At 39.5% G+C, this 144,179-nt stretch overlaps 1 protein-coding gene and 1 long non-coding RNA gene across 2 annotated transcripts; both read right to left on the reverse strand.

Annotated features, from left to right (window-relative positions):
* Positions 1-16,355: 16,355 nt before the first annotated feature.
* LOC308638648 lies at positions 16,356-90,590 on the reverse strand. The gene is made up of 3 exons (XR_014019895.1): positions 90,491-90,590; positions 33,468-33,528; positions 16,356-16,734 (listed from the first exon to the last, which is right to left on the reverse strand). It is a non-coding gene; the product is annotated as an uncharacterized lncRNA (long non-coding RNA).
* Positions 84,287-89,402, reverse strand: LOC308638604 (uncharacterized protein; the record flags this gene model as incomplete). Its single annotated transcript, XM_081276228.1, has 2 exons — positions 88,267-89,402; positions 84,287-84,291 (listed from the first exon to the last, which is right to left on the reverse strand). Exons 1-2 carry the CDS (start codon positions 89,390-89,392, stop codon positions 84,287-84,289), a joined length of 1,131 nt encoding a protein of 376 aa, XP_081132354.1. The 5' UTR covers positions 89,393-89,402.
* Positions 90,591-144,179: the final 53,589 nt, after the last annotated feature.

The following is a 144,179-nucleotide window of genomic DNA, read 5'->3' on the forward strand; positions in this document are numbered from 1 at the left end:
TTTTGTGGTCTTTGTGCTTAAATATGGAGCCAACTGAAGGCAGGGGCACCACTCTGACCATCTCATTCTTTCGAGAGCAGTGTCTGCAATAAGGCTTAACTGGAATGAGACTGTGTGGTCTGAGAGTTATTTGGGGGTCCCGGTATTACAATGTGAACTTCTGAGCCCCTCCCCTTACATGCTGGGTATAAAATTCTGAAACCACCTGAACTCAGGGTTCAGGGGATGGATGGATTGATTACAGCAAAAGCATTGCCCTCTGAGTCTGGCTGCAGCCAGATAAAACTGTTCCAGCTATCTTCAGTGCCTTGCCTCCTTTGTCCCTACATCATTATTACCCTGTGTGCTTACCTAACTACAGGACTGGTGTGACTCTACATCATGGACTATCAGAAAAAGGAGCACTTATACTCTATTAATGTAGCCCAGAATTAAATATCCCTGGGATCTATAAACAACCCCCTTATTCCCTTTAAAGCAGTTATTCTGACCAAACACAAGGAAGTGTTAAGTGATCATTCTTTCCCCTCAGGATAATATTAACAAATAGAAAACAAGTGCTTTCAAAAGTGTTCTTCTTGCCAGGGACATTGGCACAAGCCTGTAATCCCAGATACAGGGGAGGCTGAAGCAGGAGGATCACAAATTAGAGGCCAGCCCAGATTCCAACACAAGGAGAAGGGAGGAAGGGAGGAAGGGAGGGGAAAGGGAGGGGGGAAGGAAGATTGATTGATTCTTTCCAATATTTCACTAAGCGATAATGACAATTAGCAGACGGTGTCTATTTGAAACGAGTGGGAAGAAGGAATGTCTGGCTGAGCTGCGAGGTGGAGGGAAGGTGGCCTTTTAAAAGGCAGGAGGCGCCTGCAATTTGGAGGACCTCCACTGGGTGGAGCTCCACTAGGAGACGGAAGGTGCATTTGTGGCCCTGCTTCCTACACGTTGGGAAAAGTGAGTGCGGGCCACAGGTAGGGAGCAAAGGGGACACCTGGGACCTGAGCCACCCTTCCAAACCCAGGGAACCAGGGGACAGGGCCCAGGGCCACCCGACAGCGTCGACTCCACGCGCCACTCAGCAGCTCACCCGCCCGCCGGGCCCCAAGGCAGGTGCTGACCGCGTACCTTCAGCGAACTCACCATTTTTGGCTTCTCTGGTGACCTGGCGTCCTCTGGAGGAACCGCGGGCACCCGAGATCCCCGGGAACACGGGCAGCGCAGTCACCCGGGTCCCTGGAGCAGAGAACACGGGGCCTGGAGCAGTAGTAGCCCAGTCAGTGAGGAAGAAAAGAGCGAGAGTGCGGAAGCCCGCCCTTCCCCTCCCTGTGCGCACTGATTGGACTGATCCCCCCAGCCACCCGGATGGATGGCCTCCAGGCCCGCCTCTGGATCGTGACTGACAGCTAACGTCATCCAATCACTGGCTGAAATTGGGTAGAGTGACAGATTCTTGGCCCCAGCCCCTTTCAGGAGGAGCTTTCCGGCTGTGCTGGGTACGAATCCAGGCGGGAAGCCTTGGCTTAGCCTCTGGGACAGAGGTGACACCTGCCGCTTAGCTAGGCTTTAGCCATAGAGGGCTTTCCGAGCATGTCGGGGCCCTGGGTTTAACCTCAACACAAAAACAAAGCACAGCTTCTCCAGGAGGCTGAGGCTGGAGGAGCCCAAGGTCAGGTCAGCACCTGCAAACAGTGAGACCCTGTCTTCAAATAAAATGAAAAGGGTGGGGATGGAGCTCAGAGGACGGGGTCAAGCCCCATTGGGTTTATTCCCCAGTACCTTAAAAAAGAAAGAACGATATTTTATTATATATTTTATATATAATCTATATTTTATATATTTTTTGTATATAAAATATATATCATATTTTTTATAAAATATATATATTATATTACATATTTATATACAAAATATGTATTTTATATAATATATTTTATATATAAAATGGATATTTTATATAATATACTTTATATATATAAAATATATTTTATATGTGAAATATATATTTATATATATAAAATATAATATATATATATATTTCTCACACCAAGTACATCTAATCAGAATATTATCTATAATATATTATATAATATATATAATATATAGTGTATATATATATATATATATATATATATATATATATAAAATATATATATTTTTCCCCCAGCTGATGCGACCTCAAGTGACTTAGAAAGACACGGTCTCCAAATTTTTGAAACACTTTTTAAAGATATCATATATATGACCCATATATAATATCTAAAAATGAAAATAATTTGAAAACTATTTAGTAACTCTCCTCACCTCCTGGCCTCTGTTGCTTTGAAAAGGCTCCTGATCTATGAAAGGAAGCAACTTGGTTTGGCTCTGATGCCCAAGGCTCCCTCCCGAGCAGAAAGGGTGGGGGAGGAAGGAGGGCCATCCTCTAGGGCAGCAATGTGGGGTGGAAATAAAATGGGTGCTTTGTGCTTAGTGTCAATTTTCTACTTCGACTGTTAGGAAGTCTTCTGCAAAGATGTGACTCTGGTGACCCCACAGGTCTGGTCAGGTGTTCATCCAAAACCAAACAGAAAAGGTTATGATGCAAAGCAGGAAAGAAACTCTGACCAGTGCAGCTACACCAGGAAGACAAGGAAACCCTGTCCTTACCCTGTCTTCAGATGCTGACAAGGACTTTGAAGTTTTGTAGAATGGGTAATCATAGGCATGTATGGATAGGGGAAATTGTACCTAGGATTTAGTATTATCTGCAGGATTTAAGCTTCAGGCATCTGTGGTCTTATACCTTGTCTCTGAGCTCACACTCACTTGCCCCCTGGACGCATGTCACTCCATTGCACAGACTGACCTCACTTTGTCAGGAGGAAGTCCCCCTCCAGTGTATTCTTTCCATGACAAGGTTTTCAAGAAAAGCCACAAGCCCTAGGAAGCAACATACCCCCAGGAGCTGACCCTCAGCATCCTGGGTTTCAACTGATAGTCAAACCAGAAAGAAACCAAATCCCTGCTCAGCTGGGCCCATTAACCCTGCATATAAACCATAAAAAATTGCCACTTGAGGCCAATACTGCCTGTCATGTCTATCCCCCTCTTGGAAATTAAGTACAACTTTATTCTCTACTCTTAAGTTGGGCTTTGTGAAGTCTTTCACATCCTGCTCACTGGCCCAAGTTCATTCTACCTAACAATATTGCCCATGGCCAAGGGGGGCTATTGTGTAAAGAGTCCTATTCCCACAGGTGTGGAAACGTGGACACATAGCTGCCCAGGGCTGAGAATTGAATTCCAGGTGCCTTTATTGTCCCCCATGGTAGAGATTGAATGGAGGGCAGGGCACTTTGCCACTGAGCATCCCTTTTATTGTGGTTCAAAGAAGGTGGGTGTGAGCATAACTGTAATGGGCCTGAGAGAATAACTCCAGATGGTGACTCCAAGCTACTATCAATCCAATGAAGAAGTTGACAAATAAGAGGGTAAAACCCAGCATGGTTGTTCATGCCTGTAATCCCAGAGGCTCAGGAGCCCGAGACAGGAGGATTGCTAGTTCGAATCTAGCCATCAGCAAAAATGAGGTGCTAAGCAACTCAATGAGAGCCTGACTCTAAATAAAATACCAAACATGGATGGTTTATGTGAATATACTATTTTGCCTTAAATGTAGAATTGAGACATAAGAAAGGCAGCCTGAGAGCAAGGAGAGCAAAATGGAGAGTCACGTGTACAGCCTCAGACTGTGGATGTGGCAGATCCCGAGTCCATGCACCTGAACCACCCTGGACACACAGGAGGTAGGGGAGGGGTCACCCTGACCAAGAGAGAAAGAAACAGTGTTGATTTAGGTAAAGTGAAAAGTGTCTAGGTCCAAGATGCACTCAACCCAAGAAGACTTTCCCAGCACAAAAGGACAAAGGGAATTGGGGACAACTAAGGGTGTATTGCTTTATATACATATATGTGGGGATTTTGATACCAGGGATTTGACTGAGCGCTGCCTAGCCACTGAGCCAAACTTCCAGCTCTGTTTTACTTGGACACAGGGTCTGGCTAAGTGGCTTAGGGCCTCCCTAAGCTTCAGAGGCTGGCTTCCAACTTGCAGTTTTCCTGCATTAACCTCCCAAACCACTGGGATTTCAGGCATGTGCCACTCTGCCCTGCAGCATGCTTCTTTAAACAGCCCAGTGGGACACAGGGAAACCCAGGTGAAGATCTGGAAGTTGGTGCACCCCATAGCACTTTGCCAAAGAGGAACTGGGGTGGGAAGCGGGGACCCTTGTGAACCAGAGGATAGAATGCTGACTGCAACTTGCCTGCTCACCCAGATGTTCCATCCTGAAATACTCTCAGCGAAAGCTGTGCTTTTTCTGTACCTGTGTCTCCTAGTCTTTTAGGGGACACACACAAGAATGGTGGGAACAAACGGTTAAGAGAATAATCCTGGAAAATGGGCCCGCCGTGCTGACCTGCACATGCATTCTTTTCCAAAAAGCAATTTACCTGCAATCTGCCTGGCCTAAGTGGACAGGAGGTGTCACATTCCTCAGCAAACTACCTGTGATCTGCATGAGAAATCCAGGCAGGAAACCCCCTAAGAGGAACCCAAGTGACTATGCGGGGACAGACTTTGTGACTCTTTCCACAGACCAGATTTTGGAAGAAAGGATACTTTTTTGGATAAGAATCCATTTAGAATGGCTCAGCGTGGGCCAATGTGGCACAGCGTTGCCATGACTGTTGAGTCTTGAAAGTATGATGTCACCCTGCTGTCAAAAGTCAAAAAGTGCACCTGGGAAGGAGTCTCTGGAAATTTCCCAGGGACTCCAATAAAACTAGAGTGCAGAAGAGGCACACGGTCTCTCTGCTTTCTGAGAGGACCCACTCTCGCCCTTGAGAATGTCTCCTTCCCCTTCAAGAAGTTCATGCCTGTTACAGGGTAACCTGCCTGAAAACCTTCTGATGTGATTGCAAAAATCAAGGGTTCAAGGAGGTCTTTTCACTGCCTCCGTTTCTCAGGAGGTCCCAGCTCTATAATGAGTTCATTCTCTCTAAAGAAAAATCAGAAACCTTCATTAACAAACAGCAAAACAAAACAAACAAAAATAGATCAGTAACCTGCTAGAGCAGCCTCAGCAATTTAGCTTCACTCTGTCTCAAAATAAAACTTGCAATAGAGATGTAGTTCAGGGCATGTAGTTCAGAGGGCCGAGCATGGTGGCGCACACTTCAAGCCACAGCAGCTTGTGAGGCTGAGGCAGGAGGACCATGAGTTCAAAGCCAGCCTCAGCCATGGTGAGGTCCTAAGCAATTTGGCCTGACGCTTTCTCTAAATAAAATACAAAATAGGGCTGGGAATGGGGCTCAGTGGTTGAGTGCCCCTGCGTTCAATCCCCAGTCCCCACCCTCCCTCCAAAAAGACATAAGAAAATAGAATGTAAAATGGCAAGATATAAATCTAACGACATCAACAGTGACATTATACGGGAATTGACTGTGGGATCCTATCCAAAGGTAGAGGTCATCAGAAAAAGTAAAAACAATGTCCAATTCTACGCACCTGAGACCCAGATCAGGAAATGTAATGAGCAACCTAGTCCCATCTTTGCCCCAGATCTCCCTATTGGCTGCGTGATACCTTTTTCGTTGGGTTCTATGATGTCTCCTCTGACCTTAAGGGTTCACAGAAAGAGAGAACGAGAAAGAGAGAGAGAGAGAGAGAGAGAGAGAGAGAGAGAGAGAGAGAGAGAGTGTGTTTCAGGGGTTGATGTTGTGATCGGTCAGAGCCTCTTGCTTCAGGACTGGAAGGTGGCGGGTCATTCAGAGTGGCTCCCCACATATCTCCTCTTCCTTAATATTTGAAGGCGATTGGGAAATTGTATCTTTCAGTCACTGGATTCTTGGTCCGAGGTCATCATGATCTACTATTGAAACACAAAAGGCATTAGTAGAAAACATACTATCTCTAGGACATAACCAACTTGGAAGATCCAGGTTGTTGTTGTTGTTGTTGTTGTTGTTGTTGTTGTTGTTGTTATTATTATTATTCTGCCAAACACCCATCAGAAGATTCTTCATCTTTTCTTGATTTTATTGGGAAGCCTTGCACTTTGCAATGGTAACACAGACATTTTCATTTGGCATGGCGCTTCAGCCTCTCCACAAACCACGGAGAAGAGGGCTCAGTCACAATATTTATCACAGTGGCCTTTTAGAGCATTTTAACTCCGTTGTAATTTTTCCATCAGCATTTGTCTGACTATGAAAGCTCTTGGAAGGAATTTAAGTCCAACGTTAAGAGAATCCCTATAATGTAAGTTTGAAACAGAGCCATAAAGACTGTATCATAGAAGCAAGGAATAATATTTAAAGTAGTCAATTCAAAGATCCTGAGACCAGGAGCTGGCCTAGATCTGGTTAACTGGCATGCACCTGTTTCAGACCTGAACCTTAACTTCAGCAGAGTGTAGCTCTGAAATATCAGCTGGCAATAACTAAGATGAGTTGTATTCATACAGGCGACAGGATAGTCATCATCCTTTCTCTTAATTCTCACATTTAAGGAGTCTGTTAGGTCTGTCAGTGATGTAGATATTCTGAAGGCAGAAGACAAACATCCTAACATCCTTTTGGGTGCCATCTCACTGAGGGTTAGGGTATTACCAGTAAAACCTCCAGGTGACAGGCATCTTCCTGTAATTGTTCTTGTCCATTCTAGGAGACCAGCCTAAATGCATCCACTATTTCTAGACCTCTTGTGTGGTCCTGACTAGACATTTGCATAATACTCAGGAATAATACTTAGGAAATGTGCCAGTTTCTATTGTAGAATGATCAGGGCAACCCTACATTGGTGGATACCTTATGTAAATAACTGGCCTGTAGAGAAAAACTCTATTTCAACAATCTCTCTCTTTGGACAATGGTCCAGATAAGGAGTCTTAATTTCCTAGGGCCAGCATGATTGTCTGGTTTAGGTTTCTCGTATGGTGACTATTCCTCAAATAGAATCCCAGACAACCTGTTTGCCATAGGATCAACATATAACTGGCCACGACAGTCAGTAGGATTAATCTAGTTTCATGGGTGGAATTTCCAGTCCACACTACAATGCACATTAAAAATGGATCTGAGGGCTGGGGTGGTGGCTCGGTGGTGGAGCGCTCGCCTAGCACATGTGAGGCCCTGGGTTTGATCCTCAGCACCACATGAGAACATAAGCAGACTAAAGGGATTGTTTCTATCTACAAGTAAAAAGCAAATTTAAAAAAATAGATCTGAGGAATGGGTCCATAGAAGTCTCTTCATGATTTTTACTTACCTCACAAGTTCATGAAGCTCCATGGTTGGAAACTCTGCAGTTGGAAGATTTACCTTCCTGTGTCAGGTGTACAATTAAGAAAAAAAATAAATATTTTGTAAGATCTAGTGTGTGCCTCTGGGGTCCTGTGTTCCCCCTTTTCTTTATTTAATAAAATTCAGTAAAGTCTTGGCATAAGCCATAGTATCATCAGTTTAAGTTATGGATAGTAGTACAAGTATTTAAATAATCAGATTTACCTTGTATTGATTATTGTAATTTCCCAATATATATGCTAGTTGATCCATCCTAACAATTTAAAAGGAATCCTCAACATACAACTTTAATTTAGAGAACCTCAGTCCTAATAAAATTCCCAGATCTCAAAATGATTCAACAAACAAAATATGCAAGAATGGACAGTCTTTGAATCAATCAAATTTAGTCTCCAAGGAGAATTGTAAAAATTAGAATAGAAGTCAGCAGTTTAATGTATTTAGTGTTTAATCAAGAATGTGAATGTATTCACTGAAATTAATCCTTGCCTTAAACAATAAGAATCATTAGGCAAAAAGACCTTGCTTAAAGGAATTAAACTTAATATTTTAATAGGTCTTTATCATGTCAAAATATGAACAGAAATATTAGCTCAGTATCAGCATAGAGAATAAAACCAGGGAAATAGCCTGAAATATCCTTGAATTAATCAGTTAAAACTTTTAGTCAGTCTAGTACATATAAATCTTTTTTTTTTACATTTCTATATTATCTGTCTAATTAATAATATAAAATATTTCTATTTAGGAAAATATTTTTATCATAAAAATCTAGAATATAAAGATCTTGGTTTACCCAAAGATGATTTCCTTCTTCTTAGGACCTCCAATATCTGCTTATCCTCTGTTGAAATTCCTTTTAGAATTTTTCCTGGTTACACTTTGAAATAATTTCTGAAAATAATTTCTGAAAAATAATTATCTTTGTACCTTGATAAAAAGAAATATCAATGAGGGCTGGGGTTGGGGCTCAGTGGTAGCCCGCTTGCCTGGCATGCATGAGGCACTGGGTTCAATTCTTGGCATTGCATACAAATAAATTTAAAAAGTAAAGGCTCATCAACAACTTAAAAAATATATTTAAAAAAAAAAGAAAAGAGATATCAATGAAAATATAGTAAAAGTCCTTGGATATTTCTGTAGATAAGGGCATAACCTATAATTAACACAGTAGAATTGATTAACTTTATGTAACCACGTGGTTCTTAAGATATTTTGGATCCATTTCAGTTTGTTTTTAACTAGAAGTGCACGCCTGCATGTGACGTAACGCGATGTAGCTGATGATCCTTGTGTATACATTTATTTATTTCTTGTAATTATAAAGTCAGGAAAAAGAAGAAGGATTTGGGGGGTCATCCCAGGAACATGGATGGCTTTGTTTCTGCAATGAGCAAATGCATCCACGAGTTACAGCCATCTGATCCAGTAGGAGGTTCAGAAAATACACACACACCACACACACACACACACACACACACACACACACACACAGGCTGAACCCTTTTATTGAGGAGAAGCCATTCAAATGAGGCCAGGGATCAGGTTTCAGGGGGCTGAGTCTAGCTCCCTGATGTCTTGTCCACAAGAGGCTTGGTTTCAGCTTTGGAGTTGTTCTGTATCCTCACTTGCAGGGAAAGCATGAATGAGAGTCACACCCCATCATTCCTCCTCCAATTAAAAAAAATCCTTCAGGAGAAGGGTGAAGTGTGTGGGAAGGGTGCCCCCTGCCAGGCTCTTGCAGGAACACACGGCTGCAGAGTTCTTAGGGTCCCTGTTAGCCTCAGATTGTGTCACCTGAGCAGCAAGTGGAGACCTACTCTAAGATCCCCCAGATTTCAGAGATGGGGATATTTGAACAGGGCATATCAATAACCTTTGGAAAACATTCATTAGTAAAATCATGTTATATTGATGTATGCATAGATTTTGGAATGCTTCAATCTAGAGACTGTTTTCACATTCTTTATGGTGTTTGAAGAGAAAATTCTTCTCAATTTGATGAGGTACTCTTTATCAAGTTTTCTGTTCTTGCTGGTGTAGTGGTTCATGCCTGTCATCCCAGCAGCTCAGGAGGCTGGTGCAGGAGGACGGCGAGTTTCAAACCAGCCTTGGCAACTTAGTGAGGCCTGAAGCAACTCAGTGAGATCTTGTCTCTAAATAAAATATAAAGAAGAGCTGGGCATGTGGATCAGTGGTTAAGTGCCCATAGGTTCAATCCTCCATACCAAGAAAATAAAATAAAAAATAAAATTTTTTAAAAATGGTTTCTGAGTGTACCTTCAGTATGATTCTAAGACATCTTTCCTCTCTCAAGATCCCCAAAATTCCCTCTTGTTTTTTGCCCTGATAATTCGAGTAATTTCAGTATTTGCATTTCTGTGTGTTCCATGACACTAGAGTATATTTGGACACATTATACATACATGGAGTGTAACTTATTCTGATTAGGATCCCAGTCTTTTAGTTGTACATGATGTGGAGTTACCCTGGTCTGTAGTTATATATGAACATAAAAATGTGTCCCATTCAGTTTACTCTCTTTCCTATAACATTCCCCCCGCCTTCCCATAATTTCACTTCATCTAATCCAATAGACTTTTATTTTTTTTCCCACCTCAATCTCCGTGTGTGTGTATGTGTGTGTGTTCGGGGGGGGCAACTAGGCAGATTGCATAGTTGAGCTATTGTGAATTGAGTTGCTAGAAACATTTTTGTGGCTGAGTCACTGTAGTGTGCTGATCTTTAAGTCCTTTGGATATAAATCGAGAAGTGGCATAGCTGGGTCAAATGGTGGTTCCATTTCAAGTTTTCTAAGGAATCTCCATACTGCTTTCCAGAGTGGTTGCACCAATCTGCAGTCCCACCAAAAATGGGTGAGTGCCGGGTTTCTGTTCTCGCGACTAAAAGGCTCAGGGGTCACTCTAGTTAAACTGGGCTAACTGGGCTGCATGAAATAACCACACAAGAGACACAAATACCTTTTTCTTTGGGGTTGCTGTGACAGCTCCTCTGACCTTAAGGATCCGCAGAAAGAGGGAGAGAGAGAGCACGCGCTGACCCCTTTTATTGAGGAGAAGCTATTCAAATGAGGCAAGGGGTCAGGTTTCAGGGGGCTGAGTCTATCTTCATGATGTCCACTGTCAGCAGGTTGACTGACACCTGGGTAGGCCACACCCAAGGGCACAGTAAGAGGAGGGGACACACACAAGGCACTTCCATGGAAGATTCTATCCTAAACAGGGCAAGGGGTTATATTACAAAGGAACAGGTGAGCATAGCTTCACCCATGGGGCTGTAGCAAGACACACCCATTTCTGTGACTGAGCACCTCAGAAACCAGCTGGGGAGTGTAACTCAGTCACCTGTAAGGTTGGCCTCCCACATATTCCCCCTTTCTTAATATAAAAAAAGGAATGCAACTGGGAAATTTTCTTTCAGTCACTTGGCTCTTGGTCCAAGGTCATCACAATCTGCTATTGAAACACAAAAAGAATTAGTAGAAAACATATTATCTTCTTAACAGTCAACACAATAATCTGGATTATTATTACCTTGCCAAACACTCATCAGAAGATTTTTAATCTTTTCCAATTTTATTGGGATGCATTGTTTTTGGACATAGTAACAGACATTTTCATTGCCATGGCATTTAGGCCTCTCCATAAACCATAGGACAAAGGGCTCACTCACATTATTCATTACATTGTCTTCTAGAACATCATTACTTAGTTCTCAGCCTTCCATTAGCACTTATCTGACCATGAAGGAAGTTGGATGCAATTTAAGTCAAACATTAAGAAAATCCATACATTGTAAGATTTAAGACATAGCCACAAAGGCCGAAATTGAGTAAGCAAGGAATAATATTTAAAGTAGTTACTTTAGGGATTATGAGACCAGCAGTTTGGCTAGGTCTGGTTAATAAACATACACCTGTTTCAAAGCCTGAATATTAACTTCAGCTTATTATAGTTCTGAAATATTAGCTGGCAATAATTAATGAGGCAATAAGTTGTATTCTTATAGGCTACAGGATATTTATCATTTTTTCTCTTCGCTCTCATATTTAAGGAGTTAATTAGGTCTGTCAGTAATACAAATACCCTTGGAAAAATTTATTTTAATAATCTTTCCAACAATTGTCCATAAAGGTAAATGTAGTCTTGGTCACTAAAGTCCAGCTTGAGTTTTTTATCTGCTGTCTAGCATAAGTTTCTGTCACTGGTGTGGTCAATTTGTTGCTCTGCTATTTGGCTACCTCAGTCCCGAGAGCTGGTAATAACTGGCTGGTGACAAACCTCAAGTCAATGTCCAGTAGCTCAGTTTCTTTTTGGAAAGTACACAACTATTATAGGGTTTGAGTGGGGTGTGCGGGTCAATCTACATAAGCAAGATAATATCCATAAGCCAATCATCTTCTGCCTAGTGTAACCATACTGTGAGGAAACTCTATATGCTTGTAGCTTTAGTTGCAACTGAAGGCTATTCTAACATTTTCTCCTCTTCTATTAAATTGATTGTCAAAGGAGAACCCTGATGAGAAAAGAAAGGAAAAGGAAAGGCATAGAAAAAAAATGAGTACCAAGAAAGAGAAAAGCATCCAGACATGGCCCATTACTGTACTGCATTTGTCTCCTGCTGTGGTGAGCAGGCAGTCACTGTTGACTAGGTCTCTGTCACTAGGGTTCTGATCTGAGCTGGATGTGGGGAGCAAAGCAACCATGGGGCAGGAGACCTCTCTCAGAAGGGGAGAAGAATTAGGCCTTTGCACCAGTGGGGGGGTGAGGTTCTTTGCCTCACCTCTGTTGGCCCCCAAATTTTCTCCTGATGGCCCCTCTGTGACTGTGCCTGTCTTAGGTTGTCCCTCCCTTGAGGAATCTTACCCGTCACTGGCTAACCAGCCATTCTCTGGGGCCAAACAGGGTGATGTGGAGTGTGCATGGCATCGTCCCCAAGAGGGCTCTCTGTCTCCTTGATAGATAATGCCCCCGTGGCCTCCACGCCAGCATTTACCCTGGGATCAGCAAACTCATGTTTCTTTTCCATGGAGGGCCCAGCTCACAGCACCGGGCTGGTGGGGATGCATTCAGGAAGGAAGGAGACAGGCCATAGAAAGACAAACTGTAATATAGTGACAAAGCTGAGAGAGACAGATGAAGAGAGATCCCTCATACAGAACTGGCCCTTAATTGGTGTTATTCACATCGGGTCCATAGCTGTTATCCATACCGATGCAGAACAATCCATTATTTCAACACTCTCTTTTTCTCAAAAGATAATTCCAGACAGTCTTGTTTACCATAGAATCAATATAGAGGTATAACTGACCATTACAGTCAGGACAATTAATTTAGTTTCATGGGTGGACTTTCCAGTCCACACTGCAAGACACATTAAAGGTGGACCAGGAAAATGGGTCTATACAAGTCTTTTCATCATTTTTATTTACCTGACAAGCTCGTGAAGCTGCATGGCTATAAACTCTGTAGCTGGAAATTGACATTCCTGGGCCAGGTTTCTCACTCATTATAATGATGACTGGTTTAAACTCTCCTTTGATATCTGATTAAATTTACTGAATCATGTTCAGTAACACTAAGATTCTCAATATTACAATTTAAGAAAAAACTTTTAAAGTATTTTGTAAATTCTAGTGTCACTCTGGGATCCTGTATCCCCCCTTTTATTTATTTAATAAAATCAAGTAAAGGCTTGGCATCAGTCATAGTATAATTAGTTTAAGTTATAGATAATAGTACAAGTATTTAAATCACTAAAAATAGATTTACCTTTTATTGATTATTAAAATTTTTTAATATACACTAGTCGATCCATCCTAACAATTTAGAAAGAATCCTCAATCTTTTTGAGAGAAGGTTGCAAAATCTCTATATTTTAGAATATTATCCTTTAAATAGGTATCTCTTAATTGCCTTAAAAAAATATGATGAAGGTTATTTTCTGTGTAGGGAGCAGTATATAAATCTTACTGTATTTTTTATGGACAAAAGATCTAGTTAGAGAACTTACATAATATCAATGAATTTTTTTAAGTTTGTAACCTTTATTGTTTAAAATTAATATATAACTTTAATTTGGAGAACATTAGTATTAATAATTTTTTTAATTTTATAATTATCTAACAAACAAACTATGCAAAAATTAGTATCTCAGTGTCTTAGAATCAATCAATTTTAGTCTCTAAGGAAAATTGTTATAATCGGGATTTAACTTAGTAGTTCAATGTACTTAATGTTTAATCAACAATGTGAATTTATTTACCAAAACTAATCTTTGTCTTAAACAGTAATAATTATTAGGCAATAAGGATCTTACTTTACAGAAATAAACTTACATTTTAATAGATTGTTTATCATGTCAAAATATGGACAAAATCTGAGCTCATATTAGTATAGTTAAATTAGGAAAATAACCTGAAATACCCTTAAATTAATTATAGTCAGTTTAGTATATATAGATCTCTGTTTTAATTGTTCTAACTTTTTACATCATCTGTTTAGATAACAATATAAAAAGCTTTTTTACTTAGTAAAATGAATATACAGACCTTGTTTTGCCCAAAGATGATTTCTTTCTTCTTTTTAGGATCCATGTGTGCTTTATCTTTGTTGAAGCATCTTTTTCTTTTAGAAACTTTTTTTTTGGTTATACTTTGGAACAATTTCTGAAAACCTTAGAATCTATAAACAAATTATTATACTTTGATAAGAAATATCAATGAAAATATAGTTAAAATCCTTAGATATTTTGTAGACATAATTATAATTATTTATCATCTTATGAGTTTGAACAGTAACTTTGAGAATTAGAAACTACTTGAAGATTGTATTTTCACTTAAAAGCAAATTTATAGTAAACACATTTATCTCAAATATTTGTAACTGAAAAGGCAGAGTGTCTGATAAATGTAAATATAAAACATAAATTATGGGTTTTCTGTGGAAGAAAAACAATTAGGCAAATATATATTAATTAATCAATTAGGCATGTGCTAATTATTTTATAGATTAACAAATATAGGTTATCTAAATATCTAAAAACTATATATATTATGAATAAGAACATAACCTATGATTATATTAACTTTATGTAACCACGTGGTCTAAAAATATTTGGATCCATTTTAATTTATTTTTAACTAGGACTGCACTCTTCTATGTGACGTCACTTGATGTAACTGTAATAAAATCCTTGAGTATACATATTTATTTTTTATAATTAGGAATGAGAATAAGGATTTTTTGGTCATCACAGGAACATTGCTGGCTTTGTTCCTGTGGCGAGCAAATGCATCCTCATAACCTCCAAAATTAAAACTAAAATATAAAGAAGCATGTTTCATATCTCTCATCAATAGAACATTATTTAGTAACACAACTATAGAGAAAAGTCAGGTTATTTAACTCAGAACTAACTTAAATTTAGGGCTGCAACATAGAAACCTGTGGAATTAAATTTTGTCTGAAAAAGATATCTTTCGTTAGCATTTACAGGTAGGCATTCTTAAAAATAGACTCTGAACAGCTCGGTAGAAATCTGAAACACAGTAACACACGTTAGTGGTTGGAAGGCGGGACTAGAAGTCCTGTCTGAGTGACTGTGGAAGAACCAATCAGAAGCCCTCGAAAGTATGGGAGGTGGGACCAGGAAGCCCGCTCTTCCGGCCAGGCACCCCCTGGTTACCATGCTGATGCAAACAACATGGAGTCCGCTGCCCACTGTCGGAGCAATAGTTCCCCAAGTTTTCGTAGCCAATTGCATTTTGTTTGATTTTGTCTGCATTTTCCCCCATCTGGCCAAGATCTTACTTGTTCTGTCTCTGTGACCTGCGGTTGCAGCTCCTGTGCATCCTGCACTTTTTTCTGTGGCATGTGGGTGCTCCAAAGGTTTTTTATGCTAGCATTACCATCAGATCTTAAGTTAGTCTGTGTTTGGCATTTAGGTCAAGTAATTCAAGGGTTAAAAGCACTGCTGGCCGCGGGGGCTAGGACCCCATAGCGAGCAAGGAGCAGCAGCAGCTAAAGTCTCTTGTCCCCAGCAGCTGAGTTACAGCCATTCTGATTCATAGGACAATCAAGTAGTAAAAAGGTCCATACATACTTTCTGAGTATTGACAAAAACAATAGAAAATTGAAACTTATTTGTCTCCAGGTAAACATCACATTTTCTCTCCCTTTTTCTCACTCTCTTAGTGCAAACTTCTAGAACATAAAGGCCAAAAAAATCTCTTTTTTTTTTTAGGCTTTTTTTTTTTTTATGTGATGCTGAGGATGGAACTCAGGTTCTGCCCATGCAAGGCAAGCACTCTACCGCGGAGAAACAATCCTAGCCCCCCCAAAATCTTTTATAAATATTTATAAAAACAATTTTAAATATGTCAAGAGTTTTGTAATGTTTTGAACATCCAATTAAAAAAATTCAAAAAAAAATTTAAAAATCCACAAAAGCACGCTTTCCATGGAGAAGACTCAACAACATAGCCCATTAATCATCTTAATAACTATTTTTATTTAGAGTCTCTACAATTATACCCCAATATTAAACATTTTAACGTCACAGATTTTCCTTTTGTCTAATTCACTTACTTTCTACAATTCTGCCCACAATACTCTGCAATCCTAAGCATGCTTAACTTCTGGAGAGAACTTTCAACTTCACTTTCTTTAATATTTAAATTGGAGTCCCCTTAGGAGCCAGCATTAGTCCCTTTTGTCCCAGCGGCTTAAAGACACAGACCTTTCGCCCCACGTTGGGCGCCAATTGCCAGTTTTCTGTTCTCGCAACTAAAAGGCTCAGGGGTCACTCTAGTTAAACTGGGCTAACTGGGCTGCATGAAATAACCACACAAGAGACACAAATACCTTTCTCTTTGGGGTTGCTGTGACAGCTCCTCTGACCTTAAGGATCCACAGAAAGAGGGAGAGAGAGAGCACGCACTGACCCATTTATTGAGGAGAAGCTATTCAAATGATGTAAGGGGTCAGGTTTCAGGGGGCTGAGTCTATCTTCATGATGTCCACTGTCAGCAGGTTGACTGACACCTGGGTAGGCCACACCCAAGGGCACAGTAAGAGGAGGGGACACACACAAGGCACTTCCGTGGAAGATTCTATCCTAAACAGGGCAAGGGGTTATATTACAAAGGAACAGGTGAGCATAGCTTCACCCATGGGGCTGTAGCAAGACACACCCAATTCTGTGACTGAGCACCTCAGCACCCAGCTGGGGAGTGTAATTCAGTCACCTGTAAGGTTGGCCTCCCACAAGGGCTGACATCTCTGGATCAATCTTCAGTCATTTGAACCTCGGTTCTGGGTCCTCCATGTCTGATAGCACATTCAGGTACCCCAATAGAATGAGAGGCACTTTCTGGGAAAACATAAGCATGACTTTTACCCCACATTATCACTGAATCTTATCCTTTCTGTTGTTATGTTTGTAAATCCTCCCACCAAACATGGCTCAAGGGACCTGCTGCAGTGGAAAAAATGTGTTTTTCAGCTGCAGTGTGACTTTCAGAGTCACAATAAAAAAAAATTAAAACAAAACATGATTAAAGTTATTTTGTGGGGCCTTATCCCCCATGTTTTTTATAATTGTAGCTTAATAAATAAATGAGCTCATTCTACAATGGCTTGACATTGATGCTTCTATGGAATATCTGTTTTATGATGAATACAAAATTGACAGCAAAACTGCTGAAAAGAAAAATTGGTATAAGCTAGTGTATTATCAATTTCAATCTGTAAAAGACATTCTAATACTACAAAAGTAGCTAGATAGTGAGAAATAACATGCTGAGTATTTTCTTTTACACAGGCAGTGGCAAAAATAAATCTAGAGTAAGTATCAACAATAACATGAACTTAACACTGTTTGCCAAATTGAGGGATGTGAGTTACATTCATTTGCCATAACTGATTTGGTAATAAACCATGGGATTAACCCCAGTTGGTAAAGATAAAATATGTTTAAAACATTGTGAGATTTGATGAACAATTTGACAAGTTTTTCCCCAGGAATATTAAATTTTTATGTAAAGAAGAAGCATTGTGATGATGTAAAGAATGTGAGGCTTGTACAAAATCATATAAAGATATTTATTCACAAACAGCAACAAGTTTATCAATCTTATCATTACCTGATGCTAAAGGACTTGGAAGATTAGAATGTGCCCTACGTATATGGCTAATGAAACATGGATAGTGACACATTTGAATTGTCTTGTGTAAGGTCTGAAACAAATTAAATAACTCTTGCAATGGTGTGTTCCCAGTAGTTGATGTTTCAATATTTTTTGTAACACGTACTGCATGTAAAATATCTGAATAAACATTGATTGATTGGCTCCTTTGCAAAATGAATTAAAGCACAAATGAGAGCTTGAAGTTCTGCTCATTGTGCAGAAGTATAAGATGTCTGTATTATCTCTGTATGACCATGGCTATAGAAACCTACTTTTCCTGGACTTGATCCATCAGAGAATATTGTTAGTGCTCCAACTATTGGTTAAGCACATAGAATTTTGGGGAAAATAAATGTAGTCACAAGAGCAAACTAAATAATTTTATCATGAAGGTAATGGCTTTCCATTTGACCAGGGAAATTAGCAAAAGCTATCTGCCAATTATTAGAAGACTGCCAAAGCCAATCATTCTCTTGAGTAGAAAAAGTGCCAACAATGATATTAGGCTATGACCCAACTACCTGCAAAACTCATGTCATTCCTTTAATAACTGAGTAAGAAAGCCATGGAAATGAGTTGATGACTTTTGAGGAGAATGAGGTAGGCAAGGCCACTCAATAATTCCCAATTATTGCCATATTGCTCCTGTAGGAGTATGAACATTGGGAAATGTTAGTCAATATACAGGCTCTTGTGGATTAATTCTAGTAAGCTGTGCAGTCTCCATGGCAGATTCAACCTTTCTTATGGCAATCCTTTTTTCTGCCATAAGTTGATGAGAAAGTACAGAAGGATCTCCCTGGGCAATCTGAAACAGAGGACTGAAATCTGCAGTGGCTGGGCTGGGGATGTGGCTCAAGCAGTAGCGCGCTCGTCTGGCATGCGTGCGGCCGGGGTTCCATCCTCAGCACCACATACAAACAAAGATGTTGTGTCCGCCGAAAACTAAGAAATAAATATTGAAAAAATTCGCTCTCTCTCTCTCTCTCTCTCATATAAAAAAATTTTAAAAAAAGAAATCTGTAGTGGCTAATTTTAAACTTGGCCACACCCAATGAATATCACCTAGTAACTTTTAGATGCCATGTGCCTTGGGCAATCTATTGTGCTTGGGGGTGCTGCCGATATTTCCCAAGGTAAAACCTAAATCTCCATGGCCCCATAATGAGAGAAGACCCCCAAGGAATTCACGGGTGACTCCCTGCAACTTAGTCGGGCCCTACCTCAAAATAAAATATAAAAATGGCTGGGGACAGGTCTCAGTTGTAAAGTGCTCCTGGGTAAAACTACCAGTACAAGAAAAAAACAAGCAAACAAATAAAAACAAAAAAGAAAACAGCTGGAGGGCTCTGCACATGTGAGACAAAATCATTTGTAACAGAAATTGTTAGAGGCAAGAACATGATATATACTTGCAATTACATAGATTAAATTATATATTAAATATATTAAATATATGCATATTTGTGATAAAAATTAGGATATATAAAATATATCAATAAAGTGGGCAATCTCACAAACTAAGTTATAAAGGTATACATGTCTAAAAACAGTGTTCCAAAATATGTGAAGTGAAAACTATCAGGATTAAAGGGAAAAACATCTACAAAAAGTGGTGGATAATTTGTGATATCCTACTTTCAAGAAAGAATGAAATGACTAGCAAAAATCCATGTAAAACAAACTGACTTGAACAACAACATAACTACACTAGGTCTACAGGACTATACAGAATATTCTGCCCCAAAGAGTAGACACATTTACCTTGTATAAGTCAAACCTGGACATCCATTTTTCTTAATCTATAGACTTAAATAAAATTGAAATTTCTCAAGAGTAAAGATTATTCCTCTAGAGCCAAATGATCCATAGCATTGTGTGGAATCATATTAGCTGAAGGGCTGTAAAAGAAATAATATTAACTAATTACCTTCAGACCCCAAATAACATCTGTATACTTGTCGCTTCTTCATGTAGTCATGAATGTATTGTTGAGTGAACAAAAAGAGAAATCTTATAATTTTGTGGGCATATTTTTTAACAAATTATGAATTATCATGAAAATGGTTCTCATTTTCACCGAACTCACAGAAGTGTCAAAAGAGTCAAGATTAAGCCTATTACATTGAGAAATGTCTTTGTTCCTTTATTAATTATTTGTTGGTACTGGAAATTGAACTCTGGGGTGCTTTACCCCTGAGCTACATTTTTAAAGTTTATTTTTTATTTTTGAATTTCAGTTACACAAAACATTAATGTTTATTTTGACATGAAATCATACCACTTTTAAACGGGGATTATTCTATCTGAGTGGCGTGATTAAAATAAATACAAATATTATACAGTCATAACCACATCCAAAGTAATGAAAATTTCCTCAACTGTTTTTATGACTTTTATGCTTCTAGCTATTACACAAAGAACTTTGATCCTTTTTTAATTTTACTTTTGTACATGATGTGAGGGACGTATCCAAATACATTTTTCCTTCTTGTGGATATCTAGTCATCTCAGGGGCATTTTTGGTTCAGCTTTTACTCTTGAAAAATATAAGCAGTGTGTGTGTGTGTGTGTGTGTGTGTGTGTGTGTGTGTAATCCCTCTGAACACCAGTTACAAATTGCTGCCCATGCAGGTCAGGCAAATTGCTGCCCACGCAGTTACAAATTGCCAGCCCCAACCTGCAAAGTCAGCTGACCTTAAGGGCACTCATGTGAATTTCCAGGGACACCAAATAAAACATAGACACACTTTACCTTTACACAAGCTTCAGGACTTCTTCTCTGCTCTTGGCCTCAGGCCCCCCAAAAGGGAGGGCAAGAGAAAGTCACGAGAGGCTGGTGAGAAAGTGACCACATTCAGAAGAGAGTTTTTATTGAAGGACTCTTGTTCTTAGAAAGTTCTATTCAAAAAAGGCCAGAGGAGCAGGGTTACAAGGACCATGAGGATAAGTCAACCCGCATGGGTAATGCCTACATTTGAAGACCCCCCCCTCTCTATCTGAGCTGGGACAATGCCCAAGTCACCACAAATGTAGTGACTGCTCAGAGCATCCTGCTTCAGGACTGGAAGGCATGGGTCACTCAGAAGAGCTTCCCACATATCCGTTCTTCTTTCTTTGAAATAGCAGGTGATGGGTAATTATTTTGAGTCCCTGAATTCTTCTCCTAGGGGCACAACATCCTACAATTACAACACAAGAGAGAATAAGTAGCAACGGGAACAATACAAGGATATACCATGCAGAGTGTTTAAGAATGTTTCCAGGGTTAAAGCAGTTTAAGTATTTGATCAGCTAAAGAAGTAAGATCTGAAAAGTGAATCTTACATTTTTGTATCTTGAATCTGATGATGCAGCTCCAAAAGATCCAAGCATTCTTCTGCCAAATATCCAACAAATGGTTTTGAAGCTTCTTCCACTACCATTAAGAAGCATTGCATTTGGCAGCAGTAACACACACATACTTATAGCTAGCATGACATTTAGGTCTTTCCTTGAATTTCAAAGTGCAAAGTTCATTATCTATATTCATGACAGAAGTCTCTAATCCATTTAGCTTGGTCTCATTCCTTTCATCAACATTTATTTGATTGTGAAGAGCCTTGGAAGTATTCTGAGCTAAATAATTAAGAAAATTTGCATGTTGAATATTTGAGATATGGCCACCAAAGCTGTCACCATGGAAGCAATAAAAGAAACCAAGGGAACAACTCTCACTATTATGAGTCCAAGAGCACACTTAGGTCTCACTAGCTGGGAGTGTATTTGTTGTAAGACTTGAAAAGCAGCATCAGCCTACCATGGCTCTGAAATATTTCCTGGTAATAAGACAAAGGAGGGCTGATGGAGCATCGTCGTTCCTTTTTCTCTATTATTTCTGGTGATACAACTAGTTAAATTACATTTACTATATGTTACAAGATATCTATCATCTTCCCTTTTAACTTTTACATTTCCTGTAATTAAAACATAAGGAGATTGAACACAGGCCCATAAGCTGTAGCAAGAACCTTCCTGTTACAGTTCTTGCCTACAAAGTCTGGTAAAGCTTTGTCAGTAAAATGTAAGAATTCTGAGGCAGCAATTAAGCGCCAAACATCTTTCTGAATGCCACCTTCCCTGAAGGTAAGGATGCTACTAACAAATCCTCCAGGATTCATGGCATTACCCTTGCATAACTGCCTTTTGTCAATTTTAGGAGACCAGTCCAAAATATACCCACCATTTCTACACACCTTATGCTGTACTTGAAAAGTACAAATAAAATTTAAAGTTTCTAGTATTAACGATAAAAATGAAAAAGTGATGGAGGGTGCCAGATCTCTAGACTCTGGAGTATAAGCAATTAAAAACAGACTTATGTGCAATTTTGCCTTGAGCATAGTGGTAGGATTATGATGTCTACCCCCCCCCCATTGGTATGGGGTACTATGAGAATATGAGCAGAAAACACAGATTTTATTTATATTATAATACAGCGATCAACAAACTCAACATTAAATTTAAAAGAAAAAAATAAGTCTCTATTGTTTAGGTCAAGCCCTAGCTACCAGAGATCCAGGGATCCTGAAGGATGAGTGGCTTAGGTGAAAGAAGAGGAGACAGGACTATAGTTGCAAGTTATGAGCAGCCTTTAGAAGTACCCACTGCCCCTAGAGGGGCCTTTATTTTTAAACATTTTTTACAAGTGTTTTTTCATGTAGTTAATGGATAGCTTCAAAGCTCAAAATTTCTTTGATTTACATAATTTTTAAGAGTTACAATATTTTTAGGTACATATTAATTACCTAAAATATCAAGTACATTGTTTAAAATATTTTCCTGTAACCTTTGCCAATCACGATTAAGCTTTTACATTTTCACCTCAATCGATAAGTGCTAGACTACACAACTCGACTACATGTACCTTGACCTATTATTAGCTTTTAATTTTAGAGAGAGAGAATTTTTTTTAATATTTATTTTTCAGTTCTCGGCGGACACAACATCTTTGTTGGTATGTGGTGCTGAGGATCAAATCCGGATCGCACGCATGCCAGGCTAGCGCACTACCACTTGAGCCACATCCCCAGCCCAAGCTTTTAATTTTAAAGCATACGTATAATTATATCATTAACCTTTAACTTTAAAGCATACCTATGATTATTGGTAAGATTTCTTACTTCTAAAGTCCCAATAAAACACTTAAAGTAGTTAAAGCCTATTACTTAAAAGCACTTTTCTGAAGTGCTTCCAAAATGTATGTATATTAATTTTATATTATTCTATTTTTAATTTCAAAGGTAATTTTCTATTTCATATGACCTGTTTAACTGCTTTCTTTAAGAGTTTCTTTGATACTTTTTCAAAATACAACTATTCGTATGTTTTTGTAATCTTTAACAAAAGAGCAGGCTCTTCAACACAACCCATTTACCATTAATATTAACAATGTGTTTCCCATTTTGACCATGAATTCCTGTGTAAGGCAAAGGAGGGCCTGTTGGTGGTTGAAATGTATGTTGCACAGATTGTAGATTTAGAATGTGGGACTTAGTGCAAATTCTTAAGTTTTTCTCAAGAACCTTGAGATTTGTAAGATTTTCTTCATAAATTTTTGAGGAATAACACTATTGTTTGAATCCTGAGAGATTTTAAAACACATCTCCAGGCATGTCTTAATTGTATCATTAGTCTCATTTTGGGAATGTTCCTGCCATTTCCGTCAACATGTACTTTTATTGTTGATTGATGTATACCCTATTTTCCATATTATGAGTATCATAAACAATACATTTAACCCTCCACATGGTTTCAGTTTCCAAATGGTGTAGCTCTGCCACGACATCTCCCATGCTGTGACCTATCAGACAGAGGGTGCAGGAACAACTTAACCACATTATCTATAAGACACCAGCTATTTTCCATATGACTTCTGTGGAACTTGTGATTGAATCTTGAGTTCCAGCCTATAGTGGGTCAATTAATTGTCACTGGATAACAAGTCATTCTAGAACTTATTGGCTCACTCGACCCTTGAGCCAAATCCCCAGCAGTATTTTGTATTTTATTTAAAGAAAGAGGTTTAACTGATTTGCTTAGCACTTCTCCCTTGCTGAAGTTGGCATTGAACTCATGATCCTTCTGCTTCAGCCTTCCAGGACTCTGGGATTACAGAAGTGCACCACTGCACTCAGCTCTGTTCACAATTTTAATGCCAGCATTCCCTCTTTGCCTTATCAACTATTTTTATGCTATATTTCAAATGGATGCAGCATTTCTAATTTTTCCTCCCAGAACTGGATGACAGTTTATAGATTTTGCTTTCTCTTTGTGAGCATTTCACATGTGGAAAAAAAGCAGACACAATGATGTGATGAGAAGGAAGAAAAAGGTGACACTTTAAAGAGAGAGAATGTGTCCTCTCTGTAAAGAGAAGAGCATGGCTCTCTTTCTCTCCAATTTCATTAGAGATCTAAAAAAAGATTCTAAAGAATCCTGCCCAGGTACACTTCTTGACTTTGGACTGACAGCAGGATAATATCAAACTCTCAAGTATCTAGTGCCATGAAAACTTGAGGTTAATTAGCCTCATGTTCATGATTTATAATTGAGTTCTTAATCATAAACTCTTTCAGATTTTATGGTTACTGGGAATTATCTTTATTTCCCTGAGTTCCAAAATCTGGTCTTTAACAAGATCACCAAAGTATCCCCTTTAGTGTAACTTGTGTTCCTCTTACAAACATTATTTTGAAACTGCATTTCTCCTACAGATAATAGTTTGTTAAAAAATGTAACACATCCTGTCCAGTTAATCCAGAAAGGGTGCAAGTAAATTGCTTCTTGGAAAATAAAGCATAGGGTCAATGTGTTGAGCCTATTTATTTATTTATTATGCTGTGTGTTGAAATCAGAGCTAGTCGACCACTGAGCTACATCACCAGCTCCTTTTTTATATTTTATTTACAAACAAGATCTCATTGATTTGCTTAGTGCCTGGCTGGTACGTTGCTGAGACTGGCTCTAAATTCATGATTCTCCAATCTCACCCTCCCAAGCTGCTGGGAATACAGGTACGTGGCACCATGAACAACCTACCATTTACCTTAAAGGTACTTCAGTTCTTTTACCAGGTTCTGTGAAAAATACTACAATGAAAATATAGTCTTTTCTATGATCTAATGACTCCAATTTTTTTAGATACATACCCAGAATTACTACTACTGAATCATATGACATTTTTATTTTAACTGATTGAAGAACCTTAATACCATTTTCAAAAATAGCTTTACTCAATTTATATTCTCACCAGCATTTCTACAAGTGAGTCTTTATATCCATGCTCATATGCTCTGGATTACCTACTAACTTTCAGATTTTTGTTTTTTTACTTCTAAATATTTTACTTATTTATTTACTAGTCATATAGACAAATAACTTTTATTTTATTTATTTGTTTTTATGTGATTCTGATGCTTGAACACAGTGCCTCCCATGTGCTAGGGAAGCACTCTATAACTGAGCCAGAACCCCAGCCCCTACCTTTCAGATTTTTATCAAAGGCATTCTGACAAGACTGCTTAGGGTGAAGGAAAGTTTCATTTGACTGATGCATTAAATTTCTGAGGCAAGTGTGTTATATTCCAGGCTGTCAAGTAGCTAGAAGAAGAGTGTACTGTATTTTCTGTGGTGAAACAGGAATCTGTGATTTCTAACACAATTTTAACACTACTGCTGCAAATTTTAGTTTTGGGAAGTACTTACAAACAATGCAAATCCAACTATTTGTAATGTATGAATATTTGCACATGCTCAGTCTCTGTTGCTTATAGAAATTGGATGTTTAGGATATATTCCCTGGAACAGAAGTCACTAATTTTAGATGCTCAGTACATGGAGAAACTACTTCAGAAAACAACTGGAAGGCCTGGAATTATTACTGGGATGAACAAGGGTAGGTCAGGGCTCAGAAAGTGCTCAAATATTCTTGAGTCTATCGGTAGTTTGTTTAATTTTCCCTTTTGGTACCTGTAATTGAGTTGAGAGAGAAGCAATTCTTCCAGCAACATAAGTTAGCAAAACCACTGGAACTTAGGCCTAGTGCAGATGACTAGAAACTTTCTCTAGAAACTTCCAGATGACTGGGAGCAAAAAGTAACAATTAGCATTTTGAAGATCATTCTCAGAAAACACCATAAAGAGTAGCAGAAATATCTGAGGGAATTCATTTTTTAATTTGTCGATCATTTTATTATGGAGTCACTAGAGTTCCTTTTATACTCTGAATACTATGAAATAATTAAATATGTAATGTAAAATATTTTCTCCTGCTCAGCAACTTGTTGTTTTAAAAAATATTTTCACATGTATGACCTCCTCAGCAGCCACATCAATGTTTATAGCAGCTCAATTTGCAATAGCTAGACTATGGACCAACCTAGGTGGTTCTCGAAAGATGAATGGATAAAGAAAATGTGGTATATATAATCAATGGAATATTAGTCAGGTTGAAAGTAGGCTAAAATTATGGCATTTTCTAGTAAATGGTTGGAGATAGAGAATATAATGCTAAGTGAAATAAGCCAGTCTCGCAAAATCAAAGACAAATGTTTTCTCTATTATGCTGATGCTAATTCAGGAGGGAGGGGGCATTGGGGCAGAATCTCTTTATCTTACATTAGGTTGAGGGAAGTGATGGGAGGGAGGGAAGAGGGATGTGGGAATAGGAAAGATAGTAGTAGATTGAAACAGACATCATTACTGGATGTATATATATTTGACTACATGACTAATATGATTCTGCAACATGTACACTCAGAAAAATGAGAATTGATGTCCAATCCAAGTATGATATACCAAACTGTGTTTGTGTGTGTGTATGTATGTATATACATACATACACACATACATACATGCATTCTACTGTCATGGGGATGAAAGAGGGTCTGGGGATGTGGCTTAGTGGTTAAGAACCCCTTGTACTAAAAGGAGTGAGAGAGAAAATAGGAATCCAAATCAGAAGGCAGGATGGATCCACACAATTCCAACAAGTTTCCCATAACTCCTGCCCTCATTACCAAGTACTTAGGGTCTGTTGATATTGGTACATCTGTGAAAATTTGAAAAAAATATTTTTTCTTATGATCTGGAGACATAAAAATGGACTTGCAAATTTCTACCAGGCCTGGTAGAATGGATTGGAAACAGTAGTCACATCCCATAGAATTCCAAAGTTATTACTTTAATTGAACCACTTCAGCTGAGTTCTCAGCAAATGGGACTGCCATTGGGGTAAAGGTTCAGAGACCACATTGCTCCATTTTTAGATGAGTGTGAGGTCAGCCTGGGCAACAGAGTCCAGCACTGTCTCAAGAAAGAGAAAAGAGGCGGAGCCTTGGTGAGGGTGTAGCTCAGTGGTAAAGCAGCCTTGAGTTCAATCCCCTGTGGAGACCAGTGACAGTGATTGGGAGACAAGTGTCTGAGATGGAGGTCTCTAATGACGTCATGGCAGTGGCATGCTTGGTGACTGGAAAAGTTTCTATGCAAAAGTATAGGATGCCTGGTTGCTATGGCAATGCTCTCCATGGGGGAGACTCTGTTGTGGGAGACTTTTCACCTTTGACCTTATTCTCAGGCACAAAGTTCCTTGCTAAGTCAACCACATGGTTCACCAGTTCCACTGTTTTAAAGGAAGCTTTAATATAACTTTAAAGGATGGACTTTCTTGAGAGCTGCAGGGTGCTCTTAACATTGCACATTCCAACTATAGAATGTAACTGAGAAAATAGCTGCATACTGTTGCTAACTGTGTAACTTTCATAAATACAAAGAATAATGCTTACATAGTCTTTAATATGATCAATGAAAGATACATAATAAAGATTGCTGGTGTAATTCTTTTTTTCTTTTTTTTAGAGAGATAATTGTTAATATTTGTTCATTTATATTTTTAACTTTTGGTGGACACAACATCTTGTATTTCATTTATATGTAGTGCTGAGGATCAAACCTAGTGCCCCACACACGCCAAGTGAGCACACTACCACTTGAGCCACATCCCCAGCCCTCCTGGTATAATTCTTTAGACCTGCTGCTCCATCATAGAGCAGTGCTCCGCCCGATCCCAGATGTTGTATCTTCTGCGTGTGTGACTCGTTATTTCTTCCAATGTCCCATCAAACCCTGCCAGAACCTGCTAGTTGGGCCACACTTGTCACAGCAATAACCAGTAGCAAAAATAAATAAATAAAAACCATCAATCTCTAATTAAATCATTTCATATGTTTTCTTAATATGTTAAAATAAGGCATATGGAAACTAAAAATTCCTATAAAATCTGATGTACTTCTCAGAATATTTAATAGTCTAACATTTTCTAATTCATTAAATATGAAAAAAATCAGAGTTCTATCTGGGCATCCTGAAATGTTTAAACATAGTCACTGATAATCACAGAGGAAAAAATAAAATACCACCTACAGAAATACAGATATTCTCTGTCTCAACATTTGCCTTGGGTAGATTACTGCTACTTTGATAATCTGGTCCCGGCTGTAAGTATCCATACCCAATTCCAAATATAATGAAAGTTACTAATCCTATCTCATCAACAACTGGTATATATTTTGGACTCGGAATTGGCTAATATTTTGTTTTCTCTATTTCAATAGCATTCTAATGCAAATTGTCCTTATCACTAACAGGACCAAATAAATTTTCAGACTACTCATCAGCTTTTCAAAAATGACCTGAGCAGAGACTCACAGCATCACGATTTTTGCAGGAGCACATCGTAAATTGCTGACATCCTCCGCCAAGGTTGCTTGACATTCCTTAAAGACAGGAAAATGTGACACCTTTTAGACTGCACTGGACCAGGTGGTAACGTGTTCTTCACTTATCAGTTGCATTTGAGCTCCCCCATGACATCATCTATAAATCAGAGACCTCCATATGGAATTCCTCCACCAAAAAAGGCTATGAAAAGGCAGGCACATTTACAAGTTCAGAGACTCCTGCAAAATAGAAGCTTTCACAAACTCTTTATGATAAGGACATTATGGCCACTTGTGATGACTACCAATTACAGAGGGTTCCCAGAGCAGGAAGCTGCTCCTCATGGACCTTCCATTATCATTACTTTTTAAAACCATACCTTGATTTTTATTGAATTGGTGAATTTTACAGGGTTCCTGAATTAATAAACCATGCCTGAGAATCCAAAGAAGAAAACAATATAATGGACAAGCCCATCCACCCATCATAAGGTTTATTAAAACTTGGTTCCTAATGCATTTTTCTTAGGGATATTGGGAATTGAACTCAGTGGCACTCAACCACTCAGCCAACTCCCAGTCTTCTTTTTTATTTATTATTTGAGTTACTTCTTACAGACAGGGTCTCACTGAGCTCTTTACTCCTTGTTATCCAGGGAGGCCACCTTTCAAATCACAACCCATGGGCTAAGGTTGTGGCTCAGTGGTTGACAATGTGCCTAGCATGTGGGAGGCGCTGGGTTTGATTCTTAGGGAAAAAAAAATTTAATATATATATATATATACTTTTTTTAAAAAATGAAAAGATGGGCTGGGGATGTGGTTCAAATGGTAGCGTGCTCACCTGGCATGCGTGGGGTGCTGGATTCAATCCTCAGCACCACATAAAAATAAAATAAAGATGGTGTGTCCACTGAAAACTAAAAAATAAATATTAAAAAATTCTTTCTCTTTAAAAAAAGTGAAAAAAAAGTCACAATCCTCCTGCCTCAGAATCTTGAGCCACTGGTATTTCAGGTGTATGCCATAGCACCTGGGGATTCTCACTAATTTTGAGAATTTCAGAGTCTTTCATAAAATTTCAACAATAGTGGAATCTAAGCCTGCTGCAAGCCTTTAAAACTTCTAGTACACTGTACCATTAAATAAACCTCTCCATGTTTATCTCAGTTTGTTCCACATAAGCATCACACTACAAAAGTTTGTGAGAAAATGCATACATGAAGGAAAATATGTGGTTCAAGGTCCAAGAGGTTACTTGTTATTATGTTTGGCCCCCAAATTATGTCTTTGGTATGACAAAGAATATTTTAATTCTCATTTAATCATTGTACATTCTCACTATTTGCTCGGCTACAAACCCAAATACATCAGAAGGTAGCCATCCACCTGCCAGCGCACATGACAACACTACTGTCCAAAAGGGACAGGCAGGTGCTGTCAGGAGATTCTGTAGCCCTCCTAGGAGTCTGATTCCTACACTGAAGTACTCACCAAGACTGAACTCCTACAAACAATGCCCACACCCCAGGACAGCTGCATTTACTCCAGTCCCTCACACTGCCCAGGAACAAGCCTGCAACTACTGCCTTTGGCAAATGGATTTCTTACAAAGAAGTCCAGACTGTGTCAAGTGCACACACACCTCGATTCAATATTTCTTCTAAATCAAAGATGTAAAACTAGGAAATTGCCACACTGACTCATTGGCTGCAAAGAAAGTTTTTGGAAATCCTGGGAAGAGTTCAAAACTATCTTTTAAAGATGAAGTTTTACTGGATGGCTTATGCTGTGTTTATCAAAAACAGAAGGGCCACAGCACACTCTTTTGGCATTCCTCTCCAAATGAACACCAAGACACAGCAAAAGGCTGCAACAGAGATAGCAGTGACAATCAACCCATCTTTGGCATGTTGGCAAACTTCAATATTTGGACACAAGTATGTAAGGAACTCTTACCAATGATCACACAAGATCCATGACACCTGAATAGCTTGTGGGTGAGGTTTTGCTCAGGAGGGTTTGAATACTTAGGACAAGTAACTGAATCCTTCAGCCTGAGCAGAAACAGCCCTCTCCACAGCAAGTACTGCACAATATCATCTGGTTGGAGGCTGTAGCTTTATTACTGATGTAGGGCACATGAGGCAGTGTGAGCCTCTCTTTGAGGATGACATGAAATATTGATTTACCATATTTCACATTCAAAGGATTTTTCTCCAGTAAACTTCCTACATGTATATGAGTGAAACAGTAATAACAGAAGAGTTTACCAATTGTTTTCATGCTTACGATTTCTATGCAGTATGTGTTCTTTCACATGTGTGAAGCAGACAAGATGTGACAAAGGCTTCTCCACATTGTTGACATTCATTGGGCTTTTCTCCAGTATACATTCGTCCGTGTCTGTGAAGGTCACTGCTTACATTCTTAGGGCTTCTCTCCAGTATGAGTTTGTTCATGTGAGTGAAGGTGAGAGGACTGACTGAAGGCTTTCCCACACTGCTTACATTCATAGGGCCTCTCTCCAGTATGAGTTCGTTTATGTATCTGAAGGTTATAGGCAGCAGTAAAGGCTTTTCCACATTGTTCACATTCATAGGGCTTTTCTCCTGTATGCGTTCTTCCATGTATGCGAAGATCACGGGATGAAGCAAATGTTTTTCCACATTGTTGACATCCAAAGGGTTTCTTTCTAGTATGTGTTCTTCTATGAGTCTGAAGGTGACTAGATCTAGCAAAGGCTTTTCCACACTGCTTACATTCATAGGGCTTCTCTCCAGTGTGTGTTCTTCCATGAATCCAAAGGTAACTAGTACTAGCAAAGGCTTTTCCACACTGCTTACATTCATAGGGCTTCTCTCCAGTGTGTGTTCTTCCATGAATCCGAAGGTAACTAGTTCTAGCAAAGGCTTTTCCACACTGCTTACATTCATAGGGCTTCTCTCCAGTGTGTGTTCTTCCATGAATCTGAAGGTGACTAGATCTAGCAAAGGCTTTTCCACACTGCTTACATTCATAGGGCTTCTCTCCAGTATGTGTTCCTCCATGTTTATGAAGCTGACGGGATGTAGCAAAGGCTTTGCCACACAGCTTACATACATAGGGCTTCTCTCCACTATGAGTTATTTCATGTATGTGAAGGTCACAAGATTTAGCAAAGGCTTTGCCACACTGCTTACATTCATAGGGCTTCTCTCCAGTATGCACTCTTCCATGTATTTGAAGTTGACTGGATCTAGCAAAGGCTTTTCCACACTGCTTACATTCATAGGGCTTCTCTCCAGTGTGTGTTCTTCCATGAATCTGAAGGTGACTAGATCTAGCAAAGGCTTTTCCACACTGCTTACATTCATAGGGCTTCTCTCCAGTATGTGTTCCTCCATGTTTATGAAGCTGACGGGATGTAGCAAAGGCTTTGCCACACAGCTTACATACATAGGGCTTCTCTCCACTATGAGTTATTTCATGTATGTGAAGGTCACAAGATTTAGCAAAGGCTTTGCCACACTGCTTACATTCATAGGGCTTCTCTCCAGTATGCACTCTTCCATGTATTTGAAGTTGACTGGATCTAGCAAAGGCTTTGCCACACTGCTTACATTCATAGGGCTTCTCTCCAGTATGAGTTTGTTCATGTGAGTGAAGGTGAGAGGACTGAATGAAGGCTTTCCCACACTGCTTACATTCATAGGGCCTCTCTCCAGTATGAGTTCGTTTATGTATCTGAAGGTTATAGGCAACAGTAAAGGCTTTTCCACATTGTTCACATTCATAGGGCTTTTCTCCTGTATGCATTCTTCCATGTATGCGAAGATGACAGGATGAAGCAAATGTTTTTCCACATTGTTGACATCCAAAGGGTTTCTTTCTAGTATGTGTTCTTCCATGAATCTGAAGGCAATTAGATGTAGGAAAGGCTTTTCCACACTGCTTACATTCATAGGGCTTCTCTCCAGTATGAGTTCTTTCATGTATGTGAAGGTCACCAGATCTACCAAAGGCTTTGCCACACTGCTTACATTCATAGGCCTTCTCTCCAGTATGTGTTTTCTGATGTATTCTAAGTAATCTGGGATAAGCAAAGTCTTTCCCACATACCTTACATTTGAAATGTGCATTCCCTGTGTGTGTGATCCTGTGCTTTGGAAGACTTGTCTGTGAAATAAAGGTTCGACCATCTTGTTTACATTCATAGAGTTTCTCTCCAGAATGAGTTCTTTCATGTCTTCTAAATAAAGAGGAGAAATGAAAGGCTTTCCCACATACCTCACATTGAAAAGGTTTACCTCCACTGTGTGTTATCATGTGTCTTTGAACACCTGGGAGAGAAGAAGAGGCTTCACCACATTGTTGACATTCATAGGGTTGCCACCCAGGATGAGTTTCTTCATGTCTTTGAATGTCATTGGAACAACTGATGACTTTCCCACATACTGTACTTTCACATGGTCTATCTCCAGTTTGTAACAACATTTGTGTGTGAACACTTTTGAAAGAAACCAGAGATTTCCTATATTGTTTAAATGCACATGGCTTCTCTTCACATTCTTCATGCTTATGGTATTTGTGTCCAGAGTGAGATGTGATGTGCCTATGAAGGAAAGAAGGACATATGAAATCTTTTGCACACATAATGAAGTCACATGGATTTAATCTATTAAAATTTTTCTTTGTTTGATTAAGAATTGGAATCGATTTGAAGGTTAACCCACACTATTCTGTGGGGAAAGTTTCAAGTTTACCATAGGACTTCTTTGAAGAAGAAGTGACCAGCACATAATTGATACCTAACTCATTCACAGTTTTCTATTTATTTATAGGTCTTTACATTTCTACCAACATCACGTAAAGATTTTCTGACTTGTTAAAGTTCCCTGAAAATAAAGAGATTGAAAGGAAACAATCCTTTGCAACACAGCTTCTCTATGGCTATTATTCACATAGTCATATTCACATATGCAATTTCATAGTACTTTTTGCATGTCAAATACTTTGAAAAGACTGAATACCTGTTACAGATAAGTATGTATTCCTGGTAAAAAATATTATAAGAATAAATACATTTCCAATTATGCATACTTCTTCGGTTGGTTGCTTTAAAAATTATATGACAGTTCTCAGATTCCCTCACGAATTCCTCTTGTGAGTACAGTTACCTTAGGTTGCTTCCACAGTTTTCAATCTGATCTTCAGTGGTCTTGTCTTCCCACTTGTTTCCTAAAATGAGACAACATAACAATCTTTATGAATATTTAGGAGCTAGAAATGCTTTGCCAAATTGTAGGTGCCATTTATGCTTCAATAATTCATCAACTGATTTCCTTTGCACCTTCTACATAAATGACCAAAATAAACATGAGTTCTCAATTTGATTAATTTTAAAACCATCATTGTTACCTATAGAAGCCAGGTTTCTGAGGACTTCCCGCATCACATCTCTGTAAAGGTTCTTCTGAGAGGCATCCAGAAAAGCCCACTCCTCCTTGGTGAAGTTCACAGCCACATCCTCAAAGGTCACTGAGATCTGAAATATACCACAAATGTATATACAACTCCAAGACACATAATCATGAAGATATCCAACATACAGAACAAGGAGAGAATATTAAAAGCTACGAGAGAAAGAAGGCAGATTACATTCAGGGGTAAACCAATTAGGTTAACGGCTGATTTTTCATCACAGACGTTGAAAGCAAGAAGATCCTGGAACAACGTATTTCAAACGCTGAAAAATAATCAATTCCAACCAACAATACTGTATCCAGCAAAATTAAGCTTCAGATTTGACAATGAAATTAAAATATTTCACGATAAACAAAAGTTAAAAGAATTTGCAGGCAGAAAACCAGCACTGCAAGTCATTCTGAGCAAAACACTACAAGAAGAGGAATTGAAAAACAGCACCCAAAACTAACATTGGGAGGTAACCCAGTAAAGGGAAGAACAAAAAATATAACCAAAAAGGAAATACGAGCCATATTATAATAAACACATAAATAAGCATGTCTGGAAGTACAAACAATATATCAATAGTAACCTTAAAAGTTAATGGCTTAAATTCACCAATCAAGAGACAAACGCTAGTAACCTGGATTAAAAAAACGAATCCAACAATATGCTGCCTCCAGGAGACTCATATGATAGGAAAAGACATACACAGGTTGAAAGTGAAAGGCTGGGAAAAATCATACCACTCACATGGTCCTCGGAAGCAAGCAGGAGTGGCCATACTCATATCAAATAAAATCAACTTCAAACCTAAGTTAATCAAAAGGGATAAAGAAGGCCACTATGTACTGTTAAAAGGAACCATCCACCAACAAGACATAACAATTATCAATAAGTATGCACCAAACAATGGTGCTGCAACGTTCATAAAACAAACTCTCCTCAAGTTCAAGAGTCAAATGGACCACAACACAATAGTTATCAGTGACTTCAACACACCGCTCTCTCCTTTGGACACATCCACCAGACAACAGCTGAATAAAGAAACTGTAGAACTCAATAACACCATTAATACCCTAGACTTAACTGACATATATGGAATATATCAAACATCATCAAGTGGATACACATTCTTCTAAGCAGCACATGGATCCTTCTCAAAGATAGACCATATAGTATGCCATAGGGCAACTCTTTCAAATATAAAGGGGTGGAGATAATATAATGCACCTTATCTGATCATAATGGAATGAAACTGGAAATCAATGATAAAAGAAGGAAGGAAAAATCCTGCATCACCTGGAAAATGAACAATGTTACTAAATGATCAATGGGTTACAGAAGACATAAAGGAGGAAATCAAAAAATTCTTAGAAACAAATGAAAATACAGACACAACATATCGGAATCTATGGGACACAATGAAAGCAGTTTTAAGAGGGAAATTTATTTCCTGGAGGTCATTCCTCAAAAAAAGAAAAAAACAACAAATAAATGAACTCACACTTCATCTCAAAACCCTAGAAAAGGAACAGCAAAACAACAGCAAATGTAGCAGAAGGCAAGAAAGAATTAAAATCAGAATGGAAATCAATGAAATTGAAACAAAAAAAAACATTGAAAAAATTGATAAAACTAAAAGTTGGTTCTTTGAAAAAATAAATAAGATTGACAGACCCTTAGCCATGCTAACGAAGAGAAGAAGAGAGAGAACTCAAATTACCAACATATGGGATGAAAAAGGCAATATCACAACAGATACTACAGAAATACAAAAGATAATTAGAAATTATTTTGAAACCCTATATTCCAATAAAATAGAAGATACTGAAGATATCGATAAATTTCTTAAGTCATATGACTTGCCCAGATTGAGTCAGGAAGATACACACAATTTAAACAGACCAATGACAAAAGAGGAAATAGAAGAAGCCATCAAAAGACTACCAACCAAGAAAAGCCCTGGACCGGATGGGTATACAGCGGAGTTTTACAAAACTTTCAAAGAAGAATTAATACCAATACTTTTCAAATTATTTCAAGAAACAGAAAAAGAAGGAGATCTTCCAAATTCATTGTATGAGACCAACATCACCCTGATACCGAAACCAGACAAACATACTTCAAAGAAAGAAAACTACAGACCAATATCTCTAATGAACATAGATGCAAAAATCCTCAACAAAATCCTGGCGAATCGAATACAAGAGCATATCAAAAAAATTGTGCACCATGATCAAGTAGGATTCATCCCTGGGATGTAAGGCTGGGTCAATATACGGAAATCAAGAAATGTTATTCACCACATCAATAGACTTAAAGAACCACATGATCATCTCGATAGATGCAGAAAAAGCATTCGACAAACTACAACATCCCTTTATGTTCAAAATACTAGAAAAACTAGGGATAACAGGATCTTACCTCAACATCGTAAAAGCTATATATGCTAAACCTCAGGCTAGCATCACTCTGAATGGAGAAAAACTGAAGGCATTCCCTCTAAAATCTGGAACAAGACAGGGATGCCCTCTATCACCACTTCTATTCAATATAGTTCTCAATACACTGGCCAGAGCAATTAGACAGACGAAAGAAATTAAAGCCATAAAAATAGGAAAAGAAGAACTTAAATTATCACTATTTGTGTATGATATGATAATATATCTAACAGACCCAAAAGGATCTACAAAGAAATTACTAGAGTTAATAAATGAATTCAGCAAATATAAAATCAACATGCATAAATCCAAGCCATTCCTGTATATCAGCGCCAAACCTTCTGAAATGGAAATGAGGACAACCACCCCATTCACAATATCCTCAAAAAAAATAAAATACTTGGGAATCAACCTAAGAAAAGAGGGGAAAGATTTATACAATGAAAACTACAGAACCCTAAAGAGAGAAGTAGAAGAAGACCTTAGAAGATGGAAAAATGTACCTGGTTCATGGATATGAAGAACTAACATCATCAAAATGGAAATATTACCCAAAGTTCTCTATAGGTTCAATGCAATGCCAATCAAAATCCCAACGGCATTTCTTGTAGAAATAGATAAAGCAATTATGAAATTCATATGGAAAAACAAAAGACCCAGAATAGCAAAAGCAATTCTAAGCAGGCAGTGTGAGTCAGGTGGTATAGCAATACCAGATTTCGAACTATACTACAGAGCAATAGTAACAAACACAGCATGGTACTGGTACCAAAACAGGCGAGTGGACGAATGGTACACAATAGAGAACACAGAGACCAATCCACAAAATTACAACTATCTTATATTTGATAAAGGGGCTAAAAGCATGCAATGGAGGAAGGATACCATCTTCAACAAATGGTGCTGGGAAACTCAAAAAAATTAACAATAAGAAAACAAACAAGGGCTGGGGATGTGGCTCAAGTGGTAGCGCACTCGCCTGGCGAGCATGCGGTCTGGGTTCAATCCTCTGCACCACATACAAAAAAAAAATGTTGTGTCTGCTGAGAACTAAAATAAGCAAATATTAAAAATCTTCTCTCAGGCTGGGGATGTGGCTCAAGCGGTAGCGCACTCCTCTGGCATGCGTGCGGCCCGGGTTCGATCCTCAGCACCACATACAAAGAAAGATGTTGTGTCCGCCGAAAACTAAAAAAAATAAAATATTAAAATAAAATTCTCTCTCTCTCTCTCTCTCTCTCTCTCTCTCTCTCTCTCTTCTCTCTCAAAACTCTTCTCTTTCTCTCTATCAAAAAAAAAAATAATAACCCAATCAACAAATGGGCCAAAGACTTGAACAGACACTTCTCAGAAGAGGACATACAATCAATCAACAAGTACATGAAAAAATGCTCACCATCTCTAGCAGTCAGAGAAATGCAAATCAAAACCACCCCAAGATACCATCTCACTCCAGTAAGATTGGCAGCCATTAGGAAGTCAAAAAACAACAAGTGCTGGCGAGGATGTGGGGAAACGGGTACTCTTATACATTGCTGGTGGGACTGCAAATTGGTGTGGCCAATTTGGAAAGCTATATGGAGATTCCTGGGAAAGCTGGGAATGGAACCACCATTTGACCCAGCTATTCCCCTTCTCGGTCTATTCCCTAAAGACCTAATAAGAGCATGCTACAGGGACACTGCTACATCAATGTTCATAGCAGCACACTTCACAATAGCTAGACTTTGGAACCAACCCAGATGCCCTTCAATAGATGAATGGATAAAAAAAATGTGGCATTTATACACAATGGAGTATTACACAGCACTAAAAAATGACAAAATCATGGAATTTGCAGGGAAATGGATGGCATTACAGCAGATTATGCTAAGTGAAGTTAGCCAATCCCTAAAAAACAAATGCCAAATGTCTTCGTTGATATAAAGAGATATAAAGAGAGCAACTAAGAACAGAGCAGGGAGGAAAGCAGGAGGAAAAGACTAACATTAAACAGAGACATGAGGTGGGAGGGAAAGGGAGAGAAAAGGGAAATTGCATGGAAATGGAAGGAGACCCTCATTGTTATACAAAATTACATATAAGAGGTTGTGACAGGAATGGGAAAAACAAACAAGGAGAGAAATGAATTGTAGTAGATGGGGTAGAGAGAGAAGACGGGAGGGGATGGGAGGGGGGACAGTAGAGGATAGGAAAGGTAGCAGAATACAGCAGTCACTAATATGGCATCATGTAAAAACATGGATGTGTAACCGATGTGATTCTGCAATCTATAATTGGGATAAAAATGGGAGTTCATAACCCACTTAAATCTAATGTATAAAATACGATATGTCAAGAGCTTTGTAATGTTTTGAACAACCAATTTAAAAAATGAGAAAAAAAAAGAAAGAAAGAACTCAATGACCTAAAAATGTCACCATGGGCTGGAGATGTGGCTCAAGCGGTAGCACGCTCGCCTGGCATGCGTGCAGCCCGGGTTCGATCCTCAGCACCACATACAAACAAAGATGTTGTGTCTGCCGAGATCTAAAAAAAAAAAATATTAAAAAAATTCTCTTCTCTCTAATTAAAAAAAAAAAAAAGTCACCTTGTCCAAACAACAGCCTTATAAAGTTTTATAACTCTCAAAACAATCTTCTTAATAAACAGCACGCACTACTTTTCTAAGTCTCACAGCAACAATGAATGTCCAATGATTGTCAAACTCTTCTTAACAGCAGCCAGTTCACTACCATAAGACACATGAGACACATACCAATGTTGCGCTCAAGGACATTTTGATCAAGGGTGGGCCACATTTGCAATGATTGTCTGTGGTGAAAGAGATTCATTGTGCCTGTAGCAATGGTGGTGCAAACAATCCGAAGGCAGAAGTTCTTCCAGAGTGTGGTAAAGCAACAAGTTTGTAGCCCAGAATTCTGAACTATCCCACACAGTCTGCGTGTGAAAGAGGCCACCATTCACATCTGTAAGCATGATATGATGTCTGCACAGTGAAGGAACAGACAAAAAGAAAATGTCCCTGCCACTTACACAGAAGCATACTCAAGGACTGAATCCATACAGAACCACCCCAAACAATGAAGAACCCACAATTACCCTCAGAGACATCAGCCCAACTCTGTCAGGGCAATGCTGCAGACAGGAGGGCTTCATGGACCTTCAACCAAACGGGAAGCACACTGAGGTCTCAGGGTCACAGCAACACTCCACAGGACATAAACCACACCCCTACAAGTGCACCACCAGTGAAATCCCATGTATGCTCAAAGAACATGAGAGCTAAAGCAGAAATCAGATCAGAAGAAGCTGAAAGGCCTCCAGTGAAGGGGACATGAAACACAGGGATCTGAACAGACACAGGACAAAGAGGTGACTCAAGAGAAAAGGTGACCATTTGGAAAGAAAAAAATATAAAAGTCCATCATAGGAAATTCATAGAGAACACGAGAGTTGGCGCTGTATTGGTATCTAAGTCATCCCACACACATTCCAGAAAAGAACAGCTAAAAGCAACCAATGAAACTGCCGCTTCAGAAAACCAGAGAAAGAAGAGCAAGGTAAACCTAAATTAACCACAGGTAGGTTGCCGCAGTCTAGCTGGGCACAATTTAGGAGCCACTTGACAAAGGAAATAAACCTCATTTTTAGAACCACACATGCCAAACAAAAAAGCTCCTCAATAAAAACCTTCAGAGCCCAACAGCCACCACCGGCTTCCCACAAGCCTCTCAACCTCCCCCACTCCTCCTGCTCTTGAGGCTGATTGGCGGGGTCACGTGGGCAGAGCCAAAAAAGTCCTCCAATGAGCAGCTCCGTAGTCTGAAAGGGCATGGAAACAGCCCAATGAGCATCACCGCAGAGGAGCCAATCACCTAGAAGTTGCTCGGGCTGCTGTGATCCAATCATCAGCTGGCAGTCTGAAAGTTTGCTGGGGCCCCTTCAGCTGTGGCTCTCAACATCTCCCCCTCTCTGTTTAAACAACAAGCATGTGCCTTAGGGACCATGCCTGCCTTAGGTTGTCCAATAGTACATATGGTCCTTACCCGTTATCTTAGGGTGGTACCATTGCAATTGGATCTTACCTGTCACTGACTACCGGTCCAATATACAGCCACACCTGTGGATAGGTCTTTGTTCCAGCGGGGGGGGGGTGAGGTACTTTGCCTCACCTCTGTTGGCCCCCAAATTTTAGCTGAACGATCATGACAATCAGAAGGGAGGAAGATACACCAAGCCAACTGACGGCTCCTTTTGGAAAAATTGTACCACCGAAGACATCATCAGCAAAAATATCCCAACGCTATCCCAAGTCGCTGCACCAACAGATAGTTCACAATGCATACAGGTGAGTTCACAATGCATACAAATGATACATAGTCCAGGCAACTTCTGCAACCAGCTCAGTGATGGCTATTGCAGCAGCTGTAGATTGGTTTTATCTTTGTCTTCACCGGCACTGGGATGAAGATAGGAATTCTGGCAATAATGGCTAAAGAAAAAATTGTGTAACATTCCAGAAGGCACTAAAAGAAAACAATTTTCTTAACAATTTACATTATCTTGAAGAGAATTATTAAATATAATGAAAAGGAAAGGTGAAAGTAAACAAACAAATCTGTTAAGCTCCTTTTTTGTTCACATATTAAAACAATCCTCAACAGTTGTTTACCCAATTTAAAATAAACCATTTAAATCACGTGAAAAAAAAATATTTGGATCCATTTTTTCATGAGCGCTCATCATATATGATATATGGACATATGTACATACAAACATACAACATAAAACACAAGTGTGCACACAACACATAACATAATAGTAAAGGCCTTATAACTTTTTACAGGTGAAATCTCCATTGCAATATTTAAAAACTCTATAGTCAAAAAATAGAACTGATCAGCAAAACATTAACCTAGGTCTGTATGAGCTCAAAAAACAAAATAGAACTTCATGATGTGGGAGGGCAATAATAAAATAGATATTGAAAAAAGCTTCCTGGTTCTGTCGAAGATGTAAGGGTAGCCAAACTGGAGTTCTGGATATCAGCTGTTATGGATTTGAGCCAAATCATCTTCTTTTTGGTCTGTAGAAATCGCTTTAGTTAGGGCTGGGGATGTGGCTCAAGCGGTAGCGCGCTCGCCTGACACGCGTGCGGCCCGGGTTCGATCCTCAGCACCACATACAAAAACAAAAGATGTTATGTGTGCCAAGAACTAAAAAATAAATATTAAAAAATTATCTCCCTCTCTCGAAAAAAAAAAAAAGAAATCGCTTTAGTTAATCCCTCTGGAATCCAAATCGGCTGCTGTTCTCCCTGTGGAAACACATAAACAGACCCCCCCGACTCCAGACAATTACTGGGTCAGGACCTTTCCATTGTCCTGTTAGAATATCCTTCCAAAGTACCTTGGGCTTATGTACATTTTTTGGACACATATGCCTTTCTGCAGCACTAAGCCCTGATGAATCCAAATTTTAAAAGTTTAGAGTAAAAAGGGTTATTTTAAATTTAACTTTGGGGAATATATACCCCTTCCCAATTCCTTGTTTTTGCTTTAATAAGTACATTTTAATAGTTTGATGAGCTCTTTCAACTATGCCTTGTCCCTGTGGATTGTATGGGATTCTTGTTATATGAGTAATGCCAAATGTTGAGCAAAATTGTTTAAAAGAGGTAGAAGTATAACCAGGGGCATAATCTGTTTTGGAATGCCCACAGTGGCAAAATTTTGTAAGCAATGAGCTATAATATCTTTAGTTTTTTCTCCGGCATGAAGGGAGCCCATCAAAAATCCAGAAGAAGTATCAACTGTAACATGCAAATATTTTAATTTTTCAAATTCTGGCAAGTGTGTGACATCCATCTGCCAAATATGGTTAGGTATCAGTCCTCTAGGATTGACTCCAAGATTAACTTGTGGTAAAAAGGTCACACAATTTTGACATTGTTTTATTATTTGTCTAGCTTGTTCCTTAGTTATTTTAAGATGCTTTTGTAAAGTATTAGCATTGACATGGAACCTTTTATGAAAATTTATAGCTTCTTCTAGTGTAGAGAAAATATGTATGTCATGTGTAGTTTTATCTGCTAAATCATTACCCAAACTAAGGGCTCCAGGCAATCCTGTATGTGCCCTGATATGTCCTATAAAGAATGGATCTTTTCTGTCCCAGATTAGACTTTGTATAGTGGAAAGCAAAGAGAAAACAGTAGAGGAAGGGGAAATCCTACCAGCATTTTCAAGGGATACTATAGCATTAACTACATACTGACTATCAGAAAATAAATTAAATACAGAATCTTTACACATCACAAAAGCTTAATACTGCATTAAGCTCTACCTTTTGAGCTGATTGTTTGGGTACTAAAAATGTAAACGTTTGATCAGGGGTAACTATTGCTGCTGTACCATTATTTGACCCATCAGTGAATATATTTGGAGCATTCATGATAGGTGTTTTTCTTGTCATTTTTGGAAAAATTACAGGATGCAATGACCAAAAAGACAATAAAGATTAGATGGTAAGTGGTTATCAAATGAAACATTAGATTTGCACATGATTATTGCCCAGGTATTTAACTCATTAGCTAACTCGTCAATTTGATCCATAGTATATGGAGTAATAATTTTATTGGGAGAAATTCCAAACACTCCCTTTGCTGCTTTTATTCCTTTGAGTATTAATTGTCCTACAGCCTCAGGATACCTAGTAAGAATAGTGTCAGGAGAATAAGATAAATGTATCCATAATAATGGACCTTCTTGCCAAAATACTCCTGTAGGAATATACTTTGTTGGTAGTACAATAAATAATAAAGGCAAACTTATATCAATTCTATCCAAATGCATATTTTCCATATATGTTTCAATGATTTTTAATGCCTTTCTTGCTTCAGGCATTAACATTCGGGGTGAATTTGGATCTGATGAAACTTTTAGGATATCAAATAAATGTCCCAACTCTCCTGTTGGTATACCTAGATAAGGCCTTATCCAATTTATGTCTCCTAATAACTTTTGAAAGCCATTAAGTGATTTGAGTTGATCTACTCGTATTTGAATTTTTGGTGGACGGACCACGGTTGAGGATAATAGAACTCCTAAATAATTAATTGGAAAATTTAATTGTACTTTATCTATTGCTACCTCTAGATTATAATTTTTTAATAAGTTTGTGAGTGTGGCATAACATTCTAGCAATGTGTTTTTATCTCTGTGTGCCAATAATACATCATCCATATAGTGAAATATTTGTAGTTCAGGATTTTGATTTCTAAGTGGCTGGATTACTTTGTTAACATAAATTTGAAACATACTTGGGCTGTTAGCCATCCCTTGAGGGAGTACTTTCCACTCATATCTCTGATCTGGACCTTCATGATTCAGTGCAGGGATAGTAAATGCAAAACGTGGACTATCCTCAGGATGAATTGGAATTGAAAAAAAAAACAATCTTTAATATCTATAACTAAAACATACCAAGTTTTTGGCAAAGCAGACAATTCAGGAATCCCCGATTGAGCAGGTTCCATAATAACCATCTCATTATTAATGGCTCTTAAATCTTGCAATAATCTCCATTTACCAGATTTCTTTCTGATGACAAAAATGGGAGTATTATGGGGAGATACAGAAGGTTGTATATGTCCTTCTGCTAATTGTTGTTTGACCAGGTCATGGGCTGCTTGTATCTTTTCTTTAGTCAGGGGCCACTGAGGAACCCATACTGGTCTTTCTGATTTCCAAGTAATTTTTATTGTCTTAGTGGCCCTTTCTGAAAATCCAACTCATGTCTGTCCATTCCTTGATCTATTTGTATTGGTGCTGCTATACCTTGTTCTTGTTTTTCTAATCTTTTTCCTTTCCTAAAACCTTGTCTAGTCATAATAGTGGGTGCATTTTGGTTGATGTTATTTGTTAATGTCAAACCTAATTGATCTAGGACATCTCGTCCCCATAAATTTACGGGAAGATGATCCAATACATATGGCTGTATAGTTCCTTCACATCCTTCAGGATCCTTCCAATCTAATACCATTGCACTTCTATGGGGATTAGTCGCCACTCCTAGGCCTCAAAGCATTTGAGTGGCTTGTTGTAATGGCCAATGTTTTGGCCATTCTTGACGAGACATGATGCTAAGTTCTGCACCTGTATCCAGTAGCCCATTAAATTCATGTCCTTGAATATTTAGTTTTAGCATGGGGCGAGAATCTAAATTTAAAAAAAGCATAGCCCAATCTACACCTGTGCAGCCTAATCCCTTGGAACCTCTTTCTACAGTACGACTGGAAAATTTATCATGTAGGCTGGGTATTATTAGTAACTGTGCTATTCTATCTCCTGGTGAAATTACTGATATACCCTTTGGAGAACTGGCTATAATTTTTATTGCACCTTCATAACTGGGATCAATTACCCCAGGACTTATCATAAGTCCTTTTAGAGTAGAAGAGCTGTGTACCAATAATAAGCCTATTGTTCCTTTGGGAAGAGGTCCTTTTACCCCTGTGGGAATGATCTGAACTCCCATCTCTGAAGTTAGTACTGATCTGGAGGAGGCGCAGATGTCCAACCCTGCGCTCCCTCTGGTTTGTCTGATGAGGGATCTGATGGACAATGTGTCCTGGGCACTACCCTGATGGAGTTGCTGGGTTCCTCCAGTGCTCCGTATATTTGTGGTTTGGGGCCCCGGAGCATTGGGAACCCCTGTCCATTTTTTGGCAATGGAGCCCGATGCCTTTCTCCATGATATCGTGGATAAACACCTGGTCCTTGTTCATTTTTTGATAATGGAGTACCCTCTATGATGGTTTGAGAACGGCATTTATTAGCCCAATGTTTCCCTCTACAGCATCATGGGCAAATACCCGGTATTCTACTCCTTTGAGACCTAGTTTTTTTAAACCCTCCTCCTATGGGGCAATTCCTTTTAAAATGTCCTGTTTGTTCACAACTGTAGCATGTTCTTGGCCTGGCATCTAAAGCCTGTTTTACTGCAGCTGCCATGACCTGCCCTTGTTCATTAATGTCTCTACATAATTTAATATATGTGTTTAAATCTTCATGCTTCCATGGTCTAATGACTTCTCTGCACCAATGATTCGCTTGCTCATAAGCCAGTTGTTTTATTAATGGCATTGCTTGTTCTGTATTCCCAAAAACTCTGGTAGCTGTTTGAATAAGCCTATCTACAAATTCAGCATAAGATTCATTAGCTCCTTGTATTACCTTAGATAATTGACCTTGTAAACCTCCACACCCTTGTAATGTCTTCCATGCCCTAACCGCATCTGCAGCAATTTGTGCATATACACCAGGATCATATGCAATTTGTTGCTGCTGATCCGCATAAGGTCCCTTTCCTAACAACATATCTAGATTTCCCTGAGGATAACCAGCTGCTGCATTTTCCCTAGCCGTCTCCTTGCAAAATTCCTCATTGGCAACCTTCCATAACAGGTATTGTCCTCCATTTAGCACAGCTTTACACATATTAGCCCAATCTGCTGGCGTCATGTTCAAGTTGGTAATGGATTCAACCATGCTTACAGTGAAGGGTGCTTGAGGACCATAGGTTGTTAAAGCCCCTTTTAGCTGCTTCACTTTTTTGAAATTTAAAGCATGGTGAATTCGCTGCCCTCCTGCCTCAAATACAGAGCATGTTAATATTTGAGATCCTGTCTCAGGATCCCAACTATCTACTGTGGGGGTTGGGGGCCTCCCAGCATATGGAGGTGGCCTTGTTGGTTGGTCAATTACGTCCTCTGGTGATAGAAAGGTGTTAGTAGCAGTCTCCTGTAGAGGTGGTGCTGTTGGCTGGACACTTACGCCCTCTGGTGATAGAAAGGTGTTAGTAGCAGTCTCCTGTTGTAACTTTCCCCCTGATGGCTTTTTCTGCTTTACACTTTCTTTCTCTGACTAGCTTAAGATGCCCTTGGACTAAGCAAACAAGATACCAACGTCCACAATGGCAATGTGCCAACTGGCAGAGTCCCTGTGCTTTTCTTTTCTATTCTTTTAAATCTTCACCATGATGGTTCCATTGTGATATATTTAACAACCCCTCGTTAAAAAGCCATGGGCTTCATTTTTGTATTGTATCAACGTATGCCTTGACTTCTCTTGATTTTACTGGGATGCCTCCTTCCTCTAACAATTTACTTAACACTCCTTTGGTTTGTTTTTTACTAATTTCTGATCCCATATTTCTACTATAATACAACCCAACAAGATGACACCAAACAAAACCGAGATAGAATGAAATAAAAATGGAACAACAAAAAATAATTATACCCTTTCTATTCTCCTGACATGTGCATCCGTCCTTTCTCCCTATCTATTCCTCAGATGTAAATAGTTTTTCCTCAGATGTGAGCAGTTTTTCTTCTGTCTCACTCATCTCCAGGGACAGGCAACTTAAAACAAAAGTGAAGCAAAATAAAAGAAGAATCTTAAAATGGCTACCCATCCTCTCACCCTGCCCTCAGGGGCAAGCAGTTTACCTTATCACTTACCCTCAGTCGTTCCCCGTGCAGCCCACCAAGTGCCGCAGTCTGGCTGGGCACAATTCAGGAGCCACTTGTCAAAAGAAACAAACTTTATTTTTAGAACCACACACGCCAAACAAAACAGCTCCTCAGGAAAAACCTTCACAGCCCAACTGCCACCACCGGGTTCCCACAAGCCTCTCAACCTCCCCCACTCCTCTGGCTCTTGAGGCCGATTGGCTGGATCACATGGGCAGAGCCAAAAAAGTCCCCCAATGAGCAGCTCCGTATTCTGAAAGGGCAGGGAAACAGCCCAGTGAGCATCACCACAGAGGAGCCAATCAGGTAGAAGTTGCTGGGGCCGCTGTGAGCCAATCATCAGCTGACATTCTGAAAGTTTCCTGGGGCCCCTTCGGCTGTGGCTCTCAACAGTAGGTAACAGAGAAAGTGTTGATGAAACCACAATCAGGAAATCCGCAGTCTGCAAAACCAAGTTCTTCATGAACATCAGCATCATTGATTAACTTACAAAAGGCTAAGAATACAGAGGACAGGGACTGGGGTTGTGGCTCAGTGGAAGAGTGTTTGCCTAGTGCTTGGGAGAAACTGGGTTCAATCCTCACTGCCACATAAAAAGAAAGAAATTAAAATTGTAAAATATGCAATAATATTAATAAAGAAAAAAACAATGAGGACTGAAAACCTAGTAACACATTTAAAAGTGTCATCGTCAACAATGCATTGGGACTTCAGATTATCATAAATGTGCTTGACACAAATTAGACAACTTACAGAAATTGGACGATTTCTTTGAGAGAGACAATCTCCTACAACTTACACACAAGGGGAAATACACAAAACAGATGACCCCATGGCTGCTGAGAAAAACAGACTCAATAACTAATTACTTCCCAAAAAGGAAAGGCAAGGCTCTGGCATCTCAAACAGGCTTCCATGAGACACATAAGAACTGCCACCAGTTTTCTACTTTTTTTCCAGAACATAAAAGCTGAGTTAACACCTCCTAAGTCTTCCTGAGGCATAAGTTACCATATTATCCAAATTAAATAGATAAAGAAAAGTATTAAATAGAAAAGAACACTATGAATGATGCTCATAATCATAAATGCAAAATTTAATCATAAATGCAAAAAACTGTACAATTGAGTCATCACACTCCAGGTGTCTATGCAAATGATGTGAAAATTATGGGCACAGGAACCCTCACTGCAGTGACTACAGCAGCCATATCCAGAACTGCCCAAAGCTAGATGCAAGGAAGATGCACCTTTCAATACTGAGTGGACAGCTGCAGTTTAACCACACCAAAGAGCATCACCCAGAAAATGAGCTCTGCAGCCTGGAAAGATACAGCACCCTTAAAGGCACACTGGTAAGTGAGAGAAGCCAGTTTGAAATGGCCAAGTGCAGCAAGATTCCAAGTCAAGGACATTCTGAAAAAGACAATATTACAGATGCACTAGCAGAACTGATGGGTGCCAGGGACTTAGGGAGCAGAGAGGGAGGAAGGAATGAGGAGGAGTGATGAACAGGTGGAACATTGGATTCCCAGAGCAGTGAAACTCTTCTGTATGACATTATCTTGTATACCACGTGACACACACAATCACATCACAAGGAAGAGGAACCCTAAGGTAAAGGATGAACTTTGGCTTATCCTAAATGTTGCTTCATCCATTCTCTTTATCAAATGTTCAACACTGGTTTAGTAACTAACAAACACCCTACACCAATTCAATATGTTGAAAACAGTGGAGACTATCAGCTGGAGAGAAGGGGTATTTGATACTATGTGTAATGGTACATTTAATTGTCACCTTGATTGGATTAAAAGATGCCAATGATTAATGAGCTTCTGGATGTGTCCATGAGGGTATATCTACAAATGACGGGCATATGGGATAGTGAGCCAAACTAGAGAACCTCCTTAAGCTAGGACGCACCATCCAATAGGAGGGTGTCTTGGGTGGAACAAAATCTTCACTCTCCCAAAGTGGACTCTGTCAGTGATTCTCTAGTGAGTTTCCAGAATCTTTGGTCTGGACTAAGGCAGCACCATTGATCCCCCTTGTTCTGAGGCTTCAGCCTCTGGGACTCTGCAGCTACTACTTCTCAAGCTCTCCAGCCTGCAGATGGCCACTGTGGACATCCACCTTCGGGTCAATTAGGCCAATCTAATGAATCCCCTTTGATAATCACACTTCCTCTTGATACTGTTCCTCTAGAGAACACTGACTAATAAACTATGCAAGCCTAAAATTGCTCATAAAAACAAAGTTTATCTAATAAAGAAGTAAATAAACTACCAAGCCATGAAGTTTTAAAAATGTATACTTAAGAAACAATATTAATATGCTAAATATATTTTTTATAATAATGCAAAAATAAAGCAAAGAGGAAGAGTCATAGTTACAAATTTCAAAAGTATGAACAAAAGCAAGAAAACTGATTTTCAATACTATTTTCATCTGGGAAGAAATTGGATGATAACTCTTCAAAACTCATTCCAACTGCTGGTGTAGTTGTGTGCACCTGTAATTTCAGCCACTAGGGAGGTCAAGGCAGGGAAATGGAAAAAGTTTGAGGCCTGTCTCAGCAACATAGCAAGACACTCAGAAATTTAGTGAGACTGGTCTTCATCAAAAATAAAAAGGGGGTCTGGGACTGTAGCTGAGTGGCAGACCACTTGCTAACACGTGTGAGGCACTGGGTATGATCCTCAGCACCACAGAAAAATAAATAAAATAAAGATATTCTGTCCATCTACAACTATACAAAATACTTTTTAAAAAAGAAAAAGAAAACATAAATAAATAAGAAGGGCTGAGGATGTGCTCAGTGGTCGAGTGACTGTACATTTATTCCCCAGTAAAACACCTGCCCTCCTCCAGAACGTTGCTTACAAATTGAAATTTATTTCTGGAAGATAACTAAGCATGAGCAAGTCCATGGCATCAATTCCCAGCACTCAGTAAGTAAGCAAATAAATAAACAACAGTCTACAATACTAATTCTCTTGGGCTGGAGAGCAGCTTGGTAAAATACATGTAATGAGAGATAAAAATGATTATCATACATAAGGAACACAATCAGAGGCATAAAAACACAACAAAATTAGTGGAAAGACACCACACTTTCTCACAAAGAAGATTGAATGTTCCCATGTTCTAAACTCTCTGAAAAAACACTGAGCTTTTCAGCAAATTCTGTGAAATTTAGGGCATGGTTTACTGTATTTTGGAGGTAAACTTTGAAAAACTATATCTAAAAATGGAAATAGTAGCGTTGGGATTCTGGCTCAGCAGTAGAGTGCTTGCCTAGCACGTGAGAGACCCTAGGTTTGATCCTCAGCACCACATAAAAATAAATAAATAGGTATTGTGTCCAACTACAGCCACAACAAAAAATACTCTTCAAAAAATTGGAAACAGTAAACTGTACCTAAGACCAGGCAAAATGTTGTACAGGACAGAGAGAATAGAGAGAGCATTTATGTTACTCCCAAGTTTCATAAGCTAAAAGGCTAGCTCCCAAAGGGGTGGCCCTATGAGGAGGCAGTTGGGAGGGAACAGGAATTAGGTGACATGGTGAGGGGATCAGCACCCTTATTTAGACACATGGATCTCTCCTTTGCAGAAAACAGGTGTCATTTGCTCTTTCACTGATATTCAGTGATTAAATGATTAGAGCTGGGTATTCAAGGCATTGCCAAAATTGTCCTTAAAAATTACAATGAAGACGGGTGTGATGGTGCACACCTGTAACCCCGGCGGCCCTAGATGATGTAGCAAGACTCTGTCTCAAAACAAAGAATCTAAAAGGGGCTGGTGGTTAAGCACCTCTGGGTTCCATTCCTGATAACAAAAAACCACACAGTTAACATGAACCTGCCAAGTTCAGACAACAACAGTGAAAAACTGTCGTCCTTTGTCAAATTCATCACCTTGAGAAGAACAGATACTAGTTTTCATGAAATCACATTCATAAATTTGTCCACCACTATTTTTGTAGAATTGGACTCAAATTCTGCAGCAGTAATGCAAGACAGACTTTCTCTGTATCTTACGTGGTATTTAGGAATCGAAGGTTGGATTTCAATTTGAAACCACTAAAAAGACAAATATGAATCTTACAAACTTTCTATACATACTCAGGGGTAGCAAAAGGTAAATTAGGTAATTAGATGTTTTCATTTTCTTTCTTTTTTTTTTTTTTGTTTGATGCCCCCGAGATTAAACCCAGAGATATTTTACTACTGAGCCACATCCGCAGTCATTTTTATATTTTATTTTGAGACGCAGTCTCACCAGGTTGCATAAGGCCTCGCTAAGTTGCTAAGGCTGTCCTCAAATTTGCAACTCTCCTGTCTCAGCCTCTGGAGCAGGAAGGATCACAGGTGTGCACCACTGTATCTGGCTGTAAGCTGGGATTTTTAACAACAACAACAAAAAAAGGTGGATATTAATCCACCTCTCTCTTACCTCTTTAATAATAGTCCATCCCATTTGGCTCTGAATAAATAAACCTGGGCCTCAGATAAGTGAGCACATCATTTCAAAGTGATACACAGAAAGCTTTGGTGCTGAGGGAGCACAGATGTGTCAGGCTCAAGGGGCAGGGAACGTCCCTGACAGCTGGGACATGCTTCCTCCTGGTCTTGCTCATGGAAAGCATCCAGGATCACCCTCCCAGGAACCTGGACCATGACTCCAGTCTATGAGGCTTTTTAGCTTTGCACAGCTCTGCACTGGGGTGGGTGGTCCTTATGCTCTGGGAGAGGTTTTGCTCCTTCACACTGTGAGAGACTAAAAGGGCAGGAGTCACTGCTGACCTAGCCCCTCGGCACCAGCATCCACAGGCTGACTGTCCACCTGTCTCCAAAAATTGGGAACAGAGCTTGGGGAAAACAAGGTCCCAAGGAAGTAGCTGTTTCAATGAGGCCTTTTCCAGGAGATTCCTCAGCCCAGGGCCCCCAGCAGCTTCCCTGAGAGGCTGAACCCCACACCTCAGGCTGCCCTCTAGGAGGAGCTGACCCAGGGCCTGAAATTCTGTTCACCCTGCAAGGCACAGGGCAGCTGTGGGCACTCTGTGGCAGCTCCAGGAGAGGATAGTGGCTGAGGACATGGGACTCTGGGAGGTGTCCAAAGGAAACCTCTGCCCAAGAAATCTGACATAGTGCCTACACCTAAGGAAGACAAAAGAAAAAGCACAAGATTTTTCCAGCTGTGAACTCAAGTTCTCTATACAGTTGCATCTACAAAGAACCTTCAGAGTACTTGACAATGGCTAACTAGACCACCATGAGCGTGGAAAGGCAGGGTTCTGTATGGAGAGCAAACATTATCTTGGGCTATCTTAAGCCCTTTAATAGCCAATCATCTTAATTTCTGTATCAGACCACAATCTCAAAACTTCTCAGAATATATCACTAGCCTTACCAGACGTCTCCAAAATCTACCAAAGCTCACAATGCAATAACAGACATACAGAAGAAATTTTCTTTATTTTTTTTTTCTGTACCCCACCAATGTGATGTTCCTACCAATGCAATTGGTTAATGCAGTGATACACAGTTTCTTTTATAAAAGTTCATGGAGGCCAGGCACAGTGGCACACAACTGTAATCCCAGCAGCTTGAGAGGCAAAGATAAGAGGATTGCTAAATTCAAAGCCAGACTCAGCAATTTAGTGAGACCATCAGGAACTTAGTGACATCCTGTCTGAAAATACAATATAAAAAGGACTGGGAATGTGGCTCAGTGTTTAAGTGCCCCTGGGTTCAATCCCTGGTATGAGGAAGGAAGGAAGGAAGAAAGGGAGGGAGGAAGGGAGGAAGGGGAAGGAAGGAAGGAAGGAAGGAAGGAAGGAAGGAAGGAAGGAAGGAAGGAAAATAAATAAGTAAAAGAAAGAAAAAAAGAAGTGATGTAATCTCTTCCAGGGAGGGACACACACATCATTTAGCGTAACTTGAATCCATGTTCCTTAGTATGATAATTAATATTTGGGTTAAAATGAACTATTTTCTGTAGCTGGGGGTGTCGATGCCTTTAAACCCAACAGATTGGGAAGCTGAGGCAGAAGGATCACAATTTTCAGGCCAGGCTGGGCACCATAGCCAGATCCTTTCTGAAAATCATACTGAAAAGAGCTGGGGATGAAGGACAGTCAAGGAATCAGACATTATTATAGTGGCATCCCCTCTTTTCACAGAAAATTTTAACTGGGTTTCTCCAGAAATCTTCACCATGGCTAATTTTAGGGCTGTCAACAAAAGAGTGTCCACAAAAAAGTTCAGTGTAGATAAACTTCCTATTTTTGTGTTGCCCTATTTTACTGGGCTGCTAGTCTGGAAGAAATCAGCACTCCAGGTGCTGGACTCCCCCTTACTAGTTTTTTTACACACTTGTATCCAGTATACTAGTTTGTAGAAATGTGCAAACAAGGCCTCTGGCCTTGAGCTGGGTTTCACAGAGAAGTCACCAACTGGGCTCCATGGGAACAGCTGGTGGGGGAGGAAAGAAAGGGGAGAAGAAGCTCTCCCCTCCTTAGGTGCTGTCCTTGAAGGGTTAACTTGGCCAGAATAGAGAAAGAAAAACCTGCTTTTATGTGTGTGATGCGACAACTTGACTATGGTGACTCCACTTTGTGAACTCAGCCATGACACTCAAAAAGCTCATGACTGGGGCAGTTTGGATTCTTTTGTTCATGAAAATTCCCCAAGAACACAGAGTGATCTATTGGGCCAACTGGAGACTAACTGACCACAACTTTCAGGCTTGCTTAAGTTGCCTGGACCCCCAAACTTCCCTTTTGTGGTTTTTGTGCTTAAATATGGAGCCAACTGAAGGCAGGGGCACCACTCTCACCATCTCATTCTTTCGAGAGCAGAGTGTCTGCAATAAGGCTTAACTGGAATGAAACTGTGTGGTCTGAGAGTTATTTGGGGGTCCCGGTATTACAATGTGAACTTCTGAGCCCCTCCCCTTACATGCTGGGTATAAAATTCTGAAACCACCTGAACTCGGGGTTCAGGGGATGGATGGATTGATTACAGCAAAAGCATTGCCCTCTGAGTCTGGCTGCAGCCAGATAAAACTGTTCCAGCTATCTTCAGTGCCTTGCCTCCTTTGTCCCTACATCATTATCACCCTGTATGCTTACCTAACTACAGGACTGGTGTGACTCTACATCATGGACTATCAGAAAAAGGAGCACTTACACTCTATTGATGTAGCCCAGGATTCCATATCCCTGGGATCTATAAACAACCCCCTTATTCCCTTTAAAGCAGTTATTCTGACCAAACACAAGGAAGTGTTAAGTAATCATTCTTTCCCCTCAAGGATACTATTCACAAATAGAAAACAAATGCTTTCAAAAGTGTTCTTCTTGCCAGGGACATTGGCACAGGCCTGTAACCCCAGTTAAGCGGGAGGCTGAAGCAGGAGGATCACAAATTGGAGGCCAGCCCAGATTCCAACACAAGGGGAAGGGGGGAAGGGAGGGGGAAGGGAGGGGGAAGGAAGATTGATTGATTCTTTCCAATATTTCACTAAGCGATAATGACAATTAGCAGACGGTGTCTATTTGAAACGAGTGGGAAGAAGGAATGTCTGGCTGAGCTGCGAGGTGGAGGGAAGGTGGCCTTTTAGAAGGCAGGAGGCGCCTGCAATTTGGAGGACCTCCACTGGGTGGAGCTCCACTAGGAGACGGAAGGTGCATTTGTGGCCCTGCTTCCTACACGTTGGGAAAAGTGAGTGGGGGCCACCGGTAGGGAGCAAAGGGGACACCTGGGACCTGAGCCTCCCTTCCAAACCCAGGGAACCAGGAGACAGGGCCCAGGGCCACCCCGACAACGGCGACTCCGCGCGACACTCAGCAGCTCACCCGCCCGCCGGGCCCCAAGGCAGGTGCTGACCGTGTACCTTCAGCGAACTCACCATTTCAGGCTTCTCTGGTGACCTGACGTCCTCTGGAGGAACCTCCGGGCACCCGAGATCCCCGGGAACACGGGCAGCGCAGTCACCCGGGTCCCTGGAGCAGAGAACGCGGGGCCTGGAGCAGGAGTAGCCCAGTCGGTGAGGAAGAAAAGACCGCCAGAGTGCGGAAGCCCGCCCTTCCCCTCCCTCTGCGCACTGATTGGACAGTTCCCCCCAGCGACCCGGATGGATGGCCTTCAGGCCCGCCTCTGGATCGTGACTGACAGCTAACTTCATCCAATCACTGGCTGAAATTGGGTAGAGTGACAGATTCTTGGCCCCAGCCCTTTTCAGGAGGAGCTTCCCGGCTGTGCTGGGAAGGAATCCAGGTGGGAAGCCTTGGCTTAGCCTCTGCGACAGAGGTGACACCTGCCGCTGAGCTAGGCTTTAGCCATAGAGGGCTTTCCGAGCATGTCGGGGCCCTGGGTTTAACCTCAACACAGAAACAAAGCACAGCTTCTCCTGGAGTCTGAGGCTGGAGGAGCCCAAGGTCAGGTCAGCACCTGCAAACAGTGAGACCCTGTCTTCAAATAAAATGAAAAGGTGGGGATGGAGCTCAGAGGACGGGGTCAAGCCCCATTGGGTTTATTCCCCAGTACCTTAAAAAAGAAAGAACGATATTTTATTATATATTATATATATAATCTATATTTTATATATTTTTTGTATATAAAATATATATCATATTTTTTATAAAATATATATAATATATTATATATTTATATATAAAATATGGATTTTATATAATATACTTTATATATATAAAATATATTTTTATATGTAAAATATATATTTATATATATAAAATATATAATATATATATATATTTCTCACACCAAGTACATCTAATCAGAATATTATCTATAATATATTATATAATATATATATATATATATTTCCCCCAGCTGATGCTACCTCAAGTGACTTAGAAAGACACGGTCTCCAAATTTTTGAAACACTTTTTAAAGATATCATATATATGACCCATATATAATATCTAAAAATCAGAACAATTTGAAAACTATTTAGTAATTCTCCCCACCTCCTGGCCTCTGTTGCTTTGAGGAGGCTCCTGATCTATGAAAGGAAGCAACTGGGGTTGGCTCTGATGCCCAAGGCTCCCTCCCCAGCAGAAAGGGTGGGGGAGGAAGGAGGGCGATCCTCTAGGGCAGCAATGTGCCGTGGAAATATAATGGGTGCTTTGTGCTTAGTGTCGATGTTCTACTTCGACTGTTAGGAAGTCTTCTGCAGAGATGTGACTCTGGTGACCCCACAGGTCTGGTCAGGTGTTCACCCAAAGCCAAACAGAAAAGGTTATGATGCAAAGCAGGAAAGAAACTTTGACCAGTGCAGCTACACCAGGAAGACAAGGAAACCCTGTCCTTACCCTGTCTTCAGATGCTGACAAGGACTTTGAGGTTTTATAGAAAGGTTAATCATAGGCATGTATGGATAGGGGAAATCGTATCTAGGATTTAGTATTATCTGTAGGATTTAAGCTTCAGGCATCTGTGGTCTTATAACTTGTGTCTGAGCTCACACTCACTTGCCCCCTGGACGCATGTCACTCCATTGCACAGACTGACCTCACTTTGTCAGGAGGAAGTCCCCCTCCAGTGTATTCTTTCCATGTCAAGGTTTTCAAGAAAAGCCACAAGCCCTAGGAAGCAACATACCCCCAGTAGCTGACCCTCAGCATCCTGGGTTTCAACTGATAGTCAAACCAGAAAGAAACCAAATCCCTGCTCAGCTGGGCCCATTAACCCTGCATATAAACCATAAAAAATTGCCACTTGAGGCCAATACTGCCTGTCATGTCTATCCCCCTCTTGGAAATTAAGTACAACTTTATTCTCTACTCTTAAGTTGGGCTTTGTGAAGTCTTTCACATCCTGCTCACTGGCCCAAGTTCATTCTACCTAACAATATTGCCCATGGCCAAGGGGGGCTATTGTGTAAAAAGTCCTATTCCCACGGGTGTGGAAAAGTGGACACATAGTTGCCCAGGGCTGAGAATTGAATTCCAGGTGCCTTTATTGTCCCCCATGGTAGAGATTGAATTGAGGGCAGGCGCACTTTGCCACTGAGCATCCCTTTTATTGTGGTTCAAAGAAGGTGGGTGTGAGCATAACTGTAATGGGCCTGAGAGAATAACTCCAGATGGTGACTCCAAGCTACTATCAATCCAATGAAGAAGTTGACAAATCAGAGGGTGAGACCCAGCATGGTTGTTCATGCCTGTAATCCCAGAGGCTCAGGAGGCCGAGACAGGAGGATTGCTAATTCGATCTAGCCATCAGCAAAAATGAGGTGCTAAGCAACTCAATGAGAGCCTGACTCTAAATAAAATACCAAACATGGATGGGTATGAGAATATAGTATTTTGCCTTAAATGTAGAATTGAGACATAAGAAAGTCAGCCTGAGAGCAAGGAGAGCAAAATGGAGAGTCACGTGTACAGCCTCAGACTGTGGATGTGGCAGATCCCGAGTCCATGCACCTGAACCAGCCTGGACCCACAGGAGGTAGGGGAGGGGTCACCCTGACCAAGAGCGAAAGAAACAGTGTTGATTTAGGTAAAGTGAAGAGTGTCTAGGTCCAAGATGCACTCAACCCAAGAAGACTTTCCCGGCACAAAAGGACAAAGGGAGTTGGGGACAACTAAGGGTGTATTGCTTTATATACAAATATGGGGGGGTTTTGATACCAGGGATTTGACTGAGCGCTGCCTAGCCACTGAGCCAAACTTCCAGCTCTTTTTTACTTTTACACAGGGTCTGGCTAAGTGGCTTAGGGCCTCCTTAAGCTGCAGAGGCTGCTTCCAACTTCTAGTTTTCCTTCATTAACCTCCCAAACCACTGGGATTTCAGGCATGTGCCACTCTGCCCTGCAGCATGCTTCTTTAAACAGCCCAGTGGGACACAGGGAAACCCAGGTGAAGATCTGGAAGTTGGTGCACCCCATAGTACTTTGCCAAAGAGGAACTGGGGTGGGAAGCGGGGACCCTTGTGAACCAGAGGAAAGAATGCTGACTGCAACTTGCCTGCTCACCCAGATGTTCCATCGTGAAATACTCTCAGCGAAAGCTGTGCTTTTTCTGTACCTGTGTCTCTTAGTCTTTTAGGGGACACACACAAGAATGGTGGGAACAGACGGTTAAGAGAATAATCCTGGAAAATAGGCCCGCCGTGCTGACCTGCACATGCATTCTTTTCCAAAGAGCAATTTACCTGCAACTCTGCCTGGCCTAAGTGGACAGGAGGTGTCACACACCTCAGCAAACTACCTGTGATCTGCATGAGATATCCAGGCAGGAAACCCCCTAAGAGGAAGCCAAGTGACTATGCGGGGACAGACTTTGTGACTCTTTCCACAGACCAGATTTTGGAAGAAAGGATAATTTTTTGGATAAGAATCCAATTAGAATGGCTCAGCGTGGGCCACGGTGACATAGAGTTGCCACGACTGTCGAGACTTGAAAGTATGATGTCACCCTGGTGTCAAAAGTCAAAATGTGCACCTGGGCAGGAGTCTCTGGAAACTTCCCAGGGACTTCAATAAAAGTAGAGTGCAGAAGAGGCACACGGTCTCTCTGCTTTCTGAGAGGACCCACTCTCGCCCTTGAGAATGTCTCCTTCCCCTTCAAGAAGTTCATGCCTGTTACAGGGTAACCTGCCTGAAAACTTTCTGATGTGATTGCAAAAATCAAGGGTTCAAGGAGGTCTTTTCACAGACTCAGTTTCTCAGGAGGTCCCAGCTCTATAATGAGTTCATTCTCTCTAAAAATAAAAATCAGAAACCTTCATTAACAAACAGCAAAACAAAACAAACAACAACAAAAACAGATCAGTAACCTGCTAGAGCAGCCTTCGCAATTTAGCTTCACTCTGTCTCAGAATAAAACTTGCAATAGAGATGTAGTTCAGAGGGCCGGGCTTGGTGGTGCACACTCCAAGTCACAGCAGCTTGTGAGGCTGAGGCAGGAGGACCGTGAGTTCAAAGCCAGCCTCAGCCATGGTGATGTCATAAGCAATTTGGAGAGACCCTTTCTCTAAATAAAATACAATATAGGGCTGGGGATGGGGCTCAGTGGTTGAGTGCCCCTGCATTCAATCCCCAGTCCCCACCCCCCTCCAAAAAGACATAAGAAAATAGAATGCAAAAGGGCAGATATAAATCTAACGACATCAACAGTGACATTTTATGGGAATTGACTGAGCGCTCCTATCCAAAGGTAGAGGTCATCAGAAAAAATAAAATAAAAACAATGTCCAATTCTACGCACCTGAGACCCAGATCAGGAAATGTAATGAGCAAACTAGTCCCAACTTTGCCCCAGATCTCCCTCCTGGCTGCCTGAGTGAATGCAGGTTGGGGATCTGGCTTCCAACAAGATTCTGATCAGGAAGGGGAGACCCACAGAGGTATGGCGAAGCCCTGTGAGAGACCAGGTTCCCCTTGGTCAGGATAGTCACAAAGGGCTTTCGGTTTGAGGTGGGCTCTTCCTCCGGCAGAAGGGCCAGGCCAACAGCCTACTGAGTGCTCCATGGGAGGGGGATTTAAAATTTGAAACTTTCCTGCCCACCTCTGGCCAGAAAAGTAACAAGAAGTGTCCTGCCAGTCCCCTGTTTGGGATGGTTTCGAAGTTAATGGGGGCTGCCTTGGTGTGGGTGAAGCTCACACTACACACAGGCTTGAAGAGTCAGAAAGATGGACAGGGAACATGGCTGGATCACTGGCTTCTGGTTCCTCTCACTAAAGCACTCAGGGTCACTCCAGGGGAACTGGGCTGCAGGAAATAACCACAAAAGAGACACAGATACCTTTTTCTTTGGGTTCTGTGATGGCTCCTCTGACCTTAAGGGTTCACAGAAAGAGAGAGAGAGAGACAGTTTCAGGGGTTGATGTAGTGATTAGTCAGAGCCTCTTGCTTCAGGACTGGAAGGCGGGGGGTCATTCAGAGTGGCTCCCCACATATTTCCTCTTCCTTAATATTTGAAGGTGATTGGGAAATTGTATCTTTCAGTCACTGGATTCTTGATCTGAGGTCATCATGATCTACTATTGAAACACAGAAGGCATTAGTAGAAAACATACTATCTCTAGGACATAACCAACTTGGAAGATCCAGGTTAGTAATAATAATAATAATAATAATAATAATAATAATAATAATAATAATAATAATAATATTCTGCCAAACACTCATCAGAAGATTCTTCATCTTTTCTCGATTTTATTGGGAAGCCTTGCACTTGGCAATGGTAACATAGACATTTTCATTTGCCATGGCGCTTCAGCCTCTCCACAAACCACGGAGCAGAGGGCTCAGTCACAATATTTATCACAGTGGCTTTTTAGAGCATTTTAACTCAGTTCTAATTTTTCCATCAGCATTTATCTGACTAGGAAAGCTCTTGGAAGGAATTTAAGTCCAACATTAAGAAAATCCCTATATTGTAAGTTTGAAACAGAGCCATAAAGACTGTATCATGGAAGCAAGGAATAATATTTAAAGTGGTCAATTCATGAGACCAGGAGCTGGCCTAGATCTGGTTAACTGGCATGCACCTGTTTCAGACCTGAACCTTAATTTCAGCAGAGTGTATCTCTGAAATATCAGCTGGCAATAACTAAGATGAGTTGTATTCATACAGGCGACAGGATAGTCATCATCCTTTCTCTTAATTCTCACATTTAAGGAGTCTGTTAGGTCTGTCCGTGATGTAGATATTCTGATAGCAGAAGACAAACATCCTAACATTTTTTTGGGTGCCATCTCACTGAGGGTTAGGGTATTACCAGTAAAACCTCCAGGTGACAGGCATCCTCCTGTAATTATTCTTGTCCATTCTAGGAGACCAGCCTAAAAGCATCCACTATTTCTAGAACTCTTGAGTGGTCCTGACTAGACATTTGCATAATACTCAGGAATACTCAGGAATAATACTTCGGAAAGTTGCCAGTTTCTATTGTAGAATGATCAGGGCAACCCTACATTGGTGGATACCTTATGTAAATAACTGGCCTGTAGAGAAAAATTCTATTTCAACAATCTTTCTCTTTGGACAATGGTCCAGATAAATAGTCTTAATTTCTAAGGGCAGCATGATTGTCTGGTTTAAGTTTCTCGTATGGTGACTATTCCTCAAATAGAATCCCAGACAACCTGTTTGCCATAGGATCAACAGATAACTGGCCACTACAGTCAGTAGGATTAATCTAGTTTCATGGGTGGAATTTCTAGTCCACACTACAATGCACATTAAAAATGGATCTGAGGGCTAGGGTGGTGGCTCGATGGTGGAGCGCTTGCCTAGCACGTGCAAGGCCCTGGGTTTGATCCTCAGCACCACATGAGAAAATAAACACAATAAAGGTATTGTTTCCATCTACAAGTAAAAAACAAATTTAAAAAAATAGATCTGAGGATCCAACATGGCCACCGGCGAGGAAGCAGCGATTCCAATGTCTCCACATTAACGGGATCGGAAAGACCCATTGGAACAGCGGCAGTCTACCTACTGAGGAACTTCTAGCCAAATTCCATTAAGAGGGGACTTGCCAGGAATTGGTAGGTTTATTAGAAGTGTCAGTTTGTCCCAGACAAGTGGATCTTGGCCGGCCATGCGGGCGCGGAGGTCCAGTCCCGCAGCCACCAGCCGCTTCTGCAAGCGGCCAGCGGCCCAGAGCGGCGCGGCCCGCCCGAACCCGCAGATGGCACCCGCCATCCCGCCGCCCTGGGGAGGCCCTGCTCTCGCTTTACAAACGGCCACCACGCCTGCCAGGCTCGTAGCCACGCGGCCGCAGCTGCCCAGCTCTACAGGCAGCCCCCCAGCGGGTGCAGAGGTACAATCCTGTGGTCACCAGCTGCTTCAGAAAGCGGCGGGCGGCCCCAAGCAGTGCGGTGTGGCCCACCCGAACCCGCAGACGGCACCCTCCATCTCTCCGTCCCGGGAGGCCCCGCTCTTGCTCAGCGAACGGCCACCCCGCCCACCTGGATCTTAGCCACACGGCCACAGCTGCCCACCTCTACAGGCAGCCCCCGGCGACCCGGCGCAGCGAGAAGTGTCCCCGCCTGGCCCAGCAGACAGCCCATGCCTTCCCAGCTCTCCTAACAGCCCCACCCACCTGGCGAACGGCTACCCCCCCCCCAGACAGCGTGAAGGGAATCTAACCAACCCTTTACGAAATAGCGAACTGGGAACTAGAACCAGAGATTGTGTCAGACCAGAGACAAGCCAGATCCACCCCTCCCTTCAGACACTCCGGCAAGGAGCCAGGGGCCCACCATAGCAGAGAGGGTAAGTCACCAAAGTTCGGCCAAAGAGATTCCTTCCCAGCGGAATCTACTTTAGCAGGTGTGTGACTCCCACCCACACCAGATACAAACAACCGGGAAACTTCAAAATCTCTCCGTGGGCGTGACCGTAAGGGCCAAAGGACTCTCGACCCCCAACTCCCCCTACTGCCAGTGACGAGGGCGTGACTGTAGGGGCAGAGGGAAGCAGAGAAGACTCCTCACCCCTAATTCCCCCAACCACGAACTGAGAGGGTGTGACGGTAGGGGCGGAGGGAAACAGAGGACACTTCAGACCCCCAACTCCTCCTACCGCCAGGAGTGTCGTTGTGACTGTAGGGGCTGAGGGAAGTACAGGGGATCCTCGACCCCCAACTCCTATTACCACCAGCAGCGACACCAATGGTCTTAGCTGCCAGATTCCAAAGGTGTGCCCACCAAAGGGGTCCAGAAAAATTAAACAATTGACTCCCAGACCACAGCTCCACAGCACTGGGGCTTAGATGAATGACAGTGAGAGTGCTCAGTAGTTAGGGAAATAGAGCACTCGGTGGGGCTGAAAGTGTAACCAAATCCTTGGGGAAATGCCTCCGGTGAGCAGGACCTGGCTGGCTGGCAGGAGGAAGGGGAGGAGGGGCCGTAGAAGTGAAACGGCTCTGGACCAACAGGATTGAGAGACTCCCAGGAACCGCCTTACAGGGATTGCTGTTGACACACTGAGGGCAAAACTCAGCCCAGAGGGCACAGTTTTGCCTATGGGAAGAGAAGAAAATGGATCTCTAAAACCTAATTTTATTTCCTATTTCATTTTAATTTTTTCTCTCCCTTTTCCCTCTCTCTCTCCCCTTCCAAGTTTTACTGCTCTTTCCATTCTCCTCTATGCTATCTATCTCCCTCTCCTTCTTTCTTTTCAAGAGCACCTACCTTCCCCTTCCCCCCAACTTTCATCCCAAGCATTACGTCCTCCATTTCGCGTAACTGTCTAAATACAAATAGGTGTGTGCCCTCCCCCCGCGCCTGCAACGTAGCCAGACCTGCAACCCACCAGCAGGTCAGGTCCAGCAACCTGGGAGTGGCAGAACCGCCTCACGTGCCTGCAAGGTAGGCGCACCTGCTACCTACCAGCAGAACAGGCCCAGTGGCCTGCCGATGCGGTAGGCATAGTGCCCCAATTGGAGGAGGAGCAGAGCCCCTGCCCGAGCCTGCACGGGACACTTTGCAACTATACAAGAGTAATACAAATATATAGGGGGAAAATTCAACAACACAACAGTCTCAGTAAGCAGAAAGAAACGCGAACAGTATGAAGAGACAAGGAAAGAAAGGACCACAAGCAATGCAGGTCAACTCAACGTTAGAAGAGGTAATATCTGCAGCAGATGGAATGTCAGATAAAGAATTCAGGAGATACATGCTTCAGATGATCTGGAGTCTCAAGGAAGACATTAGACAGCAAAATCAGACAATGAAAGATCTCTTCAACAATGAAATACATAAACAAATCCAGGAAGCAAAAGATCAACTATACAGGGAGATAAAGGTTATAAAAAACAAACAAACAGTAATCCTAGAAAGGCAGGAAGCAATAAACCAACTTAAAAACTCAATTGAGAAGACTACCAGCAGAGTAGAACACTTAGAAGATAGAACATCAGACAGTGAAGACAAAGTATTTCAACTTGAAAAGAACATACACAGCTCAGCAAGACTGTTAAGAAACCATGAGCAGAACATCCAAGAAATATGGGATAACATTAAAAGACCAAACTTAAGAGTCATTGGGATACAGGAAGGCACAAAGCTCCAAACCAAAGGAATGAGCATTCTATTCAATGAAATAATTCGAGAAAACTTCCCAGACTTGAAGAACGAGACAGAATCCCAAATCCTAGAAGCCTACAGGATGCCGAATGTGCATAATCATAAGAGATCCACACCTAGACACATTATAATGAAGATGCCCAACATACAGAATAAGGAGAGAATTTTAAAAGCTACAAGAGAAAGGAAGCAGATTACATTTAGGGGTAAACCAATCAGGATAACAGCTGATCTCTCAACACAGACTTTGAAAGCTAGAAGATCCTGGAATAACATATTTCAAACAGTGAAAGAAAATGGGTTCCAACCAAGAATTGTGTATCCAGCAAAATTAAGCTTCAAGATGGAAGATGAAATTAAAACCTTCCACAATAAACAAAAGCTAAAAGAATTTGCAGCTAGAAAACCATCTCTCCAAAAAATCCTCAGCAAAACATTACAGGAAGAGGAAATGGAAAATAACAATGAAAACCATCAGTGGGAGGTAGGACAGTAAAGGGGGGAAAATAATCAAAGAGGAAAACAAACCATATTCAGTAACATAAATAAACAAATATGGCTGGAAGGATAACCCATATCTCAATAATAACCCTAAATGTTAATGGCTTAAACTCACCAATTAAGAGACACAGGCTAGTAGAATGGATCACAAAACATGACCCAACAATATGCTGCCTACAGGAGACACATTTGATAGGAAAAGACATACATAGACTGAAGGTGAAAGGTTGGGAAAAATCATATCACTCATATGGACTTCTGAAACAAGCAGGAGTGTCCATACTCATATCAAATAAAATAGATTTCAAGCCAAAATTAATCAAAAGGGATAAAGAGGGACACTACATACTGCTCAAGGGAACCATACACCAACAAGACATAACAATCATAAATATATATGCCCCAAACAATGGTGCAGCTATGTTCATCAAACAAACTCTTCTCAATTTTAAGAGTCTAATAGACCACCATACAATAATCATGGGAGACTTCAACACACCTCTCTCACCACTGGACAGATCTTCCAAACAAAAGTTGAATAAGGAAACTATAGAACTCAATAACACAATTAACAAACTAGACTTAATTGACATATATAGAATATACCACCCAACATCAAGCAGTTACACTTTTTTCTCAGCAGCACATGGATCCCTCTCAAAAATAGATCATATATTATGTCACAGGGCAACTCTTAGACAATATAAAGGAGTAGAGATAATACCATGCACTTATCTGACCATAAAGGAATGAAACTGAAAATCAACGATAAAAGAAGGAAGGAAAAATCATGCATCACTTGGAGAATGAACAATAGGTTACTGAATGATCAATGGGTTATAGAAGACATTAAGGAGGAAATTAAAAAATTCTTAGAGATAAATGAAAACACAGACACAACATATCGGAATCTATGGGACACATTGAAAGCACTTCTAAGAGGGAAATTCATTGCATGGAGTTCATTCCTTAAAAAAAGAAAAAACCAACAAATAAATGATCTCATACTACATCTCAAAATCCTAGAAAAAGAAGAGCAAAACAACAGCAAAAGAAGTAGGAGGCAAGAAATAATTAAAATCAGAGCTGAAATTAATGAAATTGAAACAAAAGAAACAATTGAAAAAATTGACAAAACTAAAAGTTGGTTCTTTGAAAAAATAAATAAAATCGACAGACCCTTAGCCATGCTAATGAAGAGAAGAAGAGAGAGAACTCAAATTACTAGCATATGGGATGAAAAAGGCAACATCACAACAGACACTTCAGAAATACAGAAGATAATCAGAAATTATTTTGAATCCTTATACTCCAATAAAATAGAAGATAGTGAAGGCATCGATAAATTTCTTAAGTCATATGATCTGCCCAGATTGAGACAGGAGGATATAGACAACCTAAACAGACCAATATCAATTGAGGAAATAGAAGAAACCATCAAAAGATTACCAACTAAGAAAAGCCCAGGACCAGATGGGTATACAGCACAGTTTTACAAAACCTTTAAAGAAGAACTAATACCAATACTTTTCAAGCTATTTCAGGAAATAGAAAAAGAGGGAGAACTTCCAAATTCATTCTACGAGGCCAACATCACACTGATTCCTAAACCAGACAAAGATACTTCAAAGAAAGAAAACTACAGACCTATATCTCTAATGAACCTAGACGCAAAAATCCTCAATAAAATTCTGGCGAATCGGATACAAAATCATATCAAAAAAATTGTACACCATGATCAAGTAGGATTCATCCCTGGGATGCAAGGCTGGTTCAATATACGGAAATCAATAAATGTTATCCACCACATCAATAGACTTAAAAATAAGAACCATATGATCATCTCGATAGATGCGGAAAAAGCATTCGACAAAGTACAGCATCCCTTTTTGTTCAAAACTCTCGAAAAAATAGGGATAACAGGAACATACCTCAACATTGTAAAAGCAATCTACGCTGAGCCCCAGGCTAGCATCATTCTGAATGGAGAAAAATTGAAGGCATTCCCTCTAAAATCTGGAACAAGACAGGGATGCCCTCTCTCACCACTTCTGTTCAACATAGTTCTCGAAACACTGGCCAGAGGAATTAGACAGACAAAAGAAATTAAAGGCATAAAAATAGGAAAAGAAGAACTTAAATTATCACTATTTGCAGATGACATGATTCTATACCTAGCAGACCCAAAAGGGTCTACAAAGAAACTATTAGAGCTAATAAATGAATTCAGCAAAGTGGCAGGATATAAAATCAACACGCATAAATCAAAGGCATTCCTGTATATCAGTGACAAACCCTCTGAAATGGAAATGAGGACAACCACTCCATTCAAAATATCCTCAAAAACAATAAAATACTTGGGAATCAACCTAACAAAAGAGGTAAAAGACTTATACAATGAAAACTACAGAACCCTAAAGAGAGAAATTGAAGAAGATCTTAGAAGATGGAAAAATAAACCCTGTTCATGGATAGGCAAAACTAACATCATCAAAATGGCGATATTACCAAAAGTTCTCTATAGGTTTAATGCAATGCCAATCAAAATCCCAATGGCATTTCTTGTAGAAATAGAGAAAGCAATCATGAAATTCATATGGAAAAATAAAAGACCCAGAATAGCAAAAACAATGCTAAGCAGGAAGTGTGAATCAGGTGGTATAGCGATACCAGACTTCAAACTATACTACAGAGCAATAGTAACAAAAACAGCATGGTGTTGGTACCAAAACAGGCAGGTGGACCAATGGTACAGAATAGAGGACACAGAAACCAACCCACAAAACTACAACTTTCTTATATTTGATAAAGGGGCTAAAAGCATGCAATGGAGGAAGGATAGCATCTTCAACAAATGGTGCTGGGAAAACAGGAAATCCATATGCAACAAAATGAAACTGAATCCCTTTCTCTCGCCATGCACAAAAGTTAACTCAAAATGGATCAAGGAGCTTGCTATCAAACCAGAGACAAGGCATCTGATAGAAGAAAAAGTTGGCTACGACCTACACACTGTGGGGTCGGGCTCCAAATTCCTCAATAGGACACCCATAGCACAAGAATTAATATCTAGAATCAACAAATGGGACTTGCTCAAACTAAAAATTTTTTCTCAGCAAAAGAAACAATAAGAGAGGTAAATAGGGAGCCTACAACATGGGAACAAATTTTTACTCCTCACACTTCAGATAGAGCACTAATATCCAGAGTATACAAAGAACTTAAAAAATTAGACAATAAGATAATGAATAACCCAATCAACAAATGGGCCAAGGACCTAAACAGACACTTCTCAGAGGAGGACATACAATCAATCAACAAGTACATGAAAAAATGCTCACCATCGCTAGCAGTCAGAAAAATGCAAATCAAAACCACCCTAAGATATCATCTCACTCCAGTAAGATTGGCAGCCATTAAGAAGTCAAACAACAACAAGTGCTGGCGAAGATGTGGGGAAAAGGGTACACTTGTACATTGTTGGTGGGACTGCAAATTGGTGCAACCAATTTGGAAAGCAGTATAGAGATTTCTTGGAAAGCTGGGAATGGAACCACCATTTGATCCAGCTATTCCCCTTCTGGGTCTATTCCCTAAAGACCTAAAATAGCATGCTACAGGGACACTGCTACATCGATGTTCATAGCAGTACAATTCACAATAGCAAGACTGTGGAAGCAACCTAGATGCCCTTCAATAGACGAATGGATAAAAAAATGTGGCATTTATACACAATGGAGTATTACTCTGCATTAAAAATGACAAAATTATAGAATTTGGAGGGAAATGGATGGCATTAGAGCAGATTATGCTAAGTGAAGCTAGCCAATCCCTAAAAAACAAATGCCAAATGTCCTCTTTGATAAAAGGAGAGTAACTAAGAACAGAGTAGGGAAGAAGAGCATGAGAAGAGGACTAACATTAAACAGGTATGAGAGGTGGGAAGGACAGGGAGAGAGAAGGGAAATTGCTTGGAAATAGAAGGAGACCCTCAGGGTTATACAAAATTATATACAAGAGGAAGTGAGGGGAAAGGGAAAAATAATACAAGGGGGAGAAATGAATTACAGTAGAGGGTGTAAAGAGAGAAGAGGGGAGGGGAGGGAAGGGGAGGGGAGGGGGGATAGTAGAGGATGCAAAAGGCAGCAGAATACAACAGACACTAGTATGGCAATATGTAAATCAGTGGAAGTGTAAATGATGTGACTCTGCAATCTGTATACAGGGTAAAAATGGGAGTTCATAACCCACTTGAATCAAAGTGTGAAATATGATATATCAAGAACTATGTAATGTTTTGAACAACCAATAAAAAAATTTAAAAAAAAAAGAAACACAAATACCTTTTAATTTGGGGTTGCTGTGACAGCTCCTCTGACCTTAAGGGTCCGCAGAAAGAGGGAGAGAGAGAGCACGCGCTGACCCCTTTTATTGAGGAGAAGCTATTCAAATGAGGCAAGGGGTCAGGTTTCAGGGGGCTGAGTCTATCTTCATGATGTCCACTGTCAGCAGGTTGACTGACACCTGGGTAGGCCACACCCAAGGGCACAGTAAGAGGAGGGCACACACACAAGGCACTTCCATTGAAGATTCTATCCTAAACAGGGCAAGGGGTTATATTTCAAAGGAACAGGTGAGCATAGCTTCACCCATGGGGCTGTAGCAAGACACACCCATTTCTGTGACTGAGCACCTCAGCACCCAGCTGGGGAGTGTAACTCAGTTACCTGTAAGGTTGGCCTCCCACAAGGGCTGACATCTCTGGATCAATCTTCAGTCATTTGAACCTCGATTCTGGGTCCTGCATGTCTGATAGCACATTCAGGTACCCCAATAGAATGAGAGGCACTTTCTGGGAAAACAAAAGCATGACTTTTACCCCACATTATCACTGAATCTTATCCTTTCTGTTGTTATGTTTGTAAATCCTTCCACCAAACATGGCTCAAGGGACCTGCTGCAGTGGAAAAAAATGTGTTTTTCAGCTGCAGTGTGACTTTCAGAGTCACAATAAAAAAAATTAAAACAAAACATGATTAAAGTTATTTTGTGGGGCCTTATCCCCCACTTTTTTTATAATTGTAGCTTAATAGATAAATGAGCTCATTCTAAAATGGCTTGACATTGATGCTTCTATGGAATATCTGTTTTATGATGAATACAAAATTAATGGCAAAACTGCTGAAAAGAAAAATTGGTATAAGCTTCTGTATTATCAATTTCTAATTCTAATGCTTCAAAAGTAGCTAGACAGTGAGAAATAACGTGCTGAGTATTTTCTTTTACACAGGCAGTGGCAAAAATAAATCTAGAGTAAGTATCAACAATAACATGAACTTAACACTGTTTGCCAAATTGAGGGATGTGAGTTACATTCATTTGCCATAACTGATTTGGTAATAAACCATGGGATTAACCCCAGTTGGTAAAGATAAAATATGTTTAAAACATTGTGAGATTTGATGAACAATTTGACAAGTTTTTCCCCAGGAATATTAAATTTTTATGTAAAGAAGAAGTATTCTGATGATGTAAAGAATGTGAGGCTTGTGCAAAATCATATAAAGATATTTATTCACAAACAGCAACAAGTTTATCAATCTTATCATTACCTGATGCTAAAGGACTTGGAAGATTAGAATGTGCCCTACTTATATGGCTAATGAAACATGGATAGTGACACATTTGAATTGTCTTTTGTAAGGTCTGAAACAAATTAAATAACTCTTGCGATGGTGTGTTCCCAGTAGATGATGTTTCAATATTTTTTGTAGCAAGAACTGCATGTAAAATATCTGAATAAACATTGATTGATTCGCTCCTTTGCAAAACGAATTAAAGCACAAATGAGAGCTTGAAGTTCTGTTCATTGTGCAGAAGTATAAGATGTCTGTATTATCTCTGTATGACCATGGCTATAGAAACCTTTTCCTGGACTTGATCCATCAGAAAATATTGTTAGTGCTCCAACTATTGGTTAAGCACATAGAATTTGGGGGAAAATAAATGTAGTCACAAGAGCAAACTAAATAATTTTATCATGAAGGTAATGGCTTTCCATTTGACCAGGGAAATTAGCAAAAGCTATCTGCCAATTATTAGAAGACTGCCAAAGCCAATCATTCTCTTGAGTAGAAAAAGTGCCAACAATGATATTAGGCTATGACCCAACTACCTGCAAAACTCATGTCATTCCTTTAATAACTGAGTAAGAAAGCCATGGAAATGAGTTGATGACTTTTGAGGAGAATGAGGTAGGCAAGGCCACTCAATAATTCCCAATTATTGCCATATTGCTCCTGTAGGAGTATGAACATTGGGAAATGTTAGTCAATATACAGGCTCTTGTGGATTAATTCTAGTAAGCTGTGCAGTCTCCATGGCAGATTCAACCTTTCTTATGGCAATCCTTTTTTCTGCCATAAGTTGATGAGAAAGTACAGAAGGATCTCCCTGGGCAATCTGAAACAGAGGACTGAAATCTGCAGTGGCTAATTTTAAACTTGGTCACACCCAATGAATATCACCTAGTAACGTTTAGATGCCATGTGCCCTGGGCAATCCATTGTGCTTGGGGGTGCTGCCGATATTTCCCAAGGTAAAACCTAAATCTCCATGGCCCCATAATGAGAGAAGACCCCCAAGGAATTCATGGGTGACTCCCTGCAACTTAGTCGGGCCCTACCTCAAAATAAAATATAAAAATGGCTGGGGACAGGTCTCAGTTGTAAAGTGCTCCTGGGTAAAACTACCAGTACAAGAAAAAAACAAGCAAACAAATAAAAACAAAAAAGAAAACAGCTGGAGGGCTCTGCACATGTGAGACAAAATCATCTGTAACAGAAATTGTTACATCTCAAGAACATGATATATACTTGTAATTACATAGATTAAATTATATATTAAATATATGCATATTTGTGATAAAAATTAAGATATATAATATATATCAATAAAGTTGACAATCTCACAAACTAAGTTATAAATGTATACATGTCTAAAAACAGTGTTCCAAAATATGTGAAGTGAAAACTATCAGGATTAAAGGGAAAAAAATTTACAAAAAGTTGTGGATAATTTGTGATATCCCACTTTCAAGAAAAAATGAAATGGGGGCTGGGGATGTGGCTCAACTGGCAGTGCGCTCGCCTGGAGTGCGTGCAGCCCGGGTTCGATCCTCAGCACCACATACCAACAAAGATGTTGTGTCCGCCAAGAACTAAAAAATAAATATTAAAAATAAAAAAATTCTCTTCTCTCTCTCTCTCTCTCTCTCTCTCTCTCTATCTATCTATCTTTAAAAAAAAGAAAAGAAAAAATGAAATCACTAGCAAAAATTCATGTAAAACAAACTGACTTGAACAAAAATATAACTACACTAGGTCTACAGGACTATACAGAATATTCTGCCACAAAGAGTAGAATACATATTTTTCTCCACTATGTAGGAAACATGGTACAGGACTTGCCATTTTAAAGCCATAAAAATATCAATAAATTTAAAAGCGCTGAAATAAGGACAATGATCTTTTGTAACTACAATGAAATTAAGTAAAAAAAAACAAAATTTAAAAATTTGCAAACATGTAGCAATTAGACAGTGTACTCTTTAGGAAGAAAAAAAATAAAAAACAGTTTAGGTGGATAAAAATGAAAGCAAACATGCCTGAATTTATGAGGTGCAGCTAAAGTAGCCCTCAGGAGAAAATTCATAACCACAACAGCCTACGTTATAAAAGAAAAACTGCCCATACCAAAACCTAACTTTATGCAGTAACTAGACAAAGAAAAGTAAACTGTAATCAAATTGCACTGGGGATGAATTCTGATAAAGAATAGAGCAAGAATAAAAGAAATATACAAAAGAAAGAATTAAGAAAACATCTGGATTGTTCAAAGGATTTACAAAATTGATTGTTCAATTAACCAAGAAAGAGAGAGAGAGAGAGTACTCAAGTTAATAAATATCAAAAATAAAAGTGAGACCATCAAAACAGACTCCACAAAAAATTTAGAGAATTTTAAGGGCATATTATGAACAACTAAATGTGAACAAATTCCTATAAAACTTCCATCAAAACTGACTTAGACATAGAAAGTCTAAAAAGACTTAATAAGAGATTGAATCAGTAAAAAACACAATAAAAACATCCGTATCAGAGCTGAGCATTGTTGGCGCATGCCTGTATCCCAGTGACTTGGGAGGCTGAGGCAGGAGGATCAAGAGTTCAAAGCCAGCCTCAGCAAAAACAAAGCACTGAGCAACTCAGGGAGATCCTGTCTCTAAATAAAACACAAAATAGGGCTGGGGATGTTGCTCTGTGGTCAAGGGCCCCTGAGTTCAATATGGTACCAAACAACAACAACAAAAATCCTATTAGAAATGTGAAGTGAAACTATCAAACTATATCTAACTCTAAAAGCAGATATATGGCTTTATGTGAATTAAATTCTAATGTCTCTATCAAAGAACTATTTAAATAAAAAAATTCAGTTTTTATGCAGGATATAGCACCAATCAATCATTATAATTTTTGAAGCTGAACAATTAATATTCAAAGCAAAATTATTTAAATTTCCATTTATGGTAGTATCAAACATTAAATTCATAGCAAAAAATTACAAATATGTCTTGTAAGCAGAAAATACTATAGAAAATGTTGAAAAGACTAAGTAGGCATCCATTATTTATTGATAAGATTTAATGTTACTGAAATGGTAAAATGCAAGTTGATTTACATACCAATGTAAACCTTACCAAAATTCCCACATGCCATTTTTGAAAAAGATGGAATGGTAAGCCTAAAGTGAACATAGAAGTTCAGTCAACCTCAAATATGAAATACAGGTTTTCTTCAAGAAAAATATAAAGAACAAAATTGGAAGACTCACCCCAATTTTAAAGCTCAGTATAAAGTTTCAGTTCTAAAGAAAGAGGATCCTGATTCCTCACCCTGTTCAAAATCAATTCAAAAGGGGTAAAAGACCTGACTGTAAAACTACAAAATAAACAAGAGAAAGCAATTTAAGCTCTGGTAAGGACATCAAATGTTTTGGAAATAGTTTCAAAATCAAAAAATGAATAAATAAAATAAAAATGGCATTAAACGAAAACCTGATTTACAGCAAAGAAAAAAAGTGGAATCTCTATAAAATGGGAGAAACTCTTTGCCCAGTATGCATTTGATACAAGCTTCATATTTAGAATACATAAAGAACACAAAAATAATAAAACAAAACAAACAATCAAAAACTAAGTAATGCCATTCAAAAGTAGGCAAATAAAGTAGACAGTTTTCAAAAGAAGAAACAAAAAGTTCCAGTAAACATATAGAAAAATGTTCAATATAATTAGCCTTCAGGAAAATGCAAATCAAAAATACACTGTGGAAGACTGGGGAAATAGCTCAGTTTGTAGAGTGCTTACCTTGCATGCACAAGGCCCTGAACTCAGTCCCACCACCATAAGAAAAAAAATACATGTGGTATCATCTCATCCCAGTCAAAATGGATAACTTAGAAATGTGACAACCACTGAAGTGGATGTGGAGAAAAATCAACACTTATGCATGGGTGTGTGCAAGTAAATTGTGTAGCTCATATAAAAAACTATGCATATTACTCAAAAAACTAACAATAGCTGTGATCATGGCACACAACTAATCCCATATATTTAAGAAGTTAAAGGAGAGGATTACAAGTTTAAGGCCAACTTGTGCAAATTCAAGGTCAAAGAGGGCAAAACCCTGTCTCCAATAAAAAAGAAATATGCTGGAAGCCAGAAATGGTGATAAATGCCTGTAAAGTAGGCAACATAGGAGACTACAGTAGGAGGATCATGAATCTGCTGTGAGGTTAAAGAAACTTAATGTAATGCTCTCTCAAAATAAATTAATAATAATAATAATAATAATAAATAAGGCACTATGATGTAGTCTAATGGTCAAATGTTTGCCAAGCACATGAGGCTTTGGTTAAGTCTTCAGTATCTCAACTAAATAATACTAAAATAGAATTACCTTATGATTCAGGTATCCCACTTGGGGGTATGTAATGAAAACAATAAAACACTCATCTGATAACTGGATGCCCATCTTTAAGGAGGCACTTCCCAGTTGAAATGATATGGAATCGCCTAGGAATTCTGGGAGAGATGGATAAAGAAAATATGGCATACATGTAGGCATACATCCATAAAAATCAAATCCTGCCACCTGCAACCAATTGGGTGAAATTGGAGGGTAGTGTGGTAAAATGAAATAAAACCAGACACAGAAATACAAACACTGCATGCTGTCCCGCATGTGGGGGAGGCTAAACCTGAACTTAGGTTGGTGATTTTTAAAGGTTAAAGAGTGGAAATGGGAAATGAGAAAGGGATTTCATCAGTGGATGTGGCATATGTGTTAAAATACCAAGCAGAGACCCTTTATTATGTATATATAGTACATCTTCACAAAGCTATTTTTAAAATATTACTGTAATCAGTACTGAGTCACACTTTACAAAATGATTAAATGGAATAATATTGCCAGGCATGCTTTTGGATGCTTATACTACCAGCAACTCAGGGGACTGAGGAAGGAGAATTGACAATTTGAGGTCACCCTTGGGAACATAGCAAGATATTGTCTCAAAACCAAAAAAAAAAAAAAAAATGAACTGGGCATATATCTCAGTGGTAGAGTGTTCCTAGATTCAAATTCATTACTGCAAAAAGAAATAAGTAAATGGAATAGAATTTAGAAATATATCCTTATATTTATGGTCGATTATTTTTCAAGGAGAATGCCAAGACATTACAGGAAAAATGTTTTCAAATCATCTGGAACAACTATCCATATAAAACTTGGAACACAATCTCAAACACTATTTCACACTTTTCACAATTAATTTTAAATGGAAGAAAAGTGCAAATATGAGAATTTAAACTACAAGATTCTTAGCAGAAAACATGTAAAAATCTCACGATCCTGCATTGAACAATAGATTCTTAGAAAAGACAATTTTTCTTGGTTTCTTTTTGGTATCAGGGATTGAACCCAGGGGAGCTTAACTACTGAGCAACATTCCCAGCCCTTTTAAAAATTTTACTTAGAGACCAATTGCTAAGTCTGGCTTTGAACATGTGATCCTCCTGCCTCAGCCTCCCAAACTGCTGGGATTATAGGCAGGTGCCAAAAGATACTGCTTATAATGCCACATATTTAGAAAGTATCTACAAGATTTTAGATATGATGTGGCATAATACATTTTGTGAAGGGTAAAGAAATATATATTTATAATTTAGCCAATATGTTTTTTAAACTATAGACTTCATCTAGGCTTCCATATGTACTATTTGAAATTTCACTGTCCCCAATGGGGACTTCTATCTGAAAAACTCCAACCACATTTACCTTGTATAAGTCAAACCTGGACATCCATTTTTCTTAATCTATAGACTTAAATAAAATTGAAATTTCTCAAGAGTAAAGATTATTCCTCTGGAGCCAAATGATCCATAGCATTGTGTGGAATCATATTACCTGAAGGGCTGTAAAAGAAATAATATTAACTAATTAACTTCTGACTCCAAATAACACCTGTACACTTGTTGCTTCTTCATGTACTCATGAATGTATAGTTGAGTCAAAAAAAGAGAAATCTTATAATTTTGTGGGCATATGTTTTTAACAAATTATGAATTATCATGAAAATGGTTCTCATTTTCACGGAACTCACAGAAGTGTCAACAGAGTCAAGATGAAGCCTATTACATTGAGAAATGTCTTTGTTCCTTTAATAATTATTTGTTGGTACTGAAAATTGAACTCTGGGGTGCTTTACCCCTGAGCTACATTTTTAAATTTTATTTTAAAAATTTGCATGTTGAATATTTGAGATATGGCCACCAAAGCTGTCACCATGGAAGCAATTAAAGAAACCAAGGGAACAACTCTCACTATTATGAGTCCAAGGGCACACGTAGATCTCACTAGCTGGGCGTGTATTTGTTGAAAGACTTGAAAAGCAGCATCAGCCTACCATGGCTCTGAAATATTTCCTGGCAATAAGACAAAGAAGGATGGGTGGCTTAGGTGAAAGAAGAGGAGACAGGACTGTAGTTGCAAGTTATGAGCAGCCTTCAGAAGTACCCACTGCCCCTAGAGGGGCCTTTATTTTTAAACATTTTTTACAAGTGTTTTTTCATGTAGTTAATGGATAGCTTCAAAGCTCAAAATTTCTTTGATTTACATAATTTTTAAGAGTTACAATATTTTTAGGTATATATTAATTACCTAAAATATCAAGTACATTGTTTAAAATATTTTCCTGTAACCTTTGCCAATCACGATTAAGCTTTTACATTATCACCTCAATCGATAAGTGCTAGACTACACAACTCGACTACATGTACCTTGACTTATTATTAGCTTTTAATTTTAGAGAGAGAGAATTTTTTTTAATATTTATTTTTCACTTCTCGGCGGACACATCTTTGTTGGTATGTGGTGCTGAGGATCGAATCCGGGTCGCACGCATGCCAGACGAGCGCACTACCGCTTGAGCCACATCCCAGCCCAAGCTTTTAATTTTAAAGCATACGTATAACTATGTCATTAACCTTTCACTTTAAAGCATACCTATGATTATTGGTAAGATTTGTTACTTCTAAAATCCCAATAAAACACTTAAAGTAGTTAAAGCCTATTACTTAAAAGCACTTTTCTGAAGTGCTTCCAAAATGTATGTATATTAACTTTATATTATTCTATTTTTAATTCCAAAGGTAATTTTCTATTTCATATGACCTGTTTAACTGCTTTCTTTAAGAGTTTTTTTAATACTTTTTCAAAATACAACTATTCGTATGTTTTTGTAATCTTTAACAAAAGAGCAGGCTCTTCAGCACAACCCATTTACCATTAATATTAACAATGTGTTTCCCATTTTGATCATGAATTCCTGTGTAAGGCAAAGGTGGGCCTGTTACTGAAGGGAAATGTATGTTGCACAGATTATAGATGAAGAATGTGGGGTTTAGTGCAAATTGTTAAGTTTTTCTCAAGAACCTTGAGATTTGTGAGATTTTCTTCATAAATGTTTGAGGAATAACACTATTGTTTGAATCCTGAGAGATATCAAAACACATCTCCAGGCATGTCTTAATTGTATCTTTAGTCTCATTTTGGGAATTTTCCTGCCATTTCAGCCAACATGTACTTTTATTATTGATTGATGTATACCCCATTTTCCATATTATGAGTATCGTAAACAATACATTTAACCCTCCACATGGTTTCAGTTTCCAAATGGTGTAGCTCTGCCACGACATCTCCCATGCTGTGACCCTATCAGACAGAGGGTGCAGGAACAACTTAACCACCTTATCTAAAAGACACCAGCTATTTTCCATATGACTTCTGTGGAACTTGTGATTGAATCTTGAGTTCCAGCCTATAGTGGGTCAATTAATTGTCACTGGATAACAAGTCATTCTAGAACGTATTGGCTCACTCGAACCTTGAGCCAAATCCCCAGCAGTATTTTGTATTTTATTTAAAGAAAGAGGTTTCACTGATTTGCTTAGCACTTCTCCCTTGCTGAAGCTGGCATGGAACTCATGATCCTTCTGCTTCAGCCTTCCAGAACCCTGGGATTACAGGAGTGCACCACTGCACTCAGCTCTGTTCACAATTTTAATGCCAGCATTCCCTCTTTGCCTTATCAACTATTTTTATGCTATATTTCTTATAGATGCAGTATTTCTAATTTTTCCTCCCAGAACTGAATGACAGTTTATAGATTTTGCTTTCTCTTTGTGAGCATTTCACATGACAAAAAAGCAGACACAATGATGTGATGTGAAGAAAGAAAAAGGTGACACTTTAAACAGAGAGAATGTGTCCTCTCTGTAAAGAGAAGAGCATGGCTCTCTTTCTCTCCAATTTTATTAGAGATCTAAAAAGAGATTCTAAAGAATCCTGCCCAGGTACACGTCTTGACTTTGGACTGACAGCAGGATAATATCAAACTCTCAAGTATCCAGTGCCATGAAAACTTGAGGTTAATTAGCCTCATGTTCATGATTTATAATTGAGTTCTTAATCATAAACTCTTTCAGATTTTATGGTTAGTAGGAATTATCTTTATTTCCCTGAGGCCAGAATCTGGTCTTTAACAAGATCACAAAAGTCTCCCCTTTAGTGTAAGTTGTGTTACTCTTACAAAAATTATTTTGAAACTGCATTTCTCCTGCAGGTAATAGTTTGTTAAAGAATGTAACACATCCTGTCCAGTTAATCCAGAAAGGGTGCAAGTAAATTGCTTCTTGGAAGATAAAGCATAGGGTCAATGTGTTGAGCCTATGTATTTATTTATTATGCTGTGTGTTGAAATCAGAGCTAGTCGACCACTGAGCTACATCACCAGGTCCTTTTTTATATTTTATTTACAGACAAGATCTCATTGATTTGCTTAGTGCCTGGCTGATACGTTGCTGAGACTGGCTCTAAATTCATGATTCTCCTGTCTCACCCTCCCAAGCTGCTGGGAATACAGGTATGTGGCACTATGCCCAACCTACCATTTACCTTAAAAGTACTTCAGGTCTTTTACCAGGTTCTGTGAAAATTATTACAATGAAAATATAAATGTAGTCTTCTGTGATCTACTGACTCCAATTTTTTTAGATACATACCCAGAATTACTACTACTGAATCATATGACATTTTTATTTTAACTTATTGAAGAACCTTAATACCATTTTCAAAAATAGATTTATTCAATTTATATTCTCACCAGCATTTTTACAGGTGAATCTTTATATCCATGCTCATATGCTCTGGAGTACCTACTATCTTTCAGATTTTTATTTTTTACTTCTAAATATGTTACTTATTTATTTACAAGTCATAGATAGACAAATAACTTTTATTTATTTGTTTTTATGTGCTTCTGATGCTTGAACACAGTGCCTCCCATGTGCTAGGGAAGCACTCTATAACTGAGCCAGAACCCCAGCCCCTATCTTTCAGATTTTTATCATAGGCATTCTGACAAGACTGCATAGGGTGAAGGAAAGTTTTCATTTGATGCATTAAATTTCTGAGGCAAGTGTGTTATATTCCAGGCTGTCAAGTAGCTAGAAGAAGAGTGTACTGTATTTTCTGTGGTGAAACAGGAATCTGTGGTTTCTAACACATTTTTAACAGGACTGCTGCAAATTTTAGTTTTTGGAAGCAGTTACAAACAACGCAAATCCAACTATTTGTAATGAATGAATATTTGCACATGCTCAGTCTCTGTTGCTTATAGAAATTGGATGTTTAGGATATACTCCCTGGAACAGAAGTCACTAAGTTTAGATGCTCAGTACATAAAGAAACTACTTCTGAAAACAACTGGAAGGCCTGGAATTATTACTGGGGTGAACAAGAGTAGGTCAGGGCTCAGAAAGTGCTCAAATATTATTGAGTCTATCAGTAGTTTGTTTAATTTTCCCCTTTGGTACCTATAATTGAGTTGAGAGAGAAGCAATTCTTCCAGCAACAGAAGTTAGCAAAACTACTGGAACTTAGGCCTAGTGCAGATGACTAGAGACTTTCTCTAGAAACTTCCAGATGACTGGGAGCAAAAAGTAACAATTAGCATTTTGAAAATCATTCTCAGAAAACACCATAAAGAGTAGCAGAAAAATCTGAGGGGTTCACAATTCGGAATTCATTTTTTAATTTGTTGATCATTTTATTATGGAGTCACTAGAGTTCCTTTTATACTCTGAATACTATAGATAATTAAATATGTAATGTAAAATATTTTCTCCTGCTCAGCAACTTGTTGTTTTAAAAAATATTTTCACATGTATGTCCTCTCAGCAGCTACATCAATGTTTATAGCAGCTCAATTTGCAATAGCTAGACTATGGACCAACTTAGATGGTTCTTGAAAGATGAATGGATAAAGAAAATGTGGTATATATAATCAATGGAATATTAGTCAGGTTGAAAGTAGGCTAAAATTATGGCATTTTCTTCAAAAGGTTGGAGTTGGAGAATATCATGCTAAGTGAAATAAGCCAGTCTCGCAAAACCAAAGACAAATGTTTTCTCTATTATGCTGATGCTAATTCAGGAGGGAGGGGGCAATGGGGAAGAATCGCTTTACCTTACATTAGGTTGAGGGAAGTGATGGGAGGGAGGGGAGAGGGATGTGGGAATAGGAAAGATAGTAGTAGATTGAAACAGACATCATTACTGTATGTATATATTTGACTACATGACTAATATGATTCTGCAACATGGACACTCAGAAAAATGAGAAATGATATCCCATCCAAGTATGATATACCACAGTATATATATGTGCATTCTACTGTCATGGGGATGAAAGAGGGTCTGGGGATGTGGCTTAGTGGTTAAGAACCCCTTGTACTATAATGAGTGAGAGAGAAAATAGGGAAGACAAATCAGAAGGCAGGATGGATCCACACAATTCCAACAAGTTTCCCATAATCCCTACCCTCATTACCAAGTACTTAGGGTCTGTGTGGTATTGGTCCATCTGTGAAAATTTGAAAAAAAAGTATTTTTTCTTATGATCTGGAGACATAGAAATGGACTTGCAAATTTCTACCAGGCCTGGTAGAATGGGTTGGAAACAGTAGTCACATCCTATAGAATTCCAAAGTCGTCACTTTAATTGAACCACTTCAGCTGAGTTCCCAGCAAATGGGACTGCCATTGGGGTAACGGTTCAGAGACCACATTGCTCCAGTTTTAGATGACTGTGAGGTCAGCCTGGGCAACAGAGTCCACCACTGTCTCAAGAAAGAAAAAAGAGGGGGAGCCTTGGTGAGGGTGTAGCTCAGTGGTAAAGCAGCCTTGGGTTCAATCCCCTGTGGAGACCAGTGACAGTGATTGGGAGACAAGTGTCTGAGATGGAGGTCTCTAATGACGTCATGGCAGGGACATGCTTTGTGACTGGAAAAGTTTCTATGCAAAAGTATAGGATGACTGGTTGCTATGGCAATGCTCTCCATGGGGGAGACTCTGTTGTGGGAGACTTTTCAGCTTTGACCTCATTCTCAGGCACAAAGTTCCTTGCTAAATCAACCACAATATTTCACCAGTTCCGCTGCTTTAAATGATGCTTTAAAGTAACTTTAAAGGATGGACTTTCTTGAGAGCTGCACACTGCTATAACATTGCACATTCCAACTATAGAATGTAACGGAGGAAATAGCTGCATACTGTTCCTAACTGTGTAACTTTCATAAATACAAAGAATAATGCTTGCATAGTCTTTAATATGATCAATTAAAGATATACAATAAAGATTGCTGGGGTAATTATTTTTTTCTTTTCTTTTAGAGAGAGATAATTTTCAACATTTGTCCATTTATATTTTTAGGTTTTGGTGGATACAACAGCTTGTATTTTATTTATATGTGGTGCTGAGGATCAAACCTAGGGCCCCACGAATGTGAGGTGAGCGGGCTACCACTTGAGCCACATCCCCAGCCCCCCTGGCATAATTCTTTAGACCTGCTGCTCCATCATAGAGCAGTGCTCCACCCGATCCCAGATGTTGTATCTTCTGCATGTGTGACTCTTTATTTCTTCCAATGTCCCATCAAACCTTGCCAGAACCTCCTAGTTTGGCCACTTGTCACAGAAATCCCCAGTAGCAAAAATAATAAACACCATCAATCTCTAATCACTTCATGTTTTTTGATATGTTAAAACAAGGTATATGGAAACTAAAAATTCCTATAAAATCTGATGTGCTCCTCAGAATATTTAATAGTCTAACATTTTCTAATTCATGAAATATGGAAAAATCAGAGTTCTAACTGGGCATCCTGAAATGTTTAAACACAGTCACTGATAATCACAGAGGAAAAAATAAAACACCAACTACAGAAACGCAGATATTCTCTATCTCAGCATTTGCCTTGGGTAGACTACTGCTACTTTGATGATCTGGTCCAGTCTGTAAGTATCCATACCCAATACCAAATATAATGAAAATTACTAATCCTATGTGATCAACAACTGGTGTATATTTTGGCCTCAGAATTGGCTAATATTTTCGGTTTTCTCTATTTCAATAGCATTCTAATGCAAATTGTCCTCATCACTAACAGGACCAAATAAATTTTCAGACTACTCATGAGCTTTTCACAAATGACCTGAGCAGAGAATCACAGCATCAGGTTTTTGCAGGAGCACATCGTAAATTGCTGACATCCTCCTCCAAGGTTGCTTGACACACTCCTTGAAGACAAGAAAATCTGACACCTTTTAGGCTGCCCTGGACCATGTGGCAATGTGTTCTTCACTTATCAGTTTCACTTGAGCTCCCCAATGACATCATCTATAAATCAGAGACCTCCATATGGAATTCCTCCACCAAAAGGCTCTGAAAACACAGGCACGTTTGGCATCTTCATAGACTCCTGCAAAATAGAAGCTTTCACAAACTCTTTATGATAAGGACATTATGGCCACTTGTGATGACTACCAATTACAGAGGGTTCCCAGAGCAGGAAACTGCTCCTCATGGACCTTCCTTTTTAAAACTATACACTTGATTTTTATTGAATTGGTGAATTTTACAGAGTTTCTGAATTAATAAACCATACCTGAGAATCCAAAGAAGAAAACAATATAATGGACAACCCCATCCACCCATCATATGGTTTATTAAAACTTGGTTTCTAATGCATTTTTCTTGGGGATACTGGGAATTGAACTCAGTGGCACTCAACCACTCAGCCACCTCCCAGTCTTCTTTTTTATTTATTATTTGAGTCACTTCTTAGAGACAGGGTCTCACTGAGTTCTTTACTCCTTGTTATCCAGGGACGCCACCTTTCAAATCACAACCCTTGAGCTAAGGTTGTGGCTCAGTGGTTGACAATGTGCCTAGCATGTGGGAGGCACTGGATTTCACTCTTAGGACAAAAAAAAAATTAGTATATATATAATTTTTAAAAAAATGAAAAGATGGGCTGGGGATGTGGCTCAAATGGTAGCGTGCTCAACTGGCATGCGTGGGGTGCTGGGTTCAATCCTCAGCACCACATAAAAATAAAATAAAGATGTTGTGTCCACTGAAAACTAAAAAATAAATATTAAAAAATTCTTTCTCTTTAAAAAAAAGTGAAAAAAGTAACAATCCTCCTGCCTCAGAATCTTGAGCCACAGGTATTTCAGGTGTATGCCCCAGCACCTGGGGATTCTTAAGAATTTTGAAAATTTCAGAGTCTTTCATAAAATTTCAACAACAGTGGAATCTAAGCCTGCTGCAAGCCTTTAAAACTTCTAGTACACTGTACCATTAAATAAACCTCTCCATGTTTATCTCAGTTTGTTCCACGTAAACATCACACTACAAAAGTTTGAGAAAATGCATACATGTAGGAAAATATGTAGTTCAAGGTCCAAGAGGTTACGTGTTATTATGTTTGGCCCCCAAATTATGTCTTTGGTATGACAAAGAATATTTTAATTCTCATTTAATCATTGTACATTCTCACTATTTGCTCAGCTACAAACCCAAATACATCAGAAGGTAGCCATCCACCTGCCAGCTCACATGACAACACTACTGTACAACAGGGACAGGCAGGTCCTGTCAGGAGATTCTGTAGCCCTCTTAAAGTCTGATTCCTACACTGATGTACTCACCAAGACTGAACTCCTACAAACAATGCCCACACCCCAGGACAGCTGCATTCACTCCAGTCCCTCACACTGCCCAGGAACAAGCCTGCAACTACTGCCTTTGGCAAATGGATTTATTACAAAGAAGTCCAGACTGCGTCAAGTGCACACACACCTCTATTCAATATTTCTTCTAAATCAAAGATGTAAAACTAGGAAATTGCCACACTGACTCATTGGCTGCAAAGAAAGTTTTTGGAAATCCTGGGAAGCGTTCAAAACTATCTTTTAAAGATGAAGTTTTACTGGATGGCTTATGCTGTATATATCAAAAACACAAGGGCCACAGCACACTCTTTTGGCCTTGCTCTCCAAATGAACACCGAGACACAGCAAAAGGCTGGAACAGAGATAGCAGTGACAATCAACCCATCTTTGGCATGTTGGCAAACTTCAATATTTGGACACAAGTATGTAAGGAACTCTTACCAATCATCACACAAGATCCATGACACCTGAATAGCTTGTGGGTGAGGTTTTGCTCAGGAGGCTTTGAATACTTAGGACAAGTAACTGAATCCTTCAACCTGAGCAGAAACAGCCCTCTCCACAGCAAGTACTGCACAATATCATCTGGTTGGAGGCTGTAGCTTTATTACTGATGTAGGGCACATGAGGCTAGACACCCAAGGAATGTTCCAGGAGCACATTGATTAGCTGCAGGGTTCTGAGGGGTATCACTTAAAATTTTTTGGATCACTGCTTGGAATTTCATTGATCTTTATTTACATCCAGTGGGACAGAGATGGAGGTTTATATTTTTTGTAGGGGTATACATAAAGGTGTTTTTGTTGTTGATGTTGTTGTTGTTTTGATTAGTTCATAGAAAGTGCTTTGTGTACCAATTGTAAGATTGCTCAGAGGTCTTCCAAGCTTTGCCACAAAAGCAGAAGTCTGTGTTATAACCCACATTGAGATCTTTGCAAAATCTTTTCCTGACATTCTGTTGAAAGAAAATTATGGTGAAGGTCTCTTGAGAAGCTTATTTAAGATTATTTGGTGGAGAAGGGAGTGCCACTATATTAGGACATCAGACTGGGATGCTCCTTACCAAGCCTTTGGTCATGTAGTGTGTATTAAGAAAACCATCACACAATTTTTTCCAGGGCTACTGAGGTACTCTAAAACACAAAGAGAAATCAAGCCTGGGTTTTCTGGCATATTCCACCTAAGTATTATTCATGGGGAGAAAACCTAAGTTGGATGTAGTTTTTTTAAAAAAAATTCACTGGTATAAAAGACCTGTAAGAAGGAAGAGATCAGCTGCAATTTTGGAGGAAACACCTGCAGAGCTACATCTGCTGATGTGGTTATCAGTGGGGTCCACACTCACAGCTGCAGCAAACTCACCACCTGAGCTATGCAGCATTCAGTGCTAGAATGCCTGCCTAGCATGCACAAGGCAGGATTCGGTCCCCAGAACTGGGAAAAGAAAAGAGAAAGCAACTCAAGTAGAGGGCAAAATATATTTTGAGAAAGTGCCTCTCTCAACAATATACACAAATGACATTGTTTTATAATTCTCTTTAATGTGCCTACATACAGCACAATACATGAGCCTTAGAACAAGCACAAGTGACAAGAGTGGTGGTCCCAGAGTCATCAACAGATCAATAAGCAATCAAGGAAAAGGAAGAGGCCAGCTGCAGGGTACACAGACACATCCCTATGGTCCCAGCTGCCAGCCTCACCCTATCTCAAAAAATAACAATTAAAAGGACTGTGGAGAAACTCAGTGGTAGAGCACTCCTGGGTGAAATCTGAACAAAGAAAGAAAGGAAAAAAGTTCAGAAGAGCCATTTCACCAATCTGTACCAAAGGCTGGAGTAGAGAGGCCTAAACTAACATACACAATATGTAATGAAACATTAGACACAAAAGACTTAAAATACGGGAAAATAGAATCTAACAGTAAGAGAAATTTAACCCAGAAAAACACGTTGCTTTCAAATCTTCATGCTGATGCAATGCTCCTCTCCAACCCAGGGTGCAGTTTTGTTACCTCTGAATACACAAAAAAAAAAAAAAAGAAAGAAAGAAAGAAAAGAAATGAAAGCACACACTATTTTCACACACCTACAGTGGTTATCTCAAAATAAATAAAAATGAAATAAAATAAAATTTTCCTCAAGTCTGAACAAGTTCAAATGCATCTGAAACAAGCAAAGTTCTCACCACATTTCTACATACAGGGCTCTTCTCCAGTGTGATTTCTTAAATGCTGTTCAAAGGGACCTGCAAAGTTGAAAGTGTTACTGCAATTTTTAAAGATAGAAAAAGGATTTTCACAGATGTGAATTCTTTTATGCCTTTGGAGAAAACTCTGAAAGCTGAATACTGCCCCACAAGGCTTATCCTCAGATTTTCTACAGTATGAGTCCTTTCATACAACTGAACAAAACTAGAACAGCTGAACCCTTTATATTTCTTACTTGCATAGGATTTATTCTTTTTATTCCAAAACAATATTCCCAGTCCTTAGGGAAAAAAAATTAGAAAACTAGAAGATCTCCCACATTTCTCACATTCACAGGGCTTCTCTGCATGAGTGTTTTCATATATAAGAAAGGAAACGAAGCTGACAGAATGTAGCAAATCCCCCAAATTCAGAGGCTTTGTTTTTCAATGTGAGTGAAATGGCTTTGAAGGCAACAGGGAAAATGGAATGATTTGTGATATTTTTCACATTTAAAGTGTTACTCAGCTGGATGTGGTGGTGTATGCCTGTAATTCCTGAGACTCGAGAGGCTGATTCTGAAGAATCAATGTTGGAGGCTAGCCTCAGCACCTTAGGAAGACCCTAAGAAACTCAGCAAGTCCCTGTCTCAAAATAAAAAGTGAAAAGGAACTGGAATGTAGCTCAGTGGTAGAGCACCACCAGACTAAATCCCCAGTGGATCGATTGATTGATCGATCTCTCTCTCACACACACATACATACATACACACACACAAACACACACACACACACACACACACACACACACACACACACATTTTCAGCAGTGTGAGCCTCTCTTGTCTTTGAGGATGATATGAAATCTGATTTACCATATTTCACATTCAAAGGATTTTTCTCCAGTAATCTTCCTACATGTATATGTGTGAAACAGTAATAACAGAAGAGTTTACCAATTGTTTTCATGCATACAACTTCTATGCAGTATGTGTTCTTTCATGTGTGTGAAGCCGACAAGATGTGGCAAAGGCTTCTCCACGTTGTTGACATTCATTGGGCATCTCTCCAATATACATTCTTCCATGTATGTGAAGGTCACTGGATCTAGCAAAGGCTTTGCCACACTGCCTACATTCTTAGGGCTTCTCTCCAGTATGAGTGTGTTTATGCATCCGAAGGTAAAAGGCAGTAGTGTAGGCTTTTCCACATTGTTGACATTCATAAGGCTTCTCTCCAGTATGAGTTTGTTCATGTGACTGAAGGTAAGAGGACTGAGTGAAGGCTTTTCAACATTGTTTGCACTCATAGGGCTTCTCTCCAGTATGTGTTCTTCCATGTTTATGAAGCTGATGGGATGCAGCAAAGGCTTTGCCACATTGTTTGCATACATAAAGCTTCTCTCCAGTATGAGTTCTTTCATGTCTGCGAAGGTCACAAGATCTACGAAAGGCTTTGCCACACTCCTTACATACATAGGGCTTCTCTCCACTATGAGTTCTTTTATGTTTGTGAAGGTCACCAGATCCAGCAAAGGCTTTGCCACACTGCTTACATTCATAGGGCTTCTCTCCAGTATGCACTCTTCCATGTATTTGAAGTTCACTGGATCGAGCAAAGGCTTTGCCACACTGCTTACATTCATACGGCTTCTCTCCAGTATGCACTATTCCATGTACTTGAAGTTTACTAGATGTAGCAAAGGCTTTGCCACACTGCTTACAATCATAGGGCTTCTCTCCAGTATGAGTTTGTTCATGTGAGTGAAGGTGAGAGGACCGAGTGAAGGCTTTCCCACACTGCTTACATTCATAGGGCCTCTCTCCAGTATGAGTTCGTTTATGTCTCTGAAGGTAATAGGCAGCAGTAAAGGCTTTTCCACATTGTTCACATTCATAGGGCTTTTCTCCGGTATGCGTTCTTCCATGTATACGAAGATAACGGGATGAAGCAAATGTTTTTCCACATTGTTGACATCCAAAGGGTTTCTTTCTAGTATGTGTTCTTCCATGAATCTGAAGGCAACTAGATCTAGCAAAGGCTTTTCCACACTGCTTACATTCATAGGGCTTCTCTCCAGTGTGTGCTCTTCCATGAATCCGAAGGTGACTAGATCTAGCAAAGGCTTTTCCACACTGCTTACATTCATAGGGCTTCTCTCCAGTGTGTGTCCTTCCATGAATCCGAAGGTAACTAGAACTAGCAAAGGCTTTTCCACACTGCTTACATTCATAAGGCTTCTCTCCAGTATGTGTTCTTCCATGTGCATGAAGCAGATGGGATGCAGCAAAGTCTTTTCCACATTGTTTGCATTCATAAGGCTTCTCTCCAGTATGTGTTCTTCCGTGTGCATGAAGCAGATGGGATGCAGCAAAGGCTTTTCCACATTGTTTGCATTCATAAGGCTTCTCTCCAGTATGTATTCTTACATGTGTATGAAGCGGACGGGATGTAGCAAAGGCTTTTCCACACTGCTTACATACATAGGGCTTCTCTCCAGTATGAGTTCTTCCATGTGTGCGAAGGTCACAAGATCTAGCAAAGGCTTTTCCACACTGCTTACATACATAGGGCTTTTCTCCCGTATGAGTTCTTCCATGTGTGTGAAGGTCACCAGATCTAGCAAAGGCTTTTCCACATTGTTGACATTCATAGGGCTTCTCTCCAGTGTGTATTCTTCCATGTCTGTTAAGCATATAGGATGCAGCAAAGGCTTTTCCACATTCTTTGCATTCATAGGGCTTCTCTCCAGTATGTATTCTTCCATGTTTGTGAAGCTGACGAGATGTAGCAAAGGCTTTGCCACACTGCTTACATTCATAGGGCTTCTCTCCAGTGTGAGTTCTTTCATGTATGTGAAGGTCACCAGATCTAGCAAAGGCGTTACCACACTGCTTACATTCATATGGCTTCTCTCCAGTATGTGTTTTCTGATGTATTCTAAGTAATCTGGGATAAGCAAAGTCTTTCCCACATACCTTACATTTGAAATGTGCATTCCCTGTGTGTGTGATCCTGTGCTTTGGAAGACTTGTGTGTGAAATAAAGGTTCGACCATCTTGTTTACATTCATAGAGTTTCTCTCCAGAATGAGTTCTTTCATGTCTTCTAAATAAAGAGGAGAAATGAAAGGCTTTCCCACATACCTCACATTGAAAAGGTTTACCTCCACTGTGTGTTATCATGTGTCTTTGAACACCTGGGAGAGAAGAAGAGGCTTCACCACATTGTTGACATTCATAGGGTTGCTCCCCAGTATGGGTTTCTTCATGTGTTTGAATGTCATTGGAACAACTGATGACTTTCCCACATACTGTACTTTCACATGGTCTATCTCCAGTTTGTAACAACATTTGTGTGTGAACACTTCTGAGAGAAACCAGAGATTTCCTATATTGTTTAAATGCACATGGCTTCTCTTCACATTCTTCATGCTTATAGTATTTGTGTCCAGAGTGAGATGTGATGTGCCTATGAAGGAATGAAGGACATATGAAATCTTTTGCACACATAATGAAGTCACATGGATTTACTCTATTAACATTTTTCTTTGTTTGATTAAGATTTGGAATCGATTTGAAGGTTTCCCCACACTATTCTGTGGGGAAAGTTTGAAGTTTACCATAAGACTTCTTTGAAGAAGAAGTGACCAGCACATAATTGATATCTAACTCATTCACAGTTTTCTATTTATTTATAGGTCTTTACATTTCTACCAACATCACGTAAAGGCTAGATTTTCTGACTTGTTAAAGTTCCCTGAAAATAAAGAGATTGAAAGGAAACAATCCTTTGCAACACAGCTTCTCTATGGCTATTATTCACATAGTCATATTCACATATGCAATTTCATACTACTTTTTGCATGTCAAATACTTTGAAAAGACTGAATACCTGTCACAGATAAGTATATATTTCTGGTATAAAATATTATAAGAATAAATACATTTCCAATTATGCATACTTCTTCGGTTGGTTTGCTTTAAAAATTACATGACAGTTCTCAGATTCCCTCACGAATTCCTCTTGTGAGTAGAGTTACCTTAGGTTGCTTCCACAGTTTTCAATCTGATCTTCAGTGGTCTTGTCTTCCCAATTGTTTCCTAAAATGAGACAACATAACAATCTTTATAAATATTTAGGAGCTGGAAATGCTTTGCCAAATTTTAGGTGACATTTATGCTTCAATAATTCATCAACTGATTTCCTTTGCACCTTCTACATAAATGACCAAAATAAACATGAGTTCTCGATTTCATTAATTTTAAAACCAACATTATTACCTATAGAAGCCAGGTTTCTGAGGACTTCCAGCATCACATCTCTGTAAAGGTTCTTCTGGGAAGCATCCAGAAAAGCCCACTCCTCCTCGGTGAAGTTCACAGCCACATCCTGAAAGGTCACTGAGATCTGAAATATCCCACAAATGTATAGTGGAGGCCAGGAAAGATTGACAGCACGAGAAATCTGCACTCAACATGCATGATGTTCACATGATTCCCTGGCCTCCTGATTAATTCCATGATTTGGTCCATCAAATCTTTACTGCACTCAATTTTTTACACCCATTCCAACACTAGAAATTGGCTACTCAGAAGGCAAACATCATAGTGATTTATACCCTTCCTTTGGGGAGTTCACAGGAAGTAAGACAGGCTCCCAGATCACTCCTAACTTCTTTAATGGTTGCACCTCTATTACATGTCCTACAAATGTCCTGTGTGGTACAGATCTAATATAAGCACTTCTGATAGTACTTATGTTTAGAAAAGAAAGGTGATGAGTAGAAAAATGCAGGAATCATGAAACTAAGCATTTGAGAGAGATTCTGTCAACTACAGTGGCTCCCTGTACCTACAAGGTTAACATAGGCAACATGGTATTTACTGATGTCTTGTTTCCTCTGAAAGGCTATTGTTCCATACTTAAAGAAATGCCTAGAACCAGCCCCCACTCCCACCCTCTGGGCATGGGGTCACGAAGGAGATTCCTTCACAGACAACATTTAGACAACATTTTACACAGGTGGTCACAATGTGTTAACTGGAGATGGAGCTCATTCTGTGTGATTACACTAAGAACAACTAGAAGTTTGCAGGTGCTTTACTCCAGAACAAATTTAGTCAACTAGCTTACTATTAAATGACCAAAACAAACATGAATTCTCTGATTAATTTAATTTATTTATTAATAAACACAACAATTTGATAGTTTCTTGTAGTTATTGTCAAAGCAGAATGGGGTAAGTGGAATGATGGCATGTGTCTTAGAAATAACTCAATGAGGACTTGGAAGATGGCGGCGGATGGAGTGCATCACCCCCGTGTACTGCATCACTATGCGGGTGAATGACGAGTTAGAATGGCCAAAAGCTATCTTTATGGAATTTCCAGCAAAATTGGGGTGCACCAAAACCTAGAGGAAGGATTTCCATCACCCGAGGATCGGTTACTGGAGCTCAACCGCGAGCGATTTGTCTGCACGGAGATTCAAGCTGCTTATTCAGTGACTTGCCCCACTGCTAGAGATGGTGCTGCAACGTTCATAACACAAACTCTCCTCAACTTCAAGAGTCAAATGGACCACAACACAATAATTATCAGTGACTTCAACACACCGCTCTCTCCTTTGCACAGATCCACCAGACAAAAGCTGAATAAAGAAACTGTAGAACTCAATAACACAATTAATAACCTAGACTTAACTGACATATATAGAATATATCAACCATCATCAAGTGGATACACATTCTTCTCAGCAGCACATGGATACTTCTCAAAGATAGACCATATATTATGCCATAGGGCAACTCTTAGTAAATATAAAGGGGTGGAGATAATACCATGCACCATATCTGATCATAATGGAATGAAATTGGAAATCAACGATAAAAGAAGGAAGGAAAAATCATGCATCACATGGAAAATGAACAATACGTTACTGAATGATCAATGGGTTACAGAAGACATAAAGGAGGAAATCAAAAAATTCTTAGAAATAAATGAAAATATAGACACAACATATCAGAATCTATGGGACACAATGAAAGCAGTTTTAAGAGGAAAATTCATTGCCTAGAGGTCATTCCTCAAAAAAAGAAAAAACCAACAAATAAATGAACTCACACTTCATCTCAAAACACTAGAAAAGGAAGAGCAAAACAACAGCAAATGTAGCAGAAGGCAAGAAAGAATTAAAATCAGAAGAGAAATCAACGAAATTGAAACAAAAAAAAGATTGAAAAAATTGATAAAACTAAAAGTTGGTTCTTTGAAAAAATAAATAAGATCGACAGACCCTTAGCCATGCTAACGAAGAGAAGAGAGAGAACTCAAATTACCAACATATGGGATGAAAAAGGCAATATCACAACAGATACTACAGAAATACAGAAGATAATTAGAAATTATTTTGAAAACCTATATTCCAATAAATTAGAAGATAGTGAAGATATCGATAAATTTCTTAAGTCATATGACTTGCCCAGATTGAGTCAGGAAGATACACACAATTTAAACAGACCAATGACAAAGGAGGAAATAGAAGAAGCCATCAAAAGACAACCAACCAAGAAAAGCCCTGGAACAGATGGATATACAGCGGAGTTTTACAAAACCTTCAAAGAAGAATTAATACCAATACTTTTCAAGTTATTTCAAGAAACAGAAAAAGGAGATCTTCCAAATTCATTGTATGAGACCAACATCACCCTGATACCGAAACCAGACAAAGATACTTCAGAGAAAGAAAACTACAGACCAGTATCTCTAATGAACATAAATGCAAAAATCCTCAATAAAATCCTGGCGAATCGATACAAGAGCATATCAAAAAAATTGTGCACCATGATCAAGTAGAATTCATCCCTGGGATGCAAGGCTGGGTCAATATACGGAAATCAAGAAATGTTATTCACCAAATCAATAGACTTAAAGAACCACATGATCATCTCGATAGATGCAGAAAAAGCATTCGACAAAGTACAACATCCCTTTATGTTCAAAATACTAGAAAAACTAGGGATAACAGGATCTTACCTCAACATCGTAAAAGCTATATATGCTAAACCTCAGGCTAGCATCATTCTGAATGGAGAAAAACTGAAGGCATTCCCTCTAAAATCTGAAACAAGACAGGGATGCCCTCTATCACCACTTCTATTCAATATAGTAATCAAAACACTGGCCAGAGCAATTAGACAGACGAAAGAAATTAAAGCCATAAAAATAGGAAAAGAAGAATTAAATTATCACTATTTCTGGATGATATGATAATATATCTAACAGACCCAAAAGGGTCTACAAAGAAACTACTAGAGTTAATAAATGAATTCAGCAAATATTAAATCAACACGCATAAATCAAAGGCATTCCTGTATATCAGCGCCAAATCTTCTGAAATGGAAATGAGGACAACCACCCCATTCACAATATCCTCAAAAAAAAAAAATAAAATACTTGGGAATCAACTTAACAAAAGTGGTGAAAGGTTTATACAATGAAAACTACAGAACCCTAAAGAGAGAAATAGAAGACCCTAGAAGATGGAAAAATATACCCTGTTCATGGATATGAAGAACTAACATCATCAAAATGGAAATATTACCCAAAGTTCTCTATAGGTTCAATGCAATGCCAATCAAAATCCCAAGGGCATTTCTTGTAGAAATAGATAAAGCAATTATGAAATTCATATGGAAAAACAAAAGACCCAGAATAGCAAAAGCAATTCTAAGCAGGAAGTGTGAATCAGGAGGTGTAGCGATAACAGATTTCAAACTGTACTACAAAGCAATAGTAACAAAAACAGCATGGTACTGGTACCAAAACAGGCGGGTGGACGAATGGTACACAATAGAGGACACAGAGACCAATCCACAAAATTACAACTATCTTATATTTGATAAAGGGGCTAAAAGCATGCAATGGAGGAAGGATAGCATCTTCAGCAAATGGTGCTGGGAAACTCAAAAAAATTAACAATAAGAAAACAAATAAGGGCTGGGGATGTGGCTCAAGTGGTAGCGTGCTCGCCTGGCAAGCATGCGGTCCGGGTTCGATCCTCAGCACCACATACAAAACAAAAATGTTGTGTCCGCCAAGAACTAAAATAAGTAAATATTAAAACTCTTCTCTCTTGGGCTGGGGATGTGGCTCAAGCGGTAGCGCACTCGCCTGGCATGCATGCGGCCCGGGTTCGATCCTCAGCACCACATACAAAGAAAGATGTTGTGTCCGCCGAAAACTAAAAAAAATAAAATATTAAAATAAAATTCTCTCTCTCTCTCGCTCTCTCTAAAAATTCTTCTCTCTCTCTCTTAAAAAAAAAAATAACCCAATCAACAAATGGGCCAAAGACTTGAACAGACACTTCTCAGAGGACGACATACAATCAATCAACAAGTACATGAAAAAATGCTCACCATCTCTAGCAGTCAGAGAAATGCAAATCAAAACCACCCTAAGATACCATCTCACTCCAGTAAGATTGGCAGCCATTAGGAAGTCAAACAACAACAAGTGCTGGCGAGGATGTGGGGAAAGGGGTACTCAAATACATTGCTGGTGGGACTGCAAATTGGTGCGGCCAATTTGGAAAGCTGTATGGAGATTCCTGGGAAAGCTGGGAATGGAACCACCATTTGACCCAGCTATTGCCCTTCTCCGACTATTCCCTGAAGACCTTAAAAGTGCGTACTACAGGGATACTGCCACATCGATGTTCATAGGAGCACAATTCACAATAGCTAGACTTTGGAACCAACACAGATGCCCTTCAATAGATGAATGGATAAAAAAAAATGTGGCATTTATACACAATGGAGTATTACGCAGCACTAAAAAATGACAAAATCATGGAATTTGCAGGGAAATGGATGGCATTGGAGCAGATTATGCTAAGTGAAGCTAGCCAATCCCTAAAAAACAAATGCCAAATGTCTTCTTTGATATAAAGAGATATAAAGAGAGCAACTCAGAACAGAGCAGGGAGGAAGAGCAGGAGGAAAAGACTAACATTAAACAGAGACATGAGGTGGGAGGGAAAGGGAGAGAAAAGGGAAATTGCATGGAAATGGAAGGAGACCCTCATTGTTATACAAAATTACATATAAGAGGTTGTGACGGGAATGGGAAAAAAAAACAAGGAGAGAAATGAATTGTAGTAGATGGGGTAGAGAGAGAAGACGGGAGGGGATGGGAGGGGGGATAGTAGAGGATAGGAAAGGTAGCAGAATACAGAAGTCACTAATATGGCATCATGTAAAAACGTGGATGTGTAACCGATGTGATTCTGCAATCTATAATTGGGATAAAAATGGGAGTTCATAACACACTGGAATCTAATGTATAAAATACGATATGTCAAGAGCTTTGTAATGTTTTGAACAACCAATTTAAAAAAATGAGAAAACAAAAAGAAAGAAAGAACTCAATGACTTAAAATGTCACCATGGGCTGGAGATGTGGCTCAAGCGGTAGCACGCTCGCCTGGCATGCGTGCGGCCCGGGTTCGATCCTCAGCACCACATACAAACAAAGATGTTGTGTCTGCCGAGAACTAAAAAAATAAATATTAAAAAAATTCTCTTCTCTCTTTAAAAAAAAAAAAAATAGTCACCTTGTCCAAACAACAGCCTTACAAAGTTTTATAACTCTGAAAACAATCTTCTTAATAAACAGCAGGCACTACTTTTCTAAGTCTCACAGCAACAATGAATGTCCAATGATTGTCAAACTCTTCTTAACAGCAGCCGGTTCACTACCATAATATACATTCATGAGACACATACCAATGTTGTGCTCAAGGACATTTTGATCAAGGGTGGGCCACATAGGCAATGATTGTCTGTTGTGAAAGAGATTCATCATGCCTGTAGCAATGGTGGTGCAAACAAACCTAAGGCAGAAGCTCTTCCAGAGTGTGGTAAAGCAACAAGTTTGTAGCCCAGAATTCTGAACTATCCCACACAGTCTGCGTGTGAAAGAGGCCACCATTCACATCTGTAACCATGCTATGATGTCTGCACCGTGATGGAACGGACAAAGAAAATGTCCCTGCCACTTACACAGAAGCATACTCAAGGACTGAAACCATACAGAACCACCCCAAACAATGAAGAATCCACAATTACCCTCAGAGACATCAGCCCAACTCTGTCAGGGCAATGATGCAGACAGGAGGGCTTCATGGACCTTCAACCAAACGGGAAGCACACTGAGGTCTCAGGGTCACAGCAACACTCCACAGGACATAAACCACACCCCTACAAGTGCACCACCAGTGAAATCCCATGTATGCTCAAAGAACATGAGAGCTAAAGCAGAAATCAGATCAGAAGAAACTGAAAAGCCTCCAGGGAAGGGGACATGAAACACAGGGCTCTGAACAGACACAGGACAAAGAGGTGACTCAAGAGAAAAGGTGACCATTTTGAAAGAAAAAAATATAAAAGTCCATCATAGGAAATTCATAGAGAACACCAGAGGTGGCGCTGTATTGGTATCTAAGTCATCCAACACACATTCCAGAAAAGAAGAGCTAAAAGCAACCAATGAAACTGCCGCTTCAGAAAACCAGAGAAAGAAGAGCAAGGTAAACCTAAATTAACCACAGGTAGGTTGCCGCAGTCTAGCTGGGCACAATTCAGGAGCCACTTTTCAAAAGAAACGAACTTCACTTTTAGAACCACACACGCCAAACAAAACAGCTCCTCAGGAAAAACATTCAGAGCCCAACTGCCTCCACCGGCTTCCCACAAGCCTCTCCCACAATGCTCCTGCTCTTGAGGCCGATTGGCTGGGTCATGTGGGCGGAGCCAAAAAAGTCCCCCAATGAGCAGCTCCGTATTCTGAAAGGGCAGGGAAATAGCCCAATGAGCATCACCGCAGAGGAGCCAATCAGCTAAAAGTTGCTGGAGCCGCTGTGAGCCAATCATCAGCTGGCAATCTGAAAGTTTGCTGGGGCCCCTTCAGCTGTGGCTCTCAACAGTAGGTAACAGAGAAAGTGTTGATGAAACCACAATCAGGAAATCCGCAGTCTGCAAAATCAAGTTCTTCATGAACATCAGCATCACTGATTAACTCACAAAAGGCTAAGAATACAGAGGACAGGGACTGGGGTTGTGGCTCGGTGGAAAAGTGCTTGCCTAGTGCTTGGGAGAAACTGGGATCAATTCTCAATGCCACATAAAAAGACAGAAATTAAAAGTGTAAAATATACAATAATATTAAAGAAATAAACAACAAGGACTGAAAACCTACTAACACTTTTAAAAGTGTCATCGTCAACAATGCATTGGGACTTCAGATTTTCATAAATGTGCTCGACACAAATTAGACAACTTACAAAAACTGGACCATTTCTTTGAGAGAGACAATCTCCTACAGCTTACACACAAGGGGAAATACTCAAAACAGATGAGCCCATGGCTGCTGAGAAAAACAGACTCAATAACTAATTACTTCCCAAAAAGGCAAGGCAAGGCTCTGACATCTCAAAGAGGATTCCATGAGACACATAAGAACTGCCACCAATTTTCTACCTTGTTTCCAGAACATAAAAGCTGAGTTAACACCTCCTAAGTCTTCCTGAGGCATAAGTTACCATATTATCCAAATTAAATAGATAAAGAAAAGTATTAAATAGAGAAGAAAACTATGAATGATGCTCATAATCATAAATGCAAAATTTAATCATAAGTGCAAAAAACTGTACAATTGAGTCATCACACTCCAGGTGTCTATGCAAATGATGTGAAAATTATGGGCACAGGAACCCTCACTGCAGTGACTACAGCAGCCATATCCAGAATGGCCCAAACCTAGACGAAAGGAAGATGCACCTTTCAATACTGAATGGACAAGCTGCAGTTTAACCACACCAAAGAGCATCACCCAGAAAATGAGCTCTGCAGCCTGGAAAGATACAGCACCCTTAAAGGCACACTGGTAAGTGAGAGAAGCCAGTTTGAAATGGCCAAGTGCAGCAAGATTCCAAGTCAAGAACATTCTGAAAAAGACAATATTACAGATGCACTAGCGAAAATGATGGGTGCCAGGGACTTAGGGAGCAGAGAGGGAGGAAGAAATGAGGAGGAGTGATGAACAGGTGGAACATTGGATTCCCAGAGCAGTGAAACTCTTCTGTATGACATTATCTTGTATACGACGTGACACACACAATCACATCACAAGGAAGAGGAACCCTAAAGTAAAGGATGAACTTTGGCTTATCATGAGATGTTGCTTCATCCATTCTCTTTATCAAATGTTCAACACTGGTTTAGTAACTAACAAACACCCTACAACAATGCAATATGTTGAAAACAGTGGAGACTATCAGCTAGAGAGAAGGGGTATTTGATACTGTGTGTAATGGCACATTTAATTGTCACCTTGATTGGATTAAAGGATGCTGAAGATTAATGAGCTTCTGGGTGTGTCCATGAGGGTGTGTCTGCAAATGATTGGCATATGGGATAGTGAGCCAAACTGGAGAACCTCCTTAAGCTAGGCAGCACCATCCAATAGGACGGTGTCTTGGGTGGAACAAAATTCTTCACTCTCCCAAAGTGGACTCTGCCAGTGATTCTCTAGTGAGTTTCCAGAATCTTTGGTCTGGACTAGGGCAGCACCATTGATCCCCCTTGTTCTGAGGATTCAGCCTCTGGGACTCTGCAGCTACTACTTCTCAAGCTCTCCAGCCTGCAGATGGCCACTGTGGACATCCACCTTCGGGTCAATTAGGCCAATCTAATGAATCCCCTTTGATAATCACACTTCCTCTTGATACTGTTCCTCTAAAGAACACTGACTAATAAACTATGCAAGCCTAAAATTCCTCATAAAAACAAAGTTTATCTAATAAAGAAGTAAATAAACTACCAAGCCATGAAGTTTTAAAAATGTAATCATAAGAAACAATATTGTATGCTAATTACCTTTTTCATAATAATGCAAAAATAAAGCAAAGAGGAAGAGTCATAGTTACAAATTTCAAAAGTATGAACAAAAGCAAGAAAACTGATTTTCAATACTATTTTCATCTGGAAAGAAATTGGATGATAACTCTTCAAAACTCATTCCAACTGCTGGTGTAGTGGTGTGCACCTGTAATTTCAGCCACTAGGGAGGTCAAGGCAGGGAAATGGAAAAAGTTTGAGGCCTGTCTCAGCAACATATCAAGACACTCAGAAATTTAGTGAGACTGGTCTTCATCAAAAATAAAAAGGGGGTCTGGGACTGTAGCTGAGTGGCAGAACACTTGCTAACATGTGTGAGGCACTGGGTATGATCCTCAGCACCACAGAAAAATAAATAAAATCAAGGTATTCTGTCCATCTACAACTATACAAAATACTTTTTAAAAAAGAAAAAGAAAACATAAATAAATAAGAAGGGCTGAGGATGTGCTCAGTGGTCGAGTGCCTGTAGGTTTATCCCCCAGTAAAACACCTGCCGAACTCCAGAACGTTGCTCAGAAATTGAAATTCATTTCTGGGAGATAACTAAGCATGAGCAAGTCCATGGCATCAATTCCCAGCACTCAATAAGGAAGCAAATAAATAAAGAACAGTCTACAATACTAATTCTCTTGGGCTGGAGACTAGCTAGGTAAAATCCATGTAATGAGAGATAAAAATGATTATGATACAAAAGGTACACAATTAGAGGCATAAAAACACAACAAAATCAGTGGAAAGACACCACACTTTCTCACAAAGAAGGCTGAATGTTCCCATGACCTAAACTCTGAAAAAACACTGAGTGTTTCAGTAAATTCTGTGAAATTTAGGGCATGGTTTACTGTATTTTGGAGGTAAACGTAAGAAAAACTACATCTAAAAATGGAAATAGTAGGGTTGGGATTCTGGCTCCGCAGTAGAGTGCCTAGCACATGAGAGGCCCTAGGTTTGATCCTCAGCACCACATAAAAATAAATAAATAGGTATTGTGTCCAACTACAGCCACAACAAAAAATACTCTTCAAAAAATTGGAAATAGTAAACTGTATCTAAGACCAGCCAAAATGTTGCACAAGGCAGAGAGAATAGAGAGAGCATTTATGTTACTCCCAATTTCATAAGCTAAAAGGCTAGCTCTCAAAGGGGTGGCCCTACAAGGAGGCAGTTGGGAGGGAACAGGAATTAGGTGACACGGTGAGGGGATCAGCACCCTTACTTAGACACATGGATCTCTCTTTTGCAGAAAACAGGTGTCATTTACTCTTTCACTGATATTCAGTGATTAAATGATTACAGTTGGGTATTCAAGGTATTGCCAAAATTGTCCTTAAAATTTACAATGAAGACGGGTGTGATGGGGCATACCTGTAACCCCAGCGGTACAGGAGTCTGAGGCCCTAGAAGATGTAGCAAGACTCTGTCTCAAAACAAAGAATCTAAAAGGGGCTGGTGGTTAAGCACCTCTGGGTTTCATTCCTGATAACAAAAAAACACAGTTAGCATGAACCTGCCAAGTTCAGACGACAACAGTGAAAAACTGTCATCCTTTGTCAAATTCATCACCTTCTGAAGGACAGATACTAGTTTTCATGAAATCACATTCATAAATTTGTCCACCACTATTTTTGTAGAATTGGACTCAAATTCTGCAGCAATAATGCAAGACAGACTTTCTCTGTATCTTAAGTGGTATTTTGGAATCTAGGGTTGGATTTCAATTTGAAACCACTGAAAAGACAAATCTGAATCTTACAAACTTTCTAAACATACTCAGGGGTAGCAAAAGGTAAATTAGGCAATTAGGTGTTTTCTTTTTCTTTTTTTCTTTTTTGTTTCATGCCCCCGTGAATAAACCCAGAGATATTACTACTGAGCCACATCCGCAGTCATTTTTATATTTTATGTTGAGACGCAGTCTCACCAGGTTGCATAAGGCCTCGCTAAGTTGCTAAGGCTGTCCTCAAATTTGCAACACTCCTGTCTAAGCCTCTGGAGCAGGAAGGATCATAGGTGTGCACCACTGTATCTGGCTATAAGCTGCGATTTTTAACAACAACAAAAAAAAAAAGGTGGATTTAACCCACCTCTCTCTTGCCTCTTTAACAATAGTCCATCCCATTTGGCTCTGAATAAATAAACCTGGGCCTCAGATAAGTGAGCACATCATTTCAAAGTGATACACAGAAAGCTTTGGTGCTGAGGGAGCACAGATGTGTCAGGCTCAAGGGGCAGGGAAGGTCCCTGACAGCTGGGACATGCTTACTCCTGGTCTTGCTCATGGAAAGCATCCAGGATCACCCTCCCAGGCACCTGGACCATGACTCCAGTCTATGAGGCTTTACAGATTTGCACAGCTCTGCACTGGGGTGGGTGGTCCTTATGCTCTGGGAGAGGTTTTGCTCCTTCACACCATGAGAGACTAAAAGGGCAGGAGTCACTGCTGACCTGGCCTCTCAACACCAGCATCCACAGGCTGACTGTCCACCTGTCTCCAAGGATTGAAAACAGAGCTTGGGGAAAAAAAGGTCCCAAGGAAGTAGCTGTTTAGATGAGGCCTTTTCCAGGAGATTCCTCAGCCCAGGGCCCCCAGCAGCTTCCCTGAGAGGCTGCACCCCACACCTCAGGCTGCCATCTAGGAGCAGCTGACCCAGGGCCTGAAATTCTGTTCACCCTGCAAGGCATAGGGCAGCTGTGGGCACTCTGTGGCAGCTCCAGGAGAGGACAGTGGCTGAGGACATGGGACTCTGGGAGGTGTCCAAAGGGAACCTCTGCCCAAGAAATCTGACATAGTGCCTACACCTAAGGAAGACAAAAGAAAAAGCACAAGATTTTTACAGCTGTGAACTCAAGTACTCTATACAGTTGCATCTACAAAGAACCTTCAGAGTACTTGACTTTGGCTAATTAGACCACCATGAGGGTGGAAAGGCAGGGTTCTGTATGGAGAGCAAACATTATCTTGGGCTATCTTAAGCCCTTTAATAGCCAATCATCTTAATTTCTGTATCAGACCACAATCTCAAAACTTCTCAGAATATATCACTAGCCTTACCAGACGTCTCCAAAATCTACCAAAGCTCACAATGCAATAACAGACATACAGAAGAAATTTTCTTTATTTTTTTTTCTGTACCCCACCAATGTGATGTTCCTACCAATGCAATTGGTTAATGCAGTGATACACAGTTTCTTTTATAAAAGTTCATGGAGGCCAGGCACAGTGGCACACAACTGTAATCCCAGCAGCTTGAGAGGCTAAGATAGGAGGATTGCTAAATTCAAAGCCAGACTCAGCAATTTAGTGAGACCATCAGGAACTTAGTGACATCCTGTCTGAAAATACAATATAAAAAGGACTGGGAATGTGGCTCAGTGTTTAAGTGCCCCTGGGTTCAATCCCTGGTATATTAAAGAAAAAAGAAAAAAAAAAGAAAGAAAATTAGAAAGAAAGATAGAGAGAGAGAAGTGATGTAATATCTTCCAGAAAGGGACACACACATCATTCAGGGTAACTTGAATCCATGTTCCTTAGTATATTAATTAATATTTGGGTTAAAATGAACTATGTTCTGTAGCTGGGATTGTCGATGCCTTTAATCCCAACAAATTGGGAAACTGAGGCAGGAGGATCACAACTTTCAGGCCAGGCTGGGCACCATAACCAGATCCTTTCTGATAATCATACTGAAAAGAGTTGGGGATGAAGGACAGTCAAGGAATCAGACATTATTGTAGTGGCATCCCCTCTTTTCACAAAAAAAAAAAAAAATTAACTGGGATTCTCCAGAAATCTTCACCATGGCTAATTTTAGGGCTGTCAACAAAAGAGTGTCCACAAAAAAGTTCAGTGTAGATAAACTTCCTATTTTTGTGTTGCCCTATTTTACTGGGCTGCTAGTCTGGAAGAAATCAGCACTCCAGGTGCTGGACTCCCCCTTACTAGTTTTTTACACACTTGTATCCAGTATACTAGTTTGTAGAAATGTGCAAACAAGGCCTCCGGCCTTGAGCTGGGTTTCACAGAGAAGTCACCCACTGGGCTCCATGGGAACAGCTGGTGGGGGAGGAAAGAAAGGGGAGAAGAAGCTCTCCCCTCCTCAGGTGCTGGCCTTGAAGGGTTAACTTGGCCAGAACAGAGAAAGAAAAACCTGCTTTTATGTGTGTGATGTGACAACTTGACTGTGGTGACTCCACTTTGTGAACTCAGCCATGACACTCAAAAAGCTCATGACTGGGGCCGTTTGGATTCTTTTGTTCATGAAAATTCCCCAAGAACACAGAGTGATCTATGGGGCCAACTGGAGACTAACTGACCAAAACTTTCAGGCTTGCTTACGTTGCCTGGACCCCCAAACTTCCCTTTTGTGGTCTTTGTGCTTAAATATGGAGCCAACTGAAGGCAGGGGCACCACTCTGACCATCTCATTCTTTCGAGAGCAGTGTCTGCAATAAGGCTTAACTGGAATGAGACTGTGTGGTCTGAGAGTTATTTGGGGGTCCCGGTATTACAATGTGAACTTCTGAGCCCCTCCCCTTACATGCTGGGTATAAAATTCTGAAACCACCTGAACTCAGGGTTCAGGGGATGGATGGATTGATTACAGCAAAAGCATTGCCCTCTGAGTCTGGCTGCAGCCAGATAAAACTGTTCCAGCTATCTTCAGTGCCTTGCCTCCTTTGTCCCTACATCATTATTACCCTGTGTGCTTACCTAACTACAGGACTGGTGTGACTCTACATCATGGACTATCAGAAAAAGGAGCACTTATACTCTATTAATGTAGCCCAGAATTAAATATCCCTGGGATCTATAAACAACCCCCTTATTCCCTTTAAAGCAGTTATTCTGACCAAACACAAGGAAGTGTTAAGTGATCATTCTTTCCCCTCAGGATAATATTAACAAATAGAAAACAAGTGCTTTCAAAAGTGTTCTTCTTGCCAGGGACATTGGCACAAGCCTGTAATCCCAGATACAGGGGAGGCTGAAGCAGGAGGATCACAAATTAGAGGCCAGCCCAGATTCCAACACAAGGAGAAGGGAGGAAGGGAGGAAGGGAGGGGAAAGGGAGGGGGGAAGGAAGATTGATTGATTCTTTCCAATATTTCACTAAGCGATAATGACAATTAGCAGACGGTGTCTATTTGAAACGAGTGGGAAGAAGGAATGTCTGGCTGAGCTGCGAGGTGGAGGGAAGGTGGCCTTTTAAAAGGCAGGAGGCGCCTGCAATTTGGAGGACCTCCACTGGGTGGAGCTCCACTAGGAGACGGAAGGTGCATTTGTGGCCCTGCTTCCTACACGTTGGGAAAAGTGAGTGCGGGCCACAGGTAGGGAGCAAAGGGGACACCTGGGACCTGAGCCACCCTTCCAAACCCAGGGAACCAGGGGACAGGGCCCAGGGCCACCCGACAGCGGCGACTCCACGCGCCACTCAGCAGCTCACCCGCCCGCCGGGCCCCAAGGCAGGTGCTGACCGCGTACCTTCAGCGAACTCACCATTTTTGGCTTCTCTGGTGACCTGGCGTCCTCTGGAGGAACCGCGGGCACCCGAGATCCCCGGGAACACGGGCAGCGCAGTCACCCGGGTCCCTGGAGCAGAGAACACGGGGCCTGGAGCAGTAGTAGCCCAGTCAGTGAGGAAGAAAAGAGCGAGAGTGCGGAAGCCCGCCCTTCCCCTCCCTGTGCGCACTGATTGGACTGATCCCCCCAGCCACCCGGATGGATGGCCTCCAGGCCCGCCTCTGGATCGTGACTGACAGCTAACGTCATCCAATCACTGGCTGAAATTGGGTAGAGTGACAGATTCTTGGCCCCAGCCCCTTTCAGGAGGAGCTTTCCGGCTGTGCTGGGTACGAATCCAGGCGGGAAGCCTTGGCTTAGCCTCTGGGACAGAGGTGACACCTGCCGCTTAGCTAGGCTTTAGCCATAGAGGGCTTTCCGAGCATGTCGGGGCCCTGGGTTTAACCTCAACACAAAAACAAAGCACAGCTTCTCCAGGAGGCTGAGGCTGGAGGAGCCCAAGGTCAGGTCAGCACCTGCAAACAGTGAGACCCTGTCTTCAAATAAAATGAAAAGGGTGGGGATGGAGCTCAGAGGACGGGGTCAAGCCCCATTGGGTTTATTCCCCAGTACCTTAAAAAAGAAAGAACGATATTTTATTATATATTTTATATATAATCTATATTTTATATATTTTTTGTATATAAAATATATATCATATTTTTTATAAAATATATATATTATATTACATATTTATATACAAAATATGTATTTTATATAATATATTTTATATATAAAATGGATATTTTATATAATATACTTTATATATATAAAATATATTTTATATGTGAAATATATATTTATATATATAAAATATAATATATATATATATTTCTCACACCAAGTACATCTAATCAGAATATTATCTATAATATATTATATAATATATATAATATATAGTGTATATATATATATATATATATATATATATATATAAAATATATATATTTTTCCCCCAGCTGATGCGACCTCAAGTGACTTAGAAAGACACGGTCTCCAAATTTTTGAAACACTTTTTAAAGATATCATATATATGACCCATATATAATATCTAAAAATGAAAATAATTTGAAAACTATTTAGTAACTCTCCTCACCTCCTGGCCTCTGTTGCTTTGAAAAGGCTCCTGATCTATGAAAGGAAGCAACTTGGTTTGGCTCTGATGCCCAAGGCTCCCTCCCGAGCAGAAAGGGTGGGGGAGGAAGGAGGGCCATCCTCTAGGGCAGCAATGTGGGGTGGAAATAAAATGGGTGCTTTGTGCTTAGTGTCAATTTTCTACTTCGACTGTTAGGAAGTCTTCTGCAAAGATGTGACTCTGGTGACCCCACAGGTCTGGTCAGGTGTTCATCCAAAACCAAACAGAAAAGGTTATGATGCAAAGCAGGAAAGAAACTCTGACCAGTGCAGCTACACCAGGAAGACAAGGAAACCCTGTCCTTACCCTGTCTTCAGATGCTGACAAGGACTTTGAAGTTTTGTAGAATGGGTAATCATAGGCATGTATGGATAGGGGAAATTGTACCTAGGATTTAGTATTATCTGCAGGATTTAAGCTTCAGGCATCTGTGGTCTTATACCTTGTCTCTGAGCTCACACTCACTTGCCCCCTGGACGCATGTCACTCCATTGCACAGACTGACCTCACTTTGTCAGGAGGAAGTCCCCCTCCAGTGTATTCTTTCCATGACAAGGTTTTCAAGAAAAGCCACAAGCCCTAGGAAGCAACATACCCCCAGGAGCTGACCCTCAGCATCCTGGGTTTCAACTGATAGTCAAACCAGAAAGAAACCAAATCCCTGCTCAGCTGGGCCCATTAACCCTGCATATAAACCATAAAAAATTGCCACTTGAGGCCAATACTGCCTGTCATGTCTATCCCCCTCTTGGAAATTAAGTACAACTTTATTCTCTACTCTTAAGTTGGGCTTTGTGAAGTCTTTCACATCCTGCTCACTGGCCCAAGTTCATTCTACCTAACAATATTGCCCATGGCCAAGGGGGGCTATTGTGTAAAGAGTCCTATTCCCACAGGTGTGGAAACGTGGACACATAGCTGCCCAGGGCTGAGAATTGAATTCCAGGTGCCTTTATTGTCCCCCATGGTAGAGATTGAATGGAGGGCAGGGCACTTTGCCACTGAGCATCCCTTTTATTGTGGTTCAAAGAAGGTGGGTGTGAGCATAACTGTAATGGGCCTGAGAGAATAACTCCAGATGGTGACTCCAAGCTACTATCAATCCAATGAAGAAGTTGACAAATCAGAGGGTAAAACCCAGCATGGTTGTTCATGCCTGTAATCCCAGAGGCTCAGGAGCCCGAGACAGGAGGATTGCTAGTTCGAATCTAGCCATCAGCAAAAATGAGGTGCTAAGCAACTCAATGAGAGCCTGACTCTAAATAAAATACCAAACATGGATGGTTTATGTGAATATACTATTTTGCCTTAAATGTAGAATTGAGACATAAGAAAGGCAGCCTGAGAGCAAGGAGAGCAAAATGGAGAGTCACGTGTACAGCCTCAGACTGTGGATGTGGCAGATCCCGAGTCCATGCACCTGAACCACCCTGGACACACAGGAGGTAGGGGAGGGGTCACCCTGACCAAGAGAGAAAGAAACAGTGTTGATTTAGGTAAAGTGAAAAGTGTCTAGGTCCAAGATGCACTCAACCCAAGAAGACTTTCCCAGCACAAAAGGACAAAGGGAATTGGGGACAACTAAGGGTGTATTGCTTTATATACATATATGTGGGGATTTTGATACCAGGGATTTGACTGAGCGCTGCCTAGCCACTGAGCCAAACTTCCAGCTCTGTTTTACTTGGACACAGGGTCTGGCTAAGTGGCTTAGGGCCTCCCTAAGCTTCAGAGGCTGGCTTCCAACTTGCAGTTTTCCTGCATTAACCTCCCAAACCACTGGGATTTCAGGCATGTGCCACTCTGCCCTGCAGCATGCTTCTTTAAACAGCCCAGTGGGACACAGGGAAACCCAGGTGAAGATCTGGAAGTTGGTGCACCCCATAGCACTTTGCCAAAGAGGAACTGGGGTGGGAAGCGGGGACCCTTGTGAACCAGAGGATAGAATGCTGACTGCAACTTGCCTGCTCACCCAGATGTTCCATCCTGAAATACTCTCAGCGAAAGCTGTGCTTTTTCTGTACCTGTGTCTCCTAGTCTTTTAGGGGACACACACAAGAATGGTGGGAACAAACGGTTAAGAGAATAATCCTGGAAAATGGGCCCGCCGTGCTGACCTGCACATGCATTCTTTTCCAAAAAGCAATTTACCTGCAATCTGCCTGGCCTAAGTGGACAGGAGGTGTCACATTCCTCAGCAAACTACCTGTGATCTGCATGAGAAATCCAGGCAGGAAACCCCCTAAGAGGAACCCAAGTGACTATGCGGGGACAGACTTTGTGACTCTTTCCACAGACCAGATTTTGGAAGAAAGGATACTTTTTTGGATAAGAATCCATTTAGAATGGCTCAGCGTGGGCCAATGTGGCACAGCGTTGCCATGACTGTTGAGTCTTGAAAGTATGATGTCACCCTGCTGTCAAAAGTCAAAAAGTGCACCTGGGAAGGAGTCTCTGGAAATTTCCCAGGGACTCCAATAAAACTAGAGTGCAGAAGAGGCACACGGTCTCTCTGCTTTCTGAGAGGACCCACTCTCGCCCTTGAGAATGTCTCCTTCCCCTTCAAGAAGTTCATGCCTGTTACAGGGTAACCTGCCTGAAAACCTTCTGATGTGATTGCAAAAATCAAGGGTTCAAGGAGGTCTTTTCACTGCCTCCGTTTCTCAGGAGGTCCCAGCTCTATAATGAGTTCATTCTCTCTAAAGAAAAATCAGAAACCTTCATTAACAAACAGCAAAACAAAACAAACAAAAATAGATCAGTAACCTGCTAGAGCAGCCTCAGCAATTTAGCTTCACTCTGTCTCAAAATAAAACTTGCAATAGAGATGTAGTTCAGGGCATGTAGTTCAGAGGGCCGAGCATGGTGGCGCACACTTCAAGCCACAGCAGCTTGTGAGGCTGAGGCAGGAGGACCATGAGTTCAAAGCCAGCCTCAGCCATGGTGAGGTCCTAAGCAATTTGGCCTGACGCTTTCTCTAAATAAAATACAAAATAGGGCTGGGAATGGGGCTCAGTGGTTGAGTGCCCCTGCGTTCAATCCCCAGTCCCCACCCTCCCTCCAAAAAGACATAAGAAAATAGAATGTAAAATGGCAAGATATAAATCTAACGACATCAACAGTGACATTATACGGGAATTGACTGTGGGATCCTATCCAAAGGTAGAGGTCATCAGAAAAAGTAAAAACAATGTCCAATTCTACGCACCTGAGACCCAGATCAGGAAATGTAATGAGCAACCTAGTCCCATCTTTGCCCCAGATCTCCCTATTGGCTGCGTGATACCTTTTTCGTTGGGTTCTATGATGTCTCCTCTGACCTTAAGGGTTCACAGAAAGAGAGAACGAGAAAGAGAGAGAGAGAGAGAGAGAGAGAGAGAGAGAGAGAGAGAGAGAGAGTGTGTTTCAGGGGTTGATGTTGTGATCGGTCAGAGCCTCTTGCTTCAGGACTGGAAGGTGGCGGGTCATTCAGAGTGGCTCCCCACATATCTCCTCTTCCTTAATATTTGAAGGCGATTGGGAAATTGTATCTTTCAGTCACTGGATTCTTGGTCCGAGGTCATCATGATCTACTATTGAAACACAAAAGGCATTAGTAGAAAACATACTATCTCTAGGACATAACCAACTTGGAAGATCCAGGTTGTTGTTGTTGTTGTTGTTGTTGTTGTTGTTGTTGTTGTTATTATTATTATTCTGCCAAACACCCATCAGAAGATTCTTCATCTTTTCTTGATTTTATTGGGAAGCCTTGCACTTTGCAATGGTAACACAGACATTTTCATTTGGCATGGCGCTTCAGCCTCTCCACAAACCACGGAGAAGAGGGCTCAGTCACAATATTTATCACAGTGGCCTTTTAGAGCATTTTAACTCCGTTGTAATTTTTCCATCAGCATTTGTCTGACTATGAAAGCTCTTGGAAGGAATTTAAGTCCAACGTTAAGAGAATCCCTATAATGTAAGTTTGAAACAGAGCCATAAAGACTGTATCATAGAAGCAAGGAATAATATTTAAAGTAGTCAATTCAAAGATCCTGAGACCAGGAGCTGGCCTAGATCTGGTTAACTGGCATGCACCTGTTTCAGACCTGAACCTTAACTTCAGCAGAGTGTAGCTCTGAAATATCAGCTGGCAATAACTAAGATGAGTTGTATTCATACAGGCGACAGGATAGTCATCATCCTTTCTCTTAATTCTCACATTTAAGGAGTCTGTTAGGTCTGTCAGTGATGTAGATATTCTGAAGGCAGAAGACAAACATCCTAACATCCTTTTGGGTGCCATCTCACTGAGGGTTAGGGTATTACCAGTAAAACCTCCAGGTGACAGGCATCTTCCTGTAATTGTTCTTGTCCATTCTAGGAGACCAGCCTAAATGCATCCACTATTTCTAGACCTCTTGTGTGGTCCTGACTAGACATTTGCATAATACTCAGGAATAATACTTAGGAAATGTGCCAGTTTCTATTGTAGAATGATCAGGGCAACCCTACATTGGTGGATACCTTATGTAAATAACTGGCCTGTAGAGAAAAACTCTATTTCAACAATCTCTCTCTTTGGACAATGGTCCAGATAAGGAGTCTTAATTTCCTAGGGCCAGCATGATTGTCTGGTTTAGGTTTCTCGTATGGTGACTATTCCTCAAATAGAATCCCAGACAACCTGTTTGCCATAGGATCAACATATAACTGGCCACGACAGTCAGTAGGATTAATCTAGTTTCATGGGTGGAATTTCCAGTCCACACTACAATGCACATTAAAAATGGATCTGAGGGCTGGGGTGGTGGCTCGGTGGTGGAGCGCTCGCCTAGCACATGTGAGGCCCTGGGTTTGATCCTCAGCACCACATGAGAACATAAGCAGACTAAAGGGATTGTTTCTATCTACAAGTAAAAAGCAAATTTAAAAAAATAGATCTGAGGAATGGGTCCATAGAAGTCTCTTCATGATTTTTACTTACCTCACAAGTTCATGAAGCTCCATGGTTGGAAACTCTGCAGTTGGAAGATTTACCTTCCTGTGTCAGGTGTACAATTAAGAAAAAAAATAAATATTTTGTAAGATCTAGTGTGTGCCTCTGGGGTCCTGTGTTCCCCCTTTTCTTTATTTAATAAAATTCAGTAAAGTCTTGGCATAAGCCATAGTATCATCAGTTTAAGTTATGGATAGTAGTACAAGTATTTAAATAATCAGATTTACCTTGTATTGATTATTGTAATTTCCCAATATATATGCTAGTTGATCCATCCTAACAATTTAAAAGGAATCCTCAACATACAACTTTAATTTAGAGAACCTCAGTCCTAATAAAATTCCCAGATCTCAAAATGATTCAACAAACAAAATATGCAAGAATGGACAGTCTTTGAATCAATCAAATTTAGTCTCCAAGGAGAATTGTAAAAATTAGAATAGAAGTCAGCAGTTTAATGTATTTAGTGTTTAATCAAGAATGTGAATGTATTCACTGAAATTAATCCTTGCCTTAAACAATAAGAATCATTAGGCAAAAAGACCTTGCTTAAAGGAATTAAACTTAATATTTTAATAGGTCTTTATCATGTCAAAATATGAACAGAAATATTAGCTCAGTATCAGCATAGAGAATAAAACCAGGGAAATAGCCTGAAATATCCTTGAATTAATCAGTTAAAACTTTTAGTCAGTCTAGTACATATAAATCTTTTTTTTTTACATTTCTATATTATCTGTCTAATTAATAATATAAAATATTTCTATTTAGGAAAATATTTTTATCATAAAAATCTAGAATATAAAGATCTTGGTTTACCCAAAGATGATTTCCTTCTTCTTAGGACCTCCAATATCTGCTTATCCTCTGTTGAAATTCCTTTTAGAATTTTTCCTGGTTACACTTTGAAATAATTTCTGAAAATAATTTCTGAAAAATAATTATCTTTGTACCTTGATAAAAAGAAATATCAATGAGGGCTGGGGTTGGGGCTCAGTGGTAGCCCGCTTGCCTGGCATGCATGAGGCACTGGGTTCAATTCTTGGCATTGCATACAAATAAATTTAAAAAGTAAAGGCTCATCAACAACTTAAAAAATATATTTAAAAAAAAAAGAAAAGAGATATCAATGAAAATATAGTAAAAGTCCTTGGATATTTCTGTAGATAAGGGCATAACCTATAATTAACACAGTAGAATTGATTAACTTTATGTAACCACGTGGTTCTTAAGATATTTTGGATCCATTTCAGTTTGTTTTTAACTAGAAGTGCACGCCTGCATGTGACGTAACGCGATGTAGCTGATGATCCTTGTGTATACATTTATTTATTTCTTGTAATTATAAAGTCAGGAAAAAGAAGAAGGATTTGGGGGGTCATCCCAGGAACATGGATGGCTTTGTTTCTGCAATGAGCAAATGCATCCACGAGTTACAGCCATCTGATCCAGTAGGAGGTTCAGAAAATACACACACACACACACACACACACACACACACACACACACACACACACAGGCTGAACCCTTTTATTGAGGAGAAGCCATTCAAATGAGGCCAGGGATCAGGTTTCAGGGGGCTGAGTCTAGCTCCCTGATGTCTTGTCCACAAGAGGCTTGGTTTCAGCTTTGGAGTTGTTCTGTATCCTCACTTGCAGGGAAAGCATGAATGAGAGTCACACCCCATCATTCCTCCTCCAATTAAAAAAAATCCTTCAGGAGAAGGGTGAAGTGTGTGGGAAGGGTGCCCCCTGCCAGGCTCTTGCAGGAACACACGGCTGCAGAGTTCTTAGGGTCCCTGTTAGCCTCAGATTGTGTCACCTGAGCAGCAAGTGGAGACCTACTCTAAGATCCCCCAGATTTCAGAGATGGGGATATTTGAACAGGGCATATCAATAACCTTTGGAAAACATTCATTAGTAAAATCATGTTATATTGATGTATGCATAGATTTTGGAATGCTTCAATCTAGAGACTGTTTTCACATTCTTTATGGTGTTTGAAGAGAAAATTCTTCTCAATTTGATGAGGTACTCTTTATCAAGTTTTCTGTTCTTGCTGGTGTAGTGGTTCATGCCTGTCATCCCAGCAGCTCAGGAGGCTGGTGCAGGAGGACGGCGAGTTTCAAACCAGCCTTGGCAACTTAGTGAGGCCTGAAGCAACTCAGTGAGATCTTGTCTCTAAATAAAATATAAAGAAGAGCTGGGCATGTGGATCAGTGGTTAAGTGCCCATAGGTTCAATCCTCCATACCAAGAAAATAAAATAAAAAATAAAATTTTTTAAAAATGGTTTCTGAGTGTACCTTCAGTATGATTCTAAGACATCTTTCCTCTCTCAAGATCCCCAAAATTCCCTCTTGTTTTTTGCCCTGATAATTCGAGTAATTTCAGTATTTGCATTTCTGTGTGTTCCATGACACTAGAGTATATTTGGACACATTATACATACATGGAGTGTAACTTATTCTGATTAGGATCCCAGTCTTTTAGTTGTACATGATGTGGAGTTACCCTGGTCTGTAGTTATATATGAACATAAAAATGTGTCCCATTCAGTTTACTCTCTTTCCTATAACATTCCCCCCGCCTTCCCATAATTTCACTTCATCTAATCCAATAGACTTTTATTTTTTTTCCCACCTCAATCTCCGTGTGTGTGTATGTGTGTGTGTTCGGGGGGGGCAACTAGGCAGATTGCATAGTTGAGCTATTGTGAATTGAGTTGCTAGAAACATTTTTGTGGCTGAGTCACTGTAGTGTGCTGATCTTTAAGTCCTTTGGATATAAATCGAGAAGTGGCATAGCTGGGTCAAATGGTGGTTCCATTTCAAGTTTTCTAAGGAATCTCCATACTGCTTTCCAGAGTGGTTGCACCAATCTGCAGTCCCACCAAAAATGGGTGAGTGCCGGGTTTCTGTTCTCGCGACTAAAAGGCTCAGGGGTCACTCTAGTTAAACTGGGCTAACTGGGCTGCATGAAATAACCACACAAGAGACACAAATACCTTTTTCTTTGGGGTTGCTGTGACAGCTCCTCTGACCTTAAGGATCCGCAGAAAGAGGGAGAGAGAGAGCACGCGCTGACCCCTTTTATTGAGGAGAAGCTATTCAAATGAGGCAAGGGGTCAGGTTTCAGGGGGCTGAGTCTATCTTCATGATGTCCACTGTCAGCAGGTTGACTGACACCTGGGTAGGCCACACCCAAGGGCACAGTAAGAGGAGGGGACACACACAAGGCACTTCCATGGAAGATTCTATCCTAAACAGGGCAAGGGGTTATATTACAAAGGAACAGGTGAGCATAGCTTCACCCATGGGGCTGTAGCAAGACACACCCATTTCTGTGACTGAGCACCTCAGAAACCAGCTGGGGAGTGTAACTCAGTCACCTGTAAGGTTGGCCTCCCACATATTCCCCCTTTCTTAATATAAAAAAAGGAATGCAACTGGGAAATTTTCTTTCAGTCACTTGGCTCTTGGTCCAAGGTCATCACAATCTGCTATTGAAACACAAAAAGAATTAGTAGAAAACATATTATCTTCTTAACAGTCAACACAATAATCTGGATTATTATTACCTTGCCAAACACTCATCAGAAGATTTTTAATCTTTTCCAATTTTATTGGGATGCATTGTTTTTGGACATAGTAACAGACATTTTCATTGCCATGGCATTTAGGCCTCTCCATAAACCATAGGACAAAGGGCTCACTCACATTATTCATTACATTGTCTTCTAGAACATCATTACTTAGTTCTCAGCCTTCCATTAGCACTTATCTGACCATGAAGGAAGTTGGATGCAATTTAAGTCAAACATTAAGAAAATCCATACATTGTAAGATTTAAGACATAGCCACAAAGGCCGAAATTGAGTAAGCAAGGAATAATATTTAAAGTAGTTACTTTAGGGATTATGAGACCAGCAGTTTGGCTAGGTCTGGTTAATAAACATACACCTGTTTCAAAGCCTGAATATTAACTTCAGCTTATTATAGTTCTGAAATATTAGCTGGCAATAATTAATGAGGCAATAAGTTGTATTCTTATAGGCTACAGGATATTTATCATTTTTTCTCTTCGCTCTCATATTTAAGGAGTTAATTAGGTCTGTCAGTAATACAAATACCCTTGGAAAAATTTATTTTAATAATCTTTCCAACAATTGTCCATAAAGGTAAATGTAGTCTTGGTCACTAAAGTCCAGCTTGAGTTTTTTATCTGCTGTCTAGCATAAGTTTCTGTCACTGGTGTGGTCAATTTGTTGCTCTGCTATTTGGCTACCTCAGTCCCGAGAGCTGGTAATAACTGGCTGGTGACAAACCTCAAGTCAATGTCCAGTAGCTCAGTTTCTTTTTGGAAAGTACACAACTATTATAGGGTTTGAGTGGGGCGTGCGGGTCAATCTACATAAGCAAGATAATATCCATAAGCCAATCATCTTCTGCCTAGTGTAACCATACTGTGAGGAAACTCTATATGCTTGTAGCTTTAGTTGCAACTGAAGGCTATTCTAACATTTTCTCCTCTTCTATTAAATTGATTGTCAAAGGAGAACCCTGATGAGAAAAGAAAGGAAAAGGAAAGGCATAGAAAAAAAATGAGTACCAAGAAAGAGAAAAGCATCCAGACATGGCCCATTACTGTACTGCATTTCTCTCCTGCTGTGGTGAGCAGGCAGTCACTGTTGACTAGGTCTCTGTCACTAGGGTTCTGATCTGAGCTGGATGTGGGGAGCAAAGCAACCATGGGGCAGGAGACCTCTCTCAGAAGGGGAGAAGAATTAGGCCTTTGCACCAGTGGGGGGGTGAGGTTCTTTGCCTCACCTCTGTTGGCCCCCAAATTTTCTCCTGATGGCCCCTCTGTGACTGTGCCTGTCTTAGGTTGTCCCTCCCTTGAGGAATCTTACCCGTCACTGGCTAACCAGCCATTCTCTGGGGCCAAACAGGGTGATGTGGAGTGTGCATGGCATCGTCCCCAAGAGGGCTCTCTGTCTCCTTGATAGATAATGCCCCCGTGGCCTCCACGCCAGCATTTACCCTGGGATCAGCAAACTCATGTTTCTTTTCCATGGAGGGCCCAGCTCACAGCACCGGGCTGGTGGGGATGCATTCAGGAAGGAAGGAGACAGGCCATAGAAAGACAAACTGTAATATAGTGACAAAGCTGAGAGAGACAGATGAAGAGAGATCCCTCATACAGAACTGGCCCTTAATTAGTGTTATTCACATCGGGTCCATAGCTGTTATCCATACCGATGCAGAACAATCCATTATTTCAACACTCTCTTTTTCTCAAAAGATAATTCCAGACAGTCTTGTTTACCATAGAATCAATATAGAGGTATAACTGACCATTACAGTCAGGACAATTAATTTAGTTTCATGGGTGGACTTTCCAGTCCACACTGCAAGACACATTAAAGGTGGACCAGGAAAATGGGTCTATACAAGTCTTTTCATCATTTTTATTTACCTGACAAGCTCGTGAAGCTGCATGGCTATAAACTCTGTAGCTGGAAATTGACATTCCTGGGCCAGGTTTCTCACTCATTATAATGATGACTGGTTTAAACTCTCCTTTGATATCTGATTAAATTTACTGAATCATGTTCAGTAACACTAAGATTCTCAATATTACAATTTAAGAAAAAACTTTTAAAGTATTTTGTAAATTCTAGTGTCACTCTGGGATCCTGTATCCCCCCTTTTATTTATTTAATAAAATCAAGTAAAGGCTTGGCATCAGTCATAGTATAATTAGTTTAAGTTATAGATAATAGTACAAGTATTTAAATCACTAAAAATAGATTTACCTTTTATTGATTATTAAAATTTTTTAATATACACTAGTCGATCCATCCTAACAATTTAGAAAGAATCCTCAATCTTTTTGAGAGAAGGTTGCAAAATCTCTATATTTTAGAATATTATCCTTTAAATAGGTATCTCTTAATTGCCTTAAAAAAATATGATGAAGGTTATTTTCTGTGTAGGGAGCAGTATATAAATCTTACTGTATTTTTTATGGACAAAAGATCTAGTTAGAGAACTTACATAATATCAATGAATTTTTTTAAGTTTGTAACCTTTATTGTTTAAAATTAATATATAACTTTAATTTGGAGAACATTAGTATTAATAATTTTTTTTAATTTTATAATTATCTAACAAACAAACTATGCAAAAATTAGTATCTCAGTGTCTTAGAATCAATCAATTTTAGTCTCTAAGGAAAATTGTTATAATCGGGATTTAACTTAGTAGTTCAATGTACTTAATGTTTAATCAACAATGTGAATTTATTTACCAAAACTAATCTTTGTCTTAAACAGTAATAATTATTAGGCAATAAGGATCTTACTTTACAGAAATAAACTTACATTTTAATAGATTGTTTATCATGTCAAAATATGGACAAAATCTGAGCTCATATTAGTATAGTTAAATTAGGAAAATAACCTGAAATACCCTTAAATTAATTATAGTCAGTTTAGTATATATAGATCTCTGTTTTAATTGTTCTAACTTTTTACATCATCTGTTTAGATAACAATATAAAAAGCTTTTTTACTTAGTAAAATGAATATACAGACCTTGTTTTGCCCAAAGATGATTTCTTTCTTCTTTTTAGGATCCATGTGTGCTTTATCTTTGTTGAAGCATCTTTTTCTTTTAGAAACTTTTTTTTTGGTTATACTTTGGAACAATTTCTGAAAACCTTAGAATCTATAAACAAATTATTATACTTTGATAAGAAATATCAATGAAAATATAGTTAAAATCCTTAGATATTTTGTAGACATAATTATAATTATTTATCATCTTATGAGTTTGAACAGTAACTTTGAGAATTAGAAACTACTTGAAGATTGTATTTTCACTTAAAAGCAAATTTATAGTAAACACATTTATCTCAAATATTTGTAACTGAAAAGGCAGAGTATCTGATAAATGTAAATATAAAACATAAATTATGGGTTTTCTGTGGAAGAAAAACAATTAGGCAAATATATATTAATTAATCAATTAGGCATGTGCTAATTATTTTATAGATTAACAAATATAGGTTATCTAAATATCTAAAAACTATATATATTATGAATAAGAACATAACCTATGATTATATTAACTTTATGTAACCACATGGTCTAAAAATATTTGGATCCATTTTAATTTATTTTTAACTAGGACTGCACTCTTCTATGTGACGTCACTTGATGTAACTGTAATAAAATCCTTGAGTATACATATTTATTTTTTATAATTAGGAATGAGAATAAGGATTTTTTGGTCATCACAGGAACATTGCTGGCTTTGTTCCTGTGGCGAGCAAATGCATCCTCATAACCTCCAAAATTAAAACTAAAATATAAAGAAGCATGTTTCATATCTCTCATCAATAGAACATTATTTAGTAACACAACTATAGAGAAAAGTCAGGTTATTTAACTCAGAACTAACTTAAATTTAGGGCTGCAACATAGAAACCTGTGGAATTAAATTTTGTCTGAAAAAGATATCTTTCGTTAGCATTTACAGGTAGGCATTCTTAAAAATAGACTCTGAACAGCTCGGTAGAAATCTGAAACACAGTAACACACGTTAGTGGTTGGAAGGCGGGACTAGAAGTCCTGTCTGAGTGACTGTGGAAGAACCAATCAGAAGCCCTCGAAAGTATGGGAGGTGGGACCAGGAAGCCCGCTCTTCTGGCCAGGCACCCCCTGGTTACCATGCTGATGCAAACAACATGGAGTCCGCTGCCCACTGTCGGAGCAATAGTTCCCCAAGTTTTCGTAGCCAATTGCATTTTGTTTGATTTTGTCTGCATTTTCCCCCATCTGGCCAAGATCTTACTTGTTCTGTCTCTGTGACCTGCGGTTGCAGCTCCTGTGCATCCTGCACTTTTTTCTGTGGCATGTGGGTGCTCCAAAGGTTTTTTATGCTAGCATTACCATCAGATCTTAAGTTAGTCTGTGTTTGGCATTTAGGTCAAGTAATTCAAGGGTTAAAAGCACTGCTGGCCGCGGGGGCTAGGACCCCATAGCGAGCAAGGAGCAGCAGCAGCTAAAGTCTCTTGTCCCCAGCAGCTGAGTTACAGCCATTCTGATTCATAGGACAATCAAGTAGTAAAAAGGTCCATACATACTTTCTGAGTATTGACAAAAACAATAGAAAATTGAAACTTATTTGTCTCCAGGTAAACATCACATTTTCTCTCCCTTTTTCTCACTCTCTTAGTGCAAACTTCTAGAACATAAAGGCCAAAAAAATCTCTTTTTTTTTTTAGGCTTTTTTTTTTATGTGATGCTGAGGATGGAACTCAGGTTCTGCCCATGCAAGGCAAGCACTCTACCGCGGAGAAACAATCCTAGCCCCCCCAAAATCTTTTATAAATATTTATAAAAACAATTTTAAATATGTCAAGAGTTTTGTAATGTTTTGAACATCCAATTAAAAAAATTCAAAAAAAAATTTAAAAATCCACAAAAGCACGCTTTCCATGGAGAAGACTCAACAACATAGCCCATTAATCATCTTAATAACTATTTTTATTTAGAGTCTCTACAATTATACCCCAATATTAAACATTTTAACGTCACAGATTTTCCTTTTGTCTAATTCACTTACTTTCTACAATTCTGCCCACAATACTCTGCAATCCTAAGCATGCTTAACTTCTGGAGAGAACTTTCAACTTCACTTTCTTTAATATTTAAATTGGAGTCCCCTTAGGAGCCAGCATTAGTCCCTTTTGTCCCAGCGGCTTAAAGACACAGACCTTTCGCCCCACGTTGGGCGCCAATTGCCAGTTTTCTGTTCTCGCAACTAAAAGGCTCAGGGGTCACTCTAGTTAAACTGGGCTAACTGGGCTGCATGAAATAACCACACAAGAGACACAAATACCTTTCTCTTTGGGGTTGCTGTGACAGCTCCTCTGACCTTAAGGATCCACAGAAAGAGGGAGAGAGAGAGCACGCACTGACCCATTTATTGAGGAGAAGCTATTCAAATGATGTAAGGGGTCAGGTTTCAGGGGGCTGAGTCTATCTTCATGATGTCCACTGTCAGCAGGTTGACTGACACCTGGGTAGGCCACACCCAAGGGCACAGTAAGAGGAGGGGACACACACAAGGCACTTCCGTGGAAGATTCTATCCTAAACAGGGCAAGGGGTTATATTACAAAGGAACAGGTGAGCATAGCTTCACCCATGGGGCTGTAGCAAGACACACCCAATTCTGTGACTGAGCACCTCAGCACCCAGCTGGGGAGTGTAATTCAGTCACCTGTAAGGTTGGCCTCCCACAAGGGCTGACATCTCTGGATCAATCTTCAGTCATTTGAACCTCGGTTCTGGGTCCTCCATGTCTGATAGCACATTCAGGTACCCCAATAGAATGAGAGGCACTTTCTGGGAAAACATAAGCATGACTTTTACCCCACATTATCACTGAATCTTATCCTTTCTGTTGTTATGTTTGTAAATCCTTCCACCAAACATGGCTCAAGGGACCTGCTGCAGTGGAAAAAATGTGTTTTTCAGCTGCAGTGTGACTTTCAGAGTCACAATAAAAAAAAATTAAAACAAAACATGATTAAAGTTATTTTGTGGGGCCTTATCCCCCATGTTTTTTATAATTGTAGCTTAATAAATAAATGAGCTCATTCTACAATGGCTTGACATTGATGCTTCTATGGAATATCTGTTTTATGATGAATACAAAATTGACAGCAAAACTGCTGAAAAGAAAAATTGGTATAAGCTAGTGTATTATCAATTTCAATCTGTAAAAGACATTCTAATACTACAAAAGTAGCTAGATAGTGAGAAATAACATGCTGAGTATTTTCTTTTACACAGGCAGTGGCAAAAATAAATCTAGAGTAAGTATCAACAATAACATGAACTTAACACTGTTTGCCAAATTGAGGGATGTGAGTTACATTCATTTGCCATAACTGATTTGGTAATAAACCATGGGATTAACCCCAGTTGGTAAAGATAAAATATGTTTAAAACATTGTGAGATTTGATGAACAATTTGACAAGTTTTTCCCCAGGAATATTAAATTTTTATGTAAAGAAGAAGCATTGTGATGATGTAAAGAATGTGAGGCTTGTACAAAATCATATAAAGATATTTATTCACAAACAGCAACAAGTTTATCAATCTTATCATTACCTGATGCTAAAGGACTTGGAAGATTAGAATGTGCCCTACGTATATGGCTAATGAAACATGGATAGTGACACATTTGAATTGTCTTGTGTAAGGTCTGAAACAAATTAAATAACTCTTGCAATGGTGTGTTCCCAGTAGTTGATGTTTCAATATTTTTTGTAACACGTACTGCATGTAAAATATCTGAATAAACATTGATTGATTGGCTCCTTTGCAAAATGAATTAAAGCACAAATGAGAGCTTGAAGTTCTGCTCATTGTGCAGAAGTATAAGATGTCTGTATTATCTCTGTATGACCATGGCTATAGAAACCTACTTTTCCTGGACTTGATCCATCAGAGAATATTGTTAGTGCTCCAACTATTGGTTAAGCACATAGAATTTTGGGGAAAATAAATGTAGTCACAAGAGCAAACTAAATAATTTTATCATGAAGGTAATGGCTTTCCATTTGACCAGGGAAATTAGCAAAAGCTATCTGCCAATTATTAGAAGACTGCCAAAGCCAATCATTCTCTTGAGTAGAAAAAGTGCCAACAATGATATTAGGCTATGACCCAACTACCTGCAAAACTCATGTCATTCCTTTAATAACTGAGTAAGAAAGCCATGGAAATGAGTTGATGACTTTTGAGGAGAATGAGGTAGGCAAGGCCACTCAATAATTCCCAATTATTGCCATATTGCTCCTGTAGGAGTATGAACATTGGGAAATGTTAGTCAATATACAGGCTCTTGTGGATTAATTCTAGTAAGCTGTGCAGTCTCCATGGCAGATTCAACCTTTCTTATGGCAATCCTTTTTTCTGCCATAAGTTGATGAGAAAGTACAGAAGGATCTCCCTGGGCAATCTGAAACAGAGGACTGAAATCTGCAGTGGCTGGGCTGGGGATGTGGCTCAAGCAGTAGCGCGCTCGTCTGGCATGCGTGCGGCCGGGGTTCCATCCTCAGCACCACATACAAACAAAGATGTTGTGTCCGCCGAAAACTAAGAAATAAATATTGAAAAAATTCTCTCTCTCTCTCTCTCTCTCATATAAAAAAATTTTAAAAAAAGAAATCTGTAGTGGCTAATTTTAAACTTGGCCACACCCAATGAATATCACCTAGTAACTTTTAGATGCCATGTGCCTTGGGCAATCTATTGTGCTTGGGGGTGCTGCCGATATTTCCCAAGGTAAAACCTAAATCTCCATGGCCCCATAATGAGAGAAGACCCCCAAGGAATTCACGGGTGACTCCCTGCAACTTAGTCGGGCCCTACCTCAAAATAAAATATAAAAATGGCTGGGGACAGGTCTCAGTTGTAAAGTGCTCCTGGGTAAAACTACCAGTACAAGAAAAAAACAAGCAAACAAATAAAAACAAAAAAGAAAACAGCTGGAGGGCTCTGCACATGTGAGACAAAATCATTTGTAACAGAAATTGTTAGAGGCAAGAACATGATATATACTTGCAATTACATAGATTAAATTATATATTAAATATATTAAATATATGCATATTTGTGATAAAAATTAGGATATATAAAATATATCAATAAAGTGGGCAATCTCACAAACTAAGTTATAAAGGTATACATGTCTAAAAACAGTGTTCCAAAATATGTGAAGTGAAAACTATCAGGATTAAAGGGAAAAACATCTACAAAAAGTGGTGGATAATTTGTGATATCCTACTTTCAAGAAAGAATGAAATGACTAGCAAAAATCCATGTAAAACAAACTGACTTGAACAACAACATAACTACACTAGGTCTACAGGACTATACAGAATATTCTGCCCCAAAGAGTAGACACATTTACCTTGTATAAGTCAAACCTGGACATCCATTTTTCTTAATCTATAGACTTAAATAAAATTGAAATTTCTCAAGAGTAAAGATTATTCCTCTAGAGCCAAATGATCCATAGCATTGTGTGGAATCATATTAGCTGAAGGGCTGTAAAAGAAATAATATTAACTAATTACCTTCAGACCCCAAATAACATCTGTATACTTGTCGCTTCTTCATGTAGTCATGAATGTATTGTTGAGTGAACAAAAAGAGAAATCTTATAATTTTGTGGGCATATTTTTTAACAAATTATGAATTATCATGAAAATGGTTCTCATTTTCACCGAACTCACAGAAGTGTCAAAAGAGTCAAGATTAAGCCTATTACATTGAGAAATGTCTTTGTTCCTTTATTAATTATTTGTTGGTACTGGAAATTGAACTCTGGGGTGCTTTACCCCTGAGCTACATTTTTAAAGTTTATTTTTTATTTTTGAATTTCAGTTACACAAAACATTAATGTTTATTTTGACATGAAATCATACCACTTTTAAACGGGGATTATTCTATCTGAGTGGCGTGATTAAAATAAATACAAATATTATACAGTCATAACCACATCCAAAGTAATGAAAATTTCCTCAACTGTTTTTATGACTTTTATGCTTCTAGCTATTACACAAAGAACTTTGATCCTTTTTTAATTTTACTTTTGTACATGATGTGAGGGACGTATCCAAATACATTTTTCCTTCTTGTGGATATCTAGTCATCTCAGGGGCATTTTTGGTTCAGCTTTTACTCTTGAAAAATATAAGCAGTGTGTGTGTGTGTGTGTGTGTGTGTGTGTGTGTGTGTGTGTAATCCCTCTGAACACCAGTTACAAATTGCTGCCCATGCAGGTCAGGCAAATTGCTGCCCACGCAGTTACAAATTGCCAGCCCCAACCTGCAAAGTCAGCTGACCTTAAGGGCACTCATGTGAATTTCCAGGGACACCAAATAAAACATAGACACACTTTACCTTTACACAAGCTTCAGGACTTCTTCTCTGCTCTTGGCCTCAGGCCCCCCAAAAGGGAGGGCAAGAGAAAGTCACGAGAGGCTGGTGAGAAAGTGACCACATTCAGAAGAGAGTTTTTATTGAAGGACTCTTGTTCTTAGAAAGTTCTATTCAAAAAAGGCCAGAGGAGCAGGGTTACAAGGACCATGAGGATAAGTCAACCCGCATGGGTAATGCCTACATTTGAAGACCCCCCCCTCTCTATCTGAGCTGGGACAATGCCCAAGTCACCACAAATGTAGTGACTGCTCAGAGCATCCTGCTTCAGGACTGGAAGGCATGGGTCACTCAGAAGAGCTTCCCACATATCCGTTCTTCTTTCTTTGAAATAGCAGGTGATGGGTAATTATTTTGAGTCCCTGAATTCTTCTCCTAGGGGCACAACATCCTACAATTACAACACAAGAGAGAATAAGTAGCAACGGGAACAATACAAGGATATACCATGCAGAGTGTTTAAGAATGTTTCCAGGGTTAAAGCAGTTTAAGTATTTGATCAGCTAAAGAAGTAAGATCTGAAAAGTGAATCTTACATTTTTGTATCTTGAATCTGATGATGCAGCTCCAAAAGATCCAAGCATTCTTCTGCCAAATATCCAACAAATGGTTTTGAAGCTTCTTCCACTACCATTAAGAAGCATTGCATTTGGCAGCAGTAACACACACATACTTATAGCTAGCATGACATTTAGGTCTTTCCTTGAATTTCAAAGTGCAAAGTTCATTATCTATATTCATGACAGAAGTCTCTAATCCATTTAGCTTGGTCTCATTCCTTTCATCAACATTTATTTGATTGTGAAGAGCCTTGGAAGTATTCTGAGCTAAATAATTAAGAAAATTTGCATGTTGAATATTTGAGATATGGCCACCAAAGCTGTCACCATGGAAGCAATAAAAGAAACCAAGGGAACAACTCTCACTATTATGAGTCCAAGAGCACACTTAGGTCTCACTAGCTGGGAGTGTATTTGTTGTAAGACTTGAAAAGCAGCATCAGCCTACCATGGCTCTGAAATATTTCCTGGTAATAAGACAAAGGAGGGCTGATGGAGCATCGTCGTTCCTTTTTCTCTATTATTTCTGGTGATACAACTAGTTAAATTACATTTACTATATGTTACAAGATATCTATCATCTTCCCTTTTAACTTTTACATTTCCTGTAATTAAAACATAAGGAGATTGAACACAGGCCCATAAGCTGTAGCAAGAACCTTCCTGTTACAGTTCTTGCCTACAAAGTCTGGTAAAGCTTTGTCAGTAAAATGTAAGAATTCTGAGGCAGCAATTAAGCGCCAAACATCTTTCTGAATGCCACCTTCCCTGAAGGTAAGGATGCTACTAACAAATCCTCCAGGATTCATGGCATTACCCTTGCATAACTGCCTTTTGTCAATTTTAGGAGACCAGTCCAAAATATACCCACCATTTCTACACACCTTATGCTGTACTTGAAAAGTACAAATAAAATTTAAAGTTTCTAGTATTAACGATAAAAATGAAAAAGTGATGGAGGGTGCCAGATCTCTAGACTCTGGAGTATAAGCAATTAAAAACAGACTTATGTGCAATTTTGCCTTGAGCATAGTGGTAGGATTATGATGTCTACCCCCCCCCCATTGGTATGGGGTACTATGAGAATATGAGCAGAAAACACAGATTTTATTTATATTATAATACAGCGATCAACAAACTCAACATTAAATTTAAAAGAAAAAAATAAGTCTCTATTGTTTAGGTCAAGCCCTAGCTACCAGAGATCCAGGGATCCTGAAGGATGAGTGGCTTAGGTGAAAGAAGAGGAGACAGGACTATAGTTGCAAGTTATGAGCAGCCTTTAGAAGTACCCACTGCCCCTAGAGGGGCCTTTATTTTTAAACATTTTTTACAAGTGTTTTTTCATGTAGTTAATGGATAGCTTCAAAGCTCAAAATTTCTTTGATTTACATAATTTTTAAGAGTTACAATATTTTTAGGTACATATTAATTACCTAAAATATCAAGTACATTGTTTAAAATATTTTCCTGTAACCTTTGCCAATCACGATTAAGCTTTTACATTTTCACCTCAATCGATAAGTGCTAGACTACACAACTCGACTACATGTACCTTGACCTATTATTAGCTTTTAATTTTAGAGAGAGAGAATTTTTTTTAATATTTATTTTTCAGTTCTCGGCGGACACAACATCTTTGTTGGTATGTGGTGCTGAGGATCAAATCCGGATCGCACGCATGCCAGGCTAGCGCACTACCACTTGAGCCACATCCCCAGCCCAAGCTTTTAATTTTAAAGCATACGTATAATTATATCATTAACCTTTAACTTTAAAGCATACCTATGATTATTGGTAAGATTTCTTACTTCTAAAGTCCCAATAAAACACTTAAAGTAGTTAAAGCCTATTACTTAAAAGCACTTTTCTGAAGTGCTTCCAAAATGTATGTATATTAATTTTATATTATTCTATTTTTAATTTCAAAGGTAATTTTCTATTTCATATGACCTGTTTAACTGCTTTCTTTAAGAGTTTCTTTGATACTTTTTCAAAATACAACTATTCGTATGTTTTTGTAATCTTTAACAAAAGAGCAGGCTCTTCAACACAACCCATTTACCATTAATATTAACAATGTGTTTCCCATTTTGACCATGAATTCCTGTGTAAGGCAAAGGAGGGCCTGTTGGTGGTTGAAATGTATGTTGCACAGATTGTAGATTTAGAATGTGGGGCTTAGTGCAAATTCTTAAGTTTTTCTCAAGAACCTTGAGATTTGTAAGATTTTCTTCATAAATTTTTGAGGAATAACACTATTGTTTGAATCCTGAGAGATTTTAAAACACATCTCCAGGCATGTCTTAATTGTATCATTAGTCTCATTTTGGGAATGTTCCTGCCATTTCCGTCAACATGTACTTTTATTGTTGATTGATGTATACCCTATTTTCCATATTATGAGTATCATAAACAATACATTTAACCCTCCACATGGTTTCAGTTTCCAAATGGTGTAGCTCTGCCACGACATCTCCCATGCTGTGACCTATCAGACAGAGGGTGCAGGAACAACTTAACCACATTATCTATAAGACACCAGCTATTTTCCATATGACTTCTGTGGAACTTGTGATTGAATCTTGAGTTCCAGCCTATAGTGGGTCAATTAATTGTCACTGGATAACAAGTCATTCTAGAACTTATTGGCTCACTCGACCCTTGAGCCAAATCCCCAGCAGTATTTTGTATTTTATTTAAAGAAAGAGGTTTAACTGATTTGCTTAGCACTTCTCCCTTGCTGAAGTTGGCATTGAACTCATGATCCTTCTGCTTCAGCCTTCCAGGACTCTGGGATTACAGAAGTGCACCACTGCACTCAGCTCTGTTCACAATTTTAATGCCAGCATTCCCTCTTTGCCTTATCAACTATTTTTATGCTATATTTCAAATGGATGCAGCATTTCTAATTTTTCCTCCCAGAACTGGATGACAGTTTATAGATTTTGCTTTCTCTTTGTGAGCATTTCACATGTGGAAAAAAAGCAGACACAATGATGTGATGAGAAGGAAGAAAAAGGTGACACTTTAAAGAGAGAGAATGTGTCCTCTCTGTAAAGAGAAGAGCATGGCTCTCTTTCTCTCCAATTTCATTAGAGATCTAAAAAAAGATTCTAAAGAATCCTGCCCAGGTACACTTCTTGACTTTGGACTGACAGCAGGATAATATCAAACTCTCAAGTATCTAGTGCCATGAAAACTTGAGGTTAATTAGCCTCATGTTCATGATTTATAATTGAGTTCTTAATCATAAACTCTTTCAGATTTTATGGTTACTGGGAATTATCTTTATTTCCCTGAGTTCCAGAATCTGGTCTTTAACAAGATCACCAAAGTATCCCCTTTAGTGTAACTTGTGTTCCTCTTACAAACATTATTTTGAAACTGCATTTCTCCTACAGATAATAGTTTGTTAAAAAATGTAACACATCCTGTCCAGTTAATCCAGAAAGGGTGCAAGTAAATTGCTTCTTGGAAAATAAAGCATAGGGTCAATGTGTTGAGCCTATTTATTTATTTATTATGCTGTGTGTTGAAATCAGAGCTAGTCGACCACTGAGCTACATCACCAGCTCCTTTTTTATATTTTATTTACACACAAAATCTCATTGATTTGCTTAGTGCCTGGCTGGTACGTTGCTGAGACTGGCTCTAAATTCATGATTCTCCTGTCTCACCCTCCCAAGCTGCTGGGAATACAGGTACGTGGCACCATGAACAACCTACCATTTACCTTAAAGGTACTTCAGTTCTTTTACCAGGTTCTGTGAAAAATACTACAATGAAAATATAGTCTTTTCTATGATCTAATGACTCCAATTTTTTTAGATACATACCCAGAATTACTACTACTGAATCATATGACATTTTTATTTTAACTGATTGAAGAACCTTAATACCATTTTCAAAAATAGCTTTACTCAATTTATATTCTCACCAGCATTTCTACAAGTGAGTCTTTATATCCATGCTCATATGCTCTGGATTACCTACTAACTTTCAGATTTTTGTTTTTTTACTTCTAAATATTTTACTTATTTATTTACTAGTCATATAGACAAATAACTTTTATTTTATTTATTTGTTTTTATGTGATTCTGATGCTTGAACACAGTGCCTCCCATGTGCTAGGGAAGCACTCTATAACTGAGCCAGAACCCCAGCCCCTACCTTTCAGATTTTTATCAAAGGCATTCTGACAAGACTGCTTAGGGTGAAGGAAAGTTTCATTTGACTGATGCATTAAATTTCTGAGGCAAGTGTGTTATATTCCAGGCTGTCAAGTAGCTAGAAGAAGAGTGTACTGTATTTTCTGTGGTGAAACAGGAATCTGTGATTTCTAACACAATTTTAACACTACTGCTGCAAATTTTAGTTTTGGGAAGTACTTACAAACAATGCAAATCCAACTATTTGTAATGTATGAATATTTGCACATGCTCAGTCTCTGTTGCTTATAGAAATTGGATGTTTAGGATATATTCCCTGGAACAGAAGTCACTAATTTTAGATGCTCAGTACATGGAGAAACTACTTCAGAAAACAACTGGAAGGCCTGGAATTATTACTGGGATGAACAAGGGTAGGTCAGGGCTCAGAAAGTGCTCAAATATTCTTGAGTCTATCGGTAGTTTGTTTAATTTTCCCTTTTGGTACCTGTAATTGAGTTGAGAGAGAAGCAATTCTTCCAGCAACATAAGTTAGCAAAACCACTGGAACTTAGGCCTAGTGCAGATGACTAGAAACTTTCTCTAGAAACTTCCAGATGACTGGGAGCAAAAAGTAACAATTAGCATTTTGAAGATCATTCTCAGAAAACACCATAAAGAGTAGCAGAAATATCTGAGGGAATTCATTTTTTAATTTGTCGATCATTTTATTATGGAGTCACTAGAGTTCCTCTTATACTCTGAATACTATGAAATAATTAAATATGTAATGTAAAATATTTTCTCCTGCTCAGCAACTTGTTGTTTTAAAAAATATTTTCACATGTATGACCTCCTCAGCAGCCACATGAATGTTTATAGCAGCTCAATTTGCAATAGCTAGACTATGGACCAACCTAGGTGGTTCTCGAAAGATGAATGGATAAAGAAAATGTGGTATATATAATCAATGGAATATTAGTCAGGTTGAAAGTAGGCTAAAATTATGGCATTTTCTAGTAAATGGTTGGAGATAGAGAATATAATGCTAAGTGAAATAAGCCAGTCTCGCAAAATCAAAGACAAATGTTTTCTCTATTATGCTGATGCTAATTCAGGAGGGAGGGGGCATTGGGGCAGAATCTCTTTATCTTACATTAGGTTGAGGGAAGTGATGGGAGGGAGGGAAGAGGGATGTGGGAATAGGAAAGATAGTAGTAGATTGAAACAGACATCATTACTGGATGTATATATATTTGACTACATGACTAATATGATTCTGCAACATGTACACTCAGAAAAATGAGAATTGATGTCCAATCCAAGTATGATATACCAAACTGTGTTTGTGTGTGTGTATGTATGTATATACATACATACACACATACATACATGCATTCTACTGTCATGGGGATGAAAGAGGGTCTGGGGATGTGGCTTAGTGGTTAAGAACCCCTTGCACTAAAAGGAGTGAGAGAGAAAATAGGAATCCAAATCAGAAGGCAGGATGGATCCACACAATTCCAACAAGTTTCCCATAACTCCTGCCCTCATTACCAAGTACTTAGGGTCTGTTGATATTGGTACATCTGTGAAAATTTGAAAAAAATATTTTTTCTTATGATCTGGAGACATAAAAATGGACTTGCAAATTTCTACCAGGCCTGGTAGAATGGATTGGAAACAGTAGTCACATCCCATAGAATTCCAAAGTTATTACTTTAATTGAACCACTTCAGCTGAGTTCTCAGCAAATGGGACTGCCATTGGGGTAAAGGTTCAGAGACCACATTGCTCCATTTTTAGATGAGTGTGAGGTCAGCCTGGGCAACAGAGTCCAGCACTGTCTCAAGAAAGAGAAAAGAGGCGGAGCCTTGGTGAGGGTGTAGCTCAGTGGTAAAGCAGCCTTGAGTTCAATCCCCTGTGGAGACCAGTGACAGTGATTGGGAGACAAGTGTCTGAGATGGAGGTCTCTAATGACGTCATGGCAGTGGCATGCTTGGTGACTGGAAAAGTTTCTATGCAAAAGTATAGGATGCCTGGTTGCTATGGCAATGCTCTCCATGGGGGAGACTCTGTTGTGGGAGACTTTTCACCTTTGACCTTATTCTCAGGCACAAAGTTCCTTGCTAAGTCAACCACATGGTTCACCAGTTCCACTGTTTTAAAGGAAGCTTTAATATAACTTTAAAGGATGGACTTTCTTGAGAGCTGCAGGGTGCTCTTAACATTGCACATTCCAACTATAGAATGTAACTGAGAAAATAGCTGCATACTGTTGCTAACTGTGTAACTTTCATAAATACAAAGAATAATGCTTACATAGTCTTTAATATGATCAATGAAAGATACATAATAAAGATTGCTGGTGTAATTCTTTTTTTCTTTTTTTTAGAGAGATAATTGTTAATATTTGTTCATTTATATTTTTAACTTTTGGTGGACACAACATCTTGTATTTCATTTATATGTAGTGCTGAGGATCAAACCTAGTGCCCCACACACGCCAAGTGAGCACACTACCACTTGAGCCACATCCCCAGCCCTCCTGGTATAATTCTTTAGACCTGCTGCTCCATCATAGAGCAGTGCTCCGCCCGATCCCAGATGTTGTATCTTCTGCGTGTGTGACTCTTTATTTCTTCCAATGTCCCATCAAACCCTGCCAGAACCTGCTAGTTGAGCCACACTTGTCACAGCAATAACCAGTAGCAAAAATAAATAAATAAAAACCATCAATCTCTAATTAAATCATTTCATATGTTTTCTTAATATGTTAAAATAAGGCATATGGAAACTAAAAATTCCTATAAAATCTGATGTACTTCTCAGAATATTTAATAGTCTAACATTTTCTAATTCATTAAATATGAAAAAAATCAGAGTTCTATCTGGGCATCCTGAAATGTTTAAACATAGTCACTGATAATCACAGAGGAAAAAATAAAATACCACCTACAGAAATACAGATATTCTCTGTCTCAACATTTGCCTTGGGTAGATTACTGCTACTTTGATAATCTGGTCCCGGCTGTAAGTATCCATACCCAATTCCAAATATAATGAAAGTTACTAATCCTATCTCATCAACAACTGGTATATATTTTGGACTCGGAATTGGCTAATATTTTGTTTTCTCTATTTCAATAGCATTCTAATGCAAATTGTCCTTATCACTAACAGGACCAAATAAATTTTCAGACTACTCATCAGCTTTTCAAAAATGACCTGAGCAGAGACTCACAGCATCACGATTTTTGCAGGAGCACATCGTAAATTTCTGACATCCTCCGCCAAGGTTGCTTGACATTCCTTAAAGACAGGAAAATGTGACACCTTTTAGACTGCACTGGACCAGGTGGTAACGTGTTCTTCACTTATCAGTTGCATTTGAGCTCCCCCATGACATCATCTATAAATCAGAGACCTCCATATGGAATTCCTCCACCAAAAGGCTATGAAAAGGCAGGCACATTTACAAGTTCAGAGACTCCTGCAAAATAGAAGCTTTCACAAACTCTTTATGATAAGGACATTATGGCCACTTGTGATGACTACCAATTACAGAGGGTTCCCAGAGCAGGAAGCTGCTCCTCATGGACCTTCCATTATCATTACTTTTTAAAACCATACCTTGATTTTTATTGAATTGGTGAATTTTACAGGGTTCCTGAATTAATAAACCATGCCTGAGAATCCAAAGAAGAAAACAATATAATGGACAAGCCCATCCACCCATCATAAGGTTTATTAAAACTTGGTTCCTAATGCATTTTTCTTAGGGATATTGGGAATTGAACTCAGTGGCACTCAACCACTCAGCCAACTCCCAGTCTTCTTTTTTATTTATTATTTGAGTTACTTCTTACAGACAGGGTCTCACTGAGCTCTTTACTCCTTGTTATCCAGGGAGGCCACCTTTCAAATCACAACCCATGGGCTAAGGTTGTGGCTCAGTGGTTGACAATGTGCCTAGCATGTGGGAGGCGCTGGGTTTGATTCTTAGGGAAAAAAAAATTTAATATATATATATATATACTTTTTTTAAAAAATGAAAAGATGGGCTGGGGATGTGGTTCAAATGGTAGCGTGCTCACCTGGCATGCGTGGGGTGCTGGATTCAATCCTCAGCACCACATAAAAATAAAATAAAGATGGTGTGTCCACTGAAAACTAAAAAATAAATATTAAAAAATTCTTTCTCTTTAAAAAAAGTGAAAAAAAAGTCACAATCCTCCTGCCTCAGAATCTTGAGCCACTGGTATTTCAGGTGTATGCCATAGCACCTGGGGATTCTCACTAATTTTGAGAATTTCAGAGTCTTTCATAAAATTTCAACAATAGTGGAATCTAAGCCTGCTGCAAGCCTTTAAAACTTCTAGTACACTGTACCATTAAATAAACCTCTCCATGTTTATCTCAGTTTGTTCCACATAAGCATCACACTACAAAAGTTTGTGAGAAAATGCATACATGAAGGAAAATATGTGGTTCAAGGTCCAAGAGGTTACTTGTTATTATGTTTGGCCCCCAAATTATGTCTTTGGTATGACAAAGAATATTTTAATTCTCATTTAATCATTGTACATTCTCACTATTTGCTCGGCTACAAACCCAAATACATCAGAAGGTAGCCATCCACCTGCCAGCGCACATGACAACACTACTGTCCAAAAGGGACAGGCAGGTGCTGTCAGGAGATTCTGTAGCCCTCCTAGGAGTCTGATTCCTACACTGAAGTACTCACCAAGACTGAACTCCTACAAACAATGCCCACACCCCAGGACAGCTGCATTTACTCCAGTCCCTCACACTGCCCAGGAACAAGCCTGCAACTACTGCCTTTGGCAAATGGATTTCTTACAAAGAAGTCCAGACTGTGTCAAGTGCACACACACCTCGATTCAATATTTCTTCTAAATCAAAGATGTAAAACTAGGAAATTGCCACACTGACTCATTGGCTGCAAAGAAAGTTTTTGGAAATCCTGGGAAGAGTTCAAAACTATCTTTTAAAGATGAAGTTTTACTGGATGGCTTATGCTGTGTTTATCAAAAACAGAAGGGCCACAGCACACTCTTTTGGCATTCCTCTCCAAATGAACACCAAGACACAGCAAAAGGCTACAACAGAGATAGCAGTGACAATCAACCCATCTTTGGCATGTTGGCAAACTTCAATATTTGGACACAAGTATGTAAGGAACTCTTACCAATGATCACACAAGATCCATGACACCTGAATAGCTTGTGGGTGAGGTTTTGCTCAGGAGGGTTTGAATACTTAGGACAAGTAACTGAATCCTTCAGCCTGAGCAGAAACAGCCCTCTCCACAGCAAGTACTGCACAATATCATCTGGTTGGAGGCTGTAGCTTTATTACTGATGTAGGGCACATGAGGCAGTGTGAGCCTCTCTTTGAGGATGACATGAAATATTGATTTACCATATTTCACATTCAAAGGATTTTTCTCCAGTAAACTTCCTACATGTATATGAGTGAAACAGTAATAACAGAAGAGTTTACCAATTGTTTTCATGCTTACGATTTCTATGCAGTATGTGTTCTTTCACATGTGTGAAGCAGACAAGATGTGACAAAGGCTTCTCCACATTGTTGACATTCATTGGGCTTTTCTCCAGTATACATTCGTCCGTGTCTGTGAAGGTCACTGCTTACATTCTTAGGGCTTCTCTCCAGTATGAGTTTGTTCATGTGAGTGAAGGTGAGAGGACTGACTGAAGGCTTTCCCACACTGCTTACATTCATAGGGCCTCTCTCCAGTATGAGTTCGTTTATGTATCTGAAGGTTATAGGCAGCAGTAAAGGCTTTTCCACATTGTTCACATTCATAGGGCTTTTCTCCTGTATGCGTTCTTCCATGTATGCGAAGATCACGGGATGAAGCAAATGTTTTTCCACATTGTTGACATCCAAAGGGTTTCTTTCTAGTATGTGTTCTTCTATGAGTCTGAAGGTGACTAGATCTAGCAAAGGCTTTTCCACACTGCTTACATTCATAGGGCTTCTCTCCAGTATGTGTTCTTCCATGAATCCAAAGGTAACTAGTACTAGCAAAGGCTTTTCCACACTGCTTACATTCATAGGGCTTCTCTCCAGTGTGTGTTCTTCCATGAATCCGAAGGTAACTAGTTCTAGCAAAGGCTTTTCCACACTGCTTACATTCATAGGGCTTCTCTCCAGTGTGTGTTCTTCCATGAATCTGAAGGTGACTAGATCTAGCAAAGGCTTTTCAACACTGCTTACATTCATAGGGCTTCTCTCCAGTATGTGTTCCTCCATGTTTATGAAGCTGACGGGATGTAGCAAAGGCTTTGCCACACAGCTTACATACATAGGGCTTCTCTCCACTATGAGTTATTTCATGTATGTGAAGGTCACAAGATTTAGCAAAGGCTTTGCCACACTGCTTACATTCATAGGGCTTCTCTCCAGTATGCACTCTTCCATGTATTTGAAGTTGACTGGATCTAGCAAAGGCTTTTCCACACTGCTTACATTCATAGGGCTTCTCTCCAGTGTGTGTTCTTCCATGAATCTGAAGGTGACTAGATCTAGCAAAGGCTTTTCCACACTGCTTACATTCATAGGGCTTCTCTCCAGTATGTGTTCCTCCATGTTTATGAAGCTGACGGGATGTAGCAAAGGCTTTGCCACACAGCTTACATACATAGGGCTTCTCTCCACTATGAGTTATTTCATGTATGTGAAGGTCACAAGATTTAGCAAAGGCTTTGCCACACTGCTTACATTCATAGGGCTTCTCTCCAGTATGCACTCTTCCATGTATTTGAAGTTGACTGGATCTAGCAAAGGCTTTGCCACACTGCTTACATTCATAGGGCTTCTCTCCAGTATGAGTTTGTTCATGTGAGTGAAGGTGAGAGGACTGAATGAAGGCTTTCCCACACTGCTTACATTCATAGGGCCTCTCTCCAGTATGAGTTCGTTTATGTATCTGAAGGTTATAGGCAACAGTAAAGGCTTTTCCACATTGTTCACATTCATAGGGCTTTTCTCCTGTATGCATTCTTCCATGTATGCGAAGATGACAGGATGAAGCAAATGTTTTTCCACATTGTTGACATCCAAAGGGTTTCTTTCTAGTATGTGTTCTTCCATGAATCTGAAGGCAATTAGATGTAGGAAAGGCTTTTCCACACTGCTTACATTCATAGGGCTTCTCTCCAGTATGAGTTCTTTCATGTATGTGAAGGTCACCAGATCTACCAAAGGCTTTGCCACACTGCTTACATTCATAGGCCTTCTCTCCAGTATGTGTTTTCTGATGTATTCTAAGTAATCTGGGATAAGCAAAGTCTTTCCCACATACCTTACATTTGAAATGTGCATTCCCTGTGTGTGTGATCCTGTGCTTTGGAAGACTTGTCTGTGAAATAAAGGTTCGACCATATTGTTTACATTCATAGAGTTTCTCTCCAGAATGAGTTCTTTCATGTCTTCTAAATAAAGAGGAGAAATGAAAGGCTTTCCCACATACCTCACATTGAAAAGGTTTACCTCCACTGTGTGTTATCATGTGTCTTTGAACACCTGGGAGAGAAGAAGAGGCTTCACCACATTCTTGACATTCATAGGGTTGCCACCCAGGATGAGTTTCTTCATGTCTTTGAATGTCATTGGAACAACTGATGACTTTCCCACATACTGTACTTTCACATGGTCTATCTCCAGTTTGTAACAACATTTGTGTGTGAACACTTTTGAAAGAAACCAGAGATTTCCTATATTGTTTAAATGCACATGGCTTCTCTTCACATTCTTCATGCTTATGGTATTTGTGTCCAGAGTGAGATGTGATGTGCCTATGAAGGAAAGAAGGACATATGAAATCTTTTGCACACATAATGAAGTCACATGGATTTACTCTATTAAAATTTTTCTTTGTTTGATTAAGAATTGGAATCAATTTGAAGGTTAACCCACACTATTCTGTGGGGAAAGTTTCAAGTTTACCATAGGACTTCTTTGAAGAAGAAGTGACCAGCACATAATTGATACCTAACTCATTCACAGTTTTCTATTTATTTATAGGTCTTTACATTTCTACCAACATCACGTAAAGATTTTCTGACTTGTTAAAGTTCCCTGAAAATAAAGAGATTGAAAGGAAACAATCCTTTGCAACACAGCTTCTCTATGGCTATTATTCACATAGTCATATTCACATATGCAATTTCATAGTACTTTTTGCATGTCAAATACTTTGAAAAGACTGAATACCTGTTACAGATAAGTATGTATTCCTGGTAAAAAATATTATAAGAATAAATACATTTCCAATTATGCATACTTCTTCGGTTGGTTGCTTTAAAAATTATATGACAGTTCTCAGATTCCCTCACGAATTCCTCTTGTGAGTACAGTTACCTTAGGTTGCTTCCACAGTTTTCAATCTGATCTTCAGTGGTCTTGTCTTCCCACTTGTTTCCTAAAATGAGACAACATAACAATCTTTATGAATATTTAGGAGCTAGAAATGCTTTGCCAAATTGTAGGTGCCATTTATGCTTCAATAATTCATCAACTGATTTCCTTTGCACCTTCTACATAAATGACCAAAATAAACATGAGTTCTCAATTTGATTAATTTTAAAACCATCATTGTTACCTATAGAAGCCAGGTTTCTGAGGACTTCCCGCATCACATCTCTGTAAAGGTTCTTCTGAGAGGCATCCAGAAAAGCCCACTCCTCCTTGGTGAAGTTCACAGCCACATCCTCAAAGGTCACTGAGATCTGAAATATACCACAAATGTATATACAACTCCAAGACACATAATCATGAAGATATCCAACATACAGAACAAGGAGAGAATATTAAAAGCTACGAGAGAAAGAAGGCAGATTACATTCAGGGGTAAACCAATTAGGTTAACGGCTGATTTTTCATCACAGACGTTGAAAGCAAGAAGATCCTGGAACAACGTATTTCAAACGCTGAAAAATAATCAATTCCAACCAACAATACTGTATCCAGCAAAATTAAGCTTCAGATTTGACAATGAAATTAAAATATTTCACGATAAACAAAAGTTAAAAGAATTTGCAGGCAGAAAACCAGCACTGCAAGTCATTCTGAGCAAAACACTACAAGAAGAGGAATTGAAAAACAGCACCCAAAACTAACATTGGGAGGTAACCCAGTAAAGGGAAGAACAAAAAATATAACCAAAAAGGAAATACGAGCCATATTATAATAAACACATAAATAAGCATGTCTGGAAGTACAAACAATATATCAATAGTAACCTTAAAAGTTAATGGCTTAAATTCACCAATCAAGAGACAAACGCTAGTAACCTGGATTAAAAAAACGAATCCAACAATATGCTGCCTCCAGGAGACTCATATGATAGGAAAAGACATACACAGGTTGAAAGTGAAAGGCTGGGAAAAATCATACCACTCACATGGTCCTCGGAAGCAAGCAGGAGTGGCCATACTCATATCAAATAAAATCAACTTCAAACCTAAGTTAATCAAAAGGGATAAAGAAGGCCACTATGTACTGTTAAAAGGAACCATCCACCAACAAGACATAACAATTATCAATAAGTATGCACCAAACAATGGTGCTGCAACGTTCATAAAACAAACTCTCCTCAAGTTCAAGAGTCAAATGGACCACAACACAATAGTTATCAGTGACTTCAACACACCGCTCTCTCCTTTGGACACATCCACCAGACAACAGCTGAATAAAGAAACTGTAGAACTCAATAACACCATTAATACCCTAGACTTAACTGACATATATGGAATATATCAAACATCATCAAGTGGATACACATTCTTCTAAGCAGCACATGGATCCTTCTCAAAGATAGACCATATAGTATGCCATAGGGCAACTCTTTCAAATATAAAGGGGTGGAGATAATATAATGCACCTTATCTGATCATAATGGAATGAAACTGGAAATCAATGATAAAAGAAGGAAGGAAAAATCCTGCATCACCTGGAAAATGAACAATGTTACTAAATGATCAATGGGTTACAGAAGACATAAAGGAGGAAATCAAAAAATTCTTAGAAACAAATGAAAATACAGACACAACATATCGGAATCTATGGGACACAATGAAAGCAGTTTTAAGAGGGAAATTTATTTCCTGGAGGTCATTCCTCAAAAAAAGAAAAAACCAACAAATAAATGAACTCACACTTCATCTCAAAACCCTAGAAAAGGAACAGCAAAACAACAGCAAATGTAGCAGAAGGCAAGAAAGAATTAAAATCAGAATGGAAATCAATGAAATTGAAACAAAAAAAAACATTGAAAAAATTGATAAAACTAAAAGTTGGTTCTTTGAAAAAATAAATAAGATTGACAGACCCTTAGCCATGCTAACGAAGAGAAGAAGAGAGAGAACTCAAATTACCAACATATGGGATGAAAAAGGCAATATCACAACAGATACTACAGAAATACAAAAGATAATTAGAAATTATTTTGAAACCCTATATTCCAATAAAATAGAAGATACTGAAGATATCGATAAATTTCTTAAGTCATATGACTTGCCCAGATTGAGTCAGGAAGATACACACAATTTAAACAGACCAATGACAAAAGAGGAAATAGAAGAAGCCATCAAAAGACTACCAACCAAGAAAAGCCCTGGACCGGATGGGTATACAGCGGAGTTTTACAAAACTTTCAAAGAAGAATTAATACCAATACTTTTCAAGTTATTTCAAGAAACAGAAAAAGAAGGAGATCTTCCAAATTCATTGTATGAGACCAACATCACCCTGATACCGAAACCAGACAAACATACTTCAAAGAAAGAAAACTACAGACCAATATCTCTAATGAACATAGATGCAAAAATCCTCAACAAAATCCTGGCGAATCGAATACAAGAGCATATCAAAAAAATTGTGCACCATGATCAAGTAGGATTCATCCCTGGGATGTAAGGCTGGGTCAATATACGGAAATCAAGAAATGTTATTCACCACATCAATAGACTTAAAGAACCACATGATCATCTCGATAGATGCAGAAAAAGCATTCGACAAACTACAACATCCCTTTATGTTCAAAATACTAGAAAAACTAGGGATAACAGGATCTTACCTCAACATCGTAAAAGCTATATATGCTAAACCTCAGGCTAGCATCACTCTGAATGGAGAAAAACTGAAGGCATTCCCTCTAAAATCTGGAACAAGACAGGGATGCCCTCTATCACCACTTCTATTCAATATAGTTCTCAATACACTGGCCAGAGCAATTAGACAGACGAAAGAAATTAAAGCCATAAAAATAGGAAAAGAAGAACTTAAATTATCACTATTTGTGTATGATATGATAATATATCTAACAGACCCAAAAGGATCTACAAAGAAATTACTAGAGTTAATAAATGAATTCAGCAAATATAAAATCAACATGCATAAATCCAAGCCATTCCTGTATATCAGCGCCAAACCTTCTGAAATGGAAATGAGGACAACCACCCAATTCACAATATCCTCAAAAAAAATAAAATACTTGGGAATCAACCTAAGAAAAGAGGGGAAAGATTTATACAATGAAAACTACAGAACCCTAAAGAGAGAAGTAGAAGAAGACCTTAGAAGATGGAAAAATGTACCTGGTTCATGGATATGAAGAACTAACATCATCAAAATGGAAATATTACCCAAAGTTCTCTATAGGTTCAATGCAATGCCAATCAAAATCCCAACGGCATTTCTTGTAGAAATAGATAAAGCAATTATGAAATTCATATGGAAAAACAAAAGACCCAGAATAGCAAAAGCAATTCTAAGCAGGCAGTGTGAGTCAGGTGGTATAGCAATACCAGATTTCGAACTATACTACAGAGCAATAGTAACAAACACAGCATGGTACTGGTACCAAAACAGGCGAGTGGACGAATGGTACACAATAGAGAACACAGAGACCAATCCACAAAATTACAACTATCTTATATTTGATAAAGGGGCTAAAAGCATGCAATGGAGGAAGGATACCATCTTCAACAAATGGTGCTGGGAAACTCAAAAAAATTAACAATAAGAAAACAAACAAGGGCTGGGGATGTGGCTCAAGTGGTAGCGCACTCGCCTGGCGAGCATGCGGTCTGGGTTCAATCCTCTGCACCACATACAAAAAAAAAATGTTGTGTCTGCTGAGAACTAAAATAAGCAAATATTAAAAATCTTCTCTCAGGCTGGGGATGTGGCTCAAGCGGTAGCGCACTCCCCTGGCATGCGTGCGGCCCGGGTTCGATCCTCAGCACCACATACAAAGAAAGATGTTGTGTCCGCCGAAAACTAAAAAAAATAAAATATTAAAATAAAATTCTCTCTCTCTCTCTCTCTCTCTCTCTCTCTCTCTCTCTCTCTCAAAACTCTTCTCTTTCTCTCTCTCAAAAAAAAAATAATAACCCAATCAACAAATGGGCCAAAGACTTGAACAGACACTTCTCAGAAGAGGACATACAATCAATCAACAAGTACATGAAAAAATGCTCACCATCTCTAGCAGTCAGAGAAATGCAAATCAAAACCACCCCAAGATACCATCTCACTCCAGTAAGATTGGCAGCCATTAGGAAGTCAAAAAACAACAAGTGCTGGCGAGGATGTGGGGAAACGGGTACTCTTATACATTGCTGGTGGGACTGCAAATTGGTGTGGCCAATTTGGAAAGCTATATGGAGATTCCTGGGAAAGCTGGGAATGGAACCACCATTTGACCCAGCTATTCCCCTTCTCGGTCTATTCCCTAAAGACCTAATAAGAGCATGCTACAGGGACACTGCTACATCAATGTTCATAGCAGCACACTTCACAATAGCTAGACTTTGGAACCAACCCAGATGCCCTTCAATAGATGAATGGATAAAAAAAATGTGGCATTTATACACAATGGAGTATTACACAGCACTAAAAAATGACAAAATCATGGAATTTGCAGGGAAATGGATGGCATTACAGCAGATTATGCTAAGTGAAGTTAGCCAATCCCTAAAAAACAAATGCCAAATGTCTTCGTTGATATAAAGAGATATAAAGAGAGCAACTAAGAACAGAGCAGGGAGGAAAGCAGGAGGAAAAGACTAACATTAAACAGAGACATGAGGTGGGAGGGAAAGGGAGAGAAAAGGGAAATTGCATGGAAATGGAAGGAGACCCTCATTGTTATACAAAATTACATATAAGAGGTTGTGACAGGAATGGGAAAAACAAACAAGGAGAGAAATGAATTGTAGTAGATGGGGTAGAGAGAGAAGACGGGAGGGGATGGGAGGGGGGACAGTAGAGGATAGGAAAGGTAGCAGAATACAGCAGTCACTAATATGGCATCATGTAAAAACATGGATGTGTAACCGATGTGATTCTGCAATCTATAATTGGGATAAAAATGGGAGTTCATAACCCACTTAAATCTAATGTATAAAATACGATATGTCAAGAGCTTTGTAATGTTTTGAACAACCAATTTAAAAAATGAGAAAAAAAAAGAAAGAAAGAACTCAATGACCTAAAAATGTCACCATGGGCTGGAGATGTGGCTCAAGCGGTAGCACGCTCGCCTGGCATGCGTGCAGCCCGGGTTCGATCCTCAGCACCACATACAAACAAAGATGTTGTGTCTGCCGAGATCTAAAAAAAAAAAATATTAAAAAAATTCTCTTCTCTCTAATTAAAAAAAAAAAAAGTCACCTTGTCCAAACAACAGCCTTATAAAGTTTTATAACTCTCAAAACAATCTTCTTAATAAACAGCACGCACTACTTTTCTAAGTCTCACAGCAACAATGAATGTCCAATGATTGTCAAACTCTTCTTAACAGCAGCCAGTTCACTACCATAAGACACATGAGACACATACCAATGTTGCGCTCAAGGACATTTTGATCAAGGGTGGGCCACATTTGCAATGATTGTCTGTGGTGAAAGAGATTCATTGTGCCTGTAGCAATGGTGGTGCAAACAATCCGAAGGCAGAAGTTCTTCCAGAGTGTGGTAAAGCAACAAGTTTGTAGCCCAGAATTCTGAACTATCCCACACAGTCTGCGTGTGAAAGAGGCCACCATTCACATCTGTAAGCATGATATGATGTCTGCACAGTGAAGGAACAGACAAAAAGAAAATGTCCCTGCCACTTACACAGAAGCATACTCAAGGACTGAATCCATACAGAACCACCCCAAACAATGAAGAACCCACAATTACCCTCAGAGACATCAGCCCAACTCTGTCAGGGCAATGCTGCAGACAGGAGGGCTTCATGGACCTTCAACCAAACGGGAAGCACACTGAGGTCTCAGGGTCACAGCAACACTCCACAGGACATAAACCACACCCCTACAAGTGCACCACCAGTGAAATCCCATGTATGCTCAAAGAACATGAGAGCTAAAGCAGAAATCAGATCAGAAGAAGCTGAAAGGCCTCCAGTGAAGGGGACATGAAACACAGGGATCTGAACAGACACAGGACAAAGAGGTGACTCAAGAGAAAAGGTGACCATTTGGAAAGAAAAAAATATAAAAGTCCATCATAGGAAATTCATAGAGAACACGAGAGTTGGCGCTGTATTGGTATCTAAGTCATCCCACACACATTCCAGAAAAGAACAGCTAAAAGCAACCAATGAAACTGCCGCTTCAGAAAACCAGAGAAAGAAGAGCAAGGTAAACCTAAATTAACCACAGGTAGGTTGCCGCAGTCTAGCTGGGCACAATTTAGGAGCCACTTGACAAAGGAAACAAACCTCATTTTTAGAACCACACATGCCAAACAAAAAAGCTCCTCAATAAAAACCTTCAGAGCCCAACAGCCACCACCGGCTTCCCACAAGCCTCTCAACCTCCCCCACTCCTCCTGCTCTTGAGGCTGATTGGCGGGGTCACGTGGGCAGAGCCAAAAAAGTCCTCCAATGAGCAGCTCCGTAGTCTGAAAGGGCATGGAAACAGCCCAATGAGCATCACCGCAGAGGAGCCAATCACCTAGAAGTTGCTCGGGCTGCTGTGATCCAATCATCAGCTGGCAGTCTGAAAGTTTGCTGGGGCCCCTTCAGCTGTGGCTCTCAACATCTCCCCCTCTCTGTTTAAACAACAAGCATGTGCCTTAGGGACCATGCCTGCCTTAGGTTGTCCAATAGTACATATGGTCCTTACCCGTTATCTTAGGGTGGTACCATTGCAATTGGATCTTACCTGTCACTGACTACCGGTCCAATATACAGCCACACCTGTGGATAGGTCTTTGTTCCAGCGGGGGGGGGGGGGTGAGGTACTTTGCCTCACCTCTGTTGGCCCCCAAATTTTAGCTGAACGATCATGACAATCAGAAGGGAGGAAGATACACCAAGCCAACTGACGGCTCCTTTTGGAAAAATTGTACCACCGAAGACATCATCAGCAAAAATATCCCAACGCTATCCCAAGTCGCTGCACCAACAGATAGTTCACAATGCATACAGGTGAGTTCACAATGCATACAAATGATACATAGTCCAGGCAACTTCTGCAACCAGCTCAGTGATGGCTATTGCAGCAGCTGTAGATTGGTTTTATCTTTGTCTTC

The sequence above is a fragment of the Spermophilus citellus genome, assembly GCF_964194105.1.
Source record: "Spermophilus citellus genome assembly, chromosome: 19".
Taxonomy (NCBI): domain Eukaryota; kingdom Metazoa; phylum Chordata; class Mammalia; order Rodentia; family Sciuridae; genus Spermophilus; species Spermophilus citellus.